The sequence below is a fragment of the Python bivittatus genome, unplaced genomic scaffold (genome assembly GCF_059951505.1).
Source record: "Python bivittatus isolate LINGU-HERP-01145 unplaced genomic scaffold, Pbiv_v1 ctg000610_np1212, whole genome shotgun sequence".
Taxonomy (NCBI): Eukaryota; Metazoa; Chordata; class Lepidosauria; order Squamata; family Pythonidae; genus Python; species Python bivittatus.
Genome location: NW_028277088.1, coordinates 4,871,819 through 5,015,674, shown reverse-complemented (window position 1 = coordinate 5,015,674; position 143,856 = coordinate 4,871,819). Strand labels below are relative to the sequence as shown.

Below are 143,856 nucleotides of genomic sequence, written 5' to 3'. Positions count from 1 at the left end.
GCTTCATTATCGATCCTTCCAATGAGCAATCAGGGTTGATTTCCTTTAAGATTGACTGGTTTGACCTCTTAGCAGTCCAGGGGACTCTTAAGAGTCTTCTCCAGCACCACAGTTCAAAGGCATCAATTCTTCAGCGCTCAGCCTTCTTTATGGTCCAGCTCTCACAGCCATACATTACTACTGGAAAAACCATAGCTTTGACTATGCGGATCTTTGTCGGCAAGGTGACGTCTCTGCTTTTTAATATGCTATCTAGGCTTGCCATAGCTTTCCTCCCAAGAAGCAAGCGTCTTTTAATTTCATGGCTGCAGTCTCCGTCTGCGGTGATCTTGGAGCCCAAATAAATGAAGTCTGTTACTGCTTCCATTTCTACCCCTTCTATTTGCCAGGAATTGATGGGTCCAGATGCCATGATCTTAGTTTTTTTAATGTTGAGTTTCAAGCCAGATTTCGCACTCTCCTCTTTCACCCTCATCAAGAGGCTCTTTAGTTCTTCTTCACTTTCTGCCATTAGGGTGGTATCGTCCGCATATCTGAGGTTGTTGATGATTCTCCCTGCAACCTTAATTCCGGCTTGTGATTCTTCCAGCCTGGCATTTCTCATGATGTACTCTGCATATAGGTCAAATAAGCAGGGTGACAGTATACAGCCTTGTCGTACACCTTTCCCTATTTTGAACCAATCGGTTGCTCCATGACTGGTTCTGACTGTTGCTTCTTGGCCCGCATACAGATTTCTCAGGAGACAGGTAAGGTGGTCTGGTATTCCCATCTTTTTAAGAATTTGCCACAGTTTGTTGTGATCCACACAATCAAAGGCTTTTGCATAGTCAATGAAGCAGAAGTAGATATTTTTCTGGAACTCTCGTGCTTTCTCCATGATCCAGCGAATGTTGGCGATTTGATCTCTAGTTCCTCTGCCTCTTCGAAACCCAGCTTGTACATCCGGTAGTTCTCGGTTCATGTATTGCTGAAGCCTAGCTTGTAGGATTTTGAGCATAACTTTGCTAGCATGTGAAATGAGTGCAATTGTGCAATAGTTTGAGCATTCTTTGGCGTTGCCCTTCTTTGGAATTGGAACGTAAACTGACCTTTTCCAATCCCGTGGCCACTGTTGCGTTTTCCAAACTTGCTGGCTTATTGAGTGCAGCACTTTAACACCATAATCTTTTAGTATTTTAAATAACTCAGCTGGAATACTGTCATCTCCACTAGCTTTGTTGTTAGCAATGCTTCCTAAGGCCCACTTGACTTCACTCTCTAGGATGTCTGGCTCAAGGTCAGTGATCACACCAGCATGGACATCAGGGACATTAAGATCTTTCTTGTATAGTTCTTCTGTGTATTCTTGCCACCTCTTCTTAATCTCTTCTGCTTCTGTTAGGTCCCTGCCTTTTTTGTCCTTATCATGCCCATCTTTGCACTAAACGTTCCTTTGACATCTCCAATTTTCTTGAAGAGATTTCTAGTCTTCCCCATTCTATTGTTTTCCTCAATTTCTTTGCACTGTTCATTTAAGAAGGCCTTCTTATCTCTCCTTGCTATTCTCTGGAAATCTGCATTCAGTTGCTTATATCTTTCCCTTTCACCCTTGCTTTTCACATTCCTTCTTTCCACAGCTATTTGTAAAGCCTCATCAGACAGCCATTTTGCTTTCTTGCATTTCTTTTTCTTTGGGATGGTTTTAGTTGCTGCCTCCTGTACAATGTTACGGACCTCCGTCCATAGTTCTTCAGGCACTCTGTCTACCAAATCTAATCCTCTAAATCTATTCATCACCTCACTGTGTACTCACAAGGAATATGATCTAAGCCATACCTGAGTGGTCTAGTGGTTTTCCCTACATTCTTCAATTTAAGCCTAAATTTTGCAGTAAGAAGCTCATGATCTGAGCCACAGTCACCTCCTGGTCTTGTTTTTGCTGTCTGTATAGAGCTTCTCCATCTTTGGCTGCAAAGTATGTAATCAATCTGGTTTCGGTATTGACCATCTGGTGATGTCCATGTGTAGAGTCGTCTCTTGTGTTGTTGGAAAAGAGTGTTTGCTATGACTAGCTTGTTCTCTTGACAGAACTCTATTAGCCTTTGCCCTGCTTCATTTTGTACTCCAAGGCCAAACTTGCCTGTTATTCCCGATTACTCCTTGACTTCCTACTTTAGCATTCCAATCCCCTATGATGAAAAGGACATCTTTTTTTGGTGCCAGTTCTAGAAGGTGTTGTAGGTCTTCATAGAAGTGGTCAACTTCAGCTTCTTCGGCATCAGTGGTTGGGGCATAGACTTGGATTACTGTGATGTTGAATGATTTGCCTTGGATACGCACTGAGATCATTCTGTCGTTTTTGAGGTTGTACCCCATTACTGCCTTTCCCACTCTCTTATTGACTATGAGTGCAACTCCATTTCTTCTAAGGGTTTCTTGCCCACAGTAGTAGATATAATGGTCACCTGAATTAAATTCACCCATTCCCGTCCATTTCAATTCGGTGATTCCCAAGATGTCGACGTTCAATCTTGTCATCTCATGTTTGACCACATCCAGCTTGCCTTGGTTCATAGATCTTACATTCCAGGTACCTAGAAAATATTGTTCTTTACAGCATCGGACCTTCTTTTCGCTTCCAGATACATCCACAGCTGAACATCCTCTCGGCTTTGGCCCAGCCGCTTCACTCTTTCTGGAGCTACTTGGAATTGCCCTCCGCTCTTCCCCAGTAGCATATTGGACACCTTCCAACCTGAGGGGCTCATCTTCTGGCATCATATCTTTTAGCCTTTTAACATTGTCCATGGGGTTTTCTTGGCAAGGATCCTGGAGTGGGTTGCCATTTCCTTCTCCAGTGGACCACATTTTGTCAGAACTCTCTGTCATGACCTGTCCGTCTTGGGTGGCCCTGCACGGTATAGCTCATGGCTTCACTGAGTTACGCAAGCCCCTTCGCCACGACAAGGCAGTGATCCATGAAGGGGTTCTCTGTGATAGTCTGCCCCCAATCTGGTTCCGGTCTTACACCGGATGCCCATCACCACTCTAAGTCCATCCACCACGCTGCTGGTCATTTTCTTCTTCTCTTTCCTTCCACCTTCCCTAGCATTGTGTCCAAAGTATGATAATTTGAGCCTTGAGAGAGAACTCTGAGTTGATTTGTTTGATGATAATTTTCTTGGCTATCCATGATATTCTCAAAGTCTTCTCCAACACCAAAGTTCAAAAGCATCAATATTCTTTCTTGAGCCAGTATAGGTGCCTGTTTGCTTTAGCTGGGCAGGTAGGAAGACCTTTACTCCTTGGGAGACCCTGATGGATGATACACTCTTGGCATTCATTCCTGACATTCTTTGCTTGTCCTTTCCAGGAACACCCACCCTGCCTCCTTTCCTCAAGGAGACAGCTCGGCAGAACTTGAGGGAGGGCTAACTTGTGATGCTTTTCCTAACTTCCAAGAGAAAAGAGAACCTAAGAGGGCCTGTTCACAGACTGGAATCCAACCTGCCTGGTCTTCTCCAACATTGGAGTCCTGCATTGTTTCTACTGGTGTTTCCCAACCTTACGCTCTCCCAAAACATTGGATGGGCAACTTCTAGAAGTCCCAACCAGTATAGCTGGAGATTCCAAGAGTTGTCCCAACACTTCTGAAGAGCACCACTTTGAAGAAATCTACCTTAGCAGAGTGAAGTTTGATGACGCCACCTGCCACAATTAAGTTTTCTGGGTAAAGCATACTGGCACTGGTGCCCACCTTCTTTCTGGTGGTATTAATCCCAGCTCAGGTACCACCAATTGCTCCATTCTAAGCTCTACTTGGCCCTGGTCCGGTGACCCAAGACAAAGGGTATGCAGCTCACCCTGGACTTCTGAATGCAGAGAACGTGTACGCTATGTGCAATGTGTGCAGATCCCCCCATGTACATGCAGAAACATAGACATGTAGGCACATATGGTTGTTTTGTTACACAGAAGGAAGTATGGATGACTCCTGAAGCCACTTCTAATAAAGAATGGAGAAGGGGACCATGCTGGGGAGACTTTCTCAAACTTGTAATTTTTGAGTGCGTTCTCAGCCCTAGTAGAGTTCTCCCCACAATCCCAAGGGACGTGCTACAAATGGAAAAACAGCATCACACTCTCACTCCACCTGTACAACCCCCTGAGTCAAGGGGAAACGAATCAAATTTAATTCTGAAATTACTTTTTACCTCTTTTTGAAATAATGCCATGACCCCACATGAGGGGGTTTTCTCCAATGCATCAAAGCCCTCTTCTTTTTTGCTTCTTTTATTTAATATAACGCCCGATCAAAGATGAATCCTGTAAAGCTTGCAGATCTGTTTCATAATTTGGAGCTCAGTCCTCACAAGGGTATCATTATCTCGCTAGTGGTTGGATTTTTACATGAGGATTATTCTCCTTCAAATGGCTCAACATGCCTGCATACATTTTCATTAATTGTGCAGGGTCGTACTGCTTAATACCTAAGCTCAGCATAAATTATTTTGGCTCAGACCAGGTTTTAGTCACACTCTTGAAGTCAGTGGGAGTTGCGTGAGCTCAAGTCCCATGAATTTCAACAGGGCTACTTTAATTAAATATGACTAGAGTTTGGATCTAAGTCATTCTCTCTAATTTGAATTCAGGGCTTCTTGGGAGAAACCACCCGCAACCATTTTATTTATTTATTTATTTATTTATTTGTTTATTTGTTTATTTGTTTATTTGTTTATTTTGAAGGTCGCCCATCTCATCTACATGACTGGGTGGCTCACAATTAAAACAGAATAAAAACAGTAAAAGACAACCAGAGTTAAAAACAACAAAAATAACATCAAAATAGCAGCCAAGAAGACTCACAACCACTCGAACTAGCCATGACATGGGACATAGGAGATGGTATATAAATATATGTAAATGAAGCAATTAAGCATTTTCCCTCTGGCCTATAAATGCTGTTTCTGCCTGCTCAGTTGTGTATCTCTGAACTAACAGCCCCAGAAGTTTTAGGCTGGCTGTTCCATTTGATAGTAAAGAACAGGAAGTCCTTGCTTAATGACCACAATGGGGACTGCAAAATTGGTTGTTAAGCAGGGCAGTCATTAAGCGAGTCACCATGTGGCCAGACCCAATTTTATGACCATTTTTACAATGGTTGTTAAGGAAATCACTGCAGTTGTAAAGCAAATCACATGGTCATTAAGCGAACCCAGCTTCCCCAATGGACATTTTTTGCTGGAATTCACTTAACGACCACACGATTTGCTTAAGAACCATCATAAAAAAGGTTGCAATTCACGATCATGCGACCACAGGGGGTTGGTGTGACAGTTTCCAACAGTTGTAAGGATGAGTACAGGTCATAAAGCACTTTTTCTGAGGCTGTCGTAACTTCAAACTGTCATTAAATGAATGGTTGTTAAGTGAGAACTACCCGTAGCTCATTCCAGGCTACTGATTTTCCTGCAGGATGTGAATTGTTTCAATGCAGACAATGTTCAATCCACCCAATGGTGCTGAAATTCTTCCCAACAGCGTTCACTTTTGGCTGGATTAGCTGAGTCTCTTGGGAAGTGAAGCACAGCTAGTCTCCTCTTGTCAGCCTTGCGGGGTAAACCAGATAGGGACCACAACCAGATGAGCTATTTCTACTTTATTGTAAAGCTACATTGACAGAATCTTGCAAGTCTCAAAGTACGATCCTCCCCCCCGTCTCCTTTACAGCCTGAGAACTTAGGGAGGGTCCCTTTGAGCCTCCTTCTCCACCCATTATGCAGCTGAGGGCTAGGTTGTCTCTTATCTGACCATTCCCTTGGCAGTGTCTCCTGGCCCATCTCCCAAGATCTTTCTCAATACCATTACACCTCCAGTTGAATGTATTGGGGTTGCATGTTTACTCCCAGGGAGAGACATGTCTGGCATTTTCTGTTTCATATGCCAGCTGAATTTAGTATTGGGTATGTTGCTTTTGACCTGGAAGTGGGCTAGCTGGAACCAGATAGATTTGTCATCCTGCCTAAGAAAGATAAATTATGTAGACTAACTCTAGCCATCATTTCACATGCTAGCAAGGTTATGCTCAAAATCCTACAAGCTAGGCTTCAGCAATACATGAACCGAGAACTACCGGATGTACAAGCTGGGTTTCGAAGAGGCAGAGGAACTAGAGATCAAATCGCCAACATTCGCTGGATCATGGAGAAAGCACGAGAGTTCCAGAAAAATATCTACTTCTGCTTCATTGACTATGCAAAAGCCTTTGATTGTGTGGATCACAACAAACTGTGGCAAATTCTTAAAGAGATGGGAGTACCAGACCACCTTACCTGTCTCCTGAGAAATCTGTATGCGGGCCAAGAAGCAACAGTTAGAACCGGTCATGGAACAACCAATTGGTTCAAAATAGGGAAAGGTGTACGACAAGGCTGTATACTGTCACCCTGCTTATTTGACCTATATGCAGAGTACATCATGAGAAATGCCAGGCTGGAAGAATCACAAGCCGGAATCAAGATTGCAGGGAGAATCATCAACAACCTCAGATATGCGGACGATACCACCCTAATGGCAGAAAGTGAAGAAGAACTAAAGAGCCTCTTGATGAGGGTGAAAGAGGAGAGTGCGAAATCTGGCTTGAAACTCAACATTAAAAAAACTAAGATCATGGCATCTGGACCCATCAATTCCTGGCAAATAGAAGGGGTAGAAATGGAAGCAGTAACAGACTTCATTTATTTGGGCTCCAAGATCACCGCAGACGGAGACTGCAGCCATGAAATTAAAAGACGCTTGCTTCTTGGGAGGAAAGCTATGGCAAGCCTAGATAGCATATTAAAAAGCAGAGACGTCACCTTGCCGACAAAGATCCGCATAGTCAAAGCTATGGTTTTTCCAGTAGTAATGTATGGCTGTGAGAGCTGGACCATAAAAAAGGCCGAGCGCCGAAGAATTGATGCCTTTGAACTGTGGTGCTGGAGAAGACTCTTGAGAGTCCCCTGGACTGCTAGGAGGTCAAACCAGTCAATCTTAAAGGAAATCAACCCTGATTGCTCATTGGAAGGATCGATAATGAAGCTCAAGCTCAGATATTTTGGCCACCTAATGCGAAGAGAGATCTCTTTGGAGAAGACCCTGATGCTGGGAAAGATTGAAGGCAAAAGGAGAAGAGGACGGCAGAGGATGAGATGGTTAGATAGCATCACTGAAGCAATGAGCATGAAACTGAGCAAACTCAGGGAGGCAGTGAAGGACAGGAAGGCCTGGCGCAATATGGTTCATGGGGTCACGAAGAGTCGGACACGACTTAACGACTAAACAACAACAACAAACTCTAGCCAAAGTCTGGTCCACCAAAGCTAATGCCATAATAAATAAATCAGTTAATCTTGAAAAGGCCCTTCATTCTCCTTCCCATAGGCCAAGAGTGAGAGCTGCATGGATTGTGAAGTTTGCTCACTGCTGCAGCCCATTCTGGCTGGGCCTGCCCTTGAAGAGCCTTTAAAGTTTGTGGTGGGGCACCGTGTGCTAATCTAGCTAAGGAACAATGCACCAAAGTTGCACTCAAAATCTTTGCAGCCAAAAGGAGGTTGAGTGGTAACTTGCACAACTGAGTCTTTACAAAAAAGTTATACAAGTCCCATGAAATGACAAGAGTAGGTTCTTTTTTCAAAAGTTTACAAAACTCAACAGTGTTGGAGCCAAACTTTACGCTTTTTGTGCTATTCTATGGGAAACCCATCTGGGCCCGGGACTCTTCTGAACTTCATAGATTCAGTTGTGTCAAATAACACGGCCAACGAGTGGATGTGAACTAGTTTGAGCTACATTTCCTCCTTTTCTTATCTCATGCTTTTAATTCGTTGGCTTATCTTTTCTTACTCTTTTCCCCACTCTTCTCGGGTTTTGAAAAGCCCTTTAAACTGATTCTGTTCCCAGGTCTGGGATTAATGGGTTTACTGAGGTATTTGGGGGGCCTCTGTCATATCTGGTTGTTTTAGTCTGGACTGTCTGTGTAGGTGTGTTTAGGTGGGTCCACTTGTTTTTAATTTATTTTAAGGCTTCTGGATTTTGTAAGAGGCCCAGTGTCTAATAGAGTGGTTGGCTATAACAAGTTTAATAAATTAAATTAAATTAAATTAAATTAAATTAAATTAAATTAAATTAAATTAAATTAAATTCTCCTGCCCTCTGCATAACATGGTTTATTGCAAAAAAGAATAGTGTGATGGGGATGGAAAGATGGATGGATGGATGGATGGATGGATGGATGGATGGATGGAAAAGATATGTATCATAGCACACATAAGCACACCTTTCTACAGCTGTCTAACACATTTTAAGGAAATTCCAATCAATTGGCTGTGTATGTTTTATTTCTTTTAAAAGGATACCCTAACTGTACTCCTCGGAAAAAAAATTCTCGAACAATCCTTCCTTCCTTCCTTCCTTCCTTCCTTCCTTCCTTCCTTCCTTCCTTCCTTCCTTCCTTCCTTCCTTCCTTCCTCCCTCCCTCCCTCCCTCCCTCCCCCTTTTTACAGGATGAGTGCCTGCGGCCCCTGGCAGAGAAAAGATAAATATTAAGTTTCCAATCTCTGGGGAGCAGAGGCTTCAGTCCCATAACTTCCTGTCTGAACTTTCCACTGCAGTCAGTTCTATCTCCATGCTTTGTACACAGAGAAAGATGGTCTGGAGAAGGTTTCTAAGCACCTTCCTTGACCTTTGAGAAATCTAGCTTGAGCAAAATGGGGAAAAATTCCCCTTGGACCCATTTGGGTCATGTGAGAGTCCAGACATGTGGGACTTTGTGGTGGAGTTATGGATTCAGACAAAAGCAGGAAAGGTCTATGCCACAGTGCTTCTTCACATCATCTGGTTCAGGCGATGTTCAGGCTGGAGATGCCAAGGAGAGAAATGAGTGTAAAGGAGTGCAGAGATAGCCTTGTGAATGGTATGCAAGAGCCATTAGGAGAACCCTTAAGAGAAAGTGAACAACAACTCAGTCCTGGAAAAAAGAGAGGACATGAGAAGGAAAGTAAAAAGACTCCACCTTGATTCTGTTTGGTATCACAGGGGATAGAGAGAAACTCTGGCTGACTTTCAGGTTTCCGTTGACATACCCTACAACCATAAAGAGGTGTTCCTACAATCTTGGTGGTATCTATTTCCTGACCTAGCCTACCTCAAAGGGCTGCCAGACGGCTGCCCAGCAAAGCACACCACCTCGAAGGAGAAAGGGAACAGGAGGACAATTGGCTGAGCAACACCTCTAATTGCTTATCTGGCCAACTTGTCCCCAAGCAGGGCAGATTGTTCACGGAGCACACACTGCCTGATGGCAACATCTTCCGGACAAAAACACACGACGCTAAGCGTTAAAAATAAATGGAGCTGAGCAGATGGAAAGCAAGGAGGAACAGAAACATTCCCCATTGTACAGATCGTGTTTGGCAAGACATCTCAGAGCCGATAGAAACATTTCTCCTTCAGATAAGAACTTGCCTGCTTTGCCAGCTCATACGGTCTGTTGCCTGTTTGAAATTCACTCTCTGATCCAGTCTTACTTGGAGCCAAGCCGGTCTTGATCCAAACTAACCATTTCTGATCCCAGTATGGTTGGCTTCCAGGTTCGGTGGGGAACCACCTGAAAACCTCACAAGCAGTGGAAGAAATCACGTGTGATGCCCTGAAGTTAGAAACAAGCTAAAATTATTTAAACGGAACAGTTATCTTACAAAGAGGACTCGCAAGCGATGTACAAGTAATCCTTGCTTAACCACAATTGGGACTGGAATTTAGGTTGCTTGGTGATGCGGGCGTTAAGCGAATCCTACATGACCGGACCTGATTTTACGATCTTTTTTGCAGTGGTCGTTAAGCGAATCACATGGTCATTAAGTGACTCACATGGTTCCCCACTGATTTTCCTTGCCAGAAGTTGTCTGGGAAGGTTGCAAATAGCGATCACGTGACCCTGGGATGCTGCAACCTTTGTAAATACATGCTGGTTGCCAAGTGCCTGGGTCACAATCATGTGACCGCGGGGGCACTACAACGGTTGTAATTTTGGGCACTGGTCCTAAGTCACTTTTTTTAGCACTGTTCCATCTAAATAATTTTAGCTCACTTGCGAGGTTTTCGGGTGGTTCCCCACAGAACCTGGAAGCCAACAGTCACTAAATGAATGGTCATTAAGCGAGGACTATCTGTAACTGGATAAGGGCAGAACCAGACAGAAGTGGGCTGATTCAAAACAGCGCTGCGAAGCCACCATTGAAAAGTTGCTTAAGAGCCTCTTAGCCTCAAAGCAGCCTTTTCCAAACATAACATCACAATAATATCCCAATAAATACAACTCAGCACAATCCCAGCCATCAACACAACCATTTTATGGGCTCGGTCATTATTTCTCCCATTTCTTACTGCAGTTAAATAAGTGATCCTATTCACGCTTCCTCTGTGAGGAAAAAAAAATCTATCTTCTTTAGGTAGTTGAGGGGAGTGATAATCCCAGGGATGGGTTTGCAGAGGACTTCCCCATATTATGCGATCTTGAATTGTTATACTTAAGCTGTTGTTCTGACATGAATTTTGATCTTAGAAATAAATGCAGTTCTGACCAGAATGATAGATGCTCAGAGATATGATGTCTTGATTATTCAAGAACTGTCTTTGAAGAAAGTTTGGGAACAGTTGGTCCAAACTCTTACAGGCTGTTATTAACAAGAGAGATGCACATAACTACTCCAACTTTAATAGTTCTCCCGTTTCCATATTATTAAGAGGTATGGTTCAAAGCCCTGAGGATGACCTTTAATGCTCTGAAGGACCAAATTATTTGAAGGACCACTTTCTTCCATAAATCTCTCCCCATCTGCTGAGATCTGAGCCTTTCCGAGACATCCAACAATTTATGAGATATTCCTAGTAGGATTTGGGGATCCTTCCATGTGATGGCTTCAGGACTCTACAACGTCCTTCTGTTCCTTTCTCACCTCCTCATCAACCTTCTGGAAATTGGTGAAGAAACTCTTCTTTTTTAAGAATGCTTTCTGAGTATATTACTTCTGGCTGCTTTCATTAGACTCTGTGTTATTATTTTATATTTTTCTACTGCTGCTAATTTTTCTCTGCTCTCATTCTGTATTTTTTGAGTCTGAATTTAACAAATAACAAGGAATGTTTTGAGATACCTCAAACTCTGTGGTGGACAGGCAGGATATGCCAACAACAACAACCACAACAAAAATAGAGAGCCAGTTTGGTGTAGAGCAGTGTTTCTCAACCTTGGCAGCTTGACAATGTGTGGACTTCAACTCCCATGGCTGGCTGGGGAATTCTGGGAGTTGAAGTCCATACATCGTCAAGCTACCAAGGTTGAGAAACATTGGTGTAGAGGTTAAAGCAGCAGGCTAGAAACCAGAAGACCGTAAGTTCTAGTCCCACCTTAGGCATGAAGCTGGCCGAGTGGCCTTGGGCCAGTCCCTCTCTCTCAGCTCCAGGAAGGAGGCAGTGGCAAACAACTTCTGAAATCTTGGCAAGAAAACTGCAGGGACTTGTCCAGGCAGTCGCCAGGAGTCAACAGTGACTTGAAGGCACCATGTGATTCACTTAATGACCACATGATCTGCTTTAAGACTGTTTTAAACATGGTCGTAAAATTGGGTCTGATCACGTGGTGACTCACTTAACGACCGCCTGCTTAGCAACCAATTTTTGGGTCCTTATTGTGATCATTAAGCGAGGACTACTAAACCATCTCTCTCACTTCCTTTCTCCCACATCATGGCTAGAAATGAAAATCAATCCCACAGCATTATCATGTTCATATCTGATCTTTAGCTTCCTTCTGCATCCTGTTGATTGGAGAAGCAGAGTGCATTGTCAAATATTGCTACAACTTTCATGTCCTCTTTGCTTTCTTCCTTACACAATAAATCTAGGTCAATAGAGCAGCCACCCCTATTAGCCACCGACAAAGGTACTGAAAATCCAGAAACACTTTTTTCCCTGACACTGGGAAGGAGCCAGATGTGGTCAAAGCTGTAAATTTCAGACTCTTTAACTTTTTTTCTCAAGATTTTAAAATCAATAGAGCCCAGCTCTGCCCAGTAAAAGAGCGCGAAAGCTCTTAGCAAAGGAGCCTCATTGATGCCACAATAATTTTATTTTCCGCCTTTCCTTCTGATTAAACTGCCCACTGGTAAGTTTTGCCTCTAGGCTAACGCAAATGCCTCTGGATCACTAATGGGATTGGAGTCTGCACGCATAAAACTACAATTAGGCAAATGCTTGAGTGCACATCTCAGATGTGGATATCCCAGCCACCACGCGGAACCTTGGAAAGCACATTTCCATCAGCTGCTGATCAGAAAAACAGATTGCATTCATGGTTAGGTTTTATAACCTTTTATAACCTTTTATAACCTTGCCAATAAGGACAATACTTTCAGATTTTGCCACCTTCTCCAAATATCCCTATGCGTGCTCAGCTCTATCCTGGTCTGATATTTGTTAACATTTTCATTAATGGTTTGGATGAAAAGTGGGCAGGGGTGCTTAGGAAATGTGTGGGCGATACAAAACTATAGCAGGTGGGATGTCTACTAAATCAGTGTCTCTCAACCTTGGCAACTTTAAGATGGGTGGACTTCCACTCCCAGAATTCTGAGAGTTGAAGTCTAACCATCTTAAAGTTGTAAAGGTTGAGAAACACTGTACTAAATCAAAAGGATCTCCTTAGGTTAGAGCAGTCTTTTCAATCTTGGCAACTTTAAGATGGATGGATTTCAACTCCCAGAATTCCCCAACCAGCATGTTGAGAGTTCTGGGAGTGGAAGTCCACCCCTCTTAAAGTTGCCAAAGTTGAGAAACACTGCTCTAAGTTTTCAGCAGAGGACTGGGGAGGAAGGCTTTAACTTTTTTTTTGAGAACATCCCCATTGGCCTGCAATTTTAATTTCACCCCCTTCCTTATTTATTTCCTAGACTTCTATCCCACTTTTTTTCTTCAGGAACTCAAGGGAGTATCCATAGCTAATTTTTCCCCATAACTACAATCCTACAGAGTAGGCTGCGTTGAGCAAGAGGGACTGGCCCAAAGTCACCACTTCCGTGGCTGAGAATGGACTTGGAACGGTATCTCCTAAGGACCAATTTGGTACATTATTGATTACGCCACACTGACTCTTCTATTGTTATTACCTTTATTGCATTTTTGCTCCCCCCCTCCCCAATTCTAGTCTTTGGGTTGGTAAGAAGTAAAGCAATGCAGTGTGAGAATTGCAGTGAGAAAACATGATTGCGTCAGCTTGGAAACAGATAAGCGATACCTGTAAGCACCCATCGGACCACAGATACTGGCTTGATTCTGTAGGAGACATTTCCCATTGGAATTCATTTGTAGATGGAGACCAAACCTCTATCCGTTGCAGGAATAAATTGTTTTATTACGGTACCGGAGGCAGCTGAGCCAAGGTTAGGGTTGCAGCCCTTTATAATTATAGAACTATGCTGATTACAATATACAAATGAACAGTACAGTGGAACCATTGATTGGACAGGGAGCATGATTTAATTGGCTATGTGTGTTGATGGGTAATTGGGGTGATATCACAAAGACAAGAGTCCCCTTGAGTTAGATGAATACTGTGCTCTATGAATAAGAGTCATATTGATAGTTTATTTTGTCTAAGTGTGATTTCCCAGTGGCCTTGTGTCCCAGGACTGTTCTTAGATCCTAGCACCCTAATCAACATTATTTGTTCTTAAAGGTTTCCATGGTTGAGCAAATATTGCATTTTTTGTGGGAAAGTGGTTTTGGAGAGGAGCTAATTGACTACCCTCGACTAACACGATCTTTTCTCCTTCAATTGTCCTCAAGATTCCTGACTTTTTTTTTTAATCCCATTAGAAAAACAAAATCAAAGCCAAATTCCAGCTTCCAGCAGGATCTCTATTGCCAAGAACATTTCTAGACTTGTTCTAGCAAACGCAAAATACAGAATTGTGCAGGCTAGAAATATAGTTTCCGATTGCCTCGCTCCCAATGGAAGCCTCAACAATTGTGCCCAACCTGCTCTAGATTAGAGAGGCTCCTGATCAGATTATTCATGCAAAGGAGAGAGGTAAGGATTAGTATATGTGGGGCTATGCATAGCCAAAATGGCTGCAACCCCCTCTCCCCTCCCCACATAAAGAGATCAACATGCTTGGGAAGTTGATATGGGGTGGCAAAATATCCCCCCCCGAGATAGAAACTGGGGGGAAAAGACAAAAACAGACCAACGAGGACAACATATTTAGTTCACATCCATGATTAGAGAAGGAGCAGAATAATGCAGAATCTTAAGCAGGGAATGTACTCTGCAGCAGTGTTTCTCAACCTTGGCAACTTGAAGGTGGGTGGACTTCAATTCCCAGAATTCCCATGGCTGGCTGGGGAATTCTGGGAGTTGAAGTCCACCCATCTTCAAGTTGCCAAGGTTGAGAAACACTGGCATAGTGTGGCTTTTATGCCATCTAAATACAGTAACCCTATTTTAAGACTTCTTCCCATCTGAAAAGAGACAGAATCCAGTTCGACAAAATGCCTCAAGCCCAACATCACACTTTACTTTGAGAGCATCTCCAACTTGTCCCATTCTTTCAGCTTGTACCTCATTCAAGTGGAACCTTCACACAGACCTCGATTTGAGTGGTCATCATAGACCAGGTTTGCCTTTGGATCTCCTCCCAGAAATAATGGGCAAGTTTGCTGTTTTTGATGTCTGTCTGGATAATTGATGTTTTACATAATTTGCAGCAATGTGTGCCATGAATTCCTTCCAAACGCTTCCTCAACGGTGCGTATTGAATGGTCACATGACTAGTCCCAAAAATGCTGGGGAAGAAAACTCCATTCTTCAAAGAGGAGTATTCTTTTAAACATGGAGTGGGAGGAGAAGGAGAAGGAGAAGGAGAAGGAGAAGGAGAAGGAGAAGGAGAAGGAGAAGGAGAAGGAGAAGGAGAAGGAGAAGGAGAAGGAGAAGGATCTTCACTAGCACCATGGAAATCATACTAAACTTTATTTTCTCTTGGAAGGGACCAAAGATAGATTACCTACAAGCAAAATGTCCAAACGTGCATTTTAATGTCTAGTTTGATTGATTATGTGCCCTCAAATTGGTGTCAGTTCCTAACAACCACATAGATAGACTTTCTCCATGACAGTCTGCCCCCAACCTGGTCCTTCAGGTCTCCCAACAGCGCCCCCATGGCCACGGTAGCTGAGTCCATCCCCCTTGCAGCTGATCGTCCTCTTCTTCTCTTTCCTTCCACCTTTCCCAGCATTAGAGCCTTCTCCAGAGAGCTGGGTCTTCACACCATGTGTTGGCGAACCTCCTTCTTCTGCTGGTGACTCAAATTCAGAGGCCAGACTTCCTCTGTGGTCCCTCACCCTGATGGATAGCTGGGGAGCACTGTCCTCCTGACACCCCCCGCCCCCGGTGGCTTGTTTTTCAGGCAGTTGGGAAGAAGAACCAGTGAGAGCAAGTTAGGCACCCAGGAGAAAAATCGGAGATCACAGTTACAGCAAATTAATAACCTGAAGCCAATCCAAGCTTTGGTTCTTGCAAGCGGGGAATTGCCAGGGAGTGGTCAAGCTTGACTAGGAAGAAGCTGAGCTATGCTGTTTTGGGGGCGAGAAGGGTAATGCTGAACGGACAGAAGGTCATTTTGTGTTAGGAAGGAAATGCACGGTCAGAGAAAGGCAGGATGAACCCAATTCTTGGAATCACACCTCAGTGGCAGGGTCCAAAGCAGACTATCTCAAGGTCACAAGAGTTCTTCTCAGCATCCCAACAGTGGCAAGTTTGCCCCCTTTGATCCGCTCATTCTTTGGAGCCCCATTTCCCAGGGAGCTATCCTGGGGTGCACCAATAACACCCACAAACCTTTTTTTTTTATTACACCCCCGCTCATTTTGGGCTAGATCCGTCAGGCTGCAAAATGGCTTCTGTTTCTCCTCTTTATTCGCAGGGGGCTTGAACGTCTTTCAATTTTTTTCTTGGAGGTGTTTTTGAGTTTCCTCCACTGTCGGAGGGGGCAGAGGGCAATGCTGTGCCCTGTCTGTCATTCTCAACCTCTTGGAAGTCCCTGCCATTTCCAGTTTGAAGAAGCTCCAGTCGAGAACTTCCCTTTGAGGAAATCCCCGTGGGGTTAATGCATCAGAAACAGGGAAATTGCAAAGTGCTGGAGAAAGAACAGGTGATGTGGAAAGTGGGGCATTCACACGCACCCCATGGCTGCTTGAAATTCTTTAACAGGGGAAAAATCCACAGGAAACCCAGTTTTCTTTCATCCCATTAAATGAAAACAGAGGGGGGAAAATACAGGAGAAATGCACAGCGTGCCCCTCCACGTGCACTCTTGCTGGAAGACTCTTCAACCCGAGAAATTCAAACATTTGCCATGGGCTGGGAGAAATACGTTTTAAAATAGGGGAAGAGGAAAGGCAGAGCCAAACCAACCACCGATGGCCCCAGTTCTCCATCTTGATGATAACCCTTTGCTAAAAAACTTTATCTTGCTGGCAGGTATCTAATTAGGTTGGGTAAAAATGCTCAGCTCTTACGGCAGTGCAGGGAGAAAGGGAGAGAGATCAACAGGATGGTGGGTGGTGTGAGCAAGGTTGATTCATTTCAGCCTGCAATTTTCCCTTTTTGGACCTTTTGCTGTCTCTTCTTTTCGGCAGAATAAACAGGGGTGTGTGTTCCCCCCAGATGTAATTTTTGAGATGGACACAAGCCTTGTCTTTAAAAAGAGGGGCATAGATTCCAGCCTGCAATGGAATGCAACTCTATTCTGGATCTCTACGAAAGGAATCTCAAAAGCCAAGGCACTGAGATCTCCAAACCAAGGATCCCGTCCCTCTCCCCCAGCACCCCGCTCGCTACAGATTTACATCTGTTGCTTCGGAGTCTCTTTATTCCTGGCAAAACATGCTTTAAAACAGCCGATAGCGGGCAGACATTCTAGAGATGCAGTTTTGCACAACCTGTTTCTGCCTTTCCAAAGGATAGATTCCGCTTATGATTTATTGATCCGATGAAGGTTGATCGTTTCAAAAATTAGGACTCAGAGCCTTGCTCATGGGGGGGGGGGGGACTGCCCCAGAGACATCCAGGAGTCTTTCAACAGCACAGATGGATTTTAACCCAGAATGTATCTTGTTCCATTCAGAAATTCAAACCACACTTTTCTGCTTGCTTCTATTGGGAATTTTGAAAGCATCTAATTGGTGCTCTCACAAGATGGCTGCCTTGGGGGGCACAACTTGTCACAAAACTCATGTTCCAGAGATGCTTAGCCCCATATCGCCCTCTCTATCTTCCCAGGATGCTCAGCCCTTCAAGTGCCCTAAAGCAGGGTTTCTCAAACTTGGCAACTTTAAGACATGTAGACTTCAGCTCCCAGAATTCCTCAGCCAGCATGGGAGTCCGTATGTCTTAAAGTTGCCAAGTTTGAGAAACCCTGCCCTAAAGTAACAAGTCAGCTGCATCAGGGGCATCTATGGGGGTGGGTCAAAAAAGTCAAGATGGTGGCCTCAACCACACAATTGAAGCCCCACCCCTTTTTTACAAGTGTTGTAAAAAAGGGGTGGGGTTTGACCGTACAGTTCCAGCTGTACTCTCTAAAGCTCCTGACTTTTTTGAACCCTCCCCTCACAGATTTTATACATTTGCTCACTTATTTTTAAATTGAAATACTCTTCAGGTTGGGCAGGAGGGGCCCAAGGGAGGTGTCTACAGGCTCTGGGGAGCCCATGGGCACCAAGTTGCCTACCTGTGTACTAAACCACACTTTGCCGGCTTTTCATAGGGTGGAGAGGAATGGCAGGGAAGACATCCCCTGTTGAATTTCTGCCCTCCTCTGCCTTAGGGAATGTGTTAGTTGGCCTCTGGCTTCAATCACAAGTTTGTTTCAGGAACATTAGATGGAAAAAAGGCCCCCAATTTCCCTATTTTGGTGACTAGGATTCCTAATGTCAGCTGAAATCAAGCTTGGTGTCTTTCCCCCCAGCAAATGTGTGCATGTGGGACACTTGAATAAACATGTGCACACACATGTGCACACACCAGCTAGACATCACCTTCCCAGAAGGGGCTGGTCAGGAAAAAAAAACCCAATTAAAATTGCAGCAGAAACTTCTCTCTGCTCTTGAAAACCCTTCCCCAGTTAAGATTCCTTCTTCTCAAGAGCCTCCATTGGGTTAGAGAGCTTCTTTGCCAACGATTCCCCGCTTGCCATCTTTTTCACTAGCCAGCCATCTAACCAGGGGCATGGCTTTTGATCTCACACAGCTGGGGTGAGCCTTTGCACAACCAGAAATTCTCAGAGGCTTTTCGGTGGTGGTGGTCGTCAAGAGGACCAATGAACATGGGAAGTTGCTTCTGGCTCTTGTCTTTCTAGCTGCTGCTGATAATCTTGGCTAAAGAGATTTCTGACAGGCCTTTCTTGGAGACGGGCAGGCCAAGGGGGGGCTTTATCACCAAACCCCCCCTGATCAAAGTGCAGGGTCAGTCCTTCCCTGTTGGAACACGGCCTGGCTCTCGCCTACTGTCTTAACAAAGCCCAACTCAAAATGCGCCAGAACACCGCTGGTGTTTCTCCAGCGGTGCCCTTGAGATCTCAAAGGATTTCAGGGTTGATATGAAGGTTGTCTTAGTTGGCAGGAACCCATCTTTTGTTTTAAATTGTATTTCTTTAATCATGTCGAGAGTTGCCTGTTGGCAAGGCCCCAGATGGATAGAGCGAAGTTTACAGCTGGACCTTCATTGTGGTGTGTGTCATCATCACTTAGTTCAATCATGTCTCATTAAGGACGGTGACAGATGAACCTTGGCACAGTCCATCACAAGTGCAGTGTGGGTCATGGGGGGAAGATCTACATTTCCACGAGGCTGGACAAGTGTGACACGTCTGCTTTGCTCCGTAACTCTCAGCATTTTCAGGGAGGCGTGAAAAGCAAACTGAAAACCCGATGGACGATATGCACCTTTGTCATCCAGCATGCGCGCTGTGGAGCGTCACGGCCAAGAGGGGAGAGGCAATCCTGCATTTCGGATCAAACGTATTTGGAATCTGAATCCTAGTTTCAAAAGTCAATGGGTTGTGCTGAAATCTGCTGCTACTTTGGGCAGATCCACTTTCAAGCCACAGTGCCTAAAGAATTAAGCAGCATTTCTCCATCTGTGTTCTCCTAATGCAGTGTTTCTCAACCTCGGCAACTTTAAGATGTGTGGACTTCAACTCCCAGAATTCCCCATGGGTTGAATTGGCCGAGGTTGAGAAACACGGAACTAGATGAACATTCCAGGAGCAAGTTAACCTAGTTTACTCTCAGTTTGCTCCGACTTTCAACCAGTGTTTCTCAACCATGCTGGCTGGGGAATTCTGGGAGTTGAAGTCCATACATCTTCAAGCTGCTGAGGCTGAGAAACACTGCTGTAGACACTCCTTGTGGGGTGATTGGGCCGGTGTCCCCTCACCTCTCCCAAATCCACTCTCTGTCCTCTAAAACATTGGCCAGGGAGTTTGGCGGGCCATGGCACATTTTCTGGTTTTACAGATTGCCCAGTTTGAAATGCACGTTGGGCACTAACGATCAAAGGATTCCTTCATTCTGTAGCGAGCGTCCAAAATAGACGGCGAAGCTATTTTTAGGAGAAAGAGAGAGAGAAGAAGTGGAAGGAAGAGTCTGAATTCCTGACTGCTAGCAATAAATACACCTCTCAAATAATCTGGCAACTCTTGTAAACAATGGTTTGCAAGGAGGCCTGCTCTGTTCCCTGATTGCCAGAGAGCTATTATTATCTGATCTCTAATTTCATAGCTTGTGTCTCATAATTTCAAGGTGTTTGGAGAAGGACAGGCTGAACAATGCATCCGTGAGCATAACAAGCTCCCGTCGACCCACATGGTTCCTGTCCCAGATATTTTTCGCCTTGGATTCTGCTGACTAAGCGACGTAGTTATTCATAGATATGACGGCGTGAACAGAACGCACCGTTGCCAGGCAATTGCCTCAATGTTTGCTGGTTTATTGAACTTCTGCAGCAAGGGGGCAAGGATAGGGTAGAAATACAGCCAGCTGATTTTCAAGCAGAGCATTTATCTGCTGTGCCCCAAAGCAAAAGTCCAGGTTCTCCCGGTTTGGGGCATTCGATTTACGGTGTTCTTGACCAGTTGTGCGCAGGCAGCCACGCTCAGCCAGCGAAATCAGTTGGAATAACTTGACTTGCAGAATTTTTTTAAAAATCTCAGCAGAAAGCAAAATAAATACATGAATAAATAAATAAATAAATAAATAAACGAAATACTGCTTTATGAATGAATGAATGAATGAATGAATGAATGAATGAATGAATGAATGAAATGCTACTTTAATTGTTCCTTGCCAGCAAAAAACAGATTGGACCTGGTCTGCTCTCAACTGAGAACTGGGAATTACCGACAGAAAACCAGCCAGCTTGGCTACCTGGTCTGTTTTTTGCCAGCAAGCAAGGAACGAGATATGCTTTTGCAGTGTCTGCGCATGTGTGGGGTCATCACTATGTAAGCCCTACCCCACAGTGCATGTAAAAGGGGCTGATTCTGGGCCAAGATGCGCTGTAACCCTGGGCAAGGGCAGCTGATAAAATGGAATAAAAGTCTCCTCACTCAGCACGCCAGACAGGATTCACTGCTGCAGAGTGAAGAACGTAGCCAGGGTTAGGAAGAGATTTAAATTCCTCAGAGATCTCGGTTTATATCGCTGCTCTGCCCTGAGGTTTGCTGGGGATTTGGGGACAACCCTGAACCTACTCTGCAGGATTGTTGTAAGAGAGAGAAGAATTGTATTAACCATCTCAAACAGAGGTCTGCAAAGTGGGGTACCCATGACCCAGCAGGTGTACTAGATGATCCATTGGGGTGCAGGAAGAAAATATTAGAACAGTGTTTCTCAAACTTGGCAACTTTACGATGGGTGGACTTCAACTCCCAGAATTCCCCAGCCAGCCATGCTGGCTGGGGAATTCTGGGAGTTGAAGTCCACCCATCGTAAAGTTGCCAAGTTTGAGAAACACTGCATTAGAATGTCTCTCTATATTTATTTATGCTTCTTAATTAATATTTGGGAAGGATATGTTTTATAATGTATATAATATATTAGTACTTGTTTATAATTTATAAATAAACAAACATGCCTACATTAGGGGTCCCTGCTCAAACTTTTTTTTACCAATCCCAATTATTTATGCAGTCAAAACAGTTTGGGGACCACCGATCTAGGGCATTTTGGGGAAAGACAGGATCTAAATGTAATAGGGGAAAATATCACAAAACCTGTGGCTTTTTAAAATTCAGTTTTGATTTTTTTCCCCTTCCTTTCCCATCTGCCCCACCGAAACCCTTCATTTAATCCTGGAAGAAAAGTCTTATTAAAACGGAGCAGGCCAGATTATAAAATACTGTGTGGCATTTTCTGCCATTGGATAACTCAGCATTTCTATGGGAAAAAGCCCCAGTATGAAAAACCGTGGACCTAAGAGAACTTAATGAAGTTGCACGAGAAAAAGCAATATTTCAGAACATCACCCACAAACAGCAGATGGAGATTTCAATGCTGATTTGGGAAAAGATCCATTAGCCTTTCAGTTAAATAATCTGGAAGAAGTTCAAGTGATTCACAGAGACTCTGCAGTAATCAATCCACTCACACATGAGGGCAGGAGTTTTGCTCATTCAGTTTCCAAAATTCTGCACGCTAACTCCTTATTGCTTGACTTTGAACCTGATGAATGAACCACCGTGTAAATCTTGTTTCACCGATCATGGTCTGATCTTGAGGGCTTAGCAGAAATAAGTCTTAGAAAAATACGCCCATCACAAAATGAGAAGTAAGTAAAAACATGAAAACTGCTTCGGAAATCTATTTTAATTTCCTGTGTTCCTGATGTGTATTATTGTGCAAGAGAAGAAGGAGAAACTTGCAACATCTGGAATATTCTTTCGAATTCTGGAGATGCATTTCATTGAGCTACTGCTGGTCCCGTTCCTGTTAAGGAATTCCCATTCCTGTCCCACTCTACTTTAGCAGTTTTGCAGAGAATAGAAGTGCCACCTCAATCCTTTTTAATTTTTTTTCATATCAGGATTATCAAAATTTGTAGGTTTATACCTGTGTTGCACCAGATAGCTTCATACAGAGCATCAAGATCAAGATAAGTCATGGTTCTTCCCTATCTTGGCTTGTTCGGACCTAGAAAAGGAAGAGCGTTCTACAGTTGTGTGGTTCTTCCACCAGGAAGTATCTCCTTATGTTTAAATGAAATCTAGACAGCTACAACTTGCATCTATGATTTCTGCTCCTTGTTTCTGTGGCCATGGAAAAGTTCTTGACCATCTTCCCTGGAGCTTCCCTTTCTAAAGCTGAATGTGGCTATCATGTCTCCTCTAAACCTTCTTTTCTTCAGATGGAACATCCAAAATGACCTCAACTGAACCATTCTCCCTGGTTTGTAGAGTCAACCACAATTGACTGGGTTCCTACAGCCCACAAAAGCAGAGGTGGGCAACACTTGAGGGGTTGGGGGAAAGGCAATTACCTATGGAGGTTGTGGGTTCTCCATCTCTGGAGGCTTTTACGAAGAAGCTGGACAGCCAGCTCTCAAGATGGTTTAACCAGTTTTTCTGCCCATTGCTGAGAAGGTTGGATCTTGTGGGTCCTCCTAACTCTACAACTCTAGAGCAGGTTCAGGGTTCAAAAATGGTGTTTTCTATTTCATGTATTTATTTTGTGCCTTGGTTCTGAGTCCTTTCTCCTGGGATTCTATTTGCACCCCCAAAACTGTCCCTTTTCCCCTCAATACCATTGGAAGGGATAGATCATCATGGAGAAAATCTATCCAAGTGATTGCTGGCAGTTGAAAACGACTTCATGACACATAATCAATCAATCAATCAATCAATCAATCTTCCCTCAACAGAGGTTAGCACAAGAAAACCTACAACCATCTCCATTTTAAAGACCTACCTCGGAAACATTTAATTTATAATTCCAGTGGAAAAAATGATATGATTGGGGGTATCCTTTCTTAGAGTGTTTAATCCTTTCATAGAGAATAGGAAGAGCTTGCTTATTTATTTATTTATTTATTTATTTATTAATTATCCTTTTGCTTTGACAAATGGCTCCTTAATGGTTTTGACAGTTCAGGGACCGGCAAGGAACTGGAGCCGGGCTGCCCAGCTGCTAATGGTGGTGGGGACATTTTGTTCTGTCCTCAAGTTGCCGTGAGTTTCTCAGCAGGCTGGCAGAAGGGTGGCCGAGCGCCGGCATGTGGTTCCAGGGATCAAAGCAAACATTGTGAGTAATCCGTCTGGGCCTCTTGCCAGAAACAGGGCTGAAAGGGACCCATTGATATCTGATGAGGATAATCTGTCACTTTGGAGTCATAATCCATTTTCTCTCCTTTAACCGGAGAGCTTGGCCACTCAGGTGTGAAATGTTAAAACTGAACTCTGGGGAGAGTTTCTGACAAGACTTGAGCATGTGTTTCTCCTCCTCCTCTTCCTCCTCCTCCCTCTCCTCCTCCTCCTTCCTCTTCCTCATCTGATTTCTCCTTCTCCCTCTTCCTGCTCCTCCTCCTCATCTGACTTCTCCTTCCTCCTCCTCCTCATCTGAATTCTCCTCCTCCTCATCTGACTTCTCCTTCCTCCTCCTCCTCATCTGAATTCTCCTCATCTGACTTCTCCTTCCTCCTCCTCCTCATCTGAATTCTCCTCCTCCTCATCTGACTTCTCCTTCCTCCTCCTCCTCATCTGAATTCTCCTTCTCCTTATCTGATTTCTCCTCCTCCTCCTCCTCCTCCTCCTCCTGCTCCTCCTCCTTCTCCTTATCTGATTTCTTCTTCTCCTACTCCTTATCATTTTCCTTCTCTTCCTTCTCCTTATCTGATTTCTCCTTCTCCTCCTCTCCTTCCTTCCCCTTCTTTTCCTTCTCCTTCTCCTTCTCCTCCTCCTCCATTTCCCGTTCTTCCTCCTCCAAGCCAGGCCCTGTTAAGTTCTGTTCATTTTAGGGAGACCAGAACCACGCTAAATGCATCTAATGAGTTCTGTGCAAGTCAGTGGTCACCTCCTGTCTCATAGGTTGATGGTTGGACCTCAGCTGAAATTCTGCAGCCATGGGGAGAGTTGAGTCTTCCAGAGTCCCTTGACATGGGACATGCAACTGCCATTTTTTCAGTAGATTTCTTTCCCACTGGAATTGTCATTACACATTGCCACCTTGTGTGTGAAGAGGTGGTCAGGGACCTCTCAGAGAAGGTCCTCAGCTTGTATGAGGATTCTTTGCTTTCCAAGGACTGGACACACCACAGTGTAGCAAATCTGTGCCCAATGCTTTATTGCAGCACACCCCTTCCCCAACAAGAGGCTACTGCTCTGGGTCACCTCCACCCACCTAGGACTTGCAAGTTGCTGCTGCCATGTAAACATGTCTTTAATGCTCAGTCTTTGTACTCAGTCTTTTAATACTCAATTCAAACAAGAGTCTCAAAGTCTATAAAGTAGCAGACAACCGTTGCCTTTTTCCAAACGTTCTTACTGTAGTTGAGACGAGATGTTGCTTCAGTGTGGTTCTTCTTCTTCTAGTTGCAACCAAGCTCCCATCCAAGATCCAGGCAGGAATCCCACCAGGATATGCTGCTCCCCATAACTTGTGGTCCTGGCAGTTGACTGATCATCCTCTTGCCTGCTTGTAATAGCGGCCAATCTCCAGGCGTCGCCTCCCGCTTCCTCGTCTGCTTACCATTTTCCTATCTCCTTTTCTCCTGCACACCCACCCACCCTCTGTCTTAGTGCTTGCTTTTCTAAGCGAAGGGCCTGGGTGGGGTGAGGCTCTCTCTGGACGTCGGCCCATCCTTGAAAACACCAAGATGAGGCTCAGTTCTCACAGGCAGCTGGAATGCCCGGCTTGGATGCTTGGGGGTAAAGTTTGAGTGAATGACTGAACGTATAAGGGAAATGAAGCGAAAAGCGTTTCTGCCTGCCCCAGCCCTATGAAAGTCTCTTCCCCCTGGGGCAAGTGTGGCACCCCAAAACAGGTAAAGACCATCATCTTCCACTGGGCCTTTGAAGAACAGGTGGATAGGAATAGTGGCTGCTGCATTTTGAGCCCAGCGATTATGATTTTAAGGTTAGAACTGACCAGTTCCTACTTTCTGATTGTATGGTTTATAATGTTCTGATACTTTTTGTCAGCCCTTCGAGGTAGTCCAGTCAAGAAGTGCCAACCGTGGGTACTAACACTACCTTTATTGTAAGGTTACAGTAACAGAATCTTGCAAGTCTGAAAGTACCCTTCCTGTCCCTCATTTTTACTCTCCTGAAAACTAGGGAGGGTCCTTCTAAGATGTTTTCCCCATCCCCGACTCAGATTTCGTTTATCAGGCCATTGTCTAGGCCAGTGTTTCTCAACCTTGACAACTTTAAGATGTATGGACTTCAGCTCCCAGAATTCCCCAGCCAGCATGCTGGCTGGGGAATTCTGGGAGCTAAAGTCCATACATCTTAAAGTTGCCAAGGTTGAGAAACACTGGTCTAGGCTGTGGCTCTTCCTCCTGTCTCCCAAGGTCATCCCCACACACCATTACACTTTTTCTGCCATTTATGTTGTATGCATTGATTTATTGGTTAGATTTCCATTCCTTCAGGCCTATGTAGGTCTCTCTCCTCCATTTTGCCCCACAACAGCAACCTGCTAGGTTGTCTTGGCTAAGGGAGAATGACAGGTCAAAAATCCTGCAGGGATCTCCCATGACTGAGGGTAAATTCGAACCTGGGCCCCCTTAGTCTCAACCTAGCCCCTTCACCATTACACCACACTGCTGGTTTCTATGATGGATTTTCTCATTGTGGGCTGTTCAAAGTCTCGCGGAGGGCCCAGCGGACAGATGCTGTAAGACCCACCAAGTAACAAACAACGGAGAGGTGTTTTGCCACCATGCCTAGCATAGAAACATAGGATGACATGTTCGTCTACTTTTGAGAAGTGGGGAAGGGATATGTGCTCAAGCAGGATGAGTCTCTCAGGACAGGTCATCCACCGAGCACCAAACAGTGTTTCTCAAACTTGGCAACTTTAACTTTATGCTGGCTGAGGAATTCTGGGAGTTGAAGTCCACACCTCTTAAAGTTGCCATGTTTGAAGCTAAAGCTTCTTTGTGCTCAGCTGATTCTCTGCAAGCTTGCTAGACCCACCACCCTTTACATCTCCCCATATTTGTAGCATCCTGCTGTTCAAAGAGATCTGACGCTAAACAAAAGTTTAGTTTTGGGTGCCTTCAAAACGGGAATCAGCAGGTTTGTATAGAAGTGGCCTCTGCAGAAGCAAGCGTGTATCTGCACCGCTGCGGCTCTCTACCGCAGCCCTTGAACCACGCCGTGTCACCCGGTTTGCAAATCGCTTTTCCAAATCCCCAAATTTGAGCGTCTGGGCCAGACGCCTATTAGAAAGCGGGGGGGGGGGGGTTGTAGAATCCTTGCCTCCTCTCCCCTCCCTCCCCCCAACATTTCCCACCCCTTTGGACACCTCCGGGGTCAACCTAGCCAAAGCAATAGGGCTTAAAGGCGCTTCTCCGAAAGACAGAAATGCAGATTGTGCAAGACCCAAACTTACAGGGTTGTTATTAATGGCAGGATGGGAGGAAGTTAAGCATGGCACACACGCACAGATTTCTCTCCGCAGCTATTCTTCTGCCAACTGGCCGAGGCGGCCCACGGTTGCACGCTGGGCCGGAGACGGAGAGGAATTTGGTGCTGGCTCTCGCGGGCTCCCTACTGCCCCCAGCTTCAAGTTTCTCAAGAATGCAGATGTTCCCCAGCTGGATGAGAGCCCCAGAGAGAGGCCGGGAAGGAGAGACCTCAGCGATGGAGAAGATCACCATATAAGGCAAGAGGAACCGTGTGCAGGTTCAGACAGATGGAGAGTTCCTACCGGGAGAATACTAGAACCGTGGCAACGGCGGGGTGCCGAATGAGAAAGGAAAGCGGGAACGAGGCCAAAAGGGGGGATGGAGTGGGGGGAAAGCGATCAGCCTGGGGAGAGAGGGATAGACCCCTGACTGATGGTAGGGAGAAAGAGGTCCTCATTTGCTCCTCCTGGGCTTCAATCTTTCTTTTTCCTTTCGGGAGGGAAGCCGAATTAGGACACGGAAACATGGTTACAGGAAGGAAAGTTCCCATTTCCTTGCAGGTTTAATCGGAGTTGGCTTTATTATGCAGGCAAAACCTTTCCTTTCTGGCTGAGCCGAAAAGTCCTGTTTTCTCATCGTTTTTCAGTGGGGGTATCAGACAGGGCGGAACTTTCCAACCACCACAGAGCAGCACTCCTCTCTCCGCAGCGCCTATTCGAAGCAAGGGCAATGTGATGCAGAAAGCAATGCCCTTGCTCTTAATTGGCTTTTAACGTCGGCATTAGCCATCTGATCTCTGCTAGGCGGGAACGACACAGGCAAAAAGCAGTGTTTGCTTCCTAGTGTAGCAGCATTTGAGGGCCCACAAGGTAGCTTACAATACTTTATCTGTCTTAAAAGGTCTCTTTTCACCTAAAAACGTTTGTGCATGCTGGCTGGGGAATTCTGGTCCACACATCTTAAAGTTGCTGAGGATGAAAAATACTGATTTAGACATACATATTGTACATTATAGATAGAAGTATGATCAGGGCATCTATGTGCTTGATTGAACACTAACTGTGGACCAATGTGGCCTAGTTGTGAAAAGACCCGGGTTCGAGTCCCCCCTCAGCACAGAAGCTCCCCGAGGGACTTTCAGCCAGTTGCTCTCCCTCAACCCAGCCTACCTCACAGGGTTGTCGTTGTGGGGGGAAATAGAAAGAGGGAGCACTATCATTTGCCACCGTACGCTCCTGAAGGGAAGGCAGTATAGAAATAAATTCTGCAATCTCTGGCACTCTTTCTTTTAACAGCTCATCTTTAAATATAATTTGGACCAGCCGGAAGACACCCTTCTTGTAATGTGACATCCCTAATCCTATCTGATTTTTAGGACCATTCCTTTACACCAGGGTTTCTCAACTTCAGCGACTTTAAGATGTGTAGACTTCAATTCCCAGAATTCCCCAGCCAGCCATGCTGGCTGGGGAATTCTGGGAGTTGAAGTCCACACGTCTTAAAGTCGCTGAGGTTGAGAAACACTGCTTTACACCAAGGACAGGAAAAGCTAGAGTTCACCAGAACCCCAGGAAGCCAGGTCAATCCTGAGGGATGCTGGGTGTTGTAGTTTAAGCTACAGTTTCCCCAACCTGGTTTTTAATCTCAGATCTAAAAATGCCTTTAAATCCGTCTTTAAATCCAAGCTGCTTCATATGCTGTGAATTGCTCTTTTTACCAGCACCCTTTTTCACTTTTTGACACCCTGGATTTAAAAAAAACCAACTGGAAAGCCTCTCTAATTTAACTTTGCATCAAAACCAACTTATCTGCTCGGCTTTATGCTTCACTTTTTGCACCACCTGGCTTCTATAGGGGTTTTTTTTTACCCTGATTGCTTTTCCTCCTTGATAGCCCTCTTTCGAGGCCAGAGCGAACTGAAACAGGATATAAAGATGTACATAAACAGATAAATCCATCAGTCTGAACTGACTCTCCTTTTCAAAAGACACCAGCTATTTAAACACACACCTACAGGGATTCATTTGACAGGTTCCTTATGCAGTGGGGCTGCCAGGCGTCCCGATACCCGTTTGAGATGATAAATGATTGCAATAACGGAGGTAGATCCTGATCTTTTAATTGAAGTGTCTGTCTCTCGCCCACCCCTTCATCTCCTCTGCCAGCATCTCCTTATGGAGCCACGACTCACCGTTCAGCCACGCGTCCTGCGCACACCCAGGACTCCAAATTAATGAGGGCTAAGTCACAGCGCTGGTTTAATTCACCGAAGTGACACTGAAGCTATGAATAATGAGGTTTTGTGCTCCGCGGACCCTCTCCAAGGATCTCTGCATAGACACCTTTCATTAAGAAGACACTCGATCAACGTTCCCAGGAGAAACCCCGCGGGTGCATTTTTCAAAGAAGATGCCACCAAGGAGCGGAGGGACGGCTTATGACAGATGCCCGATACGATGCGCAGAGTGAGCCACCGAGGACTGATTAGAAAAACACGCCAGCAGCAACCCAAGCCTCGTTTTCATTCCAAACAAGTTCTGAAAAAAAAGTCTCTCGGTGTTAATATTCGTCATGGTGACTTACGGAATGTGTACCCCGTGCGTTCGCTGAACATCTCAGAACATCCTGCCTGCCAATGCTACCCAGGCATGCTTGTGTTCAGACAGTTGATGACACGGCACCTGTATATGAAGTTGCGAGCAAGCTTGCAGACAGCACAGAATTCCTCATCATGCAAATGAAATTGTGTGGAATTCTCCTTGTCCCCCGCTTTAATTAATTGTGCAGGGCAAACGATTCCAGGTTGCATTTGCATGTTTGCCCCCTTTTCTAGGTTTATGCATCACTGAACACAGCAAGATTATACAGTCCTAGGATTGGGCTGCTACAGCCGAAGAGTTCTGTGTAACTCAATACTTAACGTAGAGCATTTTAGCTGGGCTTCTGCGTTTTCAGAAGAGTGCATTCCTAATACGTAGAGTTTATCAGTCTAGCACAATAGGATTTACAATTTCAATTTATTAATTCATTTCAATTAATGGGTATTAACCTTTTTTCCAATGACCGCTACCAAGAATAAAAAATCATGGAGGAGCGTGAAAACTCTCTGCGAGGTTCTTAATCTGGGAAGGGTCTTCACTATGAACGGCAGTTGCTTTTTTTCTCCTGGGGTTAAAAAAAAAATCCTGCCCCAGAAATAGGGAGAAACGTCATGAAAAACAGCTTTGCATTCTCCAAGTGGCAGAGAAAATTGGGGAGAAACATCTCAGAGCAGCTCATGTCAGTGGCTACAATTCTGAACTGGCAAACACATTGTTTCTTCAGTACTTTCTCAAGACAGGAGTGGCACGGAGGCTGGATGAAACCAGGCAATGGACCTGGCTTTAGAATGAGGGGTCAGTGAGAACTGACTTGCTTGCAAAGAAGAAGGTTGTGAGAACTTTCCAAGTTTCTCTGTACTGTGACACTTTCAGAGTAAAAGAGGACATGATACAAGATTCTCACTCCCTGCCCCGCCCAGCTGCCCGGCCGTTTCTGGCTTCTTTCTTGCCTGTTCCCCAAACCACCATCAGCACTAGCAGCTTTTCATCTGTTTTTTAAAAACATCTTTAAAATGATGGGGAGAGTGTATTATGCAGCGAAACTATAGACCATGCTCAGCCTTTGCTTATCCAGAAGTCTTGTAATGGAGAGGAGGAGAAGGAGCAGATAGACAAAGGAGAAGGAGAAGAAGGTAGACAAGGAAGAGGAGGAGGAGGAGGAGACAGACAAGCAGGAGAAGGAGGAGGAGGAGAAGGAGAAGCAGGAGGAGGAGGAGGAGGAGAAGCAGGAGGAGAAGGAGATGGGGACAGACAAGCTAGAGAAGGAGGAGGAGGAGAAGCAGGAGGAGGAGGAGGTAGGGACAGACAAGCAAGAGGAGGAGGAGGAGACAGACAAGCAGGAGGAGGAGGGAGGAGGAGGAGGAGGGGAGGAGGAGGAGGAGGAGGAGCGTTAATGTAGAGAACCAAAGATGAAAGAAACTTAAACCGACTCCACCTTGTCTCTCTTTGATATAAGAGGGAGGGCTCAGACTTTCAAGATTTTGTTCTATAATGACGGAGCAGAGTTCCAGTATTTCTAGTGGGATCTGTTTCCTGACTTGGCCTCCCTCAAAGAGCTGACAGCAATTTTGAAAGCCTGACAGGCTTTTCCTCCTCGGCCGTAACGCATGATTTGTTAACAGCTGCACTCCTTCTCCAAGGTCATCTCTCTGGTTCTCTGTACCTGGGCAGGAATCTCAGATCTTGTAAAGCCTGGCCTGGTTTCCTGTTGGAGGCTTTGGCACAGGGTACAACTCTGATGCCACTGGGCTGTACATTAGAAGAGGAGACAGGTCCTTCTAAGCTCTTAGAACAGTGCTTTTGGGGAATTCTGGGAGTTGAAGTCCACACCACTTAAAGTTGCTGAGATTGAGGAACGCTGTCCTAGAGGGAATATCTGCTCCAATCCTACTCTAAGGACAGCTGAACAGGTGTCTCACTTTACAGCAGAAAGTTTTTCGTCAGAAATATCCTTTTTTTGCCCAATCCAATCCCAGATTAAAGGAGCCATAAACTGGAGGGTTAAGGTTGTCCATCTCAAGCAGGTCACCATCTTCTTAACTGGACTATCTTCTCCACCAACAAGAGATGGCCTCTATCCGAACAATAAGCATTATTCTAAATTTGCAACCCCTATGTAAATCAGTATACAGTATGTCATTTTTTGGGATGGGGGCCCAATGTTTCTCCCCTTGGTCATCTTCTCAGGTGTTCCAGATGTTGTTACCTGCCAGAAGCTACAGCAATTTGGGCTTCCATTTTGGGAGAAGGCCAGTACTGTGGGGCAGGAAGGACATGATTATAGGAGACGGGCCTGGTTTCTAAACGGCCAGTTGGCAAGGCTTCAGGCCAAGGGCTGGCAACACGGTGCCCCCCAGAACACCTAAAAGGTGTCTTTTACTTCTCCAAAGGAATGTTTAAAAAAATGTCCAAAGGACATCCCCAAAGGACAAGAAATGGCGTGATCTCATCAGATTCCAGCCTCGGAGCAGGGGTCCGAGCCGGGCTGCGAAACCGCCGAATGGCATTCAGTGCTGGAAAAGGCAAGATGCTATTAGCTGTTGCAAAGGAATGAACACTAGCTTATTGCAGGAACCCTTGAAAAGAAGCCAGCTGTTCACAAAGTCGCTGTTCCAGAGAAAGAACGTGCAGGGCAATTGGAAAGTCAACAGGCCTAAATAGGTTTAAGTAACTGCTTTCTGCAACAAGATGATTGTCTCTTGTCATTTGGCCAAAGCAGTGAGTTACGGCCAAGTGCAAACGGCTGGAGTTGTTTTGCACCTCCTTGTTCTCCTCCAGGTGCACATTCTGGGCTTGGCCAGTCCAGAAGATGAATCTCATCCAAGAAGAAGAGAAACAGCCGTTCAGAAGGGGGAGGCCTGGAGTCAGGAATAAGAAGGCGATCTTCAGAGAAATCAAGATGGTTTTTATTTTACTTCTGCGTGTTTAATCTGCACGCTCTCCCTATCATTTTTACCACCACCAGGCAGGAATTCACAGATCTCAGTCTCAGGGCAGATGTTGTTCACACCAAGACACGCTCCTGGAAGTCAATGCCACAGTTGACGTCTGTCAACCGATTTGGGCGTGCGATTGCTAGCAGAGACCAAGCCAGAAATGAGCCTGCAGAGAAACGAAATGAAGGGAGGGGGGAGAGGGGGGACGGCAAACGTGGAGAAACTCTGAAGCTGCAGAAGTACCCGAAAAGACGTATTTATGGAAGGAAAACAAACATAACAAAGAACAAAGAAAGGGGGAAAAAACAGTGAGGAGGAAAGGCATTCACTACAGAATGCCAAGTGTCCATGGATGAAGTGGAAAACGTGGAAAATGGGAAGGAAGTGTTGGATGGGCTGCCAAGGGCACGGCTGGCCGGCTGGGCTGATGACCAGGAGCAGATTTCTCCAGCATCTCAGCCACCACCCTAAAGAAGTGCAAAGGAACTGTTGGGTAGCACTGACATTAACTTCCTGTCATCTATCTATCTATCTATCTATCTATCTATCTATCTATCTATCTATCTATCTATCTATCTTTCTATTTCTCCATTTCTCCTTCCTTCCTTCCTTCCTTCCTTCCTTCCTTCCTTCCTTCCTTCCTTCCTTCCTTCCTTCCTTCTTCCTCCCTCCCTCCCTTTCCCTCCCTCTCCTTCCTTCCTTCCTTCCTCCTTCCTTCCTTCCTTCCTTCCTTCCTTCCTTCCTTCCTTCCTCCCTCCCTCCCTCCCTCCTTCCTTCCTTCCTTCCTTCCTTCTTTCTTCCTCCCTCCCTCCCTCCCTTTCCCTCCCTCCCTCTCCTTCCTTCCTTCCTTCTTCCTTCCTTGCTCCCTCCCTCCCTCCCTCCCTCCTTCCTTCCTTCCTTCCTTCCTTCCTTCCTTCTTCCTCCCTCCCTCCCTCCCTCCCTTCCTTTCCCTCCCTCCCTCCCTCTCCTTCCTTCCTCCCTCCCTCCCTCCCTCCCTTCCTTTCCCTCCCTCCCTCTCCTTCCTTCCTTCTTCCTTCCTTGCTCCCTCCCTCCCTTCCTCCCTCCCTCCTTCCTTCCTTCCTTCCTTCCTTCCTTCCTTCTTCCTCCCTCCCTTCCTTTCCCTCCCTCCCTCCCTCTTTCTTCCTTCTTCCTTCCTTCCTTCCTTCCTTCCTTCCTTCCTTCCTTCCTTCCTTCCTTCCTTCCTCCCTCCCTCCCTCCCTCCTTCCTTCCTTCCTTCCTTCCTTCCTTCTTCCTCCCTCCCTCCCTTCCTTTCCCTCCCTCCCTCCCTCCCTCCCTCTCCTTCCTTCCTTCCTTCTTCCTTCCTTCCTTGCTCCCTCCCTCCCTCCCTCCTTCCTTCCTTCCTTCTTCCTCCCTCCCTCCCTCCCTCCCTCCCTCCCTCCCTCCCTCCCTCCCTCCCTCTCCTTCCTTCCTTCCTTCTTCCTTCCTTGCTCCCTCCCTCCCTCCCTCCTTTTTCTTTCTTTCTTTCTTTCTTTCTTTCTTTCTTTCTTTCTTTCTTTCTTTCTTTCTTTCTTTCTTTCTTTCTTCTGTTTTTTCCTCTGTCATCTTATCTATCTATCTTTCGAGACTCATAGGGCTGCCTGTCTTAAAAACACAACTCTGGGTGGCTCCCAACAACAAAACAATAAAACGAAGAAAACCACTTGAGTGAGTTGAATTAAGTGGTGCTTGGTGCCAAATGCTGAACGTTTTGTTCAAAAAATAGGAGCAACTTCGCCAAACTTGGCTTGCAATCGCTGCTGCTGAACATAACTGTTTCTTGCTGGCTGACCTGTATCAGGACAGGAACAAGTCGACGTATTCTGTTCTTTTCTTGCACCGTCCTAGCTCTGCTCTTCCTTCTGCTCTTCCGGTCTTCCACAAGTTTAGCAAGACGATCCGAAATGAATTCCCACAGTGAAGCATGCCAGGAGATGGAATTTGGGGATTTAGAATTCCCATCGTTCATTTTTATCCCCTCTGAATTATATGAGCAGCAAGTTCCCTGCATTCCTAAGGAGACATGACCCGAGAAAGAGATTCATCTATCATTAGGGCTGTCAAATCTGGCTGCAAATATGGACTGAAAAAAATATTTTAAGCAAAACCACCAGAGGGCAGCATGGAGCCAATGTTTTCAGTATTCTGCCCTCTAGTGGCTATCTCAGTTTTTTTGCGGCTCAGATCTGGCAGTCTTGCCAGTCATCAAATAACTATTAAAATGGGTGGGAGCTGGCAACCTTGACTTGTCCTCAAAATCGTACAAATGGGTTGTGCCCTGCTATCTCCCTGCCATAGCCTGAAAAATGAAGGAAAAAAAATAATAAACACATCAGTTAAAAGAGAGGCAGAGGCATCAATATTCTCCAGATTATCAGACCTGGGAATACTAAACTTAGTGTTAAACATGCCAGGTCTAGCTGGCTCAATGTCACATAATCAGATGATGCCAAAACTTAGCACTAGTTTGGTTATTACTAGCCCAAGGGGCTGATGGGGCTAAAACCCTTTTCTTGCGAGGGTTCCAGATAGTTTAAGGAGCTCTTGCTTTCTCATCCAGTGCTCACTCCACGCGATCTGCTGTGGAAGATTCAGGAGCAAAATGAGAAGAAGTCACATTGTTTGAGAAACAAACTTTTTATTAGCCTCACACAATGATGGAAGCTAAGTCATTCCATGGACATTGCCCTGGATCCATCCTTTTCTTTGGCTGCAAGAACCACAAGGAGTACTTGGAGGAGACCGGAAGCAGATTTTGATCCCTCCCTCCAAAAATGAGAGGAAGAAAGAAAGAAAGAAAGAAAGAAAGAAAGAAAGAAAGAAAGAAAGAAAGAGGGAGGGAGGGAGGGAGGGAGGGTTTTGATTTTCTAGACCAACCTGTCCAGCACAGTGTCTGGGTGCTGACAAGCCCACTGTTTGGATTTTTAGCAAACATTGGTGTCCAGAGAGAAAGCAAGCCTTGACTGCAATAGCTGGGCGAATGTGTAGAGAAAAGAGGGAATGGCCTTGAAGGACAGGAAGAAGAGCTGCTCCCAATGCAAGGGTTAGATAAGAGGGGGCTGAGCCCGAGCCGAGAAAGTATCTAGAGAAAACGTCTCCAGCAAGCCACTCCCTACTTCACATGAAGATAAAGGAAAGAATGGGTAGACTTGCAAGATTCTGTTAGTATAGCTTTACAAGAAAAGTAGGACTGATCTACAGGGTGCCGGTTTCCTAATCTGGTCTACCTTGAAGGGCTCCCTAAACATTCTGGAAATAAATGGGAATCAAAAACCAGTTTACCAAAGCAGACAGCAGAAAAAACTCTGTTCATCAGCACAGATCTATCTGGATACTAATACCTGGAGTTATAATAGTTATTATCATTCTACATATTTTTGTGGCATCTTTATTTTCCCCCAGATGCAAAACAGGGGCAGCGCTCTGCAGGGCTGTTCCTGTTAAACAGGAACTATACAAATAGCTGCTTCCCCCCCCCCCCCCCCGCCGTTATTCTCTTGCAGGGAGCTAGGTTTTTCTGCTGCTTTCTCCTGAAAGGAACACATGCAACAAACGTGTTCAGATTATTGGAGGCTGGTCACCTCTCTTTTAGTACTTAATTTTGTATAAGAGGGCAAATGCTACCCACATTTGCAAGGTGCAGAGGACCCTGCAGTACACATCGGGGTAACGTTTCAATCACATGGCCACAGCCGTCATCTTGACTTTTTTGACCACCCCCCATCCCCATGGGTGTCTCTGGCAAGGTACATGGGGTACAGACCAACTGGCCTTCTCAGTGGTGGCCCATCCTTTAGAACACCCTGTCCCTTTAAGAGGTATGGACTTCAACTCCCAGAATTCCCCAGCCAGCATGCTGGCTCTGGGGAATTCTGGGGTTGAAGTCCAAATCTCTTAAAGTTGCTGAGGGTGAGAAACACTGCCCTAGAGGTAAAGCTGTCCGAAATCTTCTTAAGTTTCGTAGCAAGTAAAAGCGTTTCGATTCCAGCATGCTTTGGGCCCCTGCATGATGGCTTGATAGGAGATTAGGTAAGATTTGGCTTTTTCTTTGAAATGTTTATTATCTGTATATTATTGCTCCTCTCTCTGTTCCCTGACCAGTGTCTCTTTGATGAATGTTGTAAAATGAGTAATGCAACTGACAAGGGTGGCTGGGTCACCAGACTGGGCAGTCGAAGCTGGCCAGGGCTGGCCTACCTACAACGGATTTGACTGACCGATCTGCAGCACATTGTCTCCAAGTCCTTCTGGTTCACGGGTGTCAAAAAAGTCAAGATGGCAGCCACAATGGGAGCTCTGTCCCTTTCTTACATGCATCACCGACACCCCAGCCCATTGCAAATGTTGAATGCACATAAAAAGATGAAGGGGTTCCATCGCATATCTTGACTTTCTTGCCCCCCCCCTTTCAGACACCCCTGTTACTAGCTGATTTTCCGTGGGTGGATGTTTTGGGAGCCCTGTTTGCTCCTTTCTGTTTTTCACATAGACTTTGATATTACTTTGCTGTTCGCCACTCCACCAGTGCTTTGAATCTATCGATGTTTCCATAAGCCGGCTGAAAGGCAGGAGGCCAATTAAGTAAGAAAAGCAGGTACTAATTTCAGTCCCTCCTAAACCACCCAGCCTCCTAGTCAGCACCCTCTTCCTGATTCAGGCAAGCATCTGGTCCTCCAGTGAGTTCAAACTGTGGAAGTCAGCAAAATGTACCCCAAGCGTTGGGTCCCTCTTTGGCACTTTCATCCCCAAAGGTAGAATTTACAGAATCAGGCAGCACCAAGAAAGCTCGTCTCCTTTATGGTTCTGGTGAATGTCTAGAGCAGCGTTTCTCACCCTTGGCACCTTTAAGACGCGTGGACTTCAACTCCCAGAATTCCCCAGCCAGGCAGCGTTTCTCAACCTTGGCACCTTTAAGACGCGTGGACTTCAAGTCCCAGAATTCCCCAGCCAGGCAGCGTTTCTCAACCTTGGCACCTTTAAGACGCGTGGACTTCAAGTCCCAGAATTCCCCAGCCAGGCAGCGTTTCTCACCCTTGGCACCTTTAAGACGCGTGGACTTCAACTCCCAGAATTCCCCAGCCAGGCAGCGTTTCTCAACCTTGGCACCTTTAAGACGCGTGGACTTCAAGTCCCAGAATTCCCCAGCCAGGCAGCGTTTCTCAACCTTGACACCTTTAAGACGCGTGGACTTCAAGTCCCAGAATTCCCCAGCCAGGCAGCGTTTCTCAACCTTGGCACCTTTAAGACGCGTGGACTTCAACTCCCAGAATTCCCCAGCCAGGCAGCGTTTCTCAACCTTGGCACCTTTAAGACGCGTGGACTTCAAGTCCCAGAATTCCCCAGCCAGGCAGCGTTTCTCAACCTTGGCACCTTTAAGACGCGTGGACTTCAACTCCCAGAATTCCCCAGCCAGGCAGCGTTTCTCACCCTTGGCACCTTTAAGACACGTGGACTTCAACTCCCAGAATTCCCCAGCCAGGCAGCGTTTCTCAACCTTGGCACCTTTAAGACGCGTGGACTTCAAGTCCCAGAATTCCCCAGCCAGGCAGCGTTTCTCAACCTTGGCACCTTTAAGACGCGTGGACTTCAACTCCCAGAATTCCCCAGCCAGGCAGCGTTTCTCAACCTTGGCACCTTTAAGACGCGTGGACTTCAACTCCCAGAATTCCCCAGCCAGCCAGCGTTTCTCACCCTTGGCACCTTTAAGACGCGTGGACTTCAACCCCCAGAATTCCCCAGCCAGGCAGCGTTTCTCACCCTTGGCACCTTTAAGACGCGTGGACTTCAACTCCCAGAATTCCCCAGCCAGGCAGCGTTTCTCAACCTTGGCACCTTTAAGACGCGTGGACTTCAACTCCCAGAATTCCCCAGCCAGCCAGCGTTTCTCACCCTTGGCACCTTTAAGACGCGTGGACTTCAACTCCCAGAATTCCCCAGCCAGGCAGCGTTTCTCACCCTTGGCACCTTTAAGACGCGTGGACTTCAACTCCCAGAATTCCCCAGCCAGCCAGCGTTTCTCACCCTTGGCACCTTTAAGACGCGTGGACTTCAAGTCCCAGAATTCCCCAGCCAGGCAGCGTTTCTCAACCTTGGCACCTTTAAGACGCGTGGACTTCAAGTCCCAGAATTCCCCAGCCAGGCAGCGTTTCTCAACCTTGGCACCTTTAAGATGCGTGGACTTCAAGTCCCAGAATTCCCCAGCCAGGCAGCGTTTCTCAACCTTGGCACCTTTAAGACGCGTGGACTTCAACTCCCAGCAACTCCCTTGCTGGCTGGAGAATTCTGGGAGTTGAAGTCCACGCGTCTTAAAGGTGCCAAGGTTGAGAAACGCTGGTCTAGAGGAACTAAGCCATTTTGAACTTTCTTCTATTCCAGGGCCTTTTCTCTGCATAAAACGCCTGCTCCAAATCTTCCCAGGAGCAACTTCATGTATCCTGGTCTGTCATCTTCGCCATTCTTGTGCGTCTCTCTTTTACTGTGGCAGAGGGAACCATCCAAGAGGCTGGCAAGCCAGGGGTGGGATGGAGGAAACAACCATCCATACAGTCCCTGTTTAACTGGTGCACTGAAGCTCCGATAGTTCTTTATGGGCGATGCGCATACCAAACAAGGCAAGTTTCGATGCGCTGTCGCATTCACCATCTTGACTGTTTTGACCGTGCTGTGCAGACACCCCTGCTTGCCCTCATTCTTTTGCTAAGTCTTTCTGCCGGTTTCTTCTGCAAGGAAGGCATCGCTGATGCAGCAATTTCTCCCAGCTGCCAGGTGTGCTGGAATCCGAGGGGGCTCCGACAAGCACATCCAGTTGGGATGCTTTTGGACGGCATGTTGCACTTAAGTGGACAACTAGGGAAGGGTGGGTGGGGTGCTTGATTTCCAATCCCAGCTGCAAGTACTTGCGTCAGCTCTGGTCTGCAAGGAGCCCAATTTCTTGGATGGTTCCTCCGCCTCCTCCTCCTCCTCCTCCTCCTCCTCCTCCTCCTCCTCCTCCTCCTCCTCCTCCTCCTCCTTGTCTATCTTCTCCTTCTCGTCTATCTCCTCCTCCTCCTTCTCCTTCTCTTCCTCCTCCTTGTCTATCTTCTCCTTCTCCTCATCTATCTCCTCCTCCCCCTCCTCCTCCCCCTCCTCCTCCTCTATCTCCTCCTTGCCATTCTTCTCCTTGCCTATCTTCTCCTCCTCCTCCTCCTCCTCCTCCTCCTCCTCCTCCTCCTCCTCCTCCTCCTCCTCCTCCTCCTCCTCCTCTATCATCATCCCTAATTATCCTAGAATGGCTTTAAGGGCCTTCTTGGATCAGAAGAGAGTGAAAGCCAATTGTACTTATGGAGGCGTGCATTTTATAATGTTGGTCTTATTATAAACCCTACTTAATTTTATAAGTAAGGTGGTCTCCAACATTAACCCCCCTTGATTTTGCATGGGGGTCGGCACCCAGAGCAGGCCTTCCCTTGATGTTTGAACCAGAGAGACAAAATCAGGCTTGGCAAGACAGCTACATTCACATGAGAGGAGCAGTATTTTAACTGAAGGCTCTGTTGCTGGGAAGGATGGAAAGAAAGAGAAGAGGATGACCAGCAGCAAGGTGGAGGGACTCCGTTACAGTGGCGATGAGGGCACCAGGTTGGAAGATCTCAAGGACCAGGTTGGGGACATCCACATAGATCATCCTGGAGAAGATCAATCTATGTGGTCACTAAGAATTGACACCAAGTTGATGGCACATAATCAATCCATTATTATTTCTTATTGTGTTGATTATTGTATTGTATTCATGGCTGAGACAGCTGATTTTTTATGTGCTCTGTGACGCTGTCCAGAGCAGATCAGACTGGGCCATTTTGAAAGGCTGTTAAACACAAACACATCCATAAAACAAGGACTTTCTTTTTTGATCTCTTGACAAGAAAGAAAGCATCAGCTATAGAGATGAAGTTTTCCTGCTGCTAAAGTTTCTGGCTGGAAATTGCATTGTTTGGCCCAAGTTGCACAGAATTTAGAAACTGTATGGTCAAAAATCCAAACAGAGGGTGGCAAATAACTATATAAAGGCACTTTAATTGTTCCTTGTCAACAGAAAGTAGGCCAGCAGGCTGCAGCCAGTTTGCTTTCAGTTGCAGTCATTGGTGATTGCCAGCAAAATACAAGCCAGCTAAACTGCCTGGCCTGTTTTTTGGCAGCAAGCAGGACCGAGATGTGCTTTCATGTGATCTGAGCATGCGGAGGGACATTTCTATGCAATCCTGCAGCAGCACCACCATGACCAAAAACACACCAAGGAGGGCGTTGTGCAACGATGACCCTGTGGGGTAGGATTTGCCATGCCTTGGGCCTCTTTGCTGCAGACAACTTGGATTCCACCCCTGATCTGATCGGCTTCTGGATTTGGAAAACTTCTTTGTGTTTTCTGAGGGGGGCAAGGGCAAAGCCAGTTTGTCCCGGCTCCAATTTCTGAGTCCGAACTGCATCCGGAGGAAGCCAAGGATGGGTTTTGGGTGGCCAGAAGAACAAAAGAGGATTTTCTCCCTTCCTGATTGCTAGGCCGGGGAGATGTTGCAGCTATGAGCTGGAATTTGCATTCAGCTGCTGTCTTCCTCCTCAAGAAGAAACAGCTTCCATTCTTTTTCTCACTCTTAATCTATTTTTAATCCCAAGAGCTGAAGTGTCTGGGAAACCCAGACAGAATATTTTCCCGTCTGCCTTCTCACAGAGCCCAGACAGTTCCTGCAAGGAGAAGAAAGGACGCCACAAGGAGGGGGCAAACAGCTTCTCTGCACCGTCTACTCAGTGTTTCTCAACCTTGTCAACTTTAAGATGGGTGGACTTCAACTCCCAGAATTCCCCAGCCAGCCTTGCTGGCTGAGGAATTCTGGGAGTTGAAGTCCACCCATCTTAAAGTTGACACGGTTGAGAAACGCTGGAATAGGCAATTTGTATCATGTACATTCAAGGGCTTCTTATTCTGTGTCTCCCAAAGCACCTCATAGATCAGAACCCCCAAAATTCAGCAGCAAACCCACTCATGTTCAGCAGCCTGACTGTCCATTTTCCTGCAAAATTAGCCTACTAGCTATTTTGGGAGGTTGAACACACTTATTTGGCCCTTTAAAACATCCAGAAACAGGCCCAGCGTATTCCTACTTGCTCCCTCAGACATCTCCATGACACAGGACCCATTTCCAGCAGTCCACAAAGGGTGGATTTAAAAATAAGTGATTAATTAAAGTGCAATCCAGTTTTTTTTCTTTCCCCTGTCCAAGGCCATAACCCCAAGAAAGTAATCTCTTGGGATCAGAGGCTAAGAATGGTTGGGTTGGAACTAGAAACAGATAGGTCTAGAGTCAAAGCAGGTGAGATTTCCACTCCACCACCCCATTTCTCTCTCTCGCTCTCTATCTCTCTCTTTGGCATTTGTTTCTGTGCAGAAGACCTTTTCTGGAGCAAATGTCATTCTTTATAGAGATCTGAAAGGGTACTTTGCAAATTTGAAACGAGAATCACCTGGAATTGAGTTGATTGATTGATTACGTGCCATCAAGTCATTGTTGACTCTTAGCAATCCCATAGATTTTCTCCATGATGATCTGTCCCTAACCTGGTCTTTCTGCTCTTCCAATGGTGCCCCCATCACCACTGTAACTGAGTCCATCCCCCTTGCTGCTGGTCGTCCTCTTCTTCTCTTTCTTTCCACCTTTCCCAGCATCAGAGTCTTCTCCAGAGAGCTGGGTCTTCACATCATGTGTCCGAAATAGGATAATTTGAGCCTGGTCCTTTAGGCCTCAAGTGAGAACTCTGGGTTGATTTGTTCAATGATCCATCGGTTTGTTTTCTTGACTACCCATGGTATTCTCAGGAGTCTTCTCCAACACGAAAGTTCAAAGGCATCAATGCTCTTCCTATCCTGCTTCTTTAAAGTCCAACAATGTCCGAAGTAGGATAACTTGAGCCTGGTCATTTGAGAACTCTGGGCTGATTTGTTCAATAATCCATTTGTTGCTGTTAGTGGGAAATGCAAGAGAAATTAATCCATCTGGAAGAGATGCTGGTGGTCTCACATTCTTCTAGCAGTCAGCAGTATTAGTCAAGAGGCTTGCAGTAGGAACGGGAAAAGAGAATAGCAGAGGGAAAAAATATAAAAAGGATACCTACCTGCCTTTCTCCAAGCCTTAAAGAAGGTTTGATTTGGAAATAGGTAAGGAAATGCAGCCGTTCTTACCACCTCTTCACCTTTTCTAATGTAAGATATTATAAAGTTAGAATTCAAGAGCCCAATGTGCAGGAACGCACCTCGAAAACAAAACTGAGAAAGGAGTTAAGGAGCCCCATGCCAGAATCCAGATCAGATTCTCGGTCTCGTAAACATGAAATCAAATGTGTTGCAAGTCTAAAGGAATCTCATTTGCACTTTGATTGCTGTTATAACTTGGAGGTGGTTTTAGTCCGTAATAACTATCTGGGTTCTGATGAAATGAGGTGTGCAATTTTGGGGTAAATAAAGATGCATTGTTAAACGTCTGGACACATTTGCAGAACACATTTTTTGGGTGCTTACGGCTATTTCAGCAGTGACATACATTTTAGGACGGTTGCTTTTATAGACTTCTTCCCCGAAGGAGGAAAAGGATCATCATCGTCAATTTCATTATGGTCATTCGACTAGAAAGCACAGAAATAACACATTATTAAAAGCGTAATACATTGCAGGCACGTAGGCACCTCCGTTCTGTTACAGGCCAACAATAAAACATCTAAAATCACAGAAAACCTCAAATCTCTCTATCGCACTAAATTTACCTTAATCCTTAATTTCATCCCTGCCGACTACGATGGCCTTTTCATCGCTAAAAGGTGGGAAAATTACTTAGCAGAGTGATGTGCTTTTGAGTCATTGAGCAACTGTTCTCTTATACAGTGTTTCTCAACCTTGGGAACTTGAAGATGGGTGGACTTCAACTCCCAGAATTCCCCAGCCAGCATGGCTGGCTGGGGAATTCTGGGAGTTGAAGTCCACACCGCTTAAAGTTCCCAAGGTTGAGGAACACTGCTCTTATAGAACTGGCCGTCACGCAACCTGTGAATACTCTGTAAGAAACTTCAGACAACTGAACTCTTCACAGGGCATCTTGCATCCCGGTTTAACATACACCTGATAGTAGATGTGACAGAATGCAGATTTCAGTTCTCTGTCAAAGGGACATTGCACAATGCTCATTCCACCAGCACAATCCCTTTCTTGCCATAAGAAAGATCTAATCCATCCAGTACGGCCAGAATCAGCAAGCTTCAGATCTCATTGATTGACACAGTTCCTGGGACCCAGGAAGTGGCCCTCTCGATGGTGGGGCCTGCCCTCTGGAACAGCACCCCCCCCCCCATCCTGACCTTGTTTAAGCAAGTCTTGAAGCCTGGGTCTTTCCCCAGCCCAGGGAGTCTACAGAGAACGATCAAAAAGGTCAAGATTGCAGCCACGATGGTGCAACTGAAGTTCTGCGTTGCACAAAAAAAATGATTGGAGCTACAATTAGTCCCTTGTGGCCACCATCTTGACTTTTTTGACCACACCCGGCGGGCACCCCTACCCAAAGGTCAGGGATAGAGTGGGTGACAGGCCCCTTTTAGGAATATGTGGATTATTATGTTACTGCTCTTCCTATTGTTCTTCCGTGGTTTCTAATGTTTTCAACTGTTTTTAGCATTGTGCACAGCCCAGAGTCATTATGAGTTGGGGGGCCTTAGAAATTTGACAAGTGCATGCATAAGAGCGAAGGGGCTGTTCATATAAGGTTTTCCAGTGCCTATCATCAACATTGCTTTATTTTTATTGATTTTATTAAGTTTGCAAGGCTGCCCAACTCTGTGACAAATCTGGGCTCCTTCAAATCATTGACCACATTGCATTAAGGGTCCTTCCCCATTTGCAGCTAGCAATGGCACAAACGTGTCATTGGAACTGCTCCTTCTCTGCCACATCCCCACGATGTTGCCTTCTTCCAGTCCGTGGATAAGGTTTAAGTCATCCTGAGTTGTCCCACCATGAAAAGAATCTTCCCCCTTTCTTCTAAAGAGAGTCCTTGCCTACCAACCACTCGTTCAGCTACCGTTCGAACTTATGATGGTGCTGAACGAGTGGTACTTACGACTGGTCCTCAAAGTTCTGGCCGTTGCAGAGTCCCCGCAGTCACGTGATTGCAGTTCAGGCACTCAGCAACCGGCCTGCATTTCCAACAGTTGCAGCGTCCTGCGATCACATGATCGCCATTTGTGACCTTCCCTGCTGGCTCCTCACAAGCAAAATCAATGGGGAAGCCAGTAGAAATTTGGAAGACATGATCACGTGAGGCCCTCACTTAACAACCTGTGGTGATTCGCTTAACAACAGCAACCGGGGACTGCTGGAATTGCCATCACTAAGCAGCACAGTCACATGACATCGCGCTTTACGATCACGTTGCTTACCGATGGAAATTCCGGTCCCAATTATCGTCATTAAATGAGGACTACCTCATTTAATGACGATAACTGGGACCTAACTGTCCAAGGGTAGCTTTCAGTTGTCTAAAATTAGTTAGGCTTTGCACCCCCTTCCTCGGAGGGAAATTAGCAAGCTGGGAATGGCCGGGAGCAGGCGCAAGAAAGGCAGGATCTAGTTTTCACCCATTTGAAGCTGCTGTTAACACCCAATAAACCAAAACATCTGGGTCTGGTTGTTCTTTGCCCGTTCCTCATTCTTGAACCGTGTCCATGGCCGCCCTTACGCCTCCGGAGCTCATACATTCCAAGGCAAAACCGCAAGGTGGATTTTTTCCAGCAGAGTTTTTCTCCCAATTATCTTTAAAAGTATTGTTTGGAGATGGCAGGGAGAGTATAGCTGGGGCACACATCGCTTTCACCCCAAGTTTCAACGAGGGCTCTGCTCCGGTCTCCCTTGTCCCGGCCTCTATTTCTAAAGGCAAAGTCGAGATGTTTACGGCCTGTGTTGGACGTGCCCAGATATGGACGTAGAACTTGAAAGACAACCTCAGGTTCCAAAGGAGCGAGTCCCGTCATCGTTTCCCTCCACAAAATGCCCTAAAATGCGCTTTGCTGCTCTCCTTTTTATCTGATTGGCTTTATCTACTGGCATTTCAAAACTGAAAAGCTGCCAACTCAAGCAGCTTGCAAATAATCAACCAGAGCTGATCCAGAAAACATCGCACCAATGTTCTGCAAAACCTAGCCACAAACCTAATACCTATTTTAAAAAAAAAACAACTTGTTCATTGGTAGGTAGAGCAGGGTGGACACCGCACCAGCTGAGGGTCACGTGTGACTCCCGAGCCCCGTTTTGTGACGCCCCAAAGTGTCCCTAGATTACAACAGCAAAGGTGGCACCTTTTTCCTCTTTATTTAAAGAGCAATAAACATAACTATTTTACTCAATAATACACCTATTTTACTAAAGAAGTAAAAAAAAAAACCTCCTGCTCTGAAGTAGTTTGGCACAAGCTTAGATTTTAAAGAGACGGGTAGGTAATTCCCTAGCATTTGAATACGGTAAAGAGATGGATACTCTCCATCTCCTCCAGCTAATATTGTACAGTATATCCAAGTTAAGGAAACAGGAAACTGGCTTGAAAAATAAAATGAGAGCGCCCTCCACTGCCTTTTTCCAAGAATGCAATTGCAAGTGGTCCCATCGCTTAGATACCAGTCCCTGCTCATTCAAACGCCCCCTTGAAGCCAAACAAAGTCAGCCTTGAACTACGGGAAACACAGCAGAAGCTCTCCATTCCAGTAGATCTCTTCCTTTTCCTGCCCCGACTGACCCCAGTTCCCCATAAGCTATCACAAAACCCATGCTTCCAGGGGCAAAGGCTAGCCCACGTCCAAAACACATAACGATTGGTACAGATCAAATCAAGATAGGCCCAGGATTGCACCTTGGAGGAAGAAGTTTGTGGAATGGTTACACCTGAGCAAAAGAGTGTGGCGGTGGGTGTGCACGTTTTCCATGACCTATTCCATGTTCCTGCTTCCACATGTTAGGTACTGTGTATACCAGTCTAATCTGTTCTGCTCTACTCAGATGATTTTGGTCCACAGTACCCGGTATTCCTAGCCAGGAATGCTGGGATGGGGTGGGTGGGTAGAATTCTGGGTGTTGCAATCCCATCACACTTGGAAGATCCCCATTCCTGTAGACCAGCATTTCCAGGCTATGGTCCATTGGTGGCCCACAAGAATCTCACAAGTATTCCATGGGGGTGAAGGATAGACAAGGAGATAATCCTCCATCTTCTCACGTACCACATGTAATATTCACAGCGTAACTTGTTTCACTAATAAATGTACTGAGACCAGAACAAATTCTTAGAAATCACTAGATTTTTCAAGTATCCTTTTCTGTAAACACTTGACTCCCACCAGCCGAAGATTATACTCAGGTGTTTTAAAATTGCTTGCCTAGGGGGTCATCTGCGAACACTTCTGATGGCAATGTAGTGGCCCATTTAAAGGGAACCTCTGCCCTGTCTTGTTCATTTCTATCCAAATTTCTTTTTTTTTTTAATCTCTTCCAACTGAGTACTAAACAAAACTCATCCTGCTTAGCTTCCAGCCTGGACAAGGTCAACACAAAATGCTTTCAACACAAATGAATTGAGCAACTGGCAAAGATGATGATGATGGAGTTGGTGTGTTGGGTAGAAAGGATGCTCTGATCTTGGTTTTTCATTTGTAGATGTTTCATTAACTAAGTGACATCTTCAGTGTTATGATCTTGGAAAACTTCTCCAACATCATAGCACTGAAGAGGCTATTGAAGACTCCTCCTCCTCCTCCTCTTTTTTCCTTCTCCTGATCTATCTTCTCCTTCTCCTTCTCCTTCTTCTACATTATGATGAAGACTGAGGTCAAGCAGCTGATAAAGAAGGACAAGAAACCAACAACTCAAACCTAACCATGATCTCCAATAATGGCTCACCTGGAATGTGCTATTTCTGGACCTCCTTAGTTATGGGTGAAAGTCTGTGGCCATCCACATAGTGCTCCCAGCAGCTGTAGCCCAGGTGGCTGATGGTGAGGGATCTGGGGAGTTCCGGTTCAGCAGCATCTGGGGATCCTCAGCGTCCTTTCGCCTGCTCTGCCTAAAGAGCTCTCCAGTCCAAGTCCCCTTTGAGGACAACAGATCTTAAGAATGGAGATGTGAAAAGTTGCCCCTCCCCTTGAATCATTGGGATAGTAGATTAAGCAGCAGATGCAAGGCTTACTTGGCCCATCTTCCCCTTGGCAAGGCAATGAACTCTATTTTTCTTTAAAACTTAGTAATGAATGCTAGATCTGCCTGCCGGCTTGTCTACTTGCTTATCTATCTGTCCACCCACCCATCCATCCATCCATCCATCCATCCATCCATCCACCTCTGTCTATGTACCATCCATCCATCTAGTCATCCAATATATTTATCTATCAATGTACCTATCTACCCACCCACTCTGACTTCCTCTCTCTTTCTCTTCTACCTGCCTACCTGCCTACCTGCCTACCTGCCTACCTGCCTACCTGCCTACCTGCCTACCTGCCTACCTGCCTACCTGCCTACCTGCCTACCTACCTACCTACCTACAAACTTCCTATGTTCTTAGCAGCTTTTCTGGGATAGGTGGACGCATTTCCTTTTTTAAATAAATAGACAAATACTTAGGCAGTCACCCTCTTTCACCAACCAAAGCAAAGCTCTTTTCTGCGGCTACTTTTGTTTGCAGTGAGACATGGGCAGACACTCCCCCTGCGGAGGAGCGGCATCCCCCTGGCAAAGGAGGCTGAAGGATGTCAGGAAATGCATGTTGCTTCCTCCAGCGCCCACCTGCCAGTTGGCAGAAAGAGCCAGAGAAGTGGGAGGGAAATGGGTCACTCCCTCTGCAAAGGAAGTGCCACCTGGCTGCCAAGGATCCTTGGTGCCATGCCAGTGGCTAGGAAGAGCCCTGCTGCATTTCTCCTGCAGCTGAAACAACCCTCGAATGACAAACAATAACCAGAGAAAACAGAAAGGCAGAAAATAAGTGCGCCCTTTTATAAAAGCCTGGGAGAGGGCACTAGGAAATTCAGTGTTTTGGGGAAGAGTGCTCCATAATCCTCTTGTCAACTCCAAAAAGTAATATGTGAGTTCTGGAGCTATTAGCAAATACAGGTAGACCTCATTTAACAACTGCCTTGTTTAGCAACTGTTCGAAGTTACTACAGTGCCAAAAAAGTAAGTTTATGACTGGCCCTCGCACTTACAACTGTCACAGCATCCTGCAGTCACATGATTGCCATTTGCCTGCTTCACAGCTGGCTTCCGACAAATAAAGCCAATGGAGAAGCTGGCAGTAAAATTGCAAGTTGCAGTCATGCGATGTCTCGCTTAACAACTGCGGTGGAAGTGAGGTCGTAAGTCTGCCGCGGTCATGTGATGTCTCCCTTAGCAACCCACAGTGATTTGCTTAAGAACCGCGGCAGAAGTGAGGTCGTTAGCCTCTCATGGTCATGTGATGTTTTGCTTAGCGACCATGTCACTTAGCAACAGAGTTGCCAGTCCCAATTGTGGTCGCTAAGCGAGGACTACCTGTATCTTAAAGAAAAAGTAAGCTGATGCATCAAGGGCTTTTTTCTTCTGCTTCTTCTCTAAGAAAGGGCAAACTCTTGGCTAGCATCTCCTTGCAATACACTTGCCAGCCCTTAGCAGACCTTTAGGACTTTTCCAATTTGATGGATTGATTGATGTTATAACTTTGATTTCTGGTGCAGATGTATTGGGGTTTATATGCTGCTCCAATTCAAAAGGACACGGAGCCATTTAAATCCCTTCTTCCAGGAGGAAGATTAAACGATATCGCAAAAGTGTCACTGTCAATAACAAGGAAAATTGCAATGAAAATGCTGTCCGGTGAGGAACAATAACCATTCCTCTGGGTTGGGGGCTTCCAACTCCTACCAGATCCCAGGATGTTGGCGAGAAAAGGTCAAAGAGTCAGGGTGGCCATGGGGACCTCATGATTGAATCCCCGCCTCTTTTATAGGGAGCCTCCCCCTGTGGATTCCCCTGCTAGATCCTCTCCCCAAAGCACCTGAAAAGCCATGTTTTTTGGCTTTGCTAAAACTTTACTTTGGACTCTTTGCTAATACTACTTTGGACACATGATGCAAAGACTTAGCTCTCTGGAGAAGGCTCTGATGCTGGGAAAGGTGGAGGGAAAGAGGAGAAGAGGATGACCAGCAGCAAGGGGGAGGCACTCAGTTTCATTGGTGATGGGGCACCGTTGGAAGATCTGAAGGACAAAGTTGGGGATGGATCATCATGGAGAAGGTCTATCTATGTGGTCACTAAGAGTTGGCACCTAGCAGATGGCACATAATCAATCAAAACTCAGTAGGGTGGAGGGCAATCTTGTTGAATGGGCAGAATCCATGGGGGCAGCCATGTCTGCAGCGGGGGGGGGGGGGCTGTCAGGATCTGCAAAATGGAGGGTGTGACGTCAGAATGCAAACCCCACTCCTTTTGCACCTGCGTCAATGCAAAGCAATGCAACACATCCCAGAGGGAGGTACATGAGATGTTGACGCAGGTACAAAAGGAGTGGGGTCTGGCATCACAACATGGTGCCCACCATCTTGCAGATGCTGATCCTCCACCCCCAACGGGCTTCCCTGTACTAGGAGTAGGTGTTCCTGTTGACCTCCAGGTCCTGAGTCCATGAGGGGTTTTAAAGGTGACCACTAGCACCTTGAGTTGCACTTGGGAGCTGGCAGCTAGCGCAGTGTCAGCCCCACTAGGAAGACCAGAGCAGGAAATTAACTCCATAGGAAGGGTAAAAGTGCTTTTATTGAGAGTGGCTGTAATAACAGAATCTTGCAAGTCTGACTGTGCTGTGTCTCATCCTTATTGTTTGTGTCCTATCAGGTCAGAGTCAACTCTTAGTGACCACATAGATCAATCTTCTCCAGAATGATCTGTCCCCCACTTGGTCCTTCAAGTCTTCCAATAGTGCACCCATTGCTGAGCTCCCCATAAAGAAGACTGGCTGTAATTCCCTTCCCTTCCCTTCCCTTCCCTTCCCTTCCCTTCCCTTCCCTTCCCTTCCCTTCCCTTCCCTTCCCTTCCCTTCCCAAGAGAGAGAGGGAGGGAATAACGGATTCACAACCGTCAAATTATGTGATGCCACGAGAGTTCCCCAGCCTTGCAGGCCCCACTGCCTGAGAGCGCTGGGATGCAAACTGACAAGATGCTGCCACTCTTGGAGGCAGGATGCTCGACCAGATGGGCCTTCTGAGTGGATCCAGAAAGGCAGGTCTTCTCCAGCAGCGCTCTGCAGCCACAGCTAACGCCTCTTCTGTCTCCAGGTCTTTAATTTGGGGCGGGGGGGAGATAGAGGAGGATTAACCGCCTCCAAACGTTCTCTGCTTCACCTACATTTAACCTGATAAACTTTCTTCAAGCCTGTGTTACGCTTGGCTGTCCTTGGCCTTTGGATTGACTAAAGCTTGCCTTCTTCATTAGATGAGAAGACACTGCTGAAGAAAACCAACAGGTGGCGCCCTTCCTCATTCTTCCTTGGCCACAACTTCTTAAAAAGAAAGTTTTGCTAAAGTCCAGATTTCATGTCCAGGGAGCTGGATCCTCCCAGACACACCCAGGGAATCTGGCGTTTGTCCATCCCCGTTCTGGCAACCCTGTTTCGGTTGTGCCCAACAGTGGTTGAACTAGTTAGTCAAAACAACAGCCAAACAATTCAAGGCAGGATTTTATTGATTTATTCTGATTGATTTATTCATCCCATCACTAGGGCAGTCTATCTATAGTGCCTGAGAAACTCTGGGTTTAGAGCAACGCTCAAAATACAAACATGGAATTTCATTAAAACAAAGAAACCAGCCAAAACTGCATCAAGGCTCAGTCAAGACACAAAACCGTTACACCGGTGTTTCTCAACCTTGGCAGCTTGCTGGGGAATTCTGGGAGTTGAAGTCCACACATCTTTAAGCTGCCAAGGTTGAGAAACACTGCCCTAGACCCATCCCTCTATGCTAACATCCTGACCCCAATGCCTGGGGAAATGTTGAGCTACACAGCAAGGGGTACACAAATCATGAGAACACCAAAGGTTGCGGGTAGAGATTGCAAGAACATTCGCCGGGGGTTCAAAAAGTCAAGGTGGGAGTTGCCCTCTGCCATTGAAGCCCTTCCCCTTTTTATGTGCATGTAAAAGGGAGGGGTTATTCTCATATGGATGCAACCACCATCTTGACTTTTTTGACCACCCCTCTCCCCTGTGGATGCCCCTGAGAAATTGCATTGCCCCCTAAATTCAAAATGGTGCAATGCAATTTCTCCCTAATGGGGCAGACTTTAACCTTTTGCAGTGATCCCTTCAGTACTGATTTTAGAAAGCTATAAAAGTCCTAGTTCATCTCCAATGCAGACGGTGGTCATCTGGAATTTGCAGAATCCATCAAACGTCACCAGTTTTCCTTCTCTCCTCTTAATAATTCCAGGCCTGACCCTCTCACGTCCAGCCAGGATGCCTAAGGCCTAACTTTTAATATTTAATTTGAACGACGTTGGACTTTGCCCACATCCTAGCAAGATCTGAACCAGCAGAACAAAAAGGCAAGACATTTCAGATCTTACATAGGAGGAGACCCTCACAACATTATTTTTTGGCTGAGAAGGCATCTTGGACAAGTAAGTACCACCGTTCCTTTGGGAACTGCTCTGCAGTTTTAAAAGAAGAGACAACCAGGGTGGAATCGTGGTTAAATTGACGGACTGGAAGTGGGAAGACCCAGGCTGAAGTCACCTGTCATCCAGGAAAGTTCACCAGATGACTCTGAGCTAGTCAATCTTTCCCTCTCTCAGCCCCACATACTTCAATGCAGGGATGAAATTGGAGGTGGAAATGCTATGTAGGTCCCCTTGGGATCCTGGAGAAAACCTAAGGAATAACAAATACATCAAATTATTGGATCCCACTTGTATGCCAGCCTTTCAGAGCCAGGGAGACTCCCCCACGAGCATTTATTTATTTATATGTTTGTTTGCAGGATTTATACAACCACCTATCTCATACAATAACTCTAGGTGTCTCACCACAATCCATAAAACATACCCTTCCCCACTCAGGCGTCAGACCAAATTATTCCCTATTCTCTTCCAAGAAGTTGAGGGAAGGAGAAGTTCCTTGCTGTTTAATTCTCAGTTAGGTCCAAGTAGAGACTGGAAACTAGATCTCGGCTCATCGGAAAGGTTGTTGATCAGCTGTAAACTGTGAATTGCCTTCCCCTTGTGTTCTCACTCATTCATTCCAGCTGTTGCACTCTCGTTCTTTCCCTCATATTGCGCATCATGGCCTGGTTCTGTAGAGATAACCTTGAGGAAGGAAGGCAGGAGCTGTTAAGGGAAGAGAAACGCTACTTAGTCCCGGGAAAGGCGAAAGCATAAGAAAGGAATCTCAAATAACTTGATTTTTTTGGGTGTAAGAATGGGCAAAGGGAAACTCTCATTGGCTTTTACGTTTCTGCTGTTATTCCCTACGACAATAAAGTAGCATGCCTACGTTCCTTGCAGTGTCAATTTCCTGACCCGACCTACCTTGAAGGGCTGGTAGATCGACACATTCTGCAAAGCCTAAACGTGACTGTAGATGACCCTGATGTAGTGTGAAACCAGGCATGATGGCTTATAAACTACAGTTTAGGGTGACATCATAATGAACACCATAGCACTTTCTTCCTCCTTGCTTGGTTTATTGGCCAGCAGAAACATCTTAAACTAGGTTTCCTCTCCATGTTAACTTGTGCTCATGGGGAGAAGAAGCAATGCAGGTTTGGTTTTTTTTGGTTTTTTTTAGCAGACGTGGGTTCTGGCTCTCAAAGAGATTTCTCATGCTGCAATCCTTTTCCAGCATGTTTGGATCTCCAGGGAGAAAACCGAATTCTCGAGTTGCAACGCCTCGGGGACGGAGTTCAGTTGCTGAATTAGTCATCCGGTAAGCAGCATTTAATTAAAATGCTTTACGGTGAAACAAACCTTGATTTAGGAGCTCTCTGTGCGACTGACTTGGGTGGCTTTGATGAAATTCTGGCATGACATCATTCGGCAAATGATGTAAGTTGTGTCATTTGCATCCTTTGCATGGTGATGTGGCTCTAATTTATGTGCTCTGATTTAGTGGACAATCAGGAAACCCCTCCAACTGGTTTCTCAAATTGAAGTTTCATTGTATTTACTGCTAATCATATAAATGGAATATTACTGTTCTACTGTAACTGGTTGCTGTTTTAATTCCAGAGTCCCTTAATACTAGTAGTCCTCATTTAGCAACTGCCTTGTTTAGAGACCGTTCGCACTTACGATAGAGATGAAAAAGTAACTTTGCGACTAATCCTCATATTTATGACCTTCGCAGTCTGTAAAGCAAAGAAAAGCTAAAGATCATGAGCATTGTTGCTGTTTCACTTAGCAACTGCTTTGCTTAACGACCAAGTTGCCAGTCCCAATTGTGGTGCTAAACAAGGACTATCTGTAATTTCTCAATCTCTGTCCTTTCTGATTGAATGGATTCCTGAAAAAAATTATATGCTATTTTGCATACAATATAATTTTAACCCGTCTGTTGAGTGTGGCCAAACCAGATGCTACTGATAATTGCCTCATCATTGCCTATCAGTGCCTATGGTCAAACCACATATTCAAAAACAAACCTGGGTTAACAAAACACATTTGCTGTGTTTATATAACATAGCCCCCTCCCCAATTCCTTTCACTCCTAACCCTCCCTTCTTCCTTACCCCTCCTAGATTCTCATGTATTTTTCTCTTTGTAGGTATCAGAACATATTTGATGGTGTAAAATCTTCCTCAGCTGATCAGAAGACCAAGGTAAGAAAAATGATAGCATTTTTAAGCAGGCTGTAAAAAATATCCAAACTTGGTTGCATTTGTACAACATGCTTAACCTGCTTATTGAGTTGACCCATTTTCCGGCTTCATGTTATTCGTTAAAAAAGAAATTAACCAAACAGTCTAGATTGACACAATACACTAAGCCAGTTTTTTCCAACCTTGGCAACTTTGAGGTGTGTGAATTCCCCAGCCAGCATGTATGAACTTCTACTCCTAGAATTCCCCAGGCAGCATATGTGGACTTCAGTTCCTAGTAATCTCCAGCCAGCATGTTGGCTGGGGGATTCTGGGAATTGAAGTCCACATGTCTTAAAGTTGTTGGGATTGGGAAATTCTTAAGCAAAAAAAGGAAAAGGAAAAAAAGCCATGATTAACACTACGCAAGATGAGCATGTGAATGTATCTGCTAGGCTTTTAACTGACCCAGTTAAACCTGTGTAAACCTGGATGCTGGCTATCTTTCTAAATCAGCCACAAATTGTATAATTTAGGGTGCCCTACAGCCACCATGGGTATGGAACGTATGTTTAAAAGGCCAGATTCTGACAAACAACACTATAACATTTGATTGAGTCAAAGATTAAGACTGTTAGAAGTAAAAGGAAGGAATATAAAGTTGGTTTATTTGATCAAGGTTAAAATAAGTCTTTTTTTTTTTTTTTTTTGCAAAGTTCTGGCAATCCTTTATGGACTTTTTTACTGACACCAGGATTAAAAAGTTGATGACTTATGGATTTGCTTATAGATAAGGGATGGGATGTGGGATGAAGAGATAGCATTTTAACTTTATGGGGGGTGAAGAGTTATTAAATTTGTTTATACTGTTGTAAAGAAGGTTAGAAGTCACTTCTTTATACATTTTTTTCTTTTTCTTTATCATATTCTCTCTTTTCTTTTACTTCTTTCTTTCCTTTTCTTTTTCCCACACTTTCTTTTTTTCCATTATCTTCTCTTTCTTTAAGTTTAGTTTGTATTAATTTTTACTATTGTAATTAAAATTCTTATTAAAAATTATATTCAAAAACAATAAAAATAAACACACCTGCAGACAAAGCCTTAAAGCAGTGTTGCTCAAACGTGGCAACTTTAAGACATATGGACTTCAACTCCCAGAATTACCCAGCCAATATGGCTGGGGAATTCTGGGAGTTGAAGTCCACATGTCTTAAAGTTGCCACGTTTGAGCAACACTGCTTCAGAAGATAGCTTAGCTATGTATCCATAAGAAGGGCTCTCGAATCTAGCTAAACCAGCATCAGCTTCCCACCTACAATTTTTCCTGTTGAAAAGCCCCACGGATGAAGTCAGAGTGGCAATCTGTTTGTCCCCACTAGCACTTAGACTGTGCAAAGACATAGCACTAACCTTAACAAAACAAATCAAATCAAGGAATTCCACAGAGAGAGTCAAAAATGTCAACATGGTGGCCACAGCAATCCACAAAACTCTGCCCTTTTTACATCTGAAGGGGCTTTTAAGCAGATAAAAAGGTAAATGAAGGAAGGATAGAGAAGAATAAAAGTATTGGGACATCAAGGAACCTGTTTTGGCAGATTGTAATGCACGTGAAAAGGGGCGGGGCCTTGGTCTCCTAGTTGTGGCCACCATCTTGACTTTTTTGACACCCTCCCCCCCCCACAGACACCCCTGAATTATATCCTTGGTGTGCTGTGTGCAGAATCGGTCCTCTGTCCAAAGAGATTCCTTGACCTCTCGATACTTTTATTCTTTTCCATCTTACCTTCATTTATCTTTGTACCTGCTTAAAAGCCGCTTCAAATGCAAAGTTCGCCATGGAGTTTTCTGGACAGTGTTCATGGCACCATTTCAAGCTTGCGTGGCCTCCTGTTTGAGATGGAGCCCCTGGAACTGTGCATTAGGACGCAAAAGCAGTTGCATGATGCAGGAATTGCAGTCCTGACACGGCATCTTGTTTTTGCACGGGTTTGCTCTTTTCGTTTAGCCGTTCATCTGACCTCTCCCTCTTCGGCCACTACATTTCGTTGCAAAGTACGTATTTCCAGAAAAAGAAGGTTTCTGCACAACTCCAGAGAGGGGACGGTGGGAGAATTAGGAGACCCGAGTTGTGACTCTGACATCCTCGATCCAACATTTGGAAAATAAACTGGTACTGCATTTTTACAACGGCCAGGAGTCGTTCAAGTGTAAAAGGCCGAACGACCGGAGGGCAAAGTTTAAAGGCAGAGAAGGTTAAACATTGCAGAACTGGCATGAGCTGAAATAACAGAGTTCCGTTTTATGGTATTTGGTAGAGGATCGAGTCGATCTGTCGCTTTTCTTCTGATGCATTTTCAGACCTGGGAGAAAAGTTTTTCCAAGAAGAGCACAGCGGCTCGACCAGGAGGGGCCCTGCCGATTCGTCCAAGCAGGGACCCTGCCGTTATGAACAAACAATCGATGGAGAAGCTTGCTCTCCAGCAAGCAAGCCCATCTCCAACAAAGGGCAAGGACGTTTCCCAGACCAGCTCTGTCTCCAGAAAAGCCACATCTTCGCCAAACAATGTGGGAAATCTAACCCAACCCTCAGCCTTTCACCTAACCAAGACTGGCAAGAAGATGGAGACCCTCCATCACCCCAAATTTAGATTTCAGCCTCGGATACAGCATCCGGTTTCTTTGTCCAGCACCAATAGGAGTGAAGAACAAGGGACGTGGGCCCCCCGTGTGCACGATGGCGATTCAGGCCGCAAGGTGGGTGTCTTTTCTTCCTCCTAAACCCAGAGGAACAGGAGAAGGGCTCAGGTGAAGAGGTTTGTGCCCAGAAAGTCCCAGTTTCAGTTCCATCTTTTTCCAGTTTAAAAGGGCTGGTGGCCAGAGCAGTGAAGCTAAGCAGAAGAGAAGACAAAGTTCCAAAGAGGAGGAGGTACCACCCAGTAATCCCAACCCTTTAGATAAGTATACCAGGATGAATCTGCTCATCCGGTCTGCTCATCTGGAGGAAGCCCGCTGGAAGTCACCCAAGCCTCCAGCCCCCGCTCCTCATGAGGTTCATGGATCTGAGGCAAGATTGCAGTCCTTCTGGCCCCCACTCTGTAGCATGCTTTCCCCCCAGGAATACACATGGTCCCTGCTTTGTTGACACTCTGAAAAGAACCCCCACCCTGACCTTATTTAAACAGACCCTTGAAACCTGGTGCTTCCCAGATTTTCTATTTCAGTGAGATTTTAGGACCAAGTAATTGTTTGAGGGTGCCTATTTTTGTGTATCATTATTTTTGTCTGCATTTTATTGTGAAGTTGTTTTCTCTTTTCTCCTTATCCTTCTCCTTCATCTATCTCCTCCTCCTCCTCCTCCTTGTCTGTCGCCTTTTCCTCTTAACTATCTCCTCCTCCTCCTCCTCCTCCTTGTCCTTCCCCATTTCCTCCTTGTCTATCTTCTCCTTGTCTAGCTACTCCTTCTCCTTTGTCTATCTCCTCCTCCTCCTCTTCCTCCTTGTCTCCTTCTCCACCTTATCTACCTCTTTCTTGTCCTTTTCCTCCTCCTCCTTGTCTATCTTTTCCTTGTCTATCTACTCCTTCTCCTTCTCCTTTTCCTTCTTCTTGTCTATCTTCTCCTTCTCCTTCCCCTCCTCCTCCTCCTCCTCCTCTTCCTCCTCCTCCTTCCCCTCCTCCTCCTCCTCCTCCTCCTCCTCTGTTTGTATTTTGTGTTCAGTATTGCCCAGAAACCTCCAAGTTCAGGGTGAATTACTAGTACCAATAAATAAATAAATAAATTTATTCTGTAATCTTATAGCATTAAGTCTTTATGCCAGATTGCCTTTTTCTTCCAGGCATTTTACAGTCAGGTTTTGATTTAAGTCCCTGCATTAGGTAGCAGCATTTATTACACCTTTCCTGTGTTTCTTAGTAATGTATTTTATTCCCCTGTTGTTTTCACTGGCTTTAATGTTTTGAAAGATTGTTGTCACCTGCCCAGTAAACTCTGGTTCATGGGTGGATTAAAAATATAACTAAAAATAAGAAGAATGAAGAATGATAACCTTGAAGCAGAATGAGAAGCATCTAACTGTGGTCTTCCCAAACTTGAGCACTGTTAAAGAGACAACACAAATCAACTGAGGGAGGCAGGGCCATGGGGGATGGAGTCAAAAAAGTCAAAATGGTAGCTGCAACCATGTGTGACTTGCTGACTTCCATTTGTTTTGACCTCAGTTTGTTTGCTTATTTTGTGACTGGACATAACTACAGTAACTCAACCCATTTGGTCTGTCTATGATTCAGCACAGTGTGAAAATTCAGAAATGGGTTAATCTGGTAATCAGGTTGTGTGTGTTGTGTGGACTCAATGTGTGTGTATGCTTTGCACCTCCTTTTTTATGTGTTAAATTAACACCCACCCTTTCCTCCAAGTAGCTCAGGGTTTTTAGGTCTACCATTGTCAGGCCTAGCCCAAGGAACTCCAGGAGACCATGCAGAATCAATCCAGCAAGGTTTATTAGCTACAACCCCTTAACAAGAATGTTCCCAGAATGAAACCAGTTCCCAGGCTCAGCCGGTTCACACCAATGGATTTTCTTAGGGAGGTGCCAGTCTCCTCCACTTATCTCTTCCTCACTCCTCTGGAGATGAGAGCACATTCTTTACTCCCCTCCCACCATTCCAGTCCATCACAACCATGTCTTTGTTCCAGAATTCTTGAAGTTGTTCAGGCTGTCAGGATCCCAACCCTGTGCTTCATGGCTGAGACAGGGACTCAGGTCTAGCCCAACATGGCCATTGTTGCCCTATACAGCCTGTTTCTAGAATCCCTGCACTGCTGAGTGTACCATGGAAGAGTCAAAATATAGATTAGAAAATGTTTCTTAACCTTGGCAACTTAAAGACATGTGGACTTCAACTCCCAGAATTCTCCAGCTAGCATGCTGGTCCACATATCTTAAAGTTGCCAAGGTTGAGAAATGCTAGATTGGATTATGGATTGGGAATCTCTGCCCTGCAAAACTGGCTCATCAATCTTTTGGCCTCATAAAAACTTGAACTTCATGGCTTCATGGCTGACAACTGACATTCTTCATCATTTCTGCCAAAATATGCCCCTAATATTGTTGTTCTCTCATCTCTAGGAGGCCCCATGCATAAGAAGCAATGTGGCAGCACCTTCCACAAAGCTCACTTTGGCTTACACTGCAAGACCAGTCAACAACTGTGAGTAAATTATTACATCCTGATCCCTGGGATGATGTTTCCTTTCTTGTCAAAAACTGTGGAGTATCGGTGTCAAGGACACTTGAGTTAATTGTCTGGAGAAAGAGAACATTGATTGGGGTGTTGGTTTCTTCCTGGATTCTTCTTGTTTATCTGTGGCTGCTTCCTGCTTATCTGGTGTGGGTTCACAGGTGTGTGATGAGGAAGAATCCGTGCACCTAGTAAGGTGGTAGGACAAGGTTCCATATATAAAGAGCCAGCAAACTCCACTCCCCCATGCACTGATGATGTTACCTAGCCTGGTAATGAAACGTCTGCAGGGAGAAAAGCCAGCTCAGAGAAGTGAAGGGCTCACAGCTTGTTCACTAGATGAGACTAAACATCCATCTGTTCTTCTCCTGTTATGGTTTGAAATATTCCCCTTTTTTTCTCAGCCTCCAAGAGTTCTTTATAGTCTACCCATTTCTCCCTTTCGGAAATGTTTATTCCAAATGATGATAAACAATTGATGGGAATAAATAAGTTCATGTCTATGACATTTGCCGGGTGTCCTTCCACATTTTGGTCTTTTCTCCCTAAGAAGAATGACTTTTTTTTTTGGTGCCTTTGAGTCAGTCTTGACTCCTGGCGACTGCCTGGACAAGTCCCTGAAGTTTTCTTGGCAAGAGTTCAGAAGTGATTTTTCATTGCTGGCTTTCTAGGGCTGAGAGAGAGGGACTGGCCCAAAGTCACACAGTTGGCTTCATGCCTAAGGCGGAACTAGAACTCATGATCTCCCAGTTTCTGGCCTGCTGCCTTCACCACTACCTCAAACTGGCTCTCAAGAAGAATGACTAATCTACTCTAATAATGTTGCCCCTGCAAAGTTGACTAACACAGGGAAAGCACCTTTTCCCCCAGCACCCTTATGACAAACTGCAATTGTTGGGTAGGACATCTAATCCTAGAAGACATTCGGACCCACCTATGCTCCTAAGAAGTTGGTCACCCTACAGTCACAAGCCTGAGGGCATCTCTGAGTGACACAGAGATGGACCTTCATTTTGCTACGTCATTATGAGGTTAGATGTGCCTTAGAGGATGATGACAGTACTATTTATTTATGTATTTATTTGGAAGTTCTTCAGATACGATGACAAAGGTTTCCTCTCTGGGAATAGGACATTTTTATCCCATTACAGAAGAACAGGCCCATTTCACCTGGTATTTTTGATAGTCTTTGGGCTTTCTAACTCTACTTGAAGATTGGGACCTTTGGTAGGGAAATAGGAGCATCACCATCTAGTGAGTATCACTGCCAAGGGATCAAATGTCTAAGAAAAGGGCACTTCCAATCTGGATGAACTGAAAATAGCTTCAGGAACCTATCTGAGAAATGGAAGTCTCCAGCATCCTGAGCCCTAGGTTAGCAAAATGCAATGCTTGTGTTTACATCACATGTGATGCCCAAACAAATGATGACTTCACGTGATGGGTATTTCACTACAAAGTCAATGGCAGAGTTTCCCACATCCCAGTGAATCCCCAACTCCCAATACCATTTTAGCCTAGACTAATATGTGACAAAAAGTCATCTTAAGAATTAAAGCTGATAGGATTTATCTGGAACTGTTGGAAAAAGGAGACAAGAGCAAAAAAGACAAAGTTTAAAAATTTACAAGTTATACTTTAAAAAAACTCTACAAGTTTTTAAATAGATAAGTAGGTTTGTAGATTCCTCAGAAAACTATCTATCTGGTCACTGAGAATCCACAATGACTTGATGGCACATACTCAATCAATCAGGTACGTAGATAGATGAGAAAGAGAGAAAAAGTTTGAATAGATTAGAGAGAAATGTAAGAAGGTGCGTAGACACAGTTAGACAGGAGTAGAAAGTTATAGATACAAATACGGGCATTTCCATCCTTCAGTGTGGTGTGTCAGTGGGATAAATTGGATGAAACCCAAGAACTTTTATGGAACAGGAGATAGACCTGTTGGACAGAAATTAGCTTTAGACCTCATTGCAGCAATGTCATTCAATGATGATAATGTGTCATCACGACTGAGTACTCCACAGATGACTCAGGGTCCCCTTCCCCTGACTTCTTTGAAATTTGGCCTCTTCCCATATAGCAGAGGGGAGGGGGGCTTTCATAGAATGACTTAATTTTTTGGGCACTACAAACTTGCTGGCCATGCTACTGCTACTGCTATCTCCAAAATATCTTCTCCCTTTCCCACCAAGGTTACAAGGAACAGTGATTGACTCAGCCTGATGAAATAGCAACTTGCTTATCCCCTAAAAATAGACCACATTTTTCATACTCCCAACATAGCTCAGGGCTCCCAGATATAATCTGCGTGCAAAGGGCCAGCAAGAGATTTGAGCCAGGCTGAAGAAGTCAAAGAGTGGAGCAGGTCTCCTCTTTAAAGATACGCTGAGAACAGGAGCGTTGGAAGGCCCAGTTCTGGGATTTGGGACTAAGCCGACTTCATTCCAGATTTCTGGGTTCCCTCAGTAAGTCATTTTTCTGAGTGTGATGATGGAGAGGGTGGTTTAGTTGGAGCTAAATCCTGGGAAAGACCTCTCAATACTTAATTGCATGCTTGCTTATCCGAATCAAAGCCAGAGTGGGAGTTGCGGATTGCTGAAAATCTCATTTTGTAATGCCGGTTTAATGCACGCAGTCTTCCGAATGTTGAGCTGCAATTTTCATATTATTATAATGAGGATTTGATAGACAGGCATGAAATATCCTTTGGCCCCAAAGAATAGCTCAGCTCACTTCCAGGCTGGAACACACCTTTGCAATCCAGATGTTGAAAGAGCCATTGTGGCTTTGAAGTAATGGATTTGATTTGATTGTGAGGTATATATCCTGCTTTTATCCTGGAGCTCTTCCTTCTCCATTTCTTCCCCAATACAATAACCCTGTGAGATAGGTCTCAGCTGAGAAAGAGCGACCAACTCTACATCGCTAAGGGATCTTCCATAGATGAGGATGGCCTTAAATTTCTTGCATGGATGAACTTCGTGTTCCACAACTAGTCTTGTAGTATACACCTCTGGGACATCTTCTGAGTTTGGCCGAAAGCTTAGGTAGCACCTGTCATTCATAACTTTTAGATCGCTCAGCTGCCCCTCCCCGCTACTCTACTTGGTGTCCTCCAGATTCCTGAGGGCAGATGGTCGGAGAAAATTCAGCTAAACAATATTGCTGAGGTCCAGTCTTAGTATATGGTTTCAGAACCAGAGAAGTTTGGTCAGCTTTCTCCTCACGTACATTCACCCATGTGCACACACAGTATACAAACTTGAAAAGTGGGACATTTGGCAAAGTGGGGCATCACCCATCTTGTAGGCAAGTGAGGATAATCTTGGGTGCCTGAGAGACTCTCTGTTTTTAGCATGTTGGGGTTGCAATGGGAAAGGTGGTGATGAAAAGGAGGTGATGAAAAGAGCAGGGGTCTCTGGTGGTTTTTCCCAGCTGGGGGTGGGTGGGGGGCTTTGTACCTTTCACAGAATTTGTGTTTTCTGAACTTGAAAATTGGAGAAACTCTGCTGTGGATTTTCAGGGGCATATCTGGAGGGGACTTCAAAGGTCACCCAACAGTTATATGAGAGGAATGGCTACCAATGTGGAATTGAAATTTACATTATGGCCCCACCACTGCTAAGGGCGCATCTACACAGAACAGTAATGCACTGCCATTCATTTAACGTTTAAATAACAAGCTGAGAAATGGGAGTTTAGCATTTCTGGATGTAGAAAGAGGACCTCTGAGATTGGAATTTGTGACCAGGTTTTTCCTGTTTCAGAGAGTTAATCAATAGTTGCTTGTGTATGCAGTTGCTTATCTCAGGAAGTGTGGCTGAGATTAAACAGAACATCTTTCCAGCGGCATGAGAAAGATTTCAAATATATCTGAGGCCAACCCAGCTTTGCAGCGCTGAAGAATTCGCTTTCTTTGACAATGTTGCTATCTAAGAAGTTCTAGGATGGATAGATCTGAACTTATGGTGGTAGCAGATACTGCACAGAGTGAGGCAGGCTTACACATTTAAACTTTAGAGATTACTTTTAAATATGTAGGAAGGTTGGATTCCCTTGGCACAATCCCAGAACCTGAAGTGGAATGGGGAAATTGCCGTTGTTTTTTAACTCAATCCTTGCGGGCGAGTTGAGTTGGGTGTATAAAAACAGACTCTCTTTTGCATACTAATTGGAACACTTTAAAAAAAGTTTCATTGTGGTTCCATGATGATGATGATGATGATGAATTATTATTATTGTCGGTATTCTATTTTGTACCTTTCCATCTGGCTTTTGCGGGAGCTATTTAGCAATAAACTTTTTGAAATGCCTCCAACTGGACACTTTGCTTTGTTCAGATTATGAGAGGCATCATGAGTTTTTTCGTGCTGGATGCAAAATCCGTTATACGCCATAAAGGATCGCAATATTTTTCAAAAAGCCTTCCCTTGGCATTTGCTAGTGTGCAGAAGGCTTTGGTGGGAGTGGAATGAGGCGGACGGTGGGAAAGGGCCCAGAATCGCTGTGCAAAAGTGATGGCTTTAGAGATCCAGAGTTTCAGTGTCCACGGTGTAAGATGGCTGTGGATTATCTGATCGAAGAAAACCCAGTTCAAGATTGGCAGTGCAATGTCAGGCAAGGCTATTCCAAAGTCAGCCTAACTGTGTTGGACGTATGTTTAAATGGTATATCTTCGCCACGTTTCCCTCTCTGCAAAAATTACTTTGGAAAAATTCTCTTGAAGTGATGGCTCTTATTGGACATCAACAAATGATGCTCTGAATTCTTAAGGCCTCCAGATAAAATTGTCCTTGCTAATTAATAATGTCCATCACCAACAAAAGCTTTAGTTCAGTGATTCTCAACCTTGGCAACTTGAAGAGGTGTGGACTTCAACTCCCAGAATTCCCCAGCCAGCTGGCTGGCTGGAGAATTCTGGGAGTTGAAGTCCACACCTCTTCAAGCTGCCAAGGTTGAGAAACACTGCTTTAGTTGATGGGACTAGTCATAAAAACCAAACATCCCTCTTTCTCTGGGGCAATCTTTGGGGTGCCTGAGCTGTCCCCAGTCAGACTCCTCTGCTTCCAAATAATTTGGCAATCCTTTGTGGTTGGCCAAGAGCTGTGCTGTTTGAATCCCTTAATGGAAGAGGTCCTCTTTCCACCACTCTAGGGACATATCCAAATTTGGTTGCATGCCAAGGTATGGCTTGAGAGCATCCAAATACCAAATGATGGCTGAGATTTCCCCTCGAAACATGGGTGCCCTCTTTAGCCCTGAAACTTATGCCTTCCCTGCCCTGGCATTCCCTTGAATGTTGTGGTCTGTTGCAGGCCTAACTCAGATTGGGTGACCGGTGGAGAAAAGCCCACTTATACCCTAATACATTTGCTAATCTTGAATAGGCTGTGAGGCTGGGGGTTATTTTTGCCACAAAAGCAATGGGTGTCTGCAGGAAGTAGGTCAGAAAAGTCAAGATGGTGGCTACCACCATGCGATCAAAGTCCTATTCCTTTTTTCACATGTGTCCACACATGAATGCAAAAAATTAATGAATGAAAGAGGTTCATAAGGATTAAAAAAATTGTTTATGTTTATACCTTTACTTTACAGGTAGTCCTCGCTTAATGACCAATTGTTTAATGACAGTTCGAAATTATGACGGCCTCAGGAAAAGTGCTTTACAGCCTGTACTCACACTTACGACCGTCGCAAACTGTCTCACCACCCCCTGCAGTCATGTGATCGTGATTTTCCAGTCGCTATTGTGGTCATTAAGCAAGGATTCCCTGTACAAAGGAAAATTCAAGAGCCAAACCAAGAAAATAAATAATTAAATTAAACAAATCTAAAGGACAGATTTCTGAAATAAAGGACTGTCCTTTATAATAAAAGGACATATGGCACTGTATCTTTAATATATAATGTATAGTTATATATGTATATAATAGTTTGGGGGCCCAATTGAAGTCATTTCAGCCCTACCTGTCCTTTGATGTTCCCATCTTTTGTGTTTGTACTCGCTCTTTTGCTACTCCGAAAAGTTTGCACACTCACACCCGTCCTTTGAGAATGAAGCACCATGGTTGGCCTTCTCTCCCCACCAGCTGCCTGCTGAAAGACGGTCTTCTTCCCCCTACCCCACATGCCAGAGGCAGCTGTCCTCTGCAGCGCCATCCTTGAATTTTTGAGCCAGAAATAGAACAGCTGTGTTATTTCAAACCTGCTCTTCCCCTCTGCTTCTTTCTGGGTCAAAGATAACAGCCCGGGCAAAATGCCTCGCAGAGAAGCTGCATTTAGGAAGTTTGAAAAGACTTCACTTCCTCCAGATTCCAAAATTATGGGTGGTTATTCCATTATATTTTTGACCCAGGAGTTCATTTTATTTTTTTCTCAGAAGGATGAGGTTCTTTCTATCTCCAGCAGCAGAGCAGGGCGCTTTGATTTCCACGCCCTCCCTGCCCCTCTTGATTTCAACCGCAAAAAACTTTTCACTCCTTGCAACGTCCATTCCAGATAGAATCCGAGATTAAATGACCTCCCAACAGCAGAATATATTTAATCCTCGCCTCACATTTGTTCAGCCTGGCAATCCTTGTCTTTTTATTGCCTCGGTCTCCCGTTTCCTGAGTTGGATGCACAATTTTCCTGCATGATCAATTCCTCTCATATAAAACGATAACATTGGCCTGTCGGAGGCCTAAGTCTATATTTATCCACGCCGTTTGAACGGTCACTGCTGTTTGTTTTCAGCAGCTGAATGAGGAGCGGAGATAAACCAGGCTTGGCATCTTGGTTTCTCTCCAAATTTAGCACTGCAGGCCATCAGGTTGAAAAAGAATTCGGCTGAAGGCATGGATGGAAAAAGCAGGTGCGTCTGGGCGGCTCACCTTGGGCCAAAATGGCCTTCCCCGTTGAAAAATCTGCAAAAATGCAACTAAGGAAAGGGACATTGCTGAAACGTATAGGTTTTCTCAAGGTTTGCTGTGGACACAACGCAGCGTGCGCACTGTTCATTGTGATTGTGGTGGCTGATACGGTCATGAGTTGGGATCTGCCTAGCTCCTGCTGGCCATTATAGAATACTGAGGCCAAGCCCTTCTCTCTGACGACTGGTCACTGCCCACTACGGCCATTTGGGCTTGACCTGCAGGAGAAACCAGACCCCTGGCTTCTACAGAGGCAGCTTCGTACATAATGTCTGGCCCGAGGTTGTCTGCAGGGCGTGGCTAAAAAAAGTCAATATGGCGGCTGCAACAGTACGATCAAAGCTCCACCTGTATTTTGGGCACCTGCAACACATAAAACACAGGTGGAACCTCATTCACACTGTTGCAGTTGCCATTTTGATTATTATTTTTTTTTATGATGCCCTCTGGACATTCCTGGTCAGGCCAGTGCTTTGCAGCAGACTTTTCAGCAGCAGCAGGCTTAGCGCTCTGTTGAAAGCACGGTAGACCTGTGTTTGAAACCAGGCTTAGCTTTCTCTGGGAGAATGCTAGTCCAGTGCTGCCCAGAAGGTTGATTTCAATCTAGAAAGAGAGCCAGGTTTTTCCAACGGGGTGGGCTGGTGCTCTCACCAAGGCATTGCAGGGTTTTCCGCTGCTTTACCGACAAAATGTTTGGTGTAGCCATATGTTTTACAGATTTGGGGCGGAGACCACATGTTGCCCCCTCCTGTTCATCTACTTCTGGCTCCTGCTAGCCATGGCTACTCACTGCCAGGAATTGCTGAGGATGGAGATGTCCTTCTTGTTCACTTCTTTCCAGTTTCCTCTATATTCCTCCTCCAAGAGGGCTTCCAGATGCTGGTCTTGTCCTATACAGCCCTTTATCACTTGGCACCCGATTATCTTCAGTCACGCATTCCCCCACTAAAATTAGCCTGACCAATTCAGTCTTGTGGCAAAGAGCAGCTAGCTACTAGTTCCCCACTTTCAGGGGGTGAGCGGGGACAGGTCTCGGAGCAGCCCTGTGGAAATCCAGTTGCTGCTCCTTTAACATCCTTCTGGAAGCAGCTACAAACAGAGCTCTTCCAGAGAACATCTGGGTGATGACACCATGATCAAGGTCTCTATACCTGTTTTATTGTTTTAAGTGACCCATGATATTTTTATGGTGTTTCTGGGTTCCTGAAAACCACCAGGTGCCTTTTGGGAGAACAACGGGGTAGAAATATAATAAATCAATGTATTAGCTAATAGCCAGGCTACCTCTGCACGTAGTTCTAGCGCACTTTTGAAAGAGCGCTAGAACCGTGTTTAGAAATAATCCAACTGGTGGATAACAGGCATGGGGTACCCACTTGGCTACATCCTATTAAGTAAACCAGCCATTCCAAATACACCACCCACATTTACCCACCCGTAGCCTGTCACAGGAGCCCACCCGTCCCTTCAGTTGCCCACATTAAGACAACCTCTCTTGTTGGCCTTGTCACTGACACGGGATAAGTATCACCCTCAGAGTGAGTTCCCTTTTCTGCCTGCTCATGAGCTGGAGGGATGCACTTCAGCACAGCCATCTGGCAGCGTGCTTTGTCTAAATGTGCAAACTTCACATTTTGCATAATGCGGAATTTGAGCTTTGCGTTGTGTAGCATTGGAGCTATCCGACGCGGAAGGCGCGGACCTCCTGATCAGGGCTGTGCAGCTGCAAAGCCACATATAACACCCTGGTATTGCCAAGGTTGAAAGAGAGAGGTCCAAACCTTGCATTAGATCGTTCCTGAACGCATGGCCTCCAAGGGGGCTGGACTTGCAATGTCCAAAAATTGATTCTCAATCAAAGGCTGGGCCGGTGGAGAATTCCAGAAGTTGCTATTTCAAAACCGCTGAAGGTAACACCCAGCTGGAGAAGGCTGGGTGAGATTTTTCAAGTCGCCCCTTCTCTTTTTATCAGCCTGTAATCTTCTGCCATCTGTTGCTAGCCATGACTGGTGGTCAGGAGCTGAAGAGGACCTGCTGGACCAGGAATGTAGACAGGATTAGGGGCTGGAAACTGAACAATAGCCAACTCATGTGCAGAAGGGACGGGGGGAAAAGGCAGTTGAGCCTATAGTCCTTAAATGAATGGGGCCTGCAGACAGACAGCCCCCTCCCCTCCTCCCTTTACCCTGCCACATCGGCTTCTCCTCCAGCTATTATTACTGCTTATCCATCTATGAGAAGTCAACAAGACCAGGCGCATAAGCGGCGCCAGTGGTGAGTGACCCTTTGTCGGGGCTCAAATTATCTTCCCGGCAAAGCAAAGGCAGAGCGATTAAGGGTCAGGCCACACGAGTGAATTCCTTAACTTCCAGCAACAGATTCCCCAGGCCATTTAAAGAAGGGGACGGTGCTGGAGGGGTCATTGGTCAAGGGTGGTGCTGGAGGGGTCATTGGCAAAGGCAGAGCCGAGCGGGTGGTTAAAGATCTTTGCTCACAGGGTGTGTGCCCAAGTCCTTGTTTGTGTGAAGTGTGTGCCTAATTGGAAGAACCAGCACGGGGTCTGTTCTCCAACTTGGTCTGAACTTTCTTTTATTTCGGGCAGCCCTTCGAGGTAGACCAGACTAGGAAACCAAAGTCATGAATGCTAATGCTACTTTTATTTTAGGGTTACAGTAACAGAATCTTGCAAGCCTGAATGCGCTTCCCTCCTCCCTGCCTTTATCTAAGGGTCAAGTCTGAGACGTTTTCTCAAATTACATTTCTGCTTCGGACTCAAATTTCTTTTATCCAACCATTGTCTTGGTTGTGGTTCTTCCTCCTGTTCCTCAAGGTTATTCTTACAGCCCATCACATCTTCCTTCCACAGTTGTTTTTTAAAGCAGCCACCCCTTAGCCCAGCTGATCTCCAGATTCAGAGACTAGCCAGTGAAAGAGAAAGCCCTGTTTGAAACAGCTGGACTTTCCGACTGGTGAAAGCAGATGATGCCCTGGGAGGCAGGGGGCATCTTTGCCCTAGAGTGGCCAATACAATTTGATTGGCTATGACACCAATCAAATGGTCAAGGAAAGGTAGTGGAATGCATCAGTGGAGAAAACTGTGTTGGGAAAAAGAGGAATTCCCTCTTTTAACCCCAGAAGAGCTAAAGGCCACTGAAGGTGGCCTCATTCATGGGCTGCAGGTACAGATGAGATGAAGGCAATGTCATTGGGACACAGGAGGTGGCCAGCACAGGTTTGTGTCCTGATTAAGGGAGGTGCAGAAAGGCCCTTCCACATAATGAATGGGACAAAGCTGAACAGATTTTACACATCTGGAGGCTGTCCTTGAATGCTGCTGGAATAAGGGGGAAAACATTCCTTCAACAGCAGGACAGCTAGCTAGCTAGCTAGCTATTTATTTTTATTTATTTATTTATTTATTTATTTATTTATTTATTTAATATGTCACATTTATGTAGCCGCCCATCTCACATAAGCAATTCTGGGCAGCCTACAACAATTAAATAAAATAACAAGTGGATAGAAACAAGCATTATAAAAAGGCAAAAAAGTTATTAAAATAAAAACGTTATCACACATTTTTAAAAATTTAGATTTTAAAATATACAAACCCCATGGAGACAGCGTAATATCAATTACAGTGGAGCCATCTAAGAATGTCTCCGGTTCCCAAAGACCCCCAGGCCTGATGACACAACCAGGTCTTGAGGGACTTCCTAAAGGACAGCAGGGAAGGGGTGAGCCCCACTTCAGGAGGGAGAATGTTCCACAAGGAGGGAGCCACGGCAGAGAAGGCCCACCTCCTGGGACCCACCAAATGCAAGTCCTTGGTTGATGGAACCCATAGCATGCTTTCCTTGACAGATCTAATGGGACAGGCTGATATGATCAGGGAGAGGCGGTCCCTCAAATAACTTAAGCCTGTCTCACTCATGGCCAACAGAAGAGATGAAGTCCACATCATGGGAACACAGCAGAACAAATAGGTTGCCAAGGTGAATTTGGGCCAACAGGAAAGGCTCTATGAAATAATTTCTTCCTCTGTGAGGTGGGCTCATTTGGGGTGCAAAGAGGATTTCAATTACGTAGCAGTCTTAAGCTGTTGAACAGTGGGACAAAGTGCCTTGGAAACTGGTGGGCTCCCTCCAAGATCTGGGTTTTGCTGAGTTGGAGGATAGCTACCTTTAAGAGCTGACATCGTAATGGACCCCCTGTTGCATTGGCAAGCTCAGCAATCTTTGGGATCTCATCCAGTGCCATACTTCCCCCCCAAATTGACGTCCCAGCTGAATTTTAGAATTGCTCAGGGATTCGTTCAGCAATTTGAGAGAACCTCTGGATAGGAAGAGCGTTCTCAAATTTTGCCATTGGATGTTTCAGAATTATAGAGGTGCTGGGAGTTATTTTGGTGGTCTAGTCCAACCCTATTTGATGAACAAAATTCTTGGTACCAATCCCACCTGAAGAACTTTAGAGCAGTGTTTCTCAACCCCAGCAACTTTAAAATGTACTGCTAGCTGGGGAATTCTGGGAGTTGAAGTCCACACATCTTCAGTTTGCTGAGGTTGAGAAACAAGAACTCAGTTAGATGAGTTAGATGAGGCTACTGGGATTTCTCGAGAGGCTTTGCATGCAGGGTGCTGCTTAAAGATACATGTAGTAACCGTGAGGATGGAGTAAAGCAGATAGAGGATGCATTGAGTACCCAGATGGACAATCATGTGGGAATCCACCATCTCTGAGCTCTGGGGGAGAAAGATGTGAAAGGAAGAGGAGGAGGAGGAGGGTGGTGGCGGCAGTGGCAAAAGAGACGTTATGTTCACCACTGCAGATTTCTACCACCATGGAATTGGCACCGGGCTGACACCAAGCTTACACAGGGACACAATAGACTTTCTGCTTAGAGAAGCATATTTGTTTAGGGCAAAGACTTTCCCTTTTAAAGTGGATGAAATGCTCTTGGCCACCTCCGGCACTGAGGCTGGTTGGCTGCTGAGTTTGCACCATCTTTTTGGAAAAGTCCTTTCCAATGATAGCACGGGGGTGAATGCAGCAGCTTGCCGGTCCCGAGGCAGGAGAGGATGGCAACAAACAGGTGGGTTGCATTGCCCCAGGCCTGGGTCACCAGCAGCAAAAGTGGGTGGGGAAAGAAGGGGGAGAGCGGAAGAGCTGTCTTCAGAAGGGGCGCTTGGAAGCCTAAAACAACATTGATTTGGATTCCTCTCTCTGCTGGTTTCCATCTCGCAAGTCTCGCTGGGGGGGGAGAGACCATTCTGGGACCGCAAGGAATTTTGCAGAATGAGCCTGGATGTCAGTAGGAATACAAATTCACCCAGGTCCAACCACTGGATGGGAAGTATAGAAAAATCTAGGAGAGCAACGGCAAGCCATGTGTGTATTGCTGCCGAGAAGATGACACTGACATGTTCGTGATGTCACCAAGAGTCACGTTCAACTCAAGGAAGGCTCTGGCCAGGTCCACACCTAGCAAAGACTTTGTCCTACAAGGTTGCCTTTCTCCCATCCGCAGCCCGTGAGGGAGACAGCCTTACGTCCTCCTTAACCGTAGCAGGGTTGAAGGAGTATTTTCCCTCGTTGGACACCATCACAGGTGGCCTCAAGGTGTGAAAAATATCTTCATGGGGAGTCAGAGCAGAAGGTTTACTAGGAACCGAGGCAGAAGAGGCTGGAAAGGGTTATGGCTAGTATACTTTTCTGACAACTCAAGAATGGTGGAAAACATTACCACGATTAATCCCCTTCCATTTTCACAATACCTGTGAGATTTTTTCCTGCCTTCCCGCTTGGATGCAATGCTCGAATTGTGTTACTATCTAACAATTGTGTTAGTTTCCATGATCATGGGTGTGCAGGTGCCTGTCATGGAAACTTTTCTCCAAAAGCACATTGTGGCTATGAATAGGAGAGCCAACGGGATCAGCAAACTATTAAATGTAATTCTTCAGCCTTACCTTGATTCCATTTTGTTCTCCCTCCCTAGCTTCTATTTCGGAAACCACAAAAATAAGCCTTATTTAGCTTTCTGATTCTCTTCTGGCACCATCCAACTCTGGATATTTTTTCCCCCCAAATCCCCCCTCTTTCATTTTTTTCTCAAGACGGGTCCTTAAGTCAGTGCATGTTTAGAAGCAGCGTGGAAACATTCTTGCTTCACCCATTTTGGGGTGAAATGGATTTTTTTCCTCCAGTTTTGCTATTCTTTTCAGGATGATACTTTATTTTTTAAATCCTGGATTCTAGTGGCTCTTTCTGGATTGTTTTCAGAGTCCTCGCTAGGAGCAAACTGTCTAGAAATGGAATGAATGAGACGGTGATCCTACGTGTGCCGATGGGGGAGCAAAGCTCATTGTGTTTCAAGGGGCTCACTTTTGTATAGATATAACACTGTAAATATAGCAAATGTAAAGGATTGAGATTCAGTGGAGGGTTTCACTCAGAGGAATTTTGTTCTTTGCTGCCTGTTTAGATGATACAGTTATTTTCAGTTCAGCAGCAAGAGAGTCGTTCGTAGGTTATATACATCAGGGGTATCCTTGGGGGTGTCAAAAAAGTCAAGATGGTGGCCACAACTGCATGATCAAACACCTCCCCCTTTTGCACGTGTCACCATGCATGTAAAAAAGGGGCAGAGCTTTGATCTCCCCGCCATGGCCACCATCTTGACTTTTTTGACTCTCTCTGGGCAAAGGCCCCTGATCAAGGGTGGCTTGACCATCAATTTGGGGACCATAAATAATACTATAGTGGTTATTTTATCTTAGAGCACAAAGCAGTTACTCTTCATAGCTTTGGTTTAGTTAAATGCTGTGATTCCTTCCAGAGGCTTCATTATCTCTTCCCACTTTGGCCTTACAAATGTCCCTTGCTCTTGCTACGACCGGACAGAATTAAGAAGCCATCTCCCACGCTTCGTCTTCCAAAGCCATTTCCTCCGGCTGAAATCTAACCCCCCTTGGAGGAGCCTTTCCAATTATGCAACACAGATGTATTGAGGTTACAATTCTTGGCTGTGATTTCTCAGAGTAGCAGCTCTAAGGCCTCGGGGGGTGGGGGTGGGGGACACAAGATGTGGGAAGGCTACATCAGGTCTACCTTCAGATACGTGGGCCTATCACTTCCATAGTTCTCAAGCACTAGCCATGTTGGCTGTGAATCCTGAAAGCTGCAGACCAGTGTTCCTCAACCTTGGTAACTTGAAGATGTGTGGACTTCAATTCCCAGAATTCCCCAGCCAGCATGGATGGACTTCAACTTCTGGGAGTTGAAGTCCATCCATGCTGGCTAGGGAATGCTGGGAGTTGAAGTCCAAACAGCTTAAAGTTGACGAGGCTGAGAAGACTACAGTAGGCTAACCGTAGGTAGCCTAATTCCCACCGTTGAAACAGGGAAGTTTCTCAGGTACTCCTAGATCAGCATCACGAAAGGACAAAATGTAGCTTAATGTCTCACATGTGCTGAGCCCTCCCTGGAATCCTATCTTGATCGCTAGATTTATATCCCACTTAACTTTCAGGAGCTCAAAGCAGCATACACACCACTCATTCTTCTTGTTTTACCCCACCACAACAACCCTGTGAGGTAGGCTGGGTTGAGAGGGAGAGTTTATCCCAAAGTCCTCCAGCAAGTGTCCAGGACTGAGAGTGGACTTCAACCTGGGTTCCCCCGCTCCTCGTCCAGCATCTTCACCACTAGACCACAAAGCTTCCCTTATTTGTTAGATTTATGCCCCACCTTTCATTCAAAAGCTCAGTGTTGAGTATATAGTGTCCCCTCCACCAATTTTCCATACCGCAACAACCTTGTGAGGTAGGTTGGGTGTGAGAGAGTGCCTGGGGCAAAGTTTCGCAGAGAGCTTCTGTGGCTGAGGGCCAAGGAGAGACTAGAACCTGGGTCTCCTCGCTCCTAGTCCACCACCTTCACCACTACACTACGTGAGCTGTTGGGCTGAGAGGGAGGGACTGGCCCAAAGTCACCCAGTTGGCTTCCATGCCTAAGGGAGTCTAGAACTCAAGGTTCCTTGCTCCTAGTTCAGCACCTTATCCACTAGACCAGTGTTTCTCAACCTTGGCAACTTTAAGACCTGTGGACTTCAAATCCCAGAATTCCCCAGCCAGCAAGAAAGAGTTGAAGTCTTAAAGTTGCCAAGGTTGAGAAACATTGCATTAGACCATCCTGGCTGTTGGGCTGAGAGAGAGGGACTGACCAGAGTCCTCCAGGGGTTTCCACAGCTAAGGCTAGACTTGAACCTGGATTTCCCCACTACAATCCCGCTACAATCTTGTGAGGTAGGTTGGGCAGAGAGAGAACCCCTGGCCTAAAGTTATCCACGCGCTTCCACAACTCATGGTCGACTTGAGCTCAGGTCTTCCCTGGGGCCATCCAACACACCTTCTCCACCCTGCCCACCTAGCTCTCCTCAAATGTGATCTGAAATTGCAGTCTTCTCCTCGGAGAACAAACTCTCCTCCTTCACCCAACATTGATCTCCTGATGCTGGGGCCCTGGGATGTCTCTCAAGGGTTTCAATCTCCATCTGCTTCTCTTCCAGATGAAAAGCTACCAGGAGTTTTAGCCGACTCTGACAACAGAAGCCACACACCTCCGCAAGGAGAGGGCATATCCTCTTCCATCTCTGTCAAGGAGCGATCTGCTGTCTATCTCTCCCGGGTTGCAGCTGCTACTGCTGGTATCACAGAGCGGGTGAGTTTCTCATGCTTTACATTTCTCCCATGTTTCTGCCCCTCCAGAACTATGTAAGCAATGTCTCTCTCCGGCAAATGGTCATTCTGGAGTAAAAGCGCATGGCTTCCTTTTTCTTCTTTTTTCTTTTCAGTGCCGTCTTAGGATGGTGGGTTTTTGTGGCAAAACTGTCCTTCTTGCCCCAAATTGCATATCAAGACATTTTATGCCTCCAAATGCTGGGGGGGGGGGGGGCGGGAATGGGAGATGGAGGCATGAGAAAAGATTGCCAACTCCAAAATGCAATAAATAGAAATCCCGTATTGGTGTGGCATCAAAATATATAAAGAAGGATCTTAGAGGTAGGTCTGTACCAGCTTTCCTCAACCCAATGCCATTCAAAAGGGTTGGATTTCACCTCCCATAACTCCCAGCCATGCTGGCTGGGAATCATGGGCTACTGACCTCCAAAGCCTCAAGCTGGGAAAGGTGAACTCTCCTACAATTGGGGATGTTGTATATCCCTGTCCAACAGAACTATTATTATAACCAGCATAACTGCCAGAAATTCTGCTGGCAATCAGATGGGTATTAAGATACACAGATTCCCAGTTAGAGGTCTGTAACCCCTATCAAGTCCGAGAGACCTAGTTGTGATTCACAGAATGCTGTGGCCATAAATTAACTATGACATTTACCCGTTTCTGAGCTGCCCGCTCATCCTTGGGTTGGCAGAAAACTATGGAGGCTTGAGATGTTATGACCCCATTGCTATTTTCCTTGGCTTTTTCACCTGCCTTTCCCCCAGATTAGGGGGTGACAAAACCAGAGAGAGATCATATTTTTGAAGCTGTCCTTGGTCAATGATGGAAAAAAGGAGGAAAATGCTACTTGAATACCTACTACTTAAGGCCAACTCATTGGGGAGGAGATGAAGAACCCACCTCAGAAAAGTGGGTTTGGGACTTTGGGTTTGGGACTGACCAGAATATGTTTGCACCGTGATTTGGGACAAGGGGAGAGCAATCTTGCGTCATAACTAACAAGCAAATGCAGGCTGGACATTTTATCCATACATCATACACATAAAATCATGAAAAGCACTTTGTAGCATTAGACTTAACAATTGCAGTTTTATTATGTTGAATTTATATTATACACCCCCCTATGTATAAATCATGCATCGCCCTAAACTGCTTTTCTGTTTTTCTATGTTCTATTCAGAATTTCATACACAAGATCCCTTATAATACTCTTGATAACCAGTAAGCAAGCAGGTAGGACCTTCTTGGAATACAGCATGTTGGCTAACCCAGTTTCTGCAGTCAGCTGTCTGCAGTTGTGTGATTCAGGATGTCCGTCAAAATAATCGTGTTTTTGAAACTTCACTAATACCGAACTGCTTTGCAAACGCTGTTTCTTTTCTTCTCCTTCTTCCGGCTTACTCATATATTCGTTTCTTGTTTATTAAAAAAATAATATTTTAAAAATATTTTTAATATTTCTGCGTATAGCTGAAGAGCTCACCTTGTTAAAAAAGTAGGGGAGGTGGGATGGGGTTCATATATGTTAATGCAGGGATCTCTTCAGGATGTTCTGCTAGGCCAATCCATTCAGGCCCTGATTGCAATGGAATGAAAAATATTCCTGATATTTTCTTCCACTGTGTCTTTCCCTCTTCCTGTAGATTTGCCAGCTGTAGAAGCTGGCATTACTTGACTACCTTCTCTGGGCTCAGAAGCTAAGCAAGATCAAATCCAGTCAGTAGCTGCATGGGAGGCATACCAGAGAATCATAGAGTTGTAGACTCAGTTGGGAAGTTCAAAAGTCATCCTGTAAGCAATCCACAGCAAATCATGTCTGTAAATACCTGTATAAATGTGTCCACAAAATCACTAGGAGACTAGCTCGCCTTCAAAGGACCTGAATTTGGAAGATTTGCCCACATCCAAGATTTGCCTGAACCCTGACCAAGATGGCCATTACCTTTAGGACTTAACTGAGAAAGGATTTCACAATATTCTTGTCCTGGGTAATTGTCAGCCCTTCAAGGTAGTCCAGACTAGGAAACCAAAGTTATGAACCCTAATACAGGTAGTCCTCAGTTAATGATGGCAATTAGGACTGGCAACTCTGTTGCTAAGCGACATGGTTGTAAAGCATGATGTCATGTGACCACGCTGACTTATGATGGCAGTTCCAGCAGTTCCAGTCGTGGTCATTAAGTGAATCCCATGTGGTCGTTAAGTGCACATCATGTGATCACTGTTTATGGCCTCCTGCCAGCTTCCCCACTGACTTTGCTTGTCAGAAGATGGCAGTGAAGGTTGCAAATGGTGATCATGTGACCATGAGAAGCTGTGACTGTCGTAATTGTGAGCCGGTTGCCAAGTGCCCGAATCATGATCATGTGATGGCAGGGGCACCGCAACAGCCACAACTTCAAGGGCTGGTTATGAGTCTCCTTGTTCAGTGCCATCATAACCATGAACAGTCGCTGAACGAATGGTCATTAACCAAGGACTACCTGTACTACTTTTATTATAGGGTTACAATTACAGAACGTTGCAAGTCTGAATGTACTTCCCCCCTCTCTCCCTTTATCTTTGGGAGGATGAGGGAGGGTCTTGCCTGAGACGCTTTCTCAAATTACATTTCTGCCTCAGACTCAAATTTCTTTTATCTGACTGTTGTCTTGGTGGCGACTCTTCCTCCTGTTCCTCAAGGTTACTCCTTCATCCCATGACAGTAATAATGAAGTAATGATTAAAAAAAAAAAAACCTCACCCAAGAAACACCAGCAACTGGAGAGGATCCATACAATGATTTTACTTTCTTAAGGTAGCAAGCTAGATTGAGTTATTGGTCCCTTGCACCCAGGCATGTCTAAGTTCTGATATAGAATATTGATCAAGGACAGTTTGAAGTCATGAATACGATAATAGGAAATCCCAAGAGACAGAATTGCTTTGCAGCTGGTAAGGATAACAGAAAAGGAGACAGATACCCTTCACAGTATGAAAACATTGCAGGCACGTTCTTTGAAAAGCAACATTGCAGCTTTGATGTACCACTTACACCAAGGCTCCCGCTGTTATCTGACATATAATTCTTCTACTTTACTGCAGAATGAGGGAGAGAAAGATAAGGAGACCCAGCGGTACTCATCCTTTAATTTAGTATCTCTGTCTAAGGCATGAGCTCTAAACGAGACTGTCCAGACAATCACAGGGACCCAAAACCGATCGCTGGAGTTGCGTCATACTCTCCTTCCTATTTGCTGGTTCTGCTGAGTGAGCAGGCAATGCGAGAAATGATCAGCAACTTCCAAACCTGCCAGAGAGGAGCTCACAGGAGGAATCCAGCAAACAGTGTCAAAGCAGAGCCTACTCAAAGCTGGGGGATGGGGACGGAGAGCTTCTCCCCCAAATGAGTGGACATTGTTCACTCCAAGCCTTTGGGTATAATGCTTTAGCATGAGCGAGAGCTGTGGCTTGCAAGCTCCTCCCTTGACATTCCTATCCAGTGAGTGCTGTGAATGCTGTTTCTTCAGCTCTCCTGTAGCATCAGTAGAGTTAGGACCAAGGCAGTTCCAAGATATATCTGAGCCTGTAGCGGGAGAGGCTCCTGAGAAAGGGGAGGAGTGCGTTCACAAGGACCAGATGGCAAATGTCTGAATGCCAGCAGTTACGCACGAAGGAACTGCCCTCTCCACTCCCTCTCCCCCTCTTCTGTCCGTTACCCGTATCTGATGCCATTCCTTTCTGGAATGTCCGAATAAGGCATCAGACATCAGAGTGCCTCCCAGAGCTGTGACAGACTTCGTCTTGCAGCCTCTTGCTCAAGTTAGACATCTCTTTACCCCACTCAGTCCCACAGTGGTACTGATGGTGGAATTCTCAGCGGTGTGGGGTGCCGTGTGTGTGTGTGTGTGTGTGTGTGTGTGTCAGAGGTCTGGATCAAAGAGACCTATTTTCAATATTAACCCAAGCTGCTGCATGAGTTTGGCCTTTCACACTAACAGGATGGTTGATGGAGGGATTATACTGATGCTGAAAACACTGTTTCCTTAGAGATGGCAGAGGCTCAGAGTGAAAGGACTTCCAGGGCAAATGTCAAGAAAGCAGTGGAAGATCTACCACCGCCTCCTGCTGCTGCTGTTCCTCACCTCCAGGACTCTCCTGCTGCTCCCGTGACCCAGGATTCCAGTTCTCTTCCTGTACCGCCACCTAAAGAATCTTTCTCCAAGTTCTATCAGCAACGCCAAGTGAATGAGTTGAAAAGACTCTACCGCCACATGCATCCTGAGTTAAGGAAAAATCTGGAAGAGGCTGTGACAGAAGACCTGGCAGAAATGTTGAGTCCAGATGACCCTAATGAGCCAGTGACTCCCGATGCCGTGCTTCCAGGAGAAGTTCAATCCATGCGTTGGATCTTTGAGAACTGGACCCTGGACTCCATTGGGGAACGTCAAACTGCCAAAAAGCTGGCTGAGGAGGAAGCCATCCCAAGTGGAGATGTGAAGAATAGGTCCATGAGGTTTGAAGGCCAGCCTTCTCATGGAGACAGGCTGCTCCCTTCAGCCAAAGCATCAGAGCCACAACAAACGAAAGGGGATGTATACACTGCTCGGTGGTTATTTGAAACTCAACCTTTAGACTCTTTAAACAAAATGTACTTGGATGAGACAGATTTGCAAGAGGCAGTCCTGAAAGAGCCTGTTGAGAGGGGAGATGTGAAAGGAGCAGCACGGCTCTTTGAAACCCACTCCTTAGATGCCTTGGGTCACTGCAGTTCAGTGGAGGAGGAGAATATCCTGCAGCTTAAGTCAGAAATGCAGGAACTCAAAGGTGGGGTCAATAAAACCATCAAGCTCTTCCAGACTGAACCCATCTGTGCTCTCCAGGACAAAAGTGGAAGCATTCATGAGATCAAATCCATCTGCAGAGAAGAAATACAGACCAACTCCGTGAAGACAGCTCGGTGGCTGTTTGAAACCCAGCCACTGGACACCATCAACAAAGATACTTCCAAAGTGCAGGTCATTCGGGGGATATCTCTAGAGGAGGCTGCCAGGGGAAATGTCAGTGGAACAAAATGGGTGTTTGAAACTCAACCTCTAGATGCCATAAAGGAGTTCACGGTGACCGAAGCAGATTTCAAGGCTTCTCCAGATCTTATCCAAGGAGCTGATGTCAGCAAACAGTGTCAACTTTTTGAGACTCAGCCTCTTGACACTCTGAAAGGAGAATCCTCCAACAGCCTTCCAGCTAAAGAAGAAGTTATCAAAGGGGATGTAAAATCAACTCTTTGGTTATTTGAAACCCAACCTATGGAAACCCTGAAAGATCATTTTGAAGTTGGGCATTTAAAAAGAGTAGAACTTTCAGAAGATGAGAAAGGAGCTGTGAAGCAAACAAAGCATATTTTTGAGACCTACCCTTTCAGTAGCATCTCAAAATCTCCAGCTGAAGATTTCTCTACTGCACAGGTCCAAGAGGTAGAGAAAGGGGATGTGAAAGCATTCAAGAATCTCTTTGAGACTCTTCCTTTAGATAGCATCAGGCAAGTAAGCACTGAGGAGGTCACCAAGGAAGAAGAAGACATAACTTCTGGGAAGGTGAAAACCAGTCAGTTCCTGTTTGAATCAACACCTTTGTATGCTATTAAGGACTGCTTGGGCCATTTCCACAAGGTCACCTCTGTGAGTAGAGATGAGGAAGTAACCAGTGGAGGTGTTAAAAATTACAAATGGATGTTTGAAACCAAGCCTTTAGATGAGTTTGATGAGAGTATCCAAAAAGTGGATGTGATCAGGGGCATCACTAAGCAGGAGATGATGGCTGGAGATGTTAAGACAGCCAAGTGGCTCTTTGAAACACAACCCATTGATGTCATCCATAGCCAAGTCAACCAAGCAGAACAGAACATTTCTGAGAAAAGAGAGGTTTCTCAAGGGGGCAATGTAAAGACTTGCAGGTGGTTGTTTGAGACACAGCCAATTGATGCCCTATGTGAGAAGGATGAGATAAAGGAGAACCAAGAAGACCCTGTTCCTCAAGCTGATGTCAAATCATATACATGGATGTTTGAAACCCAGCCCTTGGATACATTGAAAGGTCAAGAAGAGCACCACTTGCAGGTCAGAAAGACCTTTCACCAGGATGAATTACAAGGGGTAGATGTGAAAACTGTCAGGCACCTCTTTGAAATGGAACCTCTATCCAGTAATGTCACTGGTAATAGCCAGAAAATAATCAGGTGCTCCAGCAGGGTGGAGATACAGTCTGGAGAAGTGTCCAGAGTAAAGGAGTTTTTTGAAGCCAAACCTTTGGATTCAGCAGCTAAATCAAGGACAGTCATGAAAGAAAGTCCTAGCCCAGGAGATGGGAACATTGAACCTGGGGCTGTACACAAGTTCACTTGGCTCTTTGAAAATTGCCCCATGGACACCTTAAAGAGCAGTACAGAGGGTCTTCAAGAGATAACTCTGGAAAAGGACATTCAAGGTGGAGATGTTGGGAGCAAAAGATTCATTTTTGAAACCTACTCTCTTGATCAGATCCATGAAAAAGAAAATGAGATGCAAATCAAGAAAATCCAGGAAGAAACATCAAGAGAGGCCAACGTCACCTCTTGCACTATGCTGTTTGAGACCCAACCACTATATGCTATTCAGGACAAAGATGGAGGATATCATGAAGTGACATCGGTGAAGAAGGAAGAGGTCATAAAAGGTGATGTGAAAGGTGCCCGATGGCAATTTGAGACAAAACCATTGGATCAAATCAAGAAAGATGAAGAGGTCTTTGTGATCAGAGCTGTAACGCAAGAAGATTTCAAGAAGGGAGATGTCCAATCAGCCAGGTGGAGATTTGAAACAGAGCCTCTAGATTCCATTGCTGAAGAAAAGAGGCCTATCTTGAAGAGTGTTGAGGATGTACAGAAGGGAGATGTCCAATCTAATAAGCAACTATTTGAGTCAGAACAACTTGGCCAAAAGAAGTATGTGAGGATGGTTAGCGTCAGTGATGTCCAGCAGGGGGATGTAAGGACATCTACCTGGCTTTTTGAAAATCAGCCCATGGATTCCTTGAAAGGAGACCCTGAAAGTGCCTCCAGCTTGACTACTGTCCAGAGGGAAGATATCCATAAAGGAGATGTCAAACGCTGCACTTGGCTATTTGAGACTCAACCGATGGACAGTCTTAAAGACACAGAAGCTTCAACAAGCACAGAACCCCTAAAGGGGATTCCTCAAGCCAGTGTAAAAAGCACTACATGGTTGTTTGAAAGTACCCCTCTGGATAAATTCAGCTCTCTTCAACGTGACACAGAAATAGAGACAAAAGAGAGGACACCATCAGATACTTTGGAACTTTTCTTCTCCCATCAACTGATCCAAAATAATGGCATCCTTATTGAAGCCAATAATGCTGAGGGTATCAGGATGGCAACATATCAACTTAGTAACCAAGAAGCCCCCAAAGTCCAAAAGGAAAAGATTGTAGGAGGCAATTTGCAAATGGTCTTGTTGCAATTACTTCAGAGTAGCAATGTGGAGGCCTGGGGGATGTTAGTGCGAGAAGAGGAGAATGGGGGTATCAAAATTAATCCTATACAGCTGTTGGACTCTAACAAACCTGAGAAAAGCAAAGAGGACATGAGGAATGACATGGCAAGGACTCTTCAAGAACTTCTCAACCAAGAGAGCTCAATTAAGAAAGGAATAGTTATGCAGGAGACAGATACAGGATCAACAAAGATGATTATTTATTCTCTCCATCAGTGGGTTGCTCAACAGCATACATTTGTGAAGGGTGATGTGAAGTCAGTGATTGGGAATCTTCTTACTTCTTCACAAGAGCAGAGAACCACAGCAACCATCAGACGAGAGGACAACGAGAAGGGCAACGTCCAGTTGTACACTCGCTGCATCGAGAAGGGAGATCTTGACTACTTAAAGAACCTCCAAAGGGATTCAGAGATAGAATCCCTAGTTTCTTCACAAGCAAAAGAAGAACCACCAAAAATTGTGCAAGAAGCTGAGGCACCAGCCCAGGTACAGAACAAGAAAGGAGCAACAACAGCAAATGTGACACAAGGGAATAATGACTGGGCTGAGCAAACATTATTCTGGAAGAGCAAAGAAGGTATGTTAGAAAAGGAAGTCCTACATGTCAATCATCAGAGTCCTACTCCCTATCATCCAGTACAATCTGGGACCCCATCATTATCCAAAGAAAACATAGTTCCTCAGAATGTTTCATCGCCCTTCCAGTCGGTGGAAAGAGCACAGAATGGTGGCCAAAGAGCATTTGGAGAACAAATAGTTCTGGAGGATGGAAAGGAAAGAACGGCCATACAAGTGGCAGATCAGAACCTGGCTGGAGCTACCTATGGTTTCAAGGGAGGAGAAACCAACTTAATAACAGCTCAACCCACAGCACGGGTTCCCGGGAGTGATCTTCAAGCTGCAATGCAGAGTCTAAGGAAAGCCACAGCAGAAGCTAAAACTCTGCAGCAACAAGTGCAGAGCAAGCTGCAAAAGATGACCGACAATATGCAGCTGAGCAGCACCCAACCCCAAGCAGAGACCCTGCAAAGCACGGTACACAAAGAAGGCCGTGAGGCCAGCAAGCGACAGCCAACTAGCAATGTGTCCTCTCCTAGAAGGCAGGAGACATCCCCGTCCTGTGTCAGTCCATCTCAGAAGAGCACGGCGTCCTTGCTCCTAAAGGTCAGTGACCCTGAGGAAGGACAGGGAGGGACACTGCCACTTGCGCCCCAGCAAGCCAGCCAAGTGTTACCTAGGACAGATCATAGCATTAAGGACGGCCTTTACACAGCCAAGCCCATGAAGTCCTATGTAAACCCGTTCCTTGAATCTGACTACCAAGAGCACTCCGTTCCAGAAGAACGCGAGCAAGACGTTGTAATCAGAGGGGATGTAAAAACAGCTATCAGAGCCCTGCAGAACGCTGCAACAGAGCAGAGACAAGTAGAGAAAGAGGACGTGGTCCGTGGCAACTTAAAAGCCGCGCTCGAGTCCCTGGAAAAGTCTAACGTTAATGTGTCCCAAGGGGATTTTAAAGCAGCCATGATATACAGGAGTGCGGGGCAGTCTTATTCCATGGGTAAAAAGAAACAGGAAGCTGAGTGTGTTAGTGACCAGGGAATTACTGTACCAGCTGTGGGCTCACAAGGTGTTAATGACTTTCCTCCTCCTCCTCCTCCTCCTCCAGCTTCATTGATGAGGCCTGATGGCCACCCACCCTCGCCCCAGCCAAGAGAAGCTGAAGTCCTGTGCCGTTCCCCACCTGCGCAGCCACACGACCCCAAAACTCCCTCACTTGCCCCAGCCCAAGCGGGTCATCAGAGACTTCCAGAGAAGCCACAGCTCCCACCCAAGCCAGATGTCATTGCCCCACCAAGGAAGAAGCCTGTTCTCCCCCCAAAACCAGAATTCCTTTTGAAGGAGGCACTGCCCCACCCCGCAGGATGCAACAAAGGACAATCAGGAAAGGCACCTCCACTTGCTTTTCCTCCCAAGTCTCCCACCTTGATTGAACAGAACAAGCCCAGCACCTTGCCTATGGTGAACCAAGCAAGAGCATCTTGTGGAGCTGAGATCTGGGGACAATCCGTATGTAGACAGGGTCCAGGGGTGTCTCCTTCACCCATAGTGACCAATGTTGAGGACATCAATGTTGAGAAGAAGGCAGTAAAAGATATAATCAAGTTGTCTCTGCAAGATGAAGAAGAAAAATCTAAGGCAAGGAAGGAAGAGAGGACCAGAGTGGAATTGACTGGCCACAGCTCTTTGTCAAAGCCAGTAAAAACTGGATTGGATAGTCATGAAGAAGGAAACTGTCATCTAACGAAGGACCTTCAAAGGTTCCAGGAGACATCCCAAAAAGAAAAGATATGTGCCGTATCTGAGAAGCAAGACTCTCTCACACCTTTTGAATGCCAAATGGGTCTTCCTAACCTAGAAACTCAGAGGAAGCCGTATTTGTCTGCAAAGTGCCATGCAAATATTCTGAGGAAAGGAACTGTCATGACACACACCCCATCGTCAAAGTCAGAAAGAACAAGTGTGGAATCACAGGCAGACAGGTCAGAATCTGCTCTTTCAGTATCTTCAGCTTTAGAAGCCGAACAGTTTTTTAAAGGACATCAGACTGAGAACAGTGGTGGCTTAAGAGATCCAGAAATGAAGAATGACTGGAACACAGAGAAGGAAAATCCAGTAGTGGTCATGAGGGAAAAAGCTGGCAAAGAAACCGAAGAAGAGCGTCGCAAGAGATTATCCGTCCATAAAGAGGAGATCATGAAAGGCAACGTCAAGGAAGCCATGGAGATATTTGAAAACTTACGAAGACAGGAGGCGCTCCAGGAAATCTTAACGCAAGTGAAGGAGTTTGAAGAGGAGACCTCAAAGGTGGATGTGAAAGCCTTGAGAAACCTCTTTGAGAATGTGGCCGATTGGGTGGCAGATCGAAAGCCTCACCAGACGAAACAGCCCAAAGTAGAGAAAGCTGAACAGTTGAAGGAAGTTAAAGAAGATGCAGAGAGTGTTTCCTCAGTAGAGTTGGCTTTTGAAGATCTAGAGCGAGCCAGTGCTGAGATTGTTCATTTGAAGGAGCAGACACTAAGTAGACTCCTGGATATTGAAGAAGCCATTAAGAAAGCTCTCTATTCCATTTCTAGCCTCAAGTCTGAGTCAGACATAGCTGGGCTCTCAGGTCTTCTCAAGGAGTCTCTGGGGAATTCTCAGAGCCTTCCGGCGGGGAACAATATCCGCAAAATCAGTATCATTTCCAGCAAAGCCAAACAAGAAAAAGGGATACAAAACTCGTCATGGGAAGGAGAAAAGGTGTCTGATCAGCAAGAGGCACGCAAACTGTCACTGGAAGTTCCTCATGTCATTCAGCCTCGATCGACCTCTCCTTCTTCTCCTTCCTACATCTCCATTCAATCGGCAGCACGAAAAAGTATAGAATCTCCCCACGTCGGGCCTTTAGCTTCATCAAACCCCACGGAAGCAGCCATCGAAAGAGAAACATTCTCACCAAAACGTTTCAGCTCCCTGCCATGTAAACCGATGAGATCCGATGGCTACAGCAGGACTTCCTGTGAAGGGGAACAGGAGGAGGTCATCCAGATTAAAAAAGGAGGAAGTTTAATTAAACAGCAACACCTCGGCAGTCCTGGACATTTTGCTCATCACCTGAGCAGTAATGGTGCGAAGGAAAAGGACGCTGTCCAAGGAATAGCTTCGGATTTTACTTCCAAGTCTTCTCTAAGTGCTTTAAGCCCCTCAAATCCAAGGAGACAGAAAAGTATTCTAGAGTTGCAAACAAGCCATGATGGATCCAAACTCTACGGGGCTACCCGAACGGTGACAGAGCAGTATGAGGAGGTGGATGAATTTGGAAACAAAATCATTACATCGTCCACTACAGTCACTAAACAATCAGAGACTCAGACTTCCTCCACGTGTGACATGGTGTCTTGCCCTACCAGATATGAAGTGACTGCTTCTCCAATACTTCGTCAATATCTAAACAGCCCAGCAAATTTCCTTTCAGATGATGGTCACCAAGAAACAGGGGTTGTCTTTGTCACCTTCAGCAACTCAAAGCCAGTGAAGAAATAAGCAAACATCCATGAGCTGAGCCATCAATGATGGCGATCAACAAGATCATTGATCCTGACCATTTGGAGTTAAACCAGTTTGATTGGATAGATTTTAAAAGGACTCTGCTGACTTAAACCCACTATATGCCATAAGCAATGTTATCATCCTTGGGGCTGTTACTGTTTTTTAAAGAAAGAATGATGCGGAAAAACTCTTTGCCCTACAAATAATAATAGTCTTAACATTGGGCATGAATCTCAAAGGTGCATTCAAAGCTCCTTCTTCAAGAAGAAAGGACCACCAGCTTAGTAGAAACCCAGGTTTTCAGGTCCAGAGAGAAAAGAAAAGGCCAGAACTGCAAAATAAAAACTAAAAACGAGATGGCTGCTTTCAAGAGCATTCTTCACAGTTGTAGAACTTTGCCTTGGGGCCAAGCCACCATTCTGGCACGGAATGACTACGTAGACAAGCAGCAATCCAACATTTTGAGGTGGTGGGTTCTTTTCGGGGTTTTTTTTTTGGTGTCTTCAGATTCCTGGCAATTGCCTGGATGAGTCCCTGGAGCTTTCTTGGCAAGATTTTTGGAAGTGGTTTGCCCTTGCTTTGTTCCTGGGCTGAGAAAATTGACTGGTTCAACCTCACCAGCTGACTTCGTGCCCAGTGGGACAAGAACTCATGGCCTCCCAGTTTCTAGCCTGGTGCCTCCACTACTACATTAAACTGGCTGTCATTTTGAGAAATACACTAATTTTCTTGTATTTTTTGCTATCAGCCTGATAATCTGCTTCTCTTTCTTCTTCCCAATCATTCTTCTTGTACATCCAGGGAGATACCCTTCCCCAAATTCCTTCTCTGATAGAGATTCATCACAAAATGAGGGTGGGAGAGATTCCTCAAGTGATGCTAGAGAGTTAATAGTTTTATTACACATTCATTGGGCAGATTGTTAGCATATCTATATTTAACAAGAGTTACATATTAGGGGAAAATACCGAATTTTAAGAATTTTCCTCATTTCAGTTCCCTCTAATGAAAAATAGGGGGGAAATATATTCTAGTTAAAATGGGGAAGGCAGTTAAACATATCGATAATTATTTCGTTACTGTCTTTTTTTATTTTAGGACTGTAATTTATTGATTGTTACTATGCATTTAATCCTAGATGCATTGCTTCCTTACCTATTGCATCAATGTTTAAATCAATTATCAACCCATGTAAAGCCATTTTATTATGCCTTTTTTGTATATTCTCAACTGAAAATTTTAGATATCCTGTGGGGGTTTTTTTTAACCTGGATCTGAAGATAAATAATGACTTCTGAAAAATAGTTTGGGTTTGTTTTTCTTGCGTTGATTTTTGTTCTGTTTTTGACTGAGAGAGTTCAATTTCCTCTGAATTCTCATTTTCTCTTCATGAGCTGGTTCAAACTGATAATAACACCTCTTTAATAAAACAGCCAGATGGCTGAGTATTCCCATGTAAAACCAATATTTAATAGTAACAACAATAATACTTGTTCCCGTTACCCACCCTTATTTTTTTTCTTTTATATACATTTTAATACACAGGGGGAAAAAATAATGTTCTTCCTATCACTTCAGCTGCTCGGCAAGAAAAAGTTACTTATGATCACCTACTGAATACTGTAGAACAGTGTTTCTCAACCCTGACTTCAACTGTGTGTGGACTTCAACTCCCAGAATTCCCTGTTCGGTATGGCTAGCTGGGGAATTCTGGGAGTTGAAGTCCACACATCTTAAAGTTGCCAAGGTTGAGAAACACTGCTTTAGAAGATGTGTGTGTGTGTGTGTGTGTGTGTGTGTGTGTGATAGATGTGATCCTATCTTTAATCTAGACATCATCCTATATCAGAACACTTTGACAACATTCTGTCAAGCAAGTTTCTTACATCTGGGGGTGTCCAAGCACATCTGTATTCCTTTCCTTCCTGGGTTGCTTTTATCATAAAATCTGCTTACACGTGAATCCCATACAGGGGGGGCTGTCTGTGACTCCATTACCCAACATCCACACTTGGGTCGTGATCCTGGGGATGAGGACATTTTAGTCCGTTCAGTATTTCAGAATTGAGATACGCAAATCCGTAAAAATCCTGCTAAAATCCTCTCCCATCTATCTGGCATTTTTCTTTTCAAACAGAAAAATTCGAATCACCCACCACGAATATCACAGAGAGGGTTCACATGAGTCTTACTCCAACTTGCGTAACAGTTAATGTAAATCATCAAGGAATCTTTTATTTTTTTTTAAATACGAGTCATCCAACTTTTAATCTTTGGCATATACTTTTCTGCCAACAGGGCTTTTAAAACACAAATTCTCCTGATATAACTCCCCCCTTTAAAAAAAAAAATAGCATAACTACTACAGCACTGTTTACAGGCACTTTTTATTTTATTTTAAATTTCATTTTATTTTGCAGATTTTGACTAGACAAAATCAGGAACATGATGGACGCTCATATTCATGTTGTAGCAGAGACGAACTTAGATTCATTGCAAATGACAACTCTGGTGAAATTATCTTATATTTCTACTCCAGAACCCAGTAGCTATGACAATCTAGCTGCCACACCACCTTGTCTCAAAGTCTAGTGATCTCATGCTTAAAATTAGGACTAGCCTAACTCTGGGAGACATATTTTATTCATGCAATCCCGTTTTTTCTGCCAGGCATTGCTAGTCCTCTCAGAGAAATGCTTCTCCTGCCTCAAGCTGGAATTTTCCATTTCTCTGACAGAATTTCACTGTTGACATGAAGACAGGCAGAAATTCAGTTGGCATAGCTTTCTCCAACATGCCGTATAGGCAGTCCTTGACTTACGACCATTTGTTTAACGACCGTTTGAAGTTACAAAGGGGCTGAAAAAAGTGACTTGTGACCTGTTCTCATGCTTATGACCATCGCAGCATCCCCGCAGTCACATGATCAAAATTTGGCAACCAGCATCTATTTATGACAGTTGCAGTGTCCCGGGGTCACGTGATTGCTATTTGCGACCTTCCCGAGGGGCTTCCAACAAGCAAAGTTAATGGGGAAAGCCAGAATCGCTTAATGACCATTGCAAACAATGTCATAAAATCAGGTGTGACTCACTTAACAACCACATCACTTAGCGACAGAAGTTCCGGTTCCAATTGTGGTCGTAAGTCGAGGACTACCTGTAATCATTAACAGACTACACCAGTTGAATGTATGCCTGTCCTGTCTCTACTAAGGGAAGGCAGTCTGTGCTAGGCAGACATGCTGGGAGCAAAGACATTGGTTTTTCAATGAAAGAAAGCTTCAGGCCTGTGATTATTGTTGTGTCTGTTGTGATTATTGTTATTATTTTCAAGCATAGTTTCCTGCTGTTTTAAGAACATGGAGAAGAGCGTCAACACAGATTACACAAAGCAGGACTGCCTTTCCTTCTATCATGTTGACTCATTTATATTTATTTTAAGCACTTGCGTCCCACTTTTCCAACCCCTCTGCACAAGCACGCTAAATTTTATAAGCCACCAATTATAATAAATCCCTTAACCAGGCACCACAAAACAAGATGAGCTTAAATATATATATATATATATATATATATATATATATATATATATTATTATTATTATTATTATTATGTTTAATTCCCACCTCAAAGTGGTACATATTTGGGAAAAGAGTTGCTCCACATTTTAGCCTCATCACAACAGCCTGGTGAGGTTGGATCGGTGGCGGGAGAGTGACTGTCTCCTCCTCCTGGCTGAGTGGGGATTTGAATCTGGATCTTCCAGGTTGGGCTCAAACTCCTTAGCCTCTCTCCTAACAGCTGTAGATAATCCTGTTCAAGGGGGTCCACAGGGTATGGTCAAAAAAGTCAAGATGGTGGCTGCAACAATGCGACCGCAGCTCCAGCTGTGTTCTTGTGCATCGTGACGCACATTGAAAGAAGGCAGGGCTTCAACTGCATCATCACAGAACCATCTTCGCCGTTTTGTCTATACCCTGTGAGCACCCCTGATCCCGTCAGTGCTCAGAAGCTACAAAAAATATGAAGATACGGAGAAAAAAAGCAACGGGCAGAGAAAATACGTTTTACCTCCTGCTGATCTCCACGTGGGTGTCCCCCACGTCTCCGAACCAGTCTTCCCAGATGGCTATTCTTCCCAACCATGCAAAATAGCAAGCCTGTAAAAATAATGCCACTTCTTCATTGCGCATAACGTGGCTGACCTGAAAGTTTTTTTTTTTAAGGAAAAGATGAATAAGTTTTGGGACCTTCAGCATTCCAGTAGGGACCTCATCTGTTTTAAGCTAAGCGAGGCTCTCACTCTGTGGCATTTTAAAGTTGCTTGCTCTCTGAATTAAGTTTTGAAATCAAAGGGGCACTGAATCAAAATGTACCACCACCCCGTTAATTTTTGAAAAGAAATGTCAGCTTCGTTTCAGGAAACACACGCTGGGCCCCAAAGAGTTAAAAATCTGGTCCCAAACTTTCCTAGCACTTAATTTTTCAGTCAGGTTACCTAAAACAACCTGATGGTTTAGGCATTTCCGCAGGAAACCCTTGATGGCAAGTGGAATAATAGCAGAAGGCTTTCGTGCGCTAAATCTCCTCCAGAAAATTGACGTCGCTACATTACATTCAGGGCTCAGTTTGGTCCCCAAAGCAAAGATTGAACCAAACAATTTTTTTCCCTGTATCCTGAACTCTCCCCCATGGATCTCAAGATCAACTTGAAGGATTTCTACGCTGTACGCTCAATCATCTGTTCACCAACTGTTCCCCAGGAGTATTTGAACGGTATTTGCACATTATGCTAAGCTGTGTTTTGCTTAAATAAGCCACAAGTAGCTTTGGCAACCAACGTCCCTCTAATCGGAGTGCACCTCCATCACGTATCCGGGCATAAGATTCGGTCTCCCAACAAAGCTCCCCCAGAAAGTCCAGGTACATGAACAGACAGAGGGGGAAGGAGTGAGGAGGAAAGGGACATTGATGGGGACCAGGGATCTGCAGGCTATCAAAGGTAGGGATGGTCATGTGCCCCAGACACATCACTGCTTCCTGTTGGAACTGGGATCCAAAAGCACACTGGAGCCTTTGGTTTGTATGGGACTAACACCAAGTTTGACAGGCCCAGACTTGGGGGAAGAATTCAGTCATCTTCTGCTTGGGAGTCCAGAAGTTTGGAGACTCGAAAGGAAAGATCTAGGATAAAGCTACTCCAGGCCATGTTCTCTGTAAGCTGCCCCAGTCTGCCACCCCCTGGCCCAGGGTTGCCAGACCAATCCAGTTCCTGCTCAGAAATGTCATGAGGTGTGCGTCTGCTTCCCTGGCTTCTGAGAAACATTGTTGACAACCCGTGACTCATTTCTGCAGCTTCTGGAATTGTCCACGCTTGGTGGCAAGCCATGGCCGTTTGCTTTTTTGGGAGGTTCACCTCTCATGGTGCTGATGCAACAATGTGATCGAAGTTCCAGCTGTGTTTTTGTGCATGGTGACACACATAAAAAACAGGGGAAGCTTCAGTTGCACCATGCAGCCACTATCTTCACTTTTTTTCCATCTCTTGTGAACACCCCTTGATGTCAGCCCTACAAGGTAGACCTGACTAAGAAACCAATGCCATATAGATCAGGACTTCTTTTATCGTAACAGAATCTTGCAAATCTGAATCTGCTTTCCCCTTCCCTCCCTTTATCTTCGTGTGAACTAGGGAGGGGCTCGTCTGAGATGTTTTCTCAAGTTACTTCCTTGGCCTGGGCTCAATCCCCTCTTATCTGACCATTGCCTTGGTAGCGGCTCTTCCTCCTGTCCTTCAAGGTCATTCCCTCTTCCTTCTATACATCTCTAGACTGAGTCACTCCAACTGATTTGTCCATGTGGAGTCCTTGGTGCTCTCTGAACTTGGTGGTTTGCTTGCAGACATTCCATTACCCAACTAGGGTAACATCGCCAATGTGAGTAAGTGTGGGGTTTTCTCACTGTTTATATACAGTAGCTTGCCCTGCCAGTTTTGGTAGGAGTGCAATTTATCAGTTTCTGTCCTATTCCTAATGGCCTTAATGGATCAGTCCAATAAAAATTACAATCATTTTATTGAACACCCTGGCTTGCTGCTGCCTTCTTGTTTCAGGTAGAAGTGCAGGAAATATGTGGATTGTGCTGTAAGCCGGTCCACCCAACCCAGCGCCTGGTCATCCAGAACGTTCTTGTGCACCAGATGTGTTTCTGCTGCCAGCACTGTAGAAGGAAACTAAGGTCAGTCATGAAATTTTAGAGCTGGCATCATCATTATTCCCATAGCCAACTTTTGGAAAAAGATACAGGTAGTCCTCGGGTTACGATGGCAATTGGGACCAGAATTTCCATCGCTAAGCGATGCGGTCATAAAGTTGGATGTCACGTGACCACATTGCTTAGTGATGGCAATCCCAGCAGTCCTGGTTGCTAATGTAACCTCAGGACTGCGTTGGTTGTTAAACAAGGACCTCAAGTGACCACGACATGGGAAAAGGCAGGAGTCCCAGGCAAGCAGGCCAGTGGGTGAGAGCTATGGGTGAAAGCTATGGGCAAGTGGGGTGGTGTCGTGCGCAGGTGCTACAGAGCATAGGCAGATGGGCAGATTCCAAGGGTGGGTGAGGGAGTGCCATAGGCAGGTGCCACGGGGTGTGGGTGAGCCAGCGGGCAAAAAAGTGGTGGGAGTGGGAGTGAATTGTGACCTCCTGCTAGCTTCCCTGTTGACTTTGCTTGTGGGAACCCTGCACAGAATGTTGGAAATCGCAATCACGTGACCACGGCTCGCTGTGACATCATAATTGTGAGCCGGGCACCGAGCTTCCAGTTCACAATCATGTGACCATGGGGACTCTGTGCCAGCTGGAACTCTGAGGACTGGTCACAACTCCCCCTCGTTCAGCACCTTGGTAACTTTGAATGGTCACTGAATGAGTGATTGTAACACGAGGACTACCTGTATCCCATAAAATCTCTTGCATGGAGAAAGTGATATGAGTGTTGACTTCAGTGATATGACTGAAGTGGGAACCCGCTCTGGTGATGTCCGTATTTGGGGTATTTTGGAGAATTTCCTCAACATCCTTCAAAGAAGTTGAGAGTCACTCTAATTTCTTGTTGACATCACGCTGATCACAATCCGTGTCATTAGTAAAATTGGTTTTGCAAAACAGAATGTGAAACCAGGAGATTGCAACTGGTTAGCATTCAGTGATGGAAAATCTTTCAGGGAGGATTTTTCCCCCCCAACTTCAGATGTTTAGATCATTGGTTTTGTCTCAGAAAAATACATGAGGCCATTGATAAATTACTTAATCCTTGTCTCCTTAGCCCACCCTAGTGAACTGCATACTCTTCTCCTGGATATACAGTATTCTTGCTTCATATGATGGAACTGGTATTTAACCTGTTGGAATAATAGGAATAATTATTTCTCTCGTGTGTGTTTTGCAGTTTGCTCAACTACGCAGTCTTCCAAGAAGCGTTCTATTGCAAAATTTGTTGCAAGCTGCTTGCCGGGGTTGTAGGAAAAAGTCCCCCCAACCCCACCCTCAGCCCAAACCGTCAGCAGCTACTGCAGAAAGACACACAGCTAAATCCAAGACGAGAGTCTAAAAATAAAAACAGTCCCACAGGAAGGATTTTGGCTCGAGAGAAAATGCCACCGAGATTTTCCAATTTGCACCCCCAGGGTAGCCTGAGTGATAAGCCAAAAACCATCTGCTCGCCTTTAAAGAAAGATGTTAAAGGTGACATTGGCAGGAAATATGACAGGTATGGAACAAAGAAAACATGGCTGCAAGATCCTGCCATGGTTCTGCGTAGTTCCCAACAGGCAGATGCAAGTCATTACAAGACCTGGGAAGATAAGTCAATAGCAGAAAGTTCTCGGGTACAGAAGAAGAAAAGCCAACTCCCCAAAGTCACCAGCCCAAAAAGTGGGGACCACATCTTGCATTGGGTTAAAAAAGTACATGGAAGTCAAGACCTGGGAGTGTTGGAAAACAGACAGTTGTTTGTGGATGGAGGCATTGTAGGAGTAGAGGTAGGAAAAATAGGGTCTAGCATATTAGAAAAGGTCAGGAGGTTCCAGTCTGACTCATTCAAAGTGGAGAGAAGCATTTCCAAGGCTTCATCTTTATCACTGAACCTTCCAAGGTCTTCACTTGCTAGTTCATTCCTATCTCCTGATGGAGGACTTAGAAGTACTACAGTAACACCTGTAGCTACCACAGCTGGTGCTCCTCAACTTGCAAAAGATCCTTTCCAGGGCAAGAAACCTAGTGGAGCTTCCTCCTGGAAGGCCACATCTGATGGAAAGAATCAAAGGCAGATCTTGCCGATGGTTGAACCTCTTCCTAAAGTCAGGACAACGTTACCTGCTTTGGCACCACCAGTGGACAACAGATCAAAGAAGAAACTTCAAAGAGCCACCCAGGAAAATACATTGAACACAGTAGTAACTGAAGATACTGAAGAACTGAATTCTAATAACATGGCACCAATGAAAAATAAGAAACCCTCCCCATCTAAGCCTGAAGGTTTGGTATCTTCTCCTGGGTATGAAGAGAAGGGAAATAATCAAACAGAACATAGTGATAAGACATTAGCTTCCAATTTTGATCCAATGAAGTCATGCCTGAAAACTAACCAGGAACATAAGCCATCTTGGATAAGCAGGAATGAATTCCTTGGAGAAGCGATTGAAATACTGCATCCAGAAAGGCAACCAAGCATGGACAGCCAACTGTCTCCTGAAACCCACCCTTTAATGAATGAAGAGGTTAAAAAGAATGAAATGTACCCAAGAGGAACCCCAGACAGCTTTGGGAGTCTAACATGCACTCCTGACTTAGACTCTCAGAACACTGAACCTAAAGATACAACTAGCTCTTCAGCCACAGATGGAGACATAGAAGATGGTAGTTCATTATCCAGCTCACAACCAGACGATGTTGAAAACAGGGAAGTTCTACCAAGAAATAACCTACAAGAAGATGCTGCTTTGATCTGCAACATAGAACCTCCTATAAAAATCACAAACACAAATGAAAAACTACCAGCAAAAGCCAGCAGTGAACATAACCTTCAACTTGCATTCCAAGAAGATACTTCTAGAGATACCAGTCTTCTGGCTTCTGTCTCTTACACCAAAGACCCAGAAATACTTCTCTCCTGTGAAGTCCCCTGTTTGATAGAAAAGCAGGAGACAGGACAAGTAACTGTGGAAATCAAAGCTCAAAATGGTAAGGGCTCAGTTATAGAGACAAGTCAAGACATTACAGATAAGTCTGCCAGAAAGCAACCATTAAAAAAACAAAATAATCCTTTTGCTCAGTTTTTTGCATCCAAAACACAAAGGAGTGTTCCCAACCAGAAGCTAACATCAGGAACCAAGAAAGCACCTAAGTCTGCTTTAGTCACATTGTTTGGACATTCGGTGAATAAAGACAAGAGTCAAAAGGAATGGCCAAGAAAAGATTTAGGAGAGCTTTCAGGAAAAGTAAGTTTACAATCTACGCATTACTCAAACCTACCAAAACCTGACAGCTCCAAAAAAGAGGAGAACTCCAAAGTGGTTATTCAGACAATGAATTCAGGGGCAGGCCCACAAGAATCAGAGGAGAGTCACAGAAGTTGCTCAAAAGAAAATCAAAATGGGAATTCTCCATCCTTGGATTGTGTGAATACATTTTCTTTAGAGCTTGGAAGAGATATTGCAAGTCCCATAGGAATGCCATCTAGAACAAAGTCCCTTGATATTCCCAGGCAATCAAATCTAAATACAGAAAATACAGCCAAGGATCATGGACAGTCATTGCCATTTACTAGTTTACAGGATTGTCTGGTGTCTACAGAGAACATGTCACAGTATTCTACAAATCCTTCAGTGGAGACAAGTGTTTCCTGTAGGAATCCTCTTTCTGAGCAAGGTTTGTATAAGTTCTCTAATTTGGCCAATGTGGATAGTCAAGATTTAGAGCTGAAGGCAAGAAATGTTTCATTATTAGACCCTTTGAGAGAAGATGAGACTCAAGCATTAGATGAGGTCCATCAGGTTCCTGATACTCTTTTATCTTTTAAGGGTGTGGAAGGGTCAGCAAACATGGAGAGAGATGCTGCAGAAACTTCTCCTGGTTTAGATTCAGAAATTGTACAAACGAACGATGATTTTTGCTCAGGATCTTCAGAAAACTATTTGCAGGTCAGCAGTCCACAGTTTTCAGAGTTGGAGCTTAATGTGGGGTTCAGAGATGACAGCCTTAGTAACAGACAGCCTCCAGAAACTGGAAACCCCCAGACATTTGGGTCTAATTCAGATCATCCTTTTGAACTAACTCTGCATGTTGAACAAGCCAGTAATGAGGATTACTCCATTGGAGAGAACCACTTGCACCCAGTGCTCACTTCATTTCCGCATATGCCTGAGCTTCTTAGAGACACCCTCCAGGGCAAGGCTACAGAAAGATCAGTTGAAGCTAAAAGTCTGCCAGAGGACTGAATGCAAGCAGAGGACAGTGATCATCCATGAGGACGTTTGATGTATCCTTACCTTGAAACCCAGGGCTTAGAGTTCCAACTGAGGCCTAACTTGTTCATGAACAACTGAAATGGAAACCAAGCCAAATTTATGGAGCCAGTCTTGATAACGCTCCTGAAAACACCCAAGATGTGTACAGGTAATCCCCAGTTTAAGAAAGAGTTCCGTTTCCAAGATCTGTCCTTAAGTCGAATTTGTACGTAAGCCGGAACAGTATTATTGTATAATACTGTGTAAGTAGTATTGTGTAATGAACTCGAACCATTGTGTATTGAACTCAAATCATGGTATATCGAACTCAAATTTTGCTACAATAGGCTCCATTCTTAACTATGGGTCGTCCATAAACTGGGCGTTCTTAACCTGGGGACTACCTGTATACACGTTCACACCTAAATACAACCATGACTTATTGTCAGAATATAGTTCCTGCAACAATAGGAGGGCTTAGATTTCGTGCATTTATTTCTAGTACAGTTGTCTTTCTTGATGGCTTGTAGTTCACTGTGGAACCCAACAGAAGTCAAACCAAGCTAAGGGAAGACAGACGAAGTAGATGGATAGTCAGCTCTTATTGTGGATTTTTTCATCCATATTAACCAGCAATCCTGGATAGACCCAATATGTCCCTACCTATTTTGGGATTGCTGTTAACCTTCCATTAAAAAATGAAAACCTATCGAAGCAAGAGAGGATTTTACAAAAGTGGCCAACTGTTTGCAGTGGTCCATTGGACATGTAAAATAAGCCTGTTCTTTAGGAATATTAATGATTAGATCTGCTGTGTGAGTGACTTCACATTGCTTCAATAAAGAGTTTTGCAAGGAAGCAAAATATTTCTCAGCCCAAGGAAACCAGAGTTTGTACTAAAGGGCAGCGTGTTTCTGCAAACAAACCTTTGAGTCATTTAAAGTTTTCATCGTACTGAAAATATATGGCAACTATGACTAGAACGAACTTTAAGATGTGTGGACTTCAACTCCCAGAATTCATGGCTGGCTGGGGAATTCTGGGAGTTGAAGTCCTCACATCTTAAAGTTGCCAAGGTTGAGAAACACTGCTCTAGAAAATCTGAGTTTAGGGCTTTCTTTGCCAGTAGATACGGACCAGACTATATTTTAATCCTCTAATCCTCACTTTGCCCCACCGACATGATAGGTGGTGACATTCAACGAGAGCCAGTCTAACTATCTGTCTCTTAAAACCTCCCTTTGAACCGGGTTAACCTCATTCCTTCCAAGCCCCCACGACTCTAGAAAACCTTTTATTTCTGCTTCTGCCCCACCGCAGGCAGTTTCATCTCTTCCAATTGTTTCTCCTCTTGGCACGATCGGGTGGGAAAAAACCCTGAACCGTCATTATTCGGTGGAAAGGAAATTGCTTTTGCCAACCCCAGGGAATCGCACCCTTTCGATTTCCTCCTTTTTCCCTGAGCCCAAAATAAAGATGAAACGGGGATCAATTAAAAGTGTCTTAGGCATGAGAAATTAGGAACAACGCCAGGCAGCTACGTGCTCTTCCAGCCTGCTTTCTTAGACCCAGGACACAAAGTGACCCTCTGAGTCATGTTCTGCAGGCACGGAGGATGCAGAAATTACATCCTCCTTTTTTTGTTCCTCCGACAAGTGAACACTTTGGGATGGCCCTGCCAAGAGACATGTCCTTTGGAGAGACAGGCTTGTGTTTCAGGGGCTCCCGGGTTCGGCTTATGGTCACTCACTCGCACGCTCACAGCCTGCTGAGGCACACGGATCTTGTAACCCCCCCTTGCTTTCTACCTGGGTTTTCTAGATAGGGGTGGCTACGGCAGAGATGTCACACAGCCCTGGTCAACAGCCAGGAAACGACTAGACATATGCACGGATCACTTTGAACCGAACAGATAGGGACCACAGTGGATTTCAAGTAACAGCAAAACTTTACTGGTTATAAAATACATTGGCTTTCTCACACATGCACACTCTCTCATCCACACTTACCCCAATCCTTCTCAACTAGGCTGCCAGGCACTAGCTAGAGCAGGCTTCCTCAACCTTGGCAACTTTAAGACTTCGACTCCCAGAATTCCCCAGCCAGCCATGAATTCTGGGAGTTGAAGTCCACACATCTTAAAGTTGGTTCTGGTCATAGTTGCCATATACTGTATTTTCAGTACAATGCACATTTTAAATGACTCAAAGGTTTGTTTGCAGAAACATGCTGCCCTTTAGTACAAACTCTGGTTTCCTTGGGCTGAGAAATATTTTGCTCCCTTGCAAAACTCTTTATTGAAGCAATGTGAAGTCACTCACACAGCAGATCTAATCATTAATATTCCTAAAGAACAGGCTTATTTTACATGCTTATTTTAAAGTTTAAACAGGCTTATTTTAAAATTTGCATTGTACTGAAAATATATGGCAACTATGACTAGAACCAACTTTAAGATGTGTGGACTTCAACTCCCAGAATTCATGGCTGGCTGGGGAATTCTGGGAGTTGAAGTCCACCCGTCTTAAAATTGCCAAGGTTGAGGAACCCTGAGCTAGAGAGACAGAAGCCGCCAAGTCTGGATCCAAAGACGACTCAAAGACGACTCAAGGCGTGGGTGGGCTTCGGGACCCCTTTTATCCCCCAAAGTCCTTGCCTTGTTGAGTCACAAGGCTGGCAGCTACTCTTGCTGTGTTAATTTACAAGTCTGATAGCTGTCGATCGGACTGGGGAGAGGTTTCCAGGTGCTGAGGATGGCCCTGCCAAGAGACGTGTCCTTTGGGGAGACAGGCTTGGAGGTGTATACAGATATTTCTCCTTTATTTGAACAGCAGAAGATAACAAGAGAGTCCATATGTGAATCAATCAGTAAAAAGGGGTAGCCCAAAGCTATGTCACTCCCACGCTATTTCTCTCCAGGAAACTGTGCATGGCTAAATGGAAGAAAATCCACCCCCCAGGGGGAATTTTAAATCTTGTTTTTATTGATTTTTCTCTTTTTTAATTAATTTTTTTCTTTTTAATTTTTCCCCTTTGAATTTTTTCCCCCTTCCCATCCTTTTTCTTTCTTTTCTACTCCTTTTCTATTTCAAATAGTGGTATATCAATATTAATATTGCATTTAGTGTTTTGTAGAGATTGCTGGTTATTTCTTAAGATGAGATGATGAACCTAGTTCTCTAAATTTAAGTAACGAATAAATGAGGAAATGAATAAATAAAGGAATAAACGAATAAAGGAGGATACCTCAAATATTATCATGATTGCAAATGCTTTGTTTGTATACTGATGTTTAATCTTTTATCTCCTGTGCTCCTTTATATCTTCTTCCTTTTTTCTTTTATGTAACTATTTATTCTGTTCCTTTCAATATTTTAATAAATGAACTATTAAAAAAAAAAACTCCCCCATGGTACTGATCTTAAGGGAACTTTGTACAGCATCTCTTATATTGTTCACTCCCCCCACTCTTCATCCCATCCGTTGCATCATTACTTACTTCAATCCTAGTAGGGATGTCTGCAGGGAGGGGGTCAGAAAAGTCAAGGTGGCAGCCACCACCATGCCACTGAACCCTGCCTTTGGGGAAAAAAACCTGGTTGTGGCCACCATCTTGACTTTTTTGACCTCCCCTCCTTGCAGACACCCCTGTAGCCTAGAAAGGAGAATGGAAAGAGGGGAAAATAATTCCTTGTCAGGCTTTGAGGATTCCAGCACCTTTGTCAAACCATTGTCTCTGACCTCCAGTCGGATCTCCCGAAACTGCAATCTTTTGCACCAGCCAGTTTGCTGCAAATTGGACTCCTGGGTGGTGCCTGCTCCTGCGAGATTCCTCCTCCTTGGCCCACATCGCTCTGCCACTCCACACCGTGCAAAGTCAACTCCAGGGATGTCCAACCAGCTCCTCCTTCTCCTCCTCCATTCCCCAAAGCTTCTGCCCTTTTACAGTATATTTTTGCAGCTGTTTTAAGTAGGCACCAATCTTCAAGGTCTGTATGGGACACTGAACCTGATTTTGGTCCACAGGGGAAAAGCTTTGAACATGAGACCGTGAGGTCATCCCCAATCTATCAGGGCAACCCACTCTGCCACGCTCCCCCTGGTGGTGAGGTCTGTGACCTGCAGGAAAGGTCCATCCCTCATCTTCCATCAGCTATCCTGACACAGGTGGGCTGTTCCAAGGCAGTTTTTTGCTTTCCCTTTTTCTCTTTAAACTTTGAAATCTTTAAAGCTTTCCCATGGAGAACTGTTCTGCAGCAATCACAGAGGCAGAGGACCAAGCTTTATAAAACAGGACACAGCCATCCGTAAGTCACTCAGTGGTCCCCTTTCTCCCTCCCTCCACATCAGGATTGGATCTGGGTCATCCTCCAAAGGGCAGCTGCAGTCTTTGAAAACTGATGAGCGATCGATCCAAAAAGGCGAGGGAGGAACAAGACTGTCTAGTTCAAGCCCTGTGAACACTGCCTCCCTATCTTCCCTTTCATCTAAGACTTCAGCAAGGTTGGCTTAACAGTCTCTTCCCTGTGTGTGTATATATGCGCAACTGTGATATCACCTGAACCCCCCCCCCCACACACACACACAGGATTGGCAGTGGTGCTATAATCCTGTTAGCCAACCAGGTTCCAGGATGTCTTCTAGCCCATCGCTGTAAGATTTCCTGGTGGTCTCCCATCCACATAGTAACCTATTCTGACCTATTCTGACCTATTTTGAGCTTCCAAGCCCAAATAAGATCAGCCCAGCGCTGCCACCTGATAATGTGGCTGCCCCTGGAACTGCATGTTTTCATAAACAGAAGAGGAAGCTTGTTAAAAAAAAAAATCAGGGAGCATGCAATCATCATGAATTCATGTCATTTTAACGAAATGCAAATCTCATTAAATCAAAGTCAGTGTTTGGTCCTGCTGGGTCCTTGCTCCACCCCAGTTTTTGGAGGGCAGCTGTGGCCCATCCCTCCAAGGCCAAGGATGTCCCACCAAGGGGATGTGCCCCCCCAAATCTGAAACAATAAGTGCAAATTTTACCCTCTGGTTTAAAATGCTCAGCAATCCACATTTTCAGCAATCCGTTTTTGTCAAACAATGTTGCTGTTGGCGTCCTCCAGCATTTTGCAGAATCCCTGGTTCTGCACTATGAACAGTAGCTTGGAGAGGAAAAGATAGCAGACTGGGGGGGGAAGTCCCCCTTCCTGATTTGCTGTGATTCTGCCTGATATTAAATTTATAGGAGCAGAGCTAGGAGTGGGTTGCATTTTTAAAAGGTAGATTTTGGGGAGCAGTTGGCCTTTCGTTAAACCAATGTTTCTCAATCTTGGCCACTTTAAGATGTGTGGACTTCAACTCCCAGAATTCCCTAGCCAGCAAAGCTGGCTGGGGAATTCTGGGAGTTGAAGTCCACACATCTTAAAGTGGCCAAGGTTGAGAAATGCTGCATTAAACAAATACTAGACAATCGGGACAAAAGGATGTTAGGCAAAATTTATCCCGCTACTTTTACACACTTCTCATGGGCTTCTTAGCAGCATTGAACTGGCTCCTGTTGGAGGCAGAATATTTCTTGATATGGTGAGTTACTTAACATTAATTTCACTCTGCCTTTGTGATTCTGGGCCACATTTTCCCCTTTCAGCTCTCCCTGCTTCATCTGGCCGCAACCCGATGCAAGGGTGATGCCGAGAAACTAAACACGATGCTCCGCCGGCCCTCGAATCATGGGATCCGCACGTTCAAATGCAAAAATCATCCTGTCTTCCCTTATTGCAAACAACTCAAGGGTTCCTGGGCCCATTTGGCTGGGAGTGTCACACTGTGTGGCCAGCGTGACACGTGGCACACCCTGACAGTTTGCATTAAAAGAGTCAATCCATCCATCCAAGAGCACTCTGGATCTTCTGTGAACAAGTGCTAGGAGAATTTTTAAAAATCCAGAACCATATGCCGCCTAGGATAATAGAAGGAAAAATATGACGCCAGCAGAAATATTCTGCCTCTTTTCGTTGCACTGTTTTGATTTTAGGGGTGGGGTGGAGGAAATTTTAATGGGCAAACTGGCTGTCTTAATTTCGCCCCCCCCCCCTAAAAACCCAGCTCTTTTGGGGCCGTTTTTGAATCACAGCTCTTGACAGGCTGACCTTCTTGACAAGCTGACCCTCCATTTAAAGCCTGGGCAAACTCTACATCTGTTCTAAACCAAACAGGGGCAGATCTCTCTGCCTTCTCCAGAGGCACAGTCAGGGGTCAAAAAAGTCAAGATGGCCATTGCAAACTGCATGATTCAAACGCTTTTGATCATGCAGTCGTGACCACCATCTTGACTCGCTTGATACTCCCCTGAAGATGCTGGAAAATTAATTCATGCTTAAGCTCACTTCTAGCCTAAACACCCCAAAGGCAAACACATTTAAAAGATCCACACACACATCAGAAATCTTCATCCTATCCACTCCCCCATGTCCCATCTGTACTCCATCACATCATCTGAACGTTTGCTAAAGTCTGTGTTAGAGTTTCTTGATTCTGCACTGAACTACGCCAAGCATAATGAAAGATGGTTTTTTGGCTTCGTTTGTGTGGGGATCTCGTAAAAAGACAGGCTGACTCTCCCTGGTAGGAATGTACACGGATCAGTTTTCTTAACCAAGAAGAAATTGGATTGAATCTTTTTCTGCATATCATTCTGGACAATCTGGAGATGCAAAACCGCTTAATGGACCACACACAGAATTAGGGCGTGTAGAGTACAAAACTCAGAAACTCTGTTTATTGAAATTCTTGCCGGATAAAAAAGTCCCATCCTTCTGATAGACACCACAAGGATTTCTTGGTGCTAGAGATACGTGTCCTGGGTAAATTCTGGAACGTGTCTGCCTTCTTCTCTTGCTCCTTTTTCACAGTTAATGTTGAAAGCCTTCTTGGACCTAATGAAAAGGGATGCCTTTAAATGGGAGAAAGTCAACCTTCCTACCTTTTTAATGGCCATCTCTTCGGGAACTCATTCAAATGCCACGCACCTCACCTGTGGTGATCAGAAAAAATCTCCAAGCAACCAGCAAGTCTAATCTGCTTAAACAAAGGGCGATCTAATTTTTTTCCCTTTTCTTTTCCTTTATCTTTTTTTTTTTCTCCATTCAAGAAAAATGTGGGCAATTGCTAATGCACGCTATGTAAAAATACAACGAGGTTTCTGTACGCTAAGGGCATTTATTGGCATGTAGCTTAAGTTCAGTGCATAAATCCGGACAATGTGTTCACGCTTATTCTTGGTACCGATCGTTTTAGAATTTGCAGCAACCTGCTGGACATCAACGTCTTATGAACCAGCTTTCTGCCCTTTTAAACCTATTGACTGCTGTATGGAGACCATCAGCAGAAGAATCCTGAATTTAATCTTCTCTGCTTGTCAAAAAGACTTACTTCTTATGTCTTTATATCGCATGTCTCCTACTGGTTAGACCAGTGTTTCTCAACCTTGGCCACCACTTGAAGATGTGTAGACTTCAACTCCCAGAATTCCCCAGCCAGCCATGCTGGCTGGGGAATTCTGGGAGTTGAAGTCCACACATCTTCAAGTGGGCAAGGTTGAGAAACACTGGGTTAGACTGATATTCTTACGGTTTTCTGCATTTTCTTCCTCTTTCAGCTCACTTTTTTCTAACTCTGATCTGTGCAGTTCAGGAGGAGCACACAGAACCCACTCTTTGCTGTAGACAGACATCACCACCTATCACCATGTTACTTCCTAAATGAAGCTTAACTTTTCTTTGGAACAATCATCATCTTCAAGAAGACTTCCTTTTAAAAGTCGGGCTCTTAAACTGAATGCTTCTTTCTCTTTCTCCCCGCGTTCCTTCCGTTCTCTAAAGCTCTTTGCTAGCCCACACTAACTCACCGCCGGCTTGACAAGGTTTGCGATGTGACATCCTGAAGATCTTTGTTTCGTGTTTCAGGGAGGAAGAAGCAGAGGATTCCTCCGATCAGCGCTGAACTCCCAAACAAGGACATGGGAATAGCAGGGTGATATTTTTCCAGCAGGCTAACTAATGGGGCAATGATGCCCGCGACCCGGGCAGACATGGAACACAAGCCTAGGCTGGATTGTCTGGTGGAAAAAGTAGAATAAAGGAAGTTGTGGCTCAATCTTACCGGTGGAGACTTTTTAGATTAGAAGAAATGAGAACCACCATTACCTGTGTTGAATACATCACCCCCATCCACCAAATTGTTTCTTTCATGGTGCAGAATAGAGGAAGACCTGGTGGCCTCCTTTCCATTTCCATTCCGCCGTTGTTAGCTATATATAAGAGGGTTGAGGCTGGGACAACCAAGGGTCACTCCCTCTGGGACTGTCTGTGCTAATGACCCACAGAATTGTTTCCAGTGGCTTGGCAAAGTTTTGTGCCTTTTGATATATAAATATATAAATAATGTACATTATTGCCTGTTGCTCATGTCTCTCTCCTGCTACTTTTGCTTGCTTTTTCCCCCCCAATTTTGCCAGTTAACAGCTTTAATTTGCTGGTATTCAACTCTATTTTTGCTAGGGGAGCTGAATGGTGCGTGGATAGAGGGACTGATTGGGAGTATATGGGGTGCAGACGAAGCTGGAAATTGGGGTTCATCATTTTCCAACTACCAACAGAGGCATTTTTTCTGAGGCAGTATTTGCTGCCAGAACTCAACAAGTCAAACATCCATATTGGGATAAGCTATAAGCATTCCTGAAATAAATTAAATTAAATTAAATTAATTAAAATGAAATGCATTCCATTAATTAAAGATTGGGCTTAGTTCTTAGTTATTTGGCTACTGAAAAGATAATGTTAAGAGACACCTGCTTTTCTTGCAGCTGGAATTCTGTTCCCTATCCAGGTCACTGTTAAGGTAGCCTGCGGGCTACTTAAGAGAATAAATAAATCAACCAACAGTTGTGACATTTTATTTTTAGGTTTTTTTATCCCACTGTCTTATTTTTATACATAAGGAGGCAAACATACCTAATATTCGCTCCTTCTCCTATTTTCCCCACAACAACCACCCTGTGAGGTGAGTTGGGCTAAGAGAGAGGGACTGGCCCAAAGCCACCCAGCCGGCTTTCATGCCTAAGGCGTGAAATTGCACCAGAATTAGAGGAACCAAGATCATTTGGCCACTGGCGTTTGAAGCTTATTTATAACAGCCTTGTTGGGTTTTCAGCTAATCCCTTGCAAGCATCCCCATTTCACGAAAGATAAAATAACAGGTAGCACCAGTGGGAAAAATAATTCTGTCATTTATTTCATAGCTTCCCTTGCATCAACTAATTTACTCGTGGCTGTGTCATATTTCATTTCTATTTCGCACCGTTTAATTGTTTTAGCTGGTCTTTCCAGCTGGTGCTATTTTTCTGGTTTAGTGACTTGTCCGTGCTGTTCAGACTCAGGTTGCTTGAGCTGGGCAACCGTAGAAATGCTCTAAATAAATAAATACCTCAATATAGAGACAAATGTGACCTTCTTCCAGATCTGATGGACTTCAGCTCCCAGAATCCTAAAGCAGCACATCTGGAGGGCATCACATGAAGAAAGAGAAACTACCTGCAGACTTCCGTGCACTTGGCAGAACAGTTCTGAATTTCTTAGGATTATACCAAGAATGCATTTAATTTATATATTCTGCTGCAAAGTGATCTGAACTGCACCTTTTGATTATTCCACTCATTGTGAGACCCTTGTTGGGTTTTGCAGGCCTGCGAAGTATGTTAAAAGCCAGTTTATATATCTCTGACGAGATGGTCTGTAGCAGGGTTTCTCAACCTTGGCAACTTTAAGACGTGTGGACGTCAACTCCCAGAATTCCCCAGCCAGCATGGTGGGAGTTGATGTCCGTACAACTTAAAGTTGCCAAGGTTGAGAAACATGGGTCTATGGGTTTTTTTGTTGATGTTGTTTTATGAGTAACAACTGCTTCATCAACACTGTGAAGCCCCCAAAGTCCATGCAGGTTTTTAGATCAGAGCCATAAATACTTCTGATAGGTTCTCATCCTGCCCAGGGCATTTAAAACCACAGATTTCATTCCTTCGAGTCTGTAAAGCAGGGTTTCTCAACCTTGGCAACTTTAAGACGTGTGGACGTCAACTCCCAGAATTCCCCAGCTGGCTGGGGAATTCTGGGAGTTGACGTCCACACGTCTTAAAGTTGCCAAGGTTGAGAAACCCTGCTGTAAAGCAAGAAGGGGAATGTAAAGCAAGTCTTAGGGCACTAAATCATTCAATAAGAAGGTTCACTAACATCTTTTTTAAATTAAAAATGCCTGAAAAATATGGAAACAGGACAAAAATATGCAAACAGGACATGAACATCGTTATGATCACATCCCAAAATAATATGAACCCTCTTCTCTCCATGCATTTTCAGGTCTGGGAGTTGAAGTCCACACATCTTCAAGTTGCCAAGTGTGAAGAACACTGCTATAGATTATATTTTGTAGTTTATATTTATATATTGCATTTATTTTAAGGTTGGGGGGTGGTTTATTGTTTGTTTTGTTGTGGTAGGCTGCCCAGAGTCACCTTGTTTGAGCGGGGTGGCCTTGCAAATCTAATTAGTAAATAAATAAATAGAAATACAAGATCTTCACCTGACAATTGTGGGGAATATCTCTGCAGAAAACAGGTAAGTGGTTGAAAAGGAGGCCCCCAGAGCAGACTTGCCGATCACCGCGAGCACTGTCACAATCACAGGGAAATCTGGAAAAAGAACAATGAGATGAGAAAGAACACAGAAGACCAAGCTCAGAGGTTACAGAACAATCGAAAGCTTCAAAGCTGGGGTCTAGTTCACACAAATCCACAAATGGGGTTAGGTTGGTTTCTGATGACCCTTTCAGGAGAAAGTTCTAGTCACTTACAGAGTTCCTGAACTAACCAGCAGGGCTGAGTCACTAATGTGATTCCCCCAAGGGGAGAATATATAATTGGACTACATAAACCAGGAGTTTGGCTCAGTGGCTGAATTGCCCACTGTTCTTCCCTCTTCTCCTCCATTTGATACAGTATTAAAATCAAAGCTTCCAGTTCCACGCTAGGTTCATTGGACATGAACCATAAATTGTGGTTAAACATAACCACAGTTTATTAACCTAAGCCCATCATGTCTCATCTTCGCCATCCTGGGCAACCTTCACATTTGTGGACTTCAACTTCCAGGATTCTTAGCAGGGGCCGTGCAGGCTGGAGAATATTGGGAGTTGAAGTCCACTCAGCTATATGGTGCCTGGACTGGAGAGGGTTGACTACATAGTTTGAAGCTGGCATCTTGAAGGATGCTAAAATAAAGCCTGTGAACGTCACAGAAATTATGACACATTTGATGTGGAAATAAATCCTTCTAAACATCTCCACTGTGTTGGAAAGAAAAGTCAGTGATTACTCATAGGACAACTGGTTGGACAGCTGGTGTAGGTCCAAGGGCACAATTCATCAATATCTTCTCGCCTCAGGAGGTGGCCTGGAAGGCAATTCTTCCTTAGCTCCATATTTAGCAACAGAAAATAGAGACCTAGTGAAGTTAGACTCTCACAAAATGGCCCACTGTGAGGAAGCCCTGAACGTGAGATCCATTAATGCAGTGTGGCTGGGGAATTCTGGGAGTTGAAGTCCACTCATCTTAAAGTGACCAAGTTTGGACAACACTGCATTAGTGGATACTCTGTGCTTCTCTGATTTCTGTCTTCTCTGTTAATCTCTCTTGGCACTTTCTCTTTTGCTCTTTATCCCCTGCAATGGTTCTTTCTTTTCCCCAAATATTTAGCAATCAGCAGCCCCCCTGCTGAGTTTTTTTCTAATATGGAGCACAGAATATGGAGGCCTTGTGAACTGTAGGCCCATCTTGCTCAAGCTCTGTGGTCAACCCCTGAGCTTCTCCATGCAACAAGAAAGGACCTGTCCCTTCTCCCATGGACAGCAAGGTGGAACTTTCAGCCTGCAGGAATCCTCCATCCATGGTTTAGCAATAGCAGGCAATGAATCCTCCATCCATGGTTTAGCTATGACAGCATAGCTTCATGCAAAAGCGAAAACAATCTCTGTGATGGTTCAACTGGAAAAGATGGAACTTTGTCACCATCCTACCGTGTGGGGACATTTTTCACACAACCTTTTACCAAACTGGCCAAGCTCAATATGGCTTTCTAGTCATGAACAAAGGGCCTCCAAGAATTTTGATACAGCTCCTGCTAAGACCAGGCTCAAATTGTCCTACTTTGGACACATTATGCGAAGACCCAGCTCTCTGGAAGAGGTTCTAAAGCTGGGAAAAGTGGAAGGAAAGAGAAGAAGGGGACCTCCAGCAGCAAGGGGGATGGACTCAGTTACAGTGGTGATGGGGGCACCACTAGAAGACCTGAAGGGCCAGGTTGAGGACAGATGAACCTGGAGAAAAATCTATCTTATGTGATTGCTAGGAGTCTAAAACAACTTGAAGGCACGTGAACAATCAATCCGGCTAAGATTAGCCACGCACAATCTTTTGACCTCCCAACGTTGCCTTGCCATTTAGCTTCTCAAATATCTTCTGTACCTTTGGGGACAACGGGGATGAGCACACACACAATTCCCCCCAGGAGAAGCCAAGCTGCTTGGCACTTCTTCCTCCCGAGCCACTGGAGCAGAAAAATGCAGGAGACGCGAGATGGTATTTCAACTGCTCCAAAGATGAGTTGGGTCAAGTAGATGTCCAAGCCGAAATCCCCAACGTGAAGACTCACTCCATAATACACAAAACTGTCCGCAAACCTGAGGGCAGAACCAGAAGATCCTAGTTTGTCTTGCAGTTCTTTTCAAATAGTTTCCATGTCTAGCTCCCTCTCTCTTTACTGCAGTGGTGGGAAAACTTTTGGAACAGAGCAGGGAGGCAGTGATATCCCTGAAGGTGAGACCAAATGTTGGGGTCAAAGGAAGATGGCAAAAAAGGATGCCAACCTTATCAGATTAACACACTTCTTTTAGGCTTGATTTTGTTTAAAAATAGCGGAAAATCAAAAAGCAGGGATTGGCCCCCAAATTTCAAGAATGTGATCCTCTAGGGTTCTAGGGACCACCAAAATTAGGCCAGGGGTTATAAGCCAGGGGTGTGCTTCTGAGAAGTTATAGCCATTTCACACATTACATTGAAAATACACTAAAGGCCTTTTGGCGAATGAATGTGATTGAGAAGACCTACCACACCCAAGCCATGATTAAAGTCATATTCCTTAGATGCGGTATCTTGAAAAGATCTAGGATGTTTCCAGATTTCACCTTCTCTTCCGGAGTCAACTTGAATGAGTACAAAATAAAAGGCAAAACGTCAGCCAGACTTCATGGTTGCTTGGCTGCCCTCTTGTAATCTTGCCTTAGGCATCCCCTCCCTCTCTCTGTTGTATTGCAAGCAAGCAAATCAGAAACCACTTCCTTTTCATTCCCAGACCAGATGTTTTTTTGAAATAATCCCACTTCCAGAAAATTGCATTTTCCCCTTTATTTATTTAGTCGTACACCTGTCGGGTGAAAAGAGCTGGGTTTTGTGAGGCTAGGCTGAAGCTGCCATGACCTAAAAATGATGCAAGTACATAGGCAGAGAGGGCAAAGGAAGAATTTTGTCCAAAAGATCCCTTCAGGGAGGTAGAGAAGATAAGGACTAAAGGAGAAAGGTTCAAAGGAGAAAAAAAAAACGAAGTATAGTTTCAATAGAAGAGAATATATGTGGCTCAGGATTCAGCTGTGGAGTCCTTGGTGCTCTCTGAGCTTGGTTGTTTTCTTGCAGATGTTTCATGACCCAACTAGGTAGCATCATCGGTGTGAGGGAATGTGGGGTTTGCTCCCTGTTTATATGCATTATAGTCACTTGCCCTGCCAGTTTTGGGGCGTGTGTGGTTTCCTCCTTGGTGGTTCCTTGACTAGAGTTTTAATTTCTGCCTGATTGTTTGTCTGGTGTTGATCCCTGCTCGTCTGAGCATTGACTGCTGGAGGGGATGTGTTCTGGTCTTTCTGTTTCCTTCTTAGCTTTTTTGTTACCACTTTTGAATGGTGTGTCAATGTGGTTTATCTCTATGCATCTATTCACGGCTGATTTGTCTGAATGGCAAGCTTCCAGGAATTCCCTAGCATTTTTGCATTTGGCTTGATCTGTTGAAACTATTAGCAGAAAATGGGCAGAAAACAATACTCTAATCAAGGAACCACCAAGGAGGAAACCACACCCCCACCAACACAGGCAGGGCAAGGTACGGTATATAAACAGGGAGCAAACCCCACACTCACCAGCACTGATGATGTTACCTAGTTGGGTGATGAAACGTCTGCAAGCAAACCACCAAGCTCAGGGAGCACTAAGGATTCCACCGAAGTTATAGCATTGGAAAGGAGGAATAAAGCCAGTTTTATTCTCCTTATTTTTAAAGCATTCTATCCTAAAACTTGCCCTCAGAGGAGCAATAAAAAAAAAATTGTGCATTTGGCACCTGGTTGAGGACTTCCTCGGAGATGGTGCGTTTGTTGATAGAGGCGGCTTTTTGGAGGATTTCTTTGGCCTCTTTAATTTTCCCCTTGGTTATCAGCCACCGAGCAGAACTGGGAAGGACCCTGCAATACAAAACAGGTAAAAACATAAATCAGACCTGGAAAAGGAATTGCAGGGGGCGGGGGGGGGGCAGGTAACTCAGTGGTTTCCTTTGAGAGTTTGTATAGCAAGAACAGCTGGACCCCTTCTAGGCCATGTTTCTCAACTTTGGCAACTTCAAGATGTGTGGACTTCAACTCCCAGAATTCCCCAGCCAGCATGGCTGGCTGGGGAATTCTGGGAGTTGAAGTCCACACATCTTAAAATGGTCAAGGTTGAGAAACACTGTTCTAGGCTGAGAACAATCAACTGTATTAGCAAATATCAGACTGACCCGAATCCCAAACAGAAGATCAAATCCCAGGATCAACTTTTGGATGCCCAAAAAATGAAGATGTAAATTCCTTTCAGCATAAATGTAGAAAACTATTTAGCTAATGCCTGCATTTTAAATATAATTTTCAGTGTGCGTGCCAGCCCTTAATGAACACTGCATATCATCCAGGAGAGTGCATTCCTAGCATTTAAAACCTCACTTTAATGTTTTCCCCTCCACGCACACACACAAAGCCCAGAATCCAGGGGCTTGTATTTTCTGTGTATGAGAAAATTTGCTTGGGTTGATAGATGTATTCAATTCTTCCAGCTAACTCAGGAAATGTTGTAAACCGGGTCCTGAACTGCGTCATACAACACTTTTTTCTCTTCAAAGTTCTGCTTCTGAGATTTTCCAGAGCATTAACCCCATCCTTCTAGGTCAGTGTTTCTCAACCTTGGGAACTTTAAGGTGTGTGGACTTCAACTCCCAGAATCCCCCAGCCAGTTGCTGGCTGGGGGATTCTGGGAGTTGAAGTCCACACACCTTAAAGTTCCCAAGGTTGAGAAACGCTGTTCTAGGTTGAACCTCAGAGCCATGACGACTAGAAGCCTGCATCACGCAAGGCACAAAATTAAAAACCTGAGATTTTGTACACTAGCCACCATGGGAACCTGATTGAAAGGTGGGGTATAGCTCTTTAAAATAAAGCCAGTAACAAATAAACGAGGGAATCCCATTGCCGTTAATCGTATCCCCAAATAGAGTGTTCCCCAGGTTGTCTAGCCAGCCAAGCGTCACCCTCAGTTTGAGCACCGAGACTTACCAAATATAGAAAAACAGAGCGAACGCAGGGGCCGACCCTGCGATCTGAAAGCGTCGCCAGTCACGGATAAAGTACGCCAAGCCAGCCAGAGCCATTTGACCCAGCGCGTTGGCACAATGGGTAATGATCAGCGCCCGGGGACGGTAAGACGGCCCCACCCACTCCGAACCTAAAAAGATTTGGAGAACTCAGGTCTCTCTTCACATGCAAAGACCTTGACCCTTCTCCATCAGCTCGTTTCCATTCAGAAATCCACTCCTTTCCCAACCAATTGATAGATGGGTTATCTTATGGGTCTGCAAGGCATCCAACTTTGCCCTTGAGCCTTCTGTATTTCTGACAGGGAGCCCCAGTGTGGTCTGGAGCCTCTGAACCCTTATCTGGCACCCCCAGGACCCTCCACCCCAAATACAGTCATTGGAAGCCAGTGGCACAGTTTCTCAAAGTTTTGAGATGAGAAATATACAGAGACCTTCTTGAAATCTCAAAAAATGGCTTAAGGTCGTTTGAAAAGCAAAGGAGATTTTTTTTTTTTTTAAATTAAGGGAATTTAATTTTTTTTTAAATCCAGGGCCTCCCTTTGGGCACTACAGCCTGCCCACTGTGGTGTTTGCTCTCCCCAAACTTCCTAACTGGGGTTCCTGGCAGGAACAGGCACAATTCACACATGCAAATATGGTTTGGGTTTTGTAGTCTATCCTGGAACAAAACACAACAGTGTTACAACTTGGGTAGGGTATCTTAGCTTCAGCCTTTTCAAGATGGATAATCCTCGGGACACCTGTCCTCTGTGAATTTATCCAATCCCCCTTCAAAGTCACCCAGTTGCTGGTCCTCACCATATCCTGTGGTAGCAAATTCCACAGGTTATGTGCAAAGAAAAGCTTTCTTTGACATGTTCTCCTTCCAAACACAACATACAGGCCTGCTAGATCAAGCCAAGGCCCATCTCAACCCAGCATTTTGTTTCTCACAGTGGCCAACCAGATGCCTCTGAGATGCTTGCAAGCCGGAGGTGGAGATGCAACCCTTTCTGTTGTTCTTGTCTTGCAACTGAGGTTTGAAGACAGGCTGCCCCGAACCTGGAGGTGACATGGAATCTTCAGTACTGATAGCCCTTCACAGACCTGTCCTCCAAGAATTTATCCAATCCCATTTTAAAGCCATCCCAGTAGCGTCCAACACTATATCTTGTGGTAATGAATTCTACCAGCTATATGTTCTGGGAAGAATGTATTTAGTCTGTTCTCCAACTTCTTCCAACAAGAATGTAAGAACAGACCCATCTTACTCCTCCATTTTTCTTCTCATAGGAGCCAACTGGATGCCTCTGAGATGCTCACAAACAAGAGATGGGGATGCTCCTCTTTCTTGCCCTAGCTTCCTTACAACTAGGATTTGGAGATAGATGGTCTCCAGCTTGGAAGAAACATGGAGTCTTCAAGACTCATAGCTTTTGATAGTCTTGTCCTCCATGAATTTATCCAATCCCCCTTTAAAGGTCTCCAGGTTGGTGGCTATGACCATGTCCATGTCTTGTGGTCATGAGTTCTACAGATTAAACTCCTTACACTTGCACAACTGTTGTCATCACCTTTCTTTCTAATATACTACCCTCCTTTACCCCTAGAAGATTAAGTTATTCTACTTTGACGCTTTTCAGCATAAACCTGAGCTAATAATTATAAGTAATGTCAATGTAATGATTATAAATATTAAGTTTATATTAATATAAATTGAGGAGAGGGTTTTTTTTTTAAAGTAGGAGGGCGTGATGACTTCAGATGCTGAAATTTGGGCTTCTAGGACTTACTCAAGGCTGCCATGCTGATGCTGATCCCAGCAAAAGCAGCACCCACAAAGAACCTCAGGGCAATGTAGATGTAGAAGTGGGGTGCCAAACCAGCCCCAACGCCAAAGGATCCCATGATGAGGAGCGTCAGCAGAATGGACAGCCGACTTCCAATCCTGGAGAAGAAAATGCAGTGCACCAGAGGAAGCCGTCATGATAATGATCAGAACGAAAACACATGTTTCAAAAATCCAGGGGCTGTTTTTCCTAGAGAAAGATAGGCTGGGTTTGTACAGCACGCAAGGGTAGGCAGGGAAGCCTGCAGAGAGAGGGTCAAAAACATCAAGGTGGTAGCCACACTCATGTGACCTGAGCCCTACCCTCAGGATGCATGTAAAAAAGAGTTGGGCTTTGATCCCATGGATGTGGCCACCATCTTGATTTTTTTGAGCCCTTCCCCGTGAACACCCCTGAGGGTTGGCTAAAACAGGATTGCAACATTGGGGTTCAGAAAGTTGGATGGACCCAGATCTGTGTCATGTATTAATGTCCTGAGTTTGGCCGAGTGTACATTTTGAGCCTAGCAGTTGTTAACCCATGTTTGGTGAGTTGTGTGAACCTGGTCCTAGTGCTGCAAAGAGAGGCTTGGAATGCTTTCCCCCCATATAAGCCACAGCCTGATTTCTGAGACACGCAAGTGCGCATGAGCAAGGGTTGAGTATTTCAAGAATTGTAGGCATATGTGTGTATCTCTTGAAATCCTAGATTCCCTCTCTGTAAGTTATTGCCAAGTTCTCATTTGTGAATATGAGAAAAAGGAAATGTATCAAATACAGGGGGAGAAACGATCTTTCATCAATTCCACTGAAATGCAATTAAATCTCCCCCCCCCCCTTTGGTGTTGAAGAAGACTCCTTAGAATACCATGGACAGCCAAGAAAACAAACCGATGGATCCTAGAACAAACCAGTGTTCTCCCTTGAGACACAAAGGATCAAACTCAAATTATCAAATTTGGGACACATTATGTAAAGACCCAGCTCTCCTGAGAAGTCCATAATGTTGGAAAGGTGGAAGGAAAGAGAAGAAGAGGACAACCAGCAACAAAGCGGATGGACTCAGTTATAGCAGTAAAGGGTGCACTGCTGGAAGACCTGACGGACTAGGCTGGAGACAGATAATTCAGAAGTGCAACACATGTAAAAAGAGGCAGGGCTTTGATTGCAGACACAGCTGCCCTCTTGACCTGTTTGACCCCCTTTGATCCCTGCACAAACTGCTAAGCCACCTCGTCAACCACCAGCAGCGCATTCTTCTTTTTAGCTGCCCTGTGAAATATCTACCTGGCCTTTACCTGTCACTCAGTGGGCCGAAGACCAGCGCTCCGATCAGTAGACCACCCATGTAAATAGATTGGGAGATGTCGTTTAAGTCTTTTCGGTCACAGACCAAATTAAACTAAAGGAGAAAAAGACAAATTCCTTTTCATTCAACCTCCTGATGGCACTATTTTGATTCTCGCATGACCCTTGCCTTGTTTAGCCTCATGTTTTTACCTCTGGACTGATAAACCATTCGTTTTGGAATAGTAATGACAGCCATTTTCACTACAAACTGGTTAGATTAGCCCAGGGATGGAGAACCTATGACACACATGTCCAAGGTGACATGCCATGACGTTTTGGGTGACACGCCAGCATTCACCCACACCCGACAACAACTGTTCTCCTGGTTTGAGTTACCAAAGAAACTGAGTTTGTTTTACTCGTATTTCATTTTCGTAATTATCTGACGTTTCTTTATATAATACATAGCATCACCGTGATTGGACTATATATATATATTTTTAATAAATGAATATGTAAGGAATTGTTCCTCTTTTGTTCGGGGGGGGGGGGGTGACACGCCAGCAGAGCCAAGTTAGGCATTTTCCAAATTTTTGACACGCCGAGCCCGAAAGGTTTGCCATCCCTGGATTAGCCAAATGCTTGGCTTTCTTAAAGAGAAACTTTCCAGAACTGTTGTTTGAATCCATTGCCCCACCAGATTCTTTCTGAATCTATCTGAATTTCAATTGCAAGATTTCCCTAGCCAAGCAGGGCTGTTGGCTAGGCATTCTGGGAATTGTAGCCCAAACTCACTAGCAGTGTGGACCAGCTGAAAAATATTGAGCACTCCTCCACTTGGCAAGATCATCTGAGCTCAAAATGTGCATACAGTGTGACATCCTTGGCAGACAAACCAGCTTTCCACAGTGCGGGAACTTGTGAAAACACAGACCATTGTTTCTGTGAGAAAGAAAGAGAAGAGCCTGGGTCCTTCCAGATGTATGGACTTCAACTGTCAGAATGCCCCTGCTGACTGGGGAATTCTGGGAATGAAAGTCACATATTTGGAGAATGCCCAGGTTGGGGAAGGCTGTGCTATTTATGAATATGCATTTTTCACATTTCCCTTAGTGTGTGTGTAGACTCACATACAACGGTTTATTCCATAAATCACAACTAAACCAGTCATGTCTTAGCACAATGTGTGAATCAGGGAAGAGAGAAAGAATATCTCCTAAAATAGGATCACCACGGGATCCTATTTTAGACTCATACTACTGACAAAGTACATAAATGATCTGGTTACAGAGAGCCTTTCTCTTTAAATGCTAGTACTGTACAGCAAAACCTTGATTTTACAGACCCTTATTTAGCGGACTTCAGATACCATGGACCAGATTTCCATCTGGACATCCCACTAAAATAAAGGATAACTCTGGCGCATCCCAGGTAGTCTGGATGAAGCAGTTAAATTTATTTAATTCTACCTTAATTTTGCATCCTTCATGCAGATTTGTCATTTGTATGGTGACCCCATTTGTATGGTGACCCCATGACACAAATCAGTACAAAGGATATGACTTGCATCATTGGCATAGCAACAGCCTTAGGCAGTGGGGGTAAATCACCGCCAATTGGTCCATTAAATTGAGGTTTCACTGTAATTGGATCTATAATTGTAAAATTGTAGCCTACATTTCCCAGCAGGCATCACCAGTGGGCACAATGACCAAGGCTGCTGGGAGTTATAGCTCAACAACATCTGGAGATGTTGAATGAACCACTGAGTCATCAGCTTTAGAAAGCTACAGGCATTAAGCGATTATATTTTTCTCTAGATTTAATGTTAAAGTGTCCTCAAGTGATCAAATGTCCTATGATGCACAACATCCAGACTACAAGAAAATACCATGTCGTTATCACATCTGTGCTTTGTATCTTATTTGAAGATATCACTGATTTTTTTTCCATAGGCCCCTCAGCTCCATCTCATTTAATGCCTAGATCAGTGTTTCTCAACCTTAGCGACTTTAAGATATGTGGACTTCAACTCCCAGAATTCCCCAGCCAGCCATGCTGGCTGGGGAATTCTGGGAGTTGAAGTCCACATATCTTAAAGTCGCTAAGGTTGAGAAACACTGGCCTAGATTATTATTCTAAGAGTAACAGGTAAGTTGCACCAATTTCAACAACTGTTTTGAAGGGGACACTGCAATTCCTACGGTACACAACCAATAAACATTTCAAAATAGAATCATTTTGCACTCAAAAGGAATTCAGATTATACATATACACACCTCTGTTACCAGTGTTGGCTTGAGCTCTGAAGGATACACCCATCCCTGTTGACACTTCTCTGTGGAATTGAGCCCATATTTTATTATCGATTCAATATCTTCTTCCACTGGACGGAACCTACAGCATTCGTCCAGAGAACCATCTGGTTTCCTAGGAATGGTCAAATTCAGCTCCTGTTCTATGGTTAGGTTGGGGCTAATTGCCCGGATCCAGCTGGTATTGCAATGGTGAGGCACATCCATACTGATGAAGACTTGGCCAAACATGTGAAACGGGGTTAAGAAATTTGGGATGCAAATGAGTACCACCAACCATTTCTGGAACCTCCCGTATTCTCCGACCACCTTCAAGATATCTCCAAATCCTGACATTCTGCGAGCTTCAACGGTTGAATTAAATGGTTCTCACATTGAGGGCCTGAAATTAATGTTTAAACAAAATCAGGACTAAGGGTAACATAATAATTAATCAAGCTTTGGTCAGGTTAAGGTCTAACAATGCTGCTTCTGAGTGCCCACTAGGAGGGATGACTGAGAATCAAGGTGTTCCTTGGAGAACTCACATACACTTCAGAGTATCAACTTCCTGGTATGGTTTCTACTGGCTTCAATGCACTGTATGGGATGCCTGATGTCATGAGACAAAGCTCATGGGAGAACACAAAGAATTCTTATTCTTTTGCAGTGGAAACCTAGCAAAAGGAATCATAGGCCCTCCAAGAAAGTAAAACAAGAAAACAATACATAATGGAACAGTGAGCAAGCTTTCACCCCACACCCCACATGTCTACGTTCTAGGCTTTAGGTTTCAATCTAATCCCACCCCAATATAGACATAGTCTTACTCACTTCAGAGCACGGCTGGGGCAGGGGGTTAAGAAGTGGAGAAAAACGCGACATCTCTCTGTGTTGCCCTCTCTTCCTTTCCCTGTTTGGGGATTATCATGTTCAAGTCTGTGGCCTACATGTGTTTGACGGGAGTTTCCTTTCAATAGCTCTCCCTCTAAGGGCTGCGGGCAGAGATAACCGAAAAATAAATAAATAAAACTCAAGGCTCTTGAGGCAATGTACCTCTAGGATCTGTTCAGGGTATGTTTTACAGCTTCCCCCTTGGAATTCCTGCCTTGAGCACGGCCAACTCTGTAGGTTCTTCTGCTCGAGCTATTGTCTGAGAAAGATCTGCTGGGCTTTGGGTCTTCTTGTTGTTGTTTAGTCGTTAAGTCGTGTCCATTAACAGTTTGGGAGCTCCACAGGAATTGTGAGTGATACGCAAAGTCAGGCCAGTTCTAACTGCCCCCTTTCTGGCTGATGCAACAGCAAAATGGCTAATGAGTTATCTTCTTAAATATGGTCTTCTCAGTTCTTACCCACTGATAAATTTATGGAATCCAGCTACCACATGAGCTGTGAACTCTCCTGAAAACCTAGCCCTTGCTTATGCTTCTGTGACTCAGCTGTCTCCAGCCTGGCACCCTCAGGAGCTGATGAATTAAATTCTTAGAATTCTCAATCAGATTGTCAAGGAATTCTGGGACTTGTCTTCCAACCAAGGAGTGGAGGAGATATCTCAAGGAGACCAGGATGAGAAGAATCCTTTTGTCCATCCCTACTTGATGTTAGTTTTAATACTGTATCACTAAAACCAAAAAAGAAGATGGTGGTTTCACACATTGCAAAGTTTCCTTTTGGTTTCAAGGGTTGTTTGAACCCATTGTGGCTTGTAAACTATGTTTGGGAACTAGACCTGCGTCCAGGACTACATGTCCTCCACTCCATTATTAGTGCATTTCAATCATTTAGATATCCCTTTCACAAAGCCCCTTGGACTTTTAGCATCAAGGATCATGCTGGGCCAGTAGATCAATTCCCTTAGAAATACAAAGTTACAAAGTTCACTTGAAAAGAACAAACAGAGCCCGCAACTCTGACACTTATTTCTTTATACATTTTTGTAGCCTGGCACTTTCAGTCCTAGCAGGAGATCTTCCAGAATACTGAACAAACAGAACTTTTGTACAAAGCAGTAAAGCCATATCAAGCTGAGTGTCTGTCACCATGGCAAATGGTGGTTCTTCTCCCATTCCTGCTTTTACCTGACATGCTTAGGAGTTCAAAGTCCATGCAGATGTTTGCATGGAGTTTGTTCCGCAGACTTTACTGGCCCAGTCTTCCCTTACATATCTTATGCAAACTTGCTTAGAAAGAAGCCCCATAGCTTCATGAAACTCTGTTCATGGTAGGACAGAGCTAAGTAAACAGCTGTCCAGGGGTGGCCACAGGGGATCAAAAAAGTCAAGATGGTGGCCATTAACCATGCAGTTGAAACCCCACTTTTTTTTTTTTTAACCTGTGTTGCAATGAGTGTAAAAAGAAAAGCTGGAGCTTCGGTCTGCAACACCCCCTGTTGCAGACAGCCCTGCAGCTATTGGTGTTCATTTGTTTTGGAGGGGATGCTATCGAGACTCACACATACACACACACACACACACACTGCTCTGACACCATCCTAGAATTTAATTCCAGTTTGCACTTGTACACAGAGGTGTCCAGAGTTTCTGATGATTTTGTCAAAACAACAACACGGGTGTCACGATGGCACATGCTGCACCTGTTTTGTATGTATGTGCAATGTCACAATGCATGTAAATAGTGTTCATTTCATCATGTGATCGCATCCCCCTGGAGATCACTGCTTGTATTTCACCCACTGTTTTTTCTTCAAAGAAGGCAACCCTGAGCTTAAGACAATCCTCTAGTTGGGAAGTGTGTGTGTGTGTGTGTGTGTGTATATCTCACAGACAAAATGTGTAATACCCAACTTCCTATCTTGTCAGCGTCAATATAAGGTTCCATTCTCCTTTGCTTCTATTCAATGAGTGCATGTGATACACTTAGGGTTGTGTGTGTGTGCACGTGTGCATATATACACCTGCCAGTGACCACTCTCCCAAAAAAAGACCACAGCCTGGATCAAAAATTAATTTAAATTAAATAAATAATTGCTACTTAAAATAATTGCTTGTAAAATTGACCTCTATCTGCATGTATCAAATATTGTCACTTTTCCACATGAAACTCTCCCACAGAAATATATGCATGGGGGCACAGACATACATGCACACTTTCCCATTCTCCTTTTCCAGGAGAAGAACAGGGGAAGGAAGGAAGGAAGGAAGGAAGGAAGGAAGGAAGGAAGGAAGGAAGGAAGGAAGGAAGGAAGGAAGGAAGGAAGGAAGGAGGGAGGGAGGGAGGGAGGGAGGGAGGGAGGGAGGGAGGGAGCCCCCTTTAGGTGTTATGGAAAGGGTTAAATTCACCAGGCAAACAGCCATCTCAAGCAACAGTTACTTCTAAAGGCATTCATATCTTTTAGCTCATACTCTTTCCTTTATTTTCAAACCCTTTTTCTGTTTCTGAAGGTAGGAGTTCTCTCCTCCCAGTTTGCAGGTAATGTTCCAACTTTATGTAACACAGTGTTTCCTTTTCGACTTCATGAGCCGAAGGCGGAATTGTTTTCTCGATTGCACAAGAAATGAATCTTTCCACATCTCTAAGCCTAGCTCCTTCCTCCTCTCACAATCTGAAGGTGGGCAAAGATCTGTCAATAAAATGCCTGCCTGAGCCCGGTTCAATGGCCCAATATTTGATTAGGAAGCCAGGCTGAGTTTCAGTCCTCCTCCATCAGACAGACAGATGTCATTCCCACCTGTTAGTTCTTGTCTACCTGAAGGAGATTGGAAATCTTTCCCAATTTTCACCTTTTACTTCTATCTTCTTGGGATGTTGAAAAATGGTAGCTATTCAAAGTCTGTAGCTGCTGTGCTAACAGTTGCGTGTAACTGTTTGAGGGTCCTCTTCTTCCAATGCAGAAGGTTAAAGGCAGTGTTGTCCAAACTTGGCCACTTTAAGATGAGTGGACTTCAACTCCCATAATTCCCCAGCCAGCCATGGAATTCTGGGAGTTGAAGTCCACTCATCTTAAAGTGGCCAAGTTTGGACAACACTGGTTAAAGGGGAGGTTTTATCAGCTGCAACTCATTGCCTTCTTCCTTCCCCATGAATGATCAAGAACACAACCACCCATAATACGTGTTCTCCGTGTGATTCAGGGTCCTGATTTTTCCAAGATAGAAATCATCTTTAGCTCTGCTGCCTCAGAATTGAGTGCCACCCCATCTGGAGAGTTTCAGACTGGGCAAGCCTGGCTTAAATGACGTTGCAATGCTGAAACAGAGGATTAGCTCTCTTAGGAACAAAAAGCAAATCATCCTTCAAAACAGCGCCATAGAGCAAATAGTGAAACAGACGGGGCTGCATCACCCTAGACATGTGAGTCAGGTATCTGACAAGGTATCTACAGCACACAAAAAGGGATTAACCCCATTAGGAAATTTCAGGTGACATGTTGAAAAGACCCAAATGCCCTTAAACTGTACAAGACAGGTCACAGTCAAACAGAAACTAAATCAAACAAGGATAGAAAGGAACCTGTTTCACCTGCATTTGAATGGAAATGTATCTAATTTGGCATTATGGAACAAATGAACGAATGGAAACATTGCTTGAAATGCACAATAATCCAGATTTTGCATTTCAAGATAGATAGATAGATAGATAGATAGATAGATAGATAGATAGATAGATAGATAGGAGAGAAAGAGAGATCAGAAAGCGCTGTGCAAAAATACATATATTCTTGAAAGTAACGCACAAAATTTATCACAGAAAATTGTTGCAAAGACTGTACATTGGACAGCATTCTAAACAAAATTCCATATATTTGGAGAAATGTGGACCAAGATGGATACAAATAGTGTCCTTTTAAAAAAAATATGAAATTTTCAACAAACTCATCTTGACATACCTGCAGAAATGAGAAACTAAGAAGAAAATGTGACATGTTTGCCAAAATGAGAAACTAAAATTTTGCACTATGGAAGTCAATTCATGAAATCACTTTGTCACTATCCTCCCGAAGAAATATTGTGAAGAGGCCAGGCGTAACTCCTTAAGAAACGTGCTTCACAATCTACACAATTTTATTACTGTTTCAAGCTCCGTACCTGCTTATTGTTATATCTGAGCTTTCTGCAAAACATTCACCAAGCTTCCAAAAATAAATAAATAAAGGAGGAAAAATCTCCTCCCAACTGCATTATCAGCTTTAAGAAATAATTAGAAGCCTCCATTTCACAGCGGTATTCAAACACCTGTGCGTGCACACACACACACACACACACACACACACACGAGACATATAAGCACATGGATGAACCTTTATCAGTAGGACTTACTTCTTATCACTGTGGTTCCTTCTCTCCTGATACCATAACAAAGAGGATAGAAAACAGACCCACAGAATAGAATATTTCTGAGAAGGAGTCAATAATGCTACCAACCAGCTGAAGTAGTAATGGAATGAGTGAGAAGACAACACACCCTGAATGGAGCTGTCCTTAAGCAATTACGAAGTTCCACTAATTAAAACAACGTACCAGTTGTATCATGTAAAATGCCGTGGGGCTAATTACATCAGAGAAATAGAGCTGCCTTAATATTCCTGGCAAACTGATGGACAGGCAAAACAAACCGATGGCTTCTGAGGGAAGGTGCCTCCCAACACCATGGTTTATTCTTCTTCATCAGTCCTAAATGAAACTCATTTCGGAACGGCCTGGTATCTGGAGCTGGGGCGTAAATGGAGGCTGCCTTAAGTTTGGAACTATTAGCTCATGCACTTGAGAAAAGGAGAAGAACAGGCCATCTTGGTCAAATAATCAGTTGGTGCTTTTGAGGGTATCTTGGGAGGGTGGGTTCGCTCTTCTGCCTCCTAGAGCAGGGTTAGACAATCAAAAGGCTACAGAGCCACTGAAAACCCTCTCACTTTGTCATCTGGCCACCACAATTAGCTGGGCAAATTCTTGGGATACAATTCAGAGCCCACTTGAAGGCCAAAACAATGGTTCACAAAGCAAAGTTTCACCATAACCAATAAAAACGGAGTCATCTAGCTGAGCATTTTCAAGCAGACAGTGGTCCATGTCAATAAAATAGAGACCACTTAAATCATTTATTGTGATCAACATGCACAATGTTTTGTAGATAAAATTGCTTGCATCACATCCATGCCAACTTGGATATCATAATTAGTTCCAAGTCCAACTGATAACTTTGGACCCTCCTTGTCCAGATATACTGAATATTATTCCATCTGTACAGCCCAAGAGTGCAGAGAGATTCTTGGTAAGGTAAGATTTAACCTTTAGTGCTTCACCTTGCCTTCTTTGGTGTATACAAGAATCTGGACATGACCTGCTGAAGATGTGACATGAAATCCTCTCAACCCCACGGTGTGATTCCATTTGCCCTAAGGAGGATAGAGTCTCTGAAGCCCATTATATTAATTTATCCAATGTTCCATGACTGGTAAAAATGTTGAAATGTACAATAGCATGTCAGTTTCAGGAGTCCACATATCATGGATTTATTTCAATCTGGCTTCAGGCCCAGTTAGAAGACAGTGTCTGTTAGTTTGCCTTGGTGGACAACCTACACTATTAACTGCATAGAGAACATATGACCCTTTTGGTTCTGTTGAACTTCTCAAAAGCTTCTGATGTTCTTCTAGATAGGCTGGGATATGATTCAGAAGGACTTTTCATGGTATAGTCAATCCCTCATTGGGATCAATTCAAAAAGTGATAGTGGGACATTCTTTTCAATACCATATATATTGGCCTATGGAAGGATGGACAATAACTCCAAAGGGCCCCAGCCCAGATTTCAATTTCAGCATGAATCTAACTCATCACCACATGTAATCCTGATCCAGCAGCTGGTTGACAAGTTCTCAGAAACCTCACTGTGGTGGGTGCACAGTGGTGGTAATCAAAGCTGTGGCAATAATATGGACGTGGGGAGAACTGGATGAAAAATAAGCTCCACCCAAATCACACAGGAAGTTTGTACCGTTATGAGTTGTCCTTATATTGCCAATGATGTCCTTCAGGATTTGTCTTACATTATAAACATCATACTGACTAGCAATTTGCAGTTGACAATCAACACAGTCGTATATTTGTAATACTTTTATTGTAACACTCAATACCATTGCCTGAGGATTCCCAGCCCCATTTTATATATCTCCTCCTTGTCCATCTTCTGTTTTAACTGAAAGCTACTGAGCATATTCAATTTTCCATGGGCTGCTTTTTATGTGGGTTGCCCCCTTAGCTTGGGGGGGATGAGCAACCAAAGCATTTTTTTTTTATATCGTTTTGATATTTCTGCCCTAAATACTCCTCCTCCTCCTCCTTCTTAACATTTGCATTTCTTGGCTTCAATTTTGTTGGCACTCACCACCAACCTTTCTTTTTGAAGAAATGGTTTTTTTTCCAAAGGAAGCCTTATTTAGGAGAATCAAAGAACTTCCAGAGATTTGGGTGTGGCAGACCTGTAGAACAAACAACTCAAGAGCACAACCAACCTCTTCCTTAAAAAAAAAGTTTCCAAACTTCTTCCAAACCAAAGTCAGGAACAAAAAGTAAATTGCTGGTGTGGAATGGTGACAATTTGGACTGAGATCATCTGGAGGAGGGGGCAAAGTTAAAGCCCTTGGTCCCATTCCAGAACAAGAGGTCCTCGCCTACAATTTCCTTTAAAAACAACCACACAATTGCTAATTGCATATTTGGTTTTCATGTGGTACAGACTTTAAAGGTAGAGTAGATACATCTCATGCCAGGGCACCAGGTTCAGTCTCCAGGATAGAAAGGATTTCTGAATCCTAGAGAATCACTGGCTGTATTTTCACAACTCTCTAAAACTGGATAGAGTTAACCCTGATTCATTTTTTCCTCTCTGTCTTGCATGTGGTTACAGAATTAACTCACTGAATTATAAACTAACCAGAGTTTAAACTGATTTCCTTTAAAAAAAACTAACTAACAATCCAAACTAACTAACTAAAAAAAAAGCTTTAAAGAAGATTAGTGAATTGGCACTACATTAAGAATAGGTCCAAGAGGATAGATTAATCATTATTAGCAAAAGAAGTCCCATTGAAGGCAACTGGTGTACTTGATATCCTGGTGCGCACATTATGCTAAACCACGGTTCCTTGACTAAACCAACATTGGCTGATCTTATCCATCATTTTATGGCCTAAGACACAACTTACAGTCCACACAGGTTAGATTCATGGAACACGTTAAGCCAAACCACATAACCATGTTATGTTTTAGCCTAATGTGTAAAAGACAGTCACTTTGCTTAACCCACTCTGCTCACAGTACAGAGAAATCTACCAGGTTTTCTCCAATCTTTATCCTTGACACACTGGATCAGTCCTGGCACCAGCTTAGAAACGTGTGGCTGTTATCGTTCCACTAATGCTATTGTTTTTATTTGGTTTTGCACATCCATTTTCCACGCTGCTGTTGGCTGCTTGGCTCTGCCTAAAAATGGGAAAAGTGAAAAACAATTAGATTTCATTATACCTGATACAACAGAAATATGTACCTAATCCTTGGATCACAGCTCAAAGTAATGTTGCAAGATTTAAAGTTTAAATCCTTTAACCTGGGCTTCCTGAAACCTTTCATCGCACAAGGACGGTCAAGAAATTGTAGGAGCAGGTTCATACATTCTTGTTCATCCCTTGATGTTTGCAGTGCCTAAACATGGGTAAATCGGTTGCTCATCTTTAAAAATATTGCTATATTGCTGACTGCTGTTTGCCTGGCAGCTAAGTGCGCAAACTGTTTTCCTTGAAAAGTTCTGGTGAGAAGGTGCATCAGGTGGAACATCTCATTCAACCATGAAGATTTTCCTTTGATGCTGCAATCAAGTGATCTTCATGCATGGCGAAGCAGATTCAAAGCTCGGTCCTGATATCTACTGAAGGTGCAGCGTCTCCACAGTGACAGATTTTGCCTGACATTATGAGGAAAGCATCAATCCTGTGGACACCACTGGATGCAAAATTGGCATGGCAGGACTGAGCCATTTAGGTCCTGCATGCCTTGCAGGAAACACTGCACACAATCTCCTTCAGGTCAAGCTCAACTTCAGGTGACTTGGACACATCAGTGTCATTTCCTTGCAATCATACCAAAGTGGTTAGCAATTGTCGTTTTCCAGATTGTGTTTTTGTCTTCCCAGTCTAGCTTACAGCCCTGGAATTCCCTGATGCTGAGGTCCAAGCTAGCTTTGCTTCCAAGCCAAGGTTAGCCTAGTGTTACTATCAGGCCTGCCTACATCATACCTAATGAAGTTAATTGACCTAACTTGATTCCCAGAAAATTTGTTAAAGATCCAAGGAGAGGGGGGCCAAAAAAGAAAGAAAGACAGTCGCTTTAATTATTTCTTGCCAGCCCAAAACAGGCCAGCTACAGCAAACTGCAGATGGTTTGTTCTCAGCCAGAAATTGGCAATTACCGATAGGAAACAAGGTGGCTGAGTTGGCTGGCTTGTTTTTTGCCAGCAAGCGAGGAACAAGATGTGGTTTACATTGTCTGAGCATGTGCAGCGATGTCACTATGGAAGCCCCCACCCCCACATTGCCATGTGCAGCACATGAAGGAGGGGTTTCAGCACTGCACAGTACGGCTTGCCGCTTTGTTGTGGTCACCCCTGGTTGCCACTGAACTGGACAGAGAGCGTCAGAACAGTTGACCTCTGGATGGAACTGTTATACCTCAGAGAGACAAAAAGGTATCGAGCTAGTGTCAGAAGTCCCCACAGCTCTTGCCTTGGTTTGTGGGCCAAATCATCCACATGATCGGGAAGTTCTTTGCCAAGGGTCTCTGGAAGAAGGAGAGAAAAGATTCCACCAAGGACGGCTGCACTTCCGAAGGTCGCCACGGGGAGAGAGGTGTGATATTTCCCCAGGAGACCAACCAATGGGGAGATTATTCCAGCCACCCTGGATGTCATCTGGCATACTCCAAGTCCAGTCTGCCTGTTAGGGAAGCAGAACAGAGGAGTGGGTGAAACAGGGAGAAAGAAGCAGCTTTGTCCAACAGGGTGAACATTCTTTTGCTGGATTTCTTGAAGATGGTCGTTTCCCAACAGTTCAGGAGTCTGGTAGCAACTTTTCCGACACATATGTTTTATTAAAGGGCAGAAGCAGCTGCAACTCACAAAAGGTGCGTCGGAAGAGGTGCCACCAGGCTCTTCCTGACTTTTTGCCACTGTAGGCTAACATGGCTGTCCTCCTAAAATGTCTATGACAAGAAGCATCCTGTCACAACAGAAGGCTTTTCTCTGACAAGTGTTCTCCTGAGTCCTGTCTTTGCACCAGCAGAAAACAAAACAGATGTAGATTTGGTTCCCCCCTCGCCAATCCACTATCTCTATCCTGGTTTGCATGGAGGATGGTGTCCTTCAAGGCAGAAAGCCTGCCCTCCCATCACTTTCCTAACATCACAAGCCAGTGGGAAAATCCTCATAGCAGTGTGATGATTGACAGAAAGTTTTGACAGAGGGCTAAACTCTCCTTGCTTTCTCTTCCCACCTCCCCCAGCCTCAGATCACCCTTGAGTGGCTGGTAACCCGAACAGCAGCTGACAGTCCCAATGTGGGGGGAGGGCTGTGCTGTGAAGTACAGAGAGACAGCAGGACCCCTCTCTCTGCAGCCCCACTTCCACTGCCACCACTGGTCTTGTAAGAATGGTGGAAACCCCAGTTTGACAAGGTCTTCTGATGATTTGTCTGTCCAAAGAATGATAACCCTGGAGGATCGCGCTCAGAGACTGGAGAGGTGGAAGGGAAGTGCCTATATGTCAGTCTCTTGATGTAGGGCAGGTCAAGAAACACACACTGCAGGGATTCCAGGAGTATGACTTTATTGTTGTAGGGTATTGTAACAGAAATTTGAAAGCCTGTCCAAAATCTTTCCTGTTTCTTTTGAAAGACAACAAAGTCAAGTTGGGGCTGTTCTGAGTCTCTCTATGTCAGCCATACTAGGTAGACCAGACAGGAAACACGACCAGATGAGCTAATTCTACTTTACATTACTACTACTACTACTACTACTACTGTTACATTAACAGAATCATGCAAGTCTGAAAATATTTCTCTCCCCCCATCCCCTTTACAGCCCAAAAAACTAGGGAGGGTCCCTTCTGAGCCTCTTTACCTGCCCACATTCCTGCTGTGGGCTCAGCTGCCTTTTATCTGACCGTTCCCTTGGCTGCGTCTCTTTGCCCAGTCTCCCACATACCATTATACTTTCTCATGCTGTCTACTTTCCCAGAGCTGAGCAACTGTTTCATCTCTCCCTCCTTGTCAAGGCATTCATTCCTCTACACTATAGCAGCCTACACTGATCAGTAGGAGCTGGGCAGCCCCCCGGACTACCCCATCAAAGGCATAGTCAATGAACCACATCATCTGGCACCCTGAGCAAAACTTAAAATAGTGCCTGCTTAGAGGGAAAAAATATTACTTTAACCCTGGAAGAACAAAGGACACCTTAAAGTTCTCTTGGTCTGGGCTAGAGATGAGATGAAGGCAACATCATGGGGACGTGGTGGGGAAAAAGTTGCCTGTGGTGTTCTTCGGTACATGTGGGGAAACCCCCACAGAATTGTGTTTATTTCTGGTGGGAGAAAACTCATTATTTGAGAACCATTGCCATCCCCTTATTTTTAACAATACAGTAGAGTCTCGCTTATCCAACATAAACGGGCCGGCAGAACGTCGGATAAGTGAAAATGTCGGATAACACACAGTAATGATTGAGTGTGGTAAAAAAAAAAATAAAAGAAACCAATCCACATACAATAACAAACTACACTGAGCGACCATTAGGAAAGGCGAGACATGGCCGACACATGAATCATAGGCTAGACGCGCACGCCTGCTGCGCCTGTTGCAATCGATTTTTGCGTTGCGGCGCCGCACCGTCAGGAGCAACAAGAAAGAGTACACTCACGCTCGCAAACAAGCGGCACACTTTTCTCGTCGCCGATTTATGCGTGTTGTTGTGTTTTTTTTAGGGGCGTCGGATAAGACGGAATGTCGGATAAGCGAAGGTCGGTGAAACGAGACTCTACTGTACTTGTTTAAGACGTTATTTTATTTTGCTTGTGGTTGTGGTTAATCAAGTCGCCTCACCGGATAACAGTTGGGAACAGCTCTGCAGAATACACATAGGATGTTGAAAAGGATCCCGCCATGGTGAACTTTCCAAGGACAGCTAGCATTGTCATCACCACAGGCAAATCTGGGGAGAAAAACCAGTGATAGAAAATCCAAAATAAAAGGAGGCAAGAAAATTTACTGAACTTAACAGGCCCTGGTAACCCCCTTTTTCTCTCTACATATGCCAGCAGACCCAGATAGGACCCACAGTGATTAAGACTGCTCAGGCCTCTCGTTACAAATATTAATAATAAAGCATTGGGAGCTTTATTAAATAAAATACCAGCCCTTCCAAGGTCTAGTTCACATATTGGGTTTGCTTGCTTTTGACTTAGCCTGTCATGGAAGCCCAGCTATCGTGATCTGTAACTTAGTGGGATACGTCAACCCAACCAGTTATGAACTATTCCACAATTAGGGTTTAGCAAAATGTGGGAATCCCTGAATGTTCTTAATTCAATCCACACCTTTGGGAACGGCGGTGATCAGAAGAGAAACGGTTCCCCCAAGGAGGAGACAAAAACATTGACATTTCTTCCTCCCCAACCACTGCATAAGGAAGATGCAAAAGATCCGGGCTGGGATTTCAACAGCCCCAAAGATGACTTGTGTCAAGTAGATATTCAAGCCGAAGCTACCAACATTCAGGCTTAATCCATAGTAGGCCAAACTATTGACAAACCTAAGAGAAGGGAGGGAGGGAGGAAGGACGGAAGGAGAAATCTTTACCATTAAAAGGAGAGTGAACAACACAGAGTTGATGAATACCACATTTCCCCTCCCTATTCCACAAGTCAGTGCTATTTTTACAGGTATGTATGAAAACCTTGCAGGAGAGATATTCAAATAGCTATATGAATAAGAGGCTTGATTGCAAATCTCATACACACAAACACACCCCACCATCACACTCTGGCAATCTACTTTCAGCTGGTTTCAGCTCTCAACCTCTCAAGGAAACCATTTTTCCTAGCTGGGGTCCTTCGGATTGTTGGAAAATGCCATGTGTTGAAGGCTCTTCCAGTTTTCATTCCCCAGATCTCGGAAGCCAGTTTACATCAACTGATTGCTCACACGCTGCTCTGCTCAAAATACCAAGAACGATCAATATTTCTGGAGTATCTGCCTGTGGGAAGTGTAAACCCAAGGCCATTGACTCTTCAGCACCTCCTGTCACATGGGGGCAGTAGATAGTAGACAGAGAGTTAAGGATTAGTTCTGTGTCCCCATCTGCCTGCTCTTGGTCTAAGGTAGTGTTTCTCAACCTCACTGACTTTAAGATGCATGGACTTCAACTCCCAGAATCCCCAAGCCAGCATGCTGGCTGGGGGAATTCTGGGAGATGAAGTCCACGCATCTTAAAGTCAATGAGGTGGAGAAACACTAGTCTAAGGAATTGCTAATCTGAGGCTACTTTCCCCTGCCTTCTTTCCTGGCCACACACACACAGAGCACATGCTCTTAGACTCGCCTCCTGGTAGGATGTAGTTAGGTAGGGCCTAAGTGTTGCCTATTCCTATCATGTATTTCCTATAGATACATTTCTATTACATTTGTCAAACCTGCTTCACTCATCCTTACGCAGTTGGTCACATCGCTTGCTTCACTAATCCTTGATCAGCCCCCACTCTCAGGATTGCTCTCATGCAAAGCACACTTCAGCCTCCGACATAGATCAGCATTTCCCCTTCGTCAACAGAAGAGGGAACGAAAACTCCTCTTCTGCTATCTATCCTTGCCCTTAGTTCGCCCTGCATGTATTTGTATTGCCATGTTCTAAAAAAAAGTATGACTCGGGGGGAGCAGCAAACCCACTCCTCTGCTCAGTTGAAAGAGCTGCATGAAATTATGACATGGCTCTTCAGCACTTTAACCAGAAGAGGAAAATGGGAAAACTAAACAGCCAGCAGAAGAGTTCCTTTCAGTCAGAAATCACCCTCTCCTTAGCTCTTGTGTTATTGTTATAAAACCATTCTTACAACACTTCTTCCTGCAGGCAATTGAGCTTAAATTTATTTGTTCCCCTGCCAAAGAGCAACGGCAGCCGGAAATACGGGAGCATGATACAAATGGCTGGGAATTCCAGGAGTTTGTAAAGGAATTTAGAGCTGACCTTGGGGAAGGTATGAGAGGGCCCTAAAGGAGGGACTTGGACAAGAGAATCTTGAATAGACTTTCAGTTATTATACCCTGAGGCTGGTTTTCAGGATTCGGATATTATACCCTGAGGCTGGTTTTCAAGATTCGGTTATTATACTCTATAGCAATAGAGCAGCATTCCTGGAATACCTGCAATGTCTGTTTCTTAACCTGACCAACCTCAAAGGGATGACATCAATCTTGAAAGCCTCTCTGAGTTTCTCTCTCTCCCATCTTATATTAAACACAATCAAGGCGGGGTTATTTTGAGTTTCTCACACTGCCTTTTATCTCTGGCCTACGTAGTCTGGTATCCAAGTCCTTCCTTAGCAGCTATCTCATACTTTCCCCAAGGTCAGGATCTAAAGTCCTTTATTGAGGTGGAGTTGTACCATACCTGGAGCCCATGATTAGCCCAGTTAGCTTAATATTTTCCACAGTTTTCAGGACAGGGAATCTCCTGAACCATGTTGAGCTGGAATTTGGGGCTCTCATCCAAGCATTTGACCCCATCTATGAAAGACCCAATATACTTACCAGAGTGAGGAAATTACGAGAGTTGTCTTCGCTAAATGGGGATTCCTGAGGAGATCCAAAACTGTTGCTGATTTGGTTTTCTTTTCAGGTTTCAGCTTTGTAAGAGGTGAGAAATTGAAAGAATGAAAGTGAGAGGGGGAATCTCTCTTTTTCATTGTTGCTACTTGGGGAATTTGCTTCCCCTGCAACTTCTATCCAGCCTTCTCAAACTACCTCTTCAGATGTGTTGGACTACAACTATTATGGCCACGCTCAGCATGATGATGGGAGTTGTTGTCCAATGCCTCTGGAAGGCATCATGTTAGGAAAGGCAAATAGAAATCATTCAAAGTTCAACAATATCTCTGTTCAACAGACTGTTTGGGGGAGGGGATGTCCATTCTCCCCAAATGTTCATTAAATACAAAATATTGTCATGTCTACAGTATTTATGTCACTTGCATAATAATGTCGTTATGCAGATGATGTGATTTATCTTTTCCTGATCCTTTGTAAAAAAGGATTTAAAGACAATTTAAGCAACTGGATAGTTTTATGCTAGTCTCTAGGCCTGGAACACCAGAACCCATGAGGCTAGGGGAAGTCCTCAAACTGACTAGATGCTACCTTGATCTGCAAAAGTCCCACGAATACTACTCTCCATAAAAGAGCACCCCAATGAAACCCTGCCAAAATACCCCGGGGCATCCATTGATGGAAGGGGAACAGTCAAGATGATGACTGTGCCCACCTGAAGGAAGCCTCACTCCTCTTTTTACAGGCAGAGTTTCTGAACATCAAGAGCAGGAACTGTAGCCAAAAACTATTGAAGGACCAGCATATAATGGAAAAAAATACCATTATGCAATGCACGTCTGGAAGTTGCTTCTCCTCACCTAACAATTTCTCCACCCTGAGTTGTTTCCAACTACATTGGATTTTGACTCTTATCGATCCCTGCGATAATAACTTTGCAGGAGCGGAAAATAAAAACTCACCTGCTCTAACAGTTTCAGAGGGATGGTTCGTTTGTTCACAGAGGCTGCTTTTTGGAGGAGCTTTTTAGCTTCCTCTATCTTCCCTTTTGTCACAAGCCACCGAGCGGACTCAGGAAGGACCCTGAAAAACATTCGGATGGCAAGTAAGCAAATAATTTTGATTTTGGAGAGATGGTATCCCAATTAAATATGGCACAAAACACTCCTCAAACTGATCTTACAGTGGACCATTTAAGGGCAATCAACGCATCCAATTGCACCCTCCAGGGCCACCAGTGGGGTGGGAGCCAAAAGGGTCAAGATGGGGCCAAAACCAAGTGGCCGTGCATGAAAAAAAGGGGGCAAGGCTTTGCCTTGCAAGCTGCCATCTTGATTTTTTTGACCAACAACCCACTTTTTCTTGCCCTACCCAAGAAAGCTAGCACAAAAATTATAAACAATGGTTGTTTTACATGGAATTAATTTTAATTAACAGTTTTTCATTTGCTTGTTTGTCCTCAGTTGACCTCCTCCTCCTCCTCCTCCTCCTCCTCCTCCTCCTCCTCCTCCTCCTCCTCCTTCCTTCCTTCCTTCCTTCCTTCCTTCCTTCCTTCCTTCCTTCCTTCCTTCCTCCCTCCCTCCTTCCCTTCCTTCCTTCCTTCATGTGGCTTCTGGTAGATATATATGCGTAAAATGCATGTCAGTGTATACCCTTCTAAGTGTGAAAAAGTCACACATCTATTGGGCCCAGAGCAAACACTGAAGTTAACGAGTCTCTTAAGGCAGAGGCACCTTTTTCTGGTTCTTTTAAGAAGAGACAGAGAGGCCCTGGGCTCCCACAAGGGCCAAAATACTTCTTCCCCACCATGTTTGAAAACTGCTGGAGGGAACTAGACAGGAGGTGGGGGGGCAGAGGGGGCAGGTGTTGAAGAAGTCTTGCAAGAAAGTTTTTCAGCTTATTCATAAATATCTACAGGAAGAGTTCAATAGCAAGGTTGCTGTGTTGGTAGGTGACACCAGAACGATCTGAAAAGGAAAACCCCAGATTGTTAGGGGGTGCTGGTCACACAAGAATAAAAGAGCCTATGGTTTCGAAAAGCAACAGGGCTGGCTAACATCCTGAAGAGGGATTCGCTGCATTGCGAAGCTTTCTACAGTTCCTTTATCTCTGTGCGTGTCTGTGTCTGTGTCTGGGTGTGTATGTGGGTATTTACACACACATGCATTCCAATATTTACATGGTACTTCTTAGTTACACAGCTCAGAAGCCATTTAGTACTATGTTAAAAGGCCATTTTGCACATCCAACCAAAGCAGGGATCCTTAAAGGGAACCAGCACCTGGGGTTCTTTTTGAACCCAGTACTCACCATATGTAGAAAAAAAAAATAAAAATTGGGGCAGAGCCAGCAATCTGAAGATGCCGCCAGTCCTGAAGGCCATAAGCTAAGCCAGCCAGGATCATCTGTCCAGAAGCAAAGGTCACATGAGTGATGATAATGGTGTGCGGACGATAGGCAACTCCAACCCATTCAGTGCCTGTAAGGAAAGTTGGATTAGCAAAAGAAATTAAAGCAGAGCTGAGTTTGGGATTCACGGTCTCCATAAGAGCAAACCACTATAGAGAGAATGAATGATGGCTGAATTGCAAAACGAAGTTATGAAGGAAATGTGAGTGGATTGAGGGGAAGGAGAAGGTCAAGAATTGTGGTTGGATGGAGATGGTGAAATCTTCAAAAACGGTGAGGTGAGACGTCTAAAAGATAAAGGGCAATGTACGAGATAGTATAACAGAAGCAAGGATGGTTTCTACAGATTGAGACAGAATAAATGTGTGGGTGTAAACTATATTTAGCTGTATTTCCCTTGTTTTCCTCTTATCTCCTGCCTTTCCTTGTTTTACCTACTTATTTGCTGTCCTTGGCATAACTTTGTTTAAAGGATATGGATGTATAGATGTAAATTCCCAGGAATCTGGGGAGAGGAGATGGATTGATTGATTTCAGTCAATTCTTGGAAAGATAACATAAGATTTAAAACTCAGTATAATATAATAATCATAATCATCATAGACAACAACAATCACCATAAATAAATATACATGTCTGGGTTAGGTTAAGGTCTTACACAGAGCTACGCTGCTTATTGTGATTCCAGAAAGAGCAGCCCCCAGCAGAAATCGGAGTGCACAGTAGAGGTAGAAATTGGGGACAAAGGCTGCAGCAACTCCAGACACTCCTTCAAGGAACAGAGAAAACAAGGCAATGGGTCGTCGGCCATACCTGAAGGACAAAAATGTTCTGTTATGTCTGCTGTTACAGGGAACGATTCTTTCTAAGCTTAGAGTCACAACCAAAGATGTTTACAGAACTTTTGGAGGAGATGGAATGTGTTTAGAAATGGACCTCTCTGGTGGATGAGCCCCCAAGAGAAATACCCAACCACCCAACTGTGCCATCCCTCAGTTCCATAAATTTGCTTAGTGAAATACAAGAGTTCCAAACAGCTTGATCTAACCTTTTCCAGGTTACTCCATTCCATGTCTGCTACTGGTTTGATGCCAGCAAAGACAGAAGCAGGTCATTTTGCTCCCTCGTAGCCAACCCCGCTTCAGTTCCATGCATGTAAGTGTGAAGGCTTTGCATCTGGTCATAAAGGTTGCCTGTTTTTGGAAGCCACCCCTATGACCCCATCAGTGGAAAGATGGTCTTTCCAACCAACCTCTTCTGTTCTGTAGCTTCACCAGTTCCTTCCCACCCGTAAATTGCTGCCCTCCATTCTGAAAATTGAAATTGTTTTTGCCCTCTTACCAGTCACTTAACGGCCCCAACACCATTGCTCCAACAAGGAGGCCCGACATGAAGATGGACTGTGAGATATCAATTAAATCCTTCCTGTCGCATACGAGGTTGAACTTAAGGAAGGAAAGGAAAATTGCTTTACTAGAAGGCGACCAGACAGAGGAGAAACTCATTCCGTCATCATGGTATATATTTAGTAGCAGAGTCCTAACAATGCTTCAGGACAAATGGTACTCCGTTGGTCTCTCTCATGTCCCTCTACTACTGAACATCAGCATTCCAAGATCTTGGATTGGCTAGTTTGATCCAGAAGAACCGGTTCTTAATGGCTGAGTATCTCCATGTAGGAAGTCCCATAAGTGGTAGATTGGGATTAGAGGCAAATTTAAAACAGTAGGAGTTCTGGATAAACTGAATACAGTAGACCAGTGTTTCTCAATCTTGGTCACTTTAAGATGGGTGGGTGGACTTCAACTCCCAGAACTCCCCATCCAGCAAGGCTGGCTGGGGAATTCTGGGAGTTGAAGTTCACCCATCTTAAAGTGGCTAAGGTTGAGAAACACTGCAGTAGACAGTGCCAACCCAAATACCCAGGAAAAGCCAGCTTCTTCTGTTTCATGGGAAATTCTGGGAACCGTCTACAGAAGATATGTTTTCTAATTGCTGTAGTCCCCCATATTCTTTCTAGAGCCAGGATGCAAATAGGGCCAAAATAAGAAAGGAGGTTTTGAAGAGATTTTAAGGGACAAACTGGGGCCTGGCATAGTTTTAAGGCACACATTTTATTTCTTCAAAGCCACACAATACACTGTATGCGTGTGTTGGCACCTAGCGCCTTCCATTTTTGCAAGGTGGCCTTCAAGCAGGGGTGTCCCCAAGGAGGTAAAAAAAATAAAATCAAAATGGTGGCTGCAACCATGTGTTTGAAACCCCACCCCTTTTTGCATGCATCCTTGGGCGATGCACATAAAAAGGGGGAGGGGCTTCAATTGCACGGGTGCACTTGCCATCTGGACTTTTTTGATCCCTACTGTGCATACCCTGCAAGGCAATAACATCTCCAGCCCCCAAGTCCACCTCATACAAATATCAGAATGCCTGGTGCCAAAATCTAGCTCAAACCTTACCCACTATAGCTAAGATTTCTGACCAGACCATCAAAACTTTGCCAGTTTTCAATGGCAGCCCTTTTTAAATGGTATGACTGCTTCTTGGGAGTTGATTATGTGGCCTGGAGCCTAGGACAACATCTCCTGGATAATAAATAATAAAATTTAGTCTAACAAATTCTCTTTTCCTCCCTTCCATCATCCTTTACATTATTCAGCCAAGAAGACCTTTGGAGTTATGACTATTCTTCTTTGTAAATGTCAACATTTCCCCCTCCCGTAGCATTCCAGTTTCTAATTTCACATCATTTTGGTTCTCTTGCATCCTGATTGGGCTCTACCCCAATGTTTTCAACTCAAACGAAACTATTTTCATCAGATCAAACAACTTTTAATCTCACATACTAAAGGGCTCACAGGTCATAATTCCATCTCAGCGATTGCTGATGTGCTAATAATTGCACTTTTCAAAATCACTGCTCAGCACTTATTAATCAGCTGGCGTGTACACAACCAGAAAGGACCAGAGTTGCTACAGAGAGAATCCAGGCTGATCTTAGTACCTTGGAAACACAGCACAACAGCATTCCTCCCTAGAAAAGTTAAGAACTAAAAAGCAGGAAAGCCAAAGGAAAAACTCACGATTCTAATTTAGCTATGAATCTCCCACTTTCACTCATTTTCACTCCATTAACCTCATTCAATGAGTTTATTATCAGGTAAATATTTACTGGAACAATAATATATGATTTACAATTATCTATTCATTGCAGGTATCGCAGAGTGGAACGCATTTATGTGTCAGTTTTATTCATTCATTCGTTAGAGTTACATGCTGCCTTTTGTTCAGGAGCTCAAGGCAGATGATGTAGTGTTCTCCTTGCCAAGTTTTCCCACAACAACCCTCTTTGTTAGGCTGGTTTGAGACTGAGTTACTGGCCTAAAGTCACCCAGGCAGCTTTCATGGCCAAGAGTGGGCTAAAACATTGGGTCTCCCACACCCTTATCACTGACACCACCTTAGCTCTCTTATTTGTTAGATTTATATCCCACCTTTTTTTCAGAAGTTGAAGCAGCATTCACAATGCCCCCTCCACCAGTTTTCCACAACAACCCTCTGAGGTAGGTGAAACTGGAAGAGAGCATCTTGTTCAAAGTCCCCCAGGGATCTTCCATGGATGAGAGTGGATTAGAACCTGGGTCTCCCTAGAGCTACTCCAACATCTTCACCACTACATTACACCTATTTGGTAACGTGGTGATGGGGAAAAGCTAAAGGAGAGCTTGACCAGGAATTGAATCAATTCTTGCTGGCCGGGGAATTCTGGGAGTTGAAGTCCACACATCTTAAAGTTAAGGTTGAGAAACACTGCTTAAGAAGATGGCATGGAGTCAACAGCCAGAAATATTGAGCTGAACCAGATTCAAACCATGGCTCAAGTCAAGAAGAATCCTAGTGACTTTGGGCAATTCACATTCTCTCCGTCTCTATACCTTATCGGGTTGTTGTGAGGATGGTATTAAGGGGTAGGGAAGTTTAGCTTGGACCCTAGTCAGAACTCCTTGGAAGGAAGAGGAGGGACAAAACCATAGTAAATATTTAGGCTGGGCCATTTCAAATTGCCAGAGAAATATTGCATTTTTGAATAGGCAGCTATGTTGCAATGCCCCTTGCTTTCCAGCAAGCTTGCATCTTCTAGTTTGCAGAAAGTTTCCTTTCCTTTATATCAGTGTTGTCCAAACTTGGCCACTTTAAGATGAGTGGACTTCAACTCCCAGAATTCCCCAGCCTGCCATGCATGAGTTGAAGTCCACTCATCTTAAAGTGGCCAAGTTTTGACAACACTGCTTTATATGATACAAGCTCCAGGAGAGTTGCACTACAGGATTTGTAAGCCAACATTCAGCAGTGAGAATTAGCCTTCTGTATTTTAGTTTTTTTCCAACTTGGAGGGAGTTTCTTAAGGCTGGCTGGATAGCATTTATTTATTCTTTCACCCTGGGGGATGAATATTTATCATTTATTGATTAATTCACCCATCCAATCCAATGTCTCCATCCTGTGACATTGTGGTCATCCTTGCTGTTTTTCATTTGCTGTTATGTTGCCGATTGCAGACTGGAGAGGCATCAAAATGCTGATAATAATAAATTAGAAAAGCCAGATTTATTAGATTTATACCCTAGAGGGCACTCTCAACATAACACAAAGTAGCAGGATATTTTGAAAGCACCAGCTGGGGAAGATTTCTGCTCATATTCAATAGTAAGCAATAGGTGTTCCTGGTGTTTAGAGGCACTTCTTCACATATTCCAAGTCTTCTTCTTATTTGGCACACAACAACAAGCCTGTAAGGTGGGTTGGGCTGAGAGAGAGCAGGACTGGCCTGAAGTCACCCAGCTGGCTTTGTGCCTAAGACAGGACTAAAACTCCCAGCCTCTCAGCTTCTAATGGAGCACCTTTAACCACTACACCAAACTAGCACTTGGAGTGAGAGGGGAGGATTGGCTAAAAGTCTCCAGGGAGCTTCTGGGGCTCAGGAGGGACTAGAACCTGGGTCTCCTCACTCTTAGTCCAGCATTTTTCCCAATGAACTACACTGCCTTTTGAGCTTAGAGAGAGGGACTGGTCCAAAGTCTCCTGGCTGGCATGCATGCCTAAGGAAGGACTAGAATGCACAATCTCCTGGTTTCTAGTCCAGCACCGTCACCCCTGCACCAGACTGGCTCTCCTGGTATCCTGAGAAGCAATGGTCCAGAATGTGCAGGGGCTGGCAGAGTTGAAGGATGCTAATAGCTGGCAAGCAAGCATGGCTGTCCCAGAAGGACATCTAGAGCTTTGTCCCAAAAGCATGGGGAGCCCCAAGGAGGAACTTTGGATTAGAGAATTCCATACACCCTCAGGGGAGGTGGTGGCAACTCTTACAAATGTCCTCTTGTTAAGCCAAACTTGTGGCTCTCCAGCCCTTAGCATTGCTCTGTGGCTGGACCCATGGTTAGTTTGGAGGTCTAAAGCAAATTAAGAGGTCAGGCATTTTATTAAAGCAGCTAGAAGTCAAAACACAGAGTACAAACTTATGAATTCTCAAGGACCCTTCACTGTGGTGGTAGGTAACAAAAAGATGAGGTGCAGGAGGAAGAGTCTCACATTCTTCAAACCAGGAAGCCAACATTCACTTATGGTCTCTCCAGGTAGCAGTCTAGGTAGCAATGTGACTTCAGGTTGAATTTCTTGTTTTTTACCAGCCAAGGAAGCTGTGGGTTTCTATCTGAGCCAGCTTCCAGTTGAAACCCGGCTTTTATGATTTGTTTCTTCACAGAGGGCTACCAGATTTGGGTTGCAAACATTCAGACCATCACTAAATGGCAGCAAGGCATTATATTTTTCTGGATCTCTTTGCTGACATCTGGAAGTCATCTGGATTGTAGTAGCCCAGATTGGGTAGCCCTAAAACCTAACATTCCTTGAAGGGAGCCACAACTTGGAAACTCAGTACTGTAGCTGATAATCCTAGAGTGAATCTTTCCAGCCTCTTCTCACTTTCCATCACGACTCTAACTGGCAAACTTTCCAACCTCCTGACTAATTTGGCTTTTTAAAAGGTTTTGTCTGATTAAGAATTCTTGGCAATTTAAAAGCTTCCTCATCAATTTTGTGACCTTGAGTTGGCCAGGCAAATGCATTGCTGTCCCACAGATTTTAAATCTTTTTCTTATGGTTTAAACTTTTTATCTGTTTAGGAAATTGATATGTCACCTAATCCTAACTGCTCTGGAGGGTTTACCAAAGTATAATATAATGCAGTGCTTCTCAAACTTGGCAAGCCCCAGGTCAAATCATTTTTTTTAGGCTGCTCCAAATCTGATTGGGAAGGAAGCCTGGACAGAAGAAGCAGAATGTTGAGATCTCTAGTGAAGCCTGATGAACCATATGGATGGAAGTCACTCCATGACCAAAGTTCTGTTGAACTTTGGGTCCCCAACATGAGCATGTTCATTAGGCTTTCAAAGCAACTAACAATTGGTACAGTTGGTCTGTACAATGTGATCTGGTGTTCCTTTCAAAAAAACCACTCATCACCTCATTCAGTATTCTGGACTAGATGCAATGTCTGGTCTTTAAAGGGCTACTCTATGTAGGTGTGGGGGAATTACAGTCTCCTTACCAGTTGCAGTCAGCTGCCCAAGGACCACCTCTACCCCAATATCAAGCTCACTCTTTCTCATTTATTTTGCCTTCTAACTCCTGGCATGTTTTCCTGGTCTTATACAAAAGCCTAACATTTAATTCAGGAAGAAAACAAGATGTCCAAACCTGGGTAACCAGAGAAGGTTTTGGCTTAGAAGGATAGATCCATCCATCTTGGCACTTCTCTGTTGAATTCAATCCAGATTGCAGGATGGTCTCGAGGTTGCTGTCCACGGGAGTATACATGAGACATTGTTCTAAGGTCCCATCAGGTTTTCGGGGAATGGTCAAATTCAGCTGCTCCTCTTCGGTCAAGTTCAAGCTGATGGTGTCCAACCAGCTCGTGTTGCAGTAATGAGACACCGGAATTACCATGAATAATTGGCTGAACATATGAAAACCAATGACAGGTGTGGTTACAGTGATCATCAACACCAGCCAACGCTGGAACCTTCCAAAATCATTGAGAGCTTTGATGATTTCCCCAACGTCTGACATGGTTGTTTTCTTTCTGCCTTTCTCTCTGCTACTACAATCTGTCTCCCTGAATAGCCCTCGTCAATAGCCTCTGGAATTAATGGTTAAACTCAGAATAAACTTTGACAAAGCACTCCGTGAGGTGTGGAAGCAGTATTCATTGAGATCTTTGTTAATAGTCTTAATACATGACATGTTATGCTTTCACAACTGCAAGGTGTGTAAAATATTAATTGCCATCTTTGCACCTTGGATAGCCAAAGAGAGCAAAGCTCATCAGGACCCAATAAAAGGGAAGTGAAATGGAAAGAGTGACAGCCTCAGAGGAAGAGAGGGGTCAGTCTCACTTTCAGAAAGTTTAATTAGATATTTATTTGAACAGAGGGGTCTATTTTTTATAGGAATGACAGACTGAAGAATTTAATCAATGAAATCAGGTTTTTTTTTTTTTAGTAATACAATTGATGAAGTAATACAATTGATGGAGTCCCAACCAGGGACAATTTACATAATCAAAGGCTTCACACATCAATTATAAACCATGTTGTAGAAATCCTAAGGGCTATGTTCAAAGCCATGCTAATGTGGGTTTGCATATTGTCTGATTTGGACACATTATGCAAAGACCTAGCTGTCTTTGAAGAGGACAATCAACATCAACAGTTATGCCTCAATTACAGCAGCAATTCGTGCACCATTGAAAGACCTGAAGACAGGTGGGGGACAGATCATCCTGGAGAAGTATATCTATGTGGTTAGAATCAACACCAACTTGATAGTGATCAACCAATCAATCAATGTGAAGACCCAGCTTTCTGGAGAATTGTATAATGCTGGGAAAGATGGAAGGGAAGAGAGGAGGACAATATGCAGGAAGGTGGATGGACTCAGTTACAGTGTCAATGACTGCACCATTGGAAGACCTGAAGGACCAGGTTGGGGACACATCATCCTAGAGAAGATCTATATATGTGAACCTTAAGAGTTAACACCAACTTGATGGCACATAATCAATCAATCAACCAATAAGTGCAAACACCCAGCTCTCTGGAGAAGTCTATGTTGTTGGGAAAGGTGGAAGGAAGAAGGGGAAAACCAGCAGCAAGGTGAAGGGACTCAGTTACAATGGTGATGGGTGCACTAAAGGTTAGGGATGGAATTGTCTTGGAGAAGGCCTATCTATGTGGTTGCTTAGGGTCAACACTGACTTGATGGAACATAATCAAT

At 44.6% G+C, this 143,856-nt stretch overlaps 4 protein-coding genes across 4 annotated transcripts; 2 read left to right on the top strand and 2 right to left on the bottom strand.

Moving 5' to 3' along the window:
- The first annotated feature begins 61,659 nt into the window (after window positions 1–61,659).
- Window positions 61,660–88,261, top strand: XIRP1 (xin actin binding repeat containing 1). The gene is made up of 4 exons (XM_025168298.2): window positions 61,660–61,818; window positions 74,834–74,985; window positions 76,189–76,241; window positions 79,038–88,261. Exon 4 carries the CDS (start codon window positions 79,040–79,042, stop codon window positions 86,624–86,626), a length of 7,587 nt encoding a protein of 2,528 aa, XP_025024066.1. The 5' UTR covers window positions 61,660–61,818; window positions 74,834–74,985; window positions 76,189–76,241; window positions 79,038–79,039; the 3' UTR covers window positions 86,627–88,261.
- Window positions 88,262–92,719: 4,458 nt separating this feature from the next.
- Window positions 92,720–100,596, top strand: LOC112540949 (uncharacterized; the record flags this gene model as incomplete). The annotated part of the gene is made up of 2 exons (XM_025168300.2): window positions 92,720–92,871; window positions 94,081–100,596. Coding segments are annotated over 2 exons (3,201 nt in total), but the record flags the coding sequence as incomplete, so codon positions are not given.
- A 1,966-nt stretch (window positions 100,597–102,562) lies between these two features.
- LOC103066138 (solute carrier family 22 member 13) lies at window positions 102,563–118,688 on the bottom strand. The gene is made up of 10 exons (XM_025168295.2): window positions 118,279–118,688; window positions 116,008–116,111; window positions 114,675–114,829; window positions 112,862–113,030; window positions 111,622–111,742; window positions 110,343–110,437; window positions 109,701–109,915; window positions 107,761–107,869; window positions 105,032–105,241; window positions 102,563–104,060 (listed from the first exon to the last, which is right to left on the bottom strand). Exons 1-10 carry the CDS (start codon window positions 118,648–118,650, stop codon window positions 103,970–103,972), a joined length of 1,641 nt encoding a protein of 546 aa, XP_025024063.1. The 5' UTR covers window positions 118,651–118,688; the 3' UTR covers window positions 102,563–103,969.
- A 6,660-nt stretch (window positions 118,689–125,348) lies between these two features.
- On the bottom strand, window positions 125,349–142,922 carry LOC103066375 (solute carrier family 22 member 13-like). The gene is made up of 10 exons (XM_007430779.4): window positions 142,279–142,922; window positions 136,864–136,967; window positions 136,181–136,335; window positions 135,424–135,592; window positions 134,076–134,196; window positions 133,099–133,193; window positions 130,890–131,104; window positions 130,396–130,504; window positions 128,027–128,236; window positions 125,349–126,731 (listed from the first exon to the last, which is right to left on the bottom strand). Exons 1-10 carry the CDS (start codon window positions 142,648–142,650, stop codon window positions 126,635–126,637), a joined length of 1,647 nt encoding a protein of 548 aa, XP_007430841.2. The 5' UTR covers window positions 142,651–142,922; the 3' UTR covers window positions 125,349–126,634.
- Window positions 142,923–143,856: the final 934 nt, after the last annotated feature.

Bases quoted from the DNA above. Each gene is read 5' to 3' on its own strand.
- XIRP1 (XM_025168298.2), top strand. From the start codon at position 79,040: ATGGCAGAGGCTCAGAGTGAAAGGACTTCCAGGGCAAATGTCAAGAAA.
- LOC103066138 (XM_025168295.2), bottom strand. From the start codon at position 118,650: ATGTCAGGATTTGGAGATATCTTGAAGGTGGTCGGAGAATACGGGAGG. The intron at 111,743-112,861 runs GTAAGTCTCGGT...TTTGTATTGCAG, and splicing joins GCTCTGTTTTTCTATATTTG to GGTCCTTCCCAGTTCTGCTC. The intron at 109,916-110,342 runs GTAGGTCTTCTC...TTCTGCCCTCAG, and splicing joins TTAATCATGGCTTGGGTGTG to GTTTGCGGACAGTTTTGTGT.
- LOC103066375 (XM_007430779.4), bottom strand. From the start codon at position 142,650: ATGTCAGACGTTGGGGAAATCATCAAAGCTCTCAATGATTTTGGAAGG. The intron at 135,593-136,180 runs GTAAGACCTTAA...CTTTCCTTACAG, and splicing joins AATAAGCAGCGTAGCTCTGT to GCACTGAATGGGTTGGAGTT. The intron at 128,237-130,395 runs GTGAGGCGACTT...CTTCCCTAACAG, and splicing joins CTGTTCCCAACTGTTATCCG to GCAGACTGGACTTGGAGTAT.